Consider the following 144,179-nt stretch of genomic DNA (forward strand, 5'->3'; position numbering starts at 1 on the left):
TAAAATTTAAAGTATGAAATAGAATATGTATGTCTTGGTTATTAGATACCTATACTTTCAAACGAGCTAAACCCCTTGTATTAGGTCTTTACTCAGTTATCTCCACGTCATGGCTTCCTTTTAAACTTTTTAAAATTTCGTTTAGCTTCCTAAGGTTTAAAATGCATGTGTGGAGAGGTAGAGAAAGAGAGCACTGTAGGTTAGTACAAGGTCAAATCAATGTGCTGTGTATACAAAAGAATAAACAAGGAAGAAATCAGTGGTGTAAAATTGTATCCTGGTTACTAACAGTACTTTATTTTCTTTAGAAATAGGTCACTTATGGTGAACGGTGGAGAAAAAAAGAATAATGACCAAATAAGATACACAATGCTTGCATCATTTATTGATTTATTCATTACCATTTAGAATCATTTAATAACAGCACTATTGGTTGTTGAGTACTTACTCTGTGTCAGATGCTTTATATCTCAGGGTTATAATGACCAAGCATGGCAGCTACTGTCAGTCTCATTGGAGTAGTAAAAAACTTTAGGTTTATAGGTGTTACGTAATTTGTCCAGCTCTCAGAGTCAGTGTGTGCTGCAACTGGGATTTGGACACAAGTTTGTCTGATTTCTATTCTGTACTCTTTTCTACTGTACTGTGGTAGGCATTAGTGATCAGCAAATTTTTCTCAAATTCTTAGAAAGGGAAGCACAAAAATTTAAGAAAGAAAAATAGTGTTGTATAGAAAAGAAGCAAATATGTCTGAAATCTGGCCTATAAATCATGCAAATGCAATATTAGAGATGATTCTCATGTCACATAGAACTTCATCATAATGCAATATGTGGTCAAAATTCTAGTTCCAATTAATAGACATATGGATACAGAAGAGGTTAAAAAACAATGGATCACCCTGTACCCGAATCTGTCTTGCAATAAATCACTGCAAGAAGAGCAATCTAGAATAATAATTTCTGGTTGTTTTCAGCACTATTAAAACATTGAAAATCTTAAAAAGAAAAACTGGTAGTACTTTTGAAACTGTACTCATTGATCCAAAAATATTTTATTTCTCCTTTACCTACTTGTTAATCTCCTGTACATTCTAATACAAGTTCTAATATTCTAATGAGGTGGCAGTGACTTTGATTTCTGAGTAGGTGACTTTGTGTGAGTTGTCATAGATCTTGGAATTACAAGGAGAGTGAGGCAAAGCAGTATACTTGGTATGTGTTTATACTTAAATAGATAGTCTTATTTTATTTTTACACTCAAAAATGTTGAGGCACAGAGAGAAAGAAAATGACATGAAAAAGGTCTCCTAACTATTAAACATCTGAAGGTTTAAGTCAATATCTACCTTTCCAAAAAGAACAAGCTACACTTACTACACTGCTGAGTCATTCAAAGAAGAAAACATTCTCATTCTCTCTAATAAAATTAAGTAAGCAAATAAAAAATCATAAAAAGAGAATCAAAGAATATAGAAACAGAACTGATCACTTTACTCTTCTGCAGTCCTCTCTTGATCTTCTATGTATTCTGTAAAACTTGACACCAGAGGTCACTGCCAGCAACAGGATATACATTTTAAGTAATAATGATTTAAGATAGAGCAAAGAAAACCTTTTGATAATTTTGACTGTGGGGCTTCCCTGGTGACTCAGTGGTAAAGAATCTACCTGCATTGCAGAAGACACTGGTTGAATCCCTGGGTCAGGAAAATCCTCAGGAGAAGAAAATGGCTACCTAGTCCAATATCCTTGCCTGGAAAATCCCATGCACAGAGGAACCTGGTGGGCTACAGTCCATAGGATCACAAAGAGTTGGACATGACTGAGCAACGGGAGAAGGCAATGGCACCCCACTCCACTACTCTTGCCTGGAAAATCCCAAAACAGAGGAGCCTGGTCTGCTGCAGTCTATGGGATCTCAAAGAGTTGGACATGACTGTGCGACTTCCCTTTCACTTCACACTTTCATGCATTGGAGAAGGAAATGGCAACCCACTCCAGTGTTCTTGCCTGGAGAATCCCAGGGACAGGGGAGGCTGGTGGGCTGCCATCTCTGGGGTCGCACAGAGTCAGACACAAGTGAAGTGACTTAGCAGCGGCAGAGCGACTAATACACACACACAGACACACACACACATTCTGTAATAAGCACATAGTATGCAGAAGAAAAATAATAAATTTTATCTTTTCTGTTAGCTTTTTTGACAGTAGACAAGAAGTGCATTTTTCTATTTTGTCCTGATCACTAGGAAACTTAGGACTAACTGTTGGGCTTTTGTCTTTTATTATCTTTCTTTGTGTGTTTATGTGGGTGCGTGTATTTTTATTCTAATGTACCAAAAATAATTTTAGCACTTGGTTTGGTACAAACTTGCAAAATAAACATATGAGAAATGTTTGGTGTTATAACAGATGCTCATTTTTAAACATCCTTCATTAACGTATTTTATTAAAAGATGTTTTAAGACAGCTTACTTTCTTCCCTTTTGGCCATTGATATGATTAACTTAAGGTTATGTACACATTAAGTTTTTCTTATATTAACTTTCCTCTTCTTTCTCCTCTAAATGTTTAGAAACTATGTTTATTACAAAAATATTTTACAAACATTTTAACATCCTAAAGGATATTTTTATGTTATTACTACTACTCTCTGACAGTGAACTAAGTTTACATGTTTTGCTGAGGTACCATAGTTGCAATTAATCTTAAGTAGAATATATATGGTGGTTTCATTTTACTTCTTAAAGGGCTATATTGTACACAACAAAATTACCTCAGAAAATTGATGAGTAGTATTTAATTAGCAGATGACAGGCTGATCTTAAAGACTGCAGTATCTAAGTCTCAAAGACATAAAGATTCTTGAGAAAAAAAGTATATATAACATAGTAGGGAAAACAGTAGAATATTTATTTAGATTGTTTAAACACAGGGACAAATGAAGGGGAGGTTATTGGCACTTGAAGTATTCATGGATAGTCATGGCTAAGAGCAGGTTAAAGGTTTCATTTCCTGTGCTCAACCCCATCTTTTCTATCTTAGTCTGGGTTACCTAGAGAGCACAGCCTGAAGCAAAGATTTCAGCCTATCTATTTTACTAAAAAACAGAAGTAATAGGAAAACAGAATGAGTCAAAAAAGAGGGAGAGTAAATATAAGAATATGTCACTAAGCTGGTCTTCAAACTTATGAGATAAACTTCCAAAAGATAAACAAATTTTTCTCAAGACACTTATTTCTGGAATTCGAAATTTTAACTTTGGCTGTAATCTCTTAATGATTATGTTTCACCTCCTGGACTGTGATTTAGCTTTCATTTCTGGGTTGCTTGCATGGAGGCCCTGAACAGACCAACAGTATCTCACTCATCAGGGAATAGAAGAGCTCTGAAATAGGAGATCAATGGTTTTCAGAACATCTATAAAATGAGCCACTGTTGGATTGTACCTCATGACTCTTTTCAGAATCTACACAGAATAGGTTATCACAATAACGGCTTAGTCTGGAACAGTCAACGGTTCCAGAGATAATGAGGTTGAGATGATCTGCAATAACATATGAGAAGTATCTATCTGACTGACCAGTTCTCAAACCTGCTAATTCTCACCCCAATATCCAGGTACTTAATACAACATGGTACCTCCATAGTTGTGACATGTAAGTCCAGTTCGTCACAGAATCTCACTTAAGGACATTTCCTTTAAGTAAATTTATCTGTGAAGCATGCCTGATTTCATATTTATTCTATATCAGTTGTTCACAGGAAATACTACCAGAAGGCTAACCCTAACCCTGAGGGAGAAATATGAATGAAATAGAGGTAAGATGATAGTAAAGGCAAGGGATTTCTGGTCAAAAGATCTTCTAATATTCTCTTGATTTCTACATCCGCTCAGCTCAGATCCCATATACCAAGTCTATCACACAATGGGTTACTACTTTACACACTCAAACTTACAACTGAGCCTGTCCAATAATACCCAAGTTAGGATAAATAGATGTTGTTATATAGGCATTTGGTGTGCAATAGTCAGGACACCTTGCTGTTATGGCCTAGTAATATATTAGGAATTAATGTTTTAAATGACAGTTAATTTCTCAGTTGTGGAAACCTTGACCTTGTTCTATAGCATAGGAATCTACATGTTAATTTTCCTGCTGGGGCATGTCAGTGATTCAATGTAACATCCTAAATATGCCAGATACATTTAGCACTCTGACATCTCTGAGTCAAAGCAGGATGACACTAGAGTCTTCATGCACTACAGAATACTTTCTCACTTGTAGCCCTACCAAAAACATATTTTTTTCAGAGTCATAACAATATTCTATTCAAAACAACAGAATGGGAAAGACTAGAGATCTCTTCAAGAAAATTATACAAAGGGAACATTTCATACAAAGATGGGCACAATAAATGACAGAAACAGTATGGACCTCACAGAAGCAGAAGATATTATGAAGAGGCAGTGAGAATATACAGAAGAACTGTACAGAAAAGATCTTAATGACCTGGAAGACCACGAAGGTGTGGTTATTCACCTAGAACCAGATGTCCTGGAGTGTAAAGTCAAGACAGCCTTAGGAAGCATGACTACCAACAAAGCTAATGGAGGTGATGGAATTCCAGCTGAGCTTCAAATCCTAAAAGATGATGCTGTAAAAGTGCTGCATTCTATATGTTAGCAAATTTAGAAAACTCAGCAGTTTCCACAAGACTGGAAAATGTCAGTTTTTATTCCAATCCCAAAGAAGGGCAATTCCAAAGAATGTTCAAACTATCAGAGAATTGCTTTCCTTTCACATGCCAGCAAGGTAATGCTTAAAATCCTTCCACCTAGGCTTCAACAGTACATGAACCAAGAACTTTCAGATGTACAAGCTAGATTTAGAAAAGGCAGAGGAACCAGAGAGCAAACTGACAATAATCACTGGATCATAGAAAAAGCAAGAGAATTCCAGAAAAAGAAAAAAAAAAACATTAACTTCTGCTTTATTGACTCTGTTAAAACTTTTGACTGTGTGGATCACAACAACCTGTGGAAAACTTAGAGATGGGAATACCAGACCACCTTACCTTCTTCCTGAGAAACCTGTATTCAGGTCAAGAAACAACAGTTAGAACCAGACAGGGAACAGACTCATTTCAAATTGGGAAAGGAGTATGTCAAGATTGTATATTGTTAACCTGATTATTTAACTTATCTGCAGAATACATAACGTGAACAGCCAGGCTGGATGAAGGTCAAGCTGGAATTAAGATTATTGAAAGAAATATCAGCAACTTCAGATATGCAGATGGCACCATGGCAGGATCCTGTTATAATCTTCAACAAGTTTTCTTTCAACCTCTGGCATTCTGGAGTCTTCCTAGGGCATATAGAACACTTGTTAGTTCCATATCATTGAGTTCAATTAGCTTGATACATCATTATAGTAGACCAGCATGATGTTCTGCAGAATAGCAAAAGGATCAGTTTTCTGCAGAGTGTATCATGAACATGAGCATGAGCATTAACACACTCTTGGGGCAATCAGTGAATGTATACCACTGCCCCTACTATGTGATGACAGACTGCTTTTGCTTCTTCTCATTGTCAGAAATCAAGGATAATGCAAATTTCAAACAAATTCCTGTGTGACAAGTGTATGGTATTGTATCAGTAAAAATATCACATCACAGTAGTTGCAGTTGGGGCTACATACTGGGTAAATCTAACATAGTCAGTCCATCAGTTCAGTTCAGTTCAGTCGCTCAGTTGTGGATGGCTCACTGTGACCCCATGAAATGCAGGATGCCAGGCTTCCCTTTCCATCACCAACTTTCAGAGCCCACTCAAACCCATGTCCATGAAGTCGGTGATACCATTCAAACATCTTATCCTCTGTTGTCCCCTTCTCCTCCTGCCCTCAATCTTTCCCAGCATCTGGTCTTTTCCAATGAGCCAGCTCTTCACATCAGGTGGCCAAAGTACTGGAGTTTCAGCTTCAACATCAGTCCTTCCAATGAACACCCAGGACTGATCTCCTTTAGGATAGACTGGCTGGATCTCCTTGCAGTCCAAGGGACTCTTAAGAGTCTTATCCAACACCACAGGTCAAAAGCATCAATTCTTCGATGCTCAGCTTTCTTTACAGTCCAACTCTCACATCCATACATGACCACTGGAAAAACCATAGCCTTGACTAGACGGACCTTTGTTGGCAAAGTAATGTCTCTGCTTTTCAATATGCTGTCTAGCTTGGTCATAACCTTCCTTCCAAGGAAAAAGTGTCTTTTAATTTCATGGCATTTAATTTTCTATCTAGAGTAATTTTGGAGCCCAGAAAATAAAGTGAGCCACTTTTTCCACTGTTTCCCCATCTATTTGCCATGAAGTGATGGGACCGGATGCCATGATCTTCGTTTTCTGAATGTTGAGCTTTAAGCCAACTTTTTCACTCTCCTCTTTCACTTTCCTCAAGAGGCTCTTTAGCTCTTCTTCACTTTCTGCCATAAGGGTGATGTCCTCTGCATATCTGAGGTTATTGATATTTCTCCCGGCAATCTTGATTCCACCTTGTGCTTCGTCTAGCACAGTGTTTCTCATGATGTACTCTGCATATAAGTTAAATAAGCAGGGTGACAATATACAGCCTTGATGTACTCCTTTTCCTATCTAAAACCAGTCTGTTGTTCCATGTCCATTTCTAACTGTTGCTTCCTGACCTGCATATAGGTTTCTCAAGAGGCAGGTCAGGTGGTCTGGTATTCCCATCTCTTTCAGAATTTTCCACAGTCTATTGTGATCCACACAGTCAAAGGCTTTGGCATAGTCAATAAAGCAGAAATACATGTTTTTCTGGAACTTTCTTGCTTTTTCAATGATCCAGATTATGTTGTCAATTTGATCTCTGGTTACTCGCCTTTTATAAAACCAGCTTGAACATCTGGAAGTTGATAGTTCACGTATTGCTGAAGCCTGGCTTGGAGAATTTTAAGCATCACTTTACTAGCGTGTGCTGCTGCTGCTAAGTTGCTTCAGTCATGTGTGACTCTGTGCAACCCCATAGATGGTAGCCCACCAGGCTCCCCTGTCCCTGGAATTCTACAGGCAAGAACACTGGAGTGGATTGCCATTTCCTTCTCCAATGCATGAAAGTGAAAAGTGAAAGTGAAGTTGCTCAGTCGTGTCTGATGTGACCCCATGGACTGCAGCCCACCAGGCTCCTCCATCCATGGGATTTTCCAGGCAAGAGTACTGGAGTGGGGCACCATCAGATGAGTGCAATTGTGCAGTAGTTTGAACATTCTTTGGCATTGCCTTTCTTTGGAATTTTAATGAAAACTGACCTTTTACAGTCTTGTGGCCACTGCTGAGTTTTCCAAATTTGCTGGTGTATTGAGTGCAGCACTTTCACAGCATCATCTTTCAGGATTTGAAATAGCTCAACTGGAATTCTATCACCTCCACTAGCTTTGTTCATAGTGCTGCTTCCTAAGGCCCACTTAACTTCACATTTCAGGATGTCTGCCTCTAGGAGAATGATCACACCATCGTGATTATCGGATAGTGAAGATCTTTTTTGTACAGTTCTTCTGTGTATTTTTGCCATGTCTTCTTAGTATCTTCTGCTTCTGTTAGGTCCCTAACATTTCTGACCTTTATTGAGCCCATTTTGCATGAAATGTTCCCTTGGTATCTCTAATTTTTCATAGTCATCTACAAATAGGGATCATTTTTCTGTTGACTCTTTTTTGTTGTTCTTTTAGCAACTCAGTAGGTGAATTGAATGGGGTTATCACATAAACCAATATCCCTGCATTGTTTCAGTATTTGATGGTGGTGCTTATCATTGTAATTCCTCCTGCAATATAGCATCATTTCTTATATATCCTCCAAGATACAAGAGGGTTTTTTCTTGGCTTTTTTAAAACCACAATGGCTTGTACTCCACAGAGCATAAATCCATATGAGGATTCTTCCAGGTTAGTATGCCACACTTAATTATCTGCTTGGGGAGCATGGAAATAACGGTAGGATAGTTGTGCAGACATGTTGGAGTCGTTGAACTGTGAGACCGACAACCTGAGCTCCCAATCCTCCACTCATGATATTTCAGTTTCTCTATCATCAATCTTGTTTTATATCCTTATCTAATAGTCCTTTGGTTCCAAATAGGAAAAGGAGTACGTCAAAGCTGTATATTGTCACCCTGCTTATTTAACTTCTATGCAGAGTACATCATGAGAAACGCTGGACTGCAAGAAACACAAGCTGGACTCAAGATTGCCGGGAGAAATATCAGTAACCTCAGATATGCAGATGACACCACCCTTATGGCAAAAAGTGAAGAGGAACTAAAAAGCCTCTTGATGAAAGTGAAAGTGGAGAGTGAAAAAGTTGGCCTAAAGCTCAACATTCAGAAAACGAAGATCATGGCATCCGGTCCCATCACTTCATGGCAAATAGATGGGGAAACAGTGGAAACAGTGTCAAACTTTATTTCTTTGGGCTCCAAAATCATTGCAGATGGTGATTGCAGCCATGAAATTAAAAGACGCCTACTCCTTGGAAGAAAAGATATGACCAAGCTAGATAGCGTATTCAAAAGCAGAGACATTACTTTGCCAACTAAGGTCCGTCTAGTCAAGGCTATGGTTTTTCCTGTGGTCATGTATGGATATGAGAGCTGGACTGTGAAGAAGGCTGAACACCGAAGAATTGATGCTTTTGACATGTGGTGTTGGATAAGACTCTTGAGAGTCCCTTGGACTGCAAGGAGATCCAACCAGTCCATTCTGAAGGAGATCAGCCCTGGGATTTCTTTGGAAGGAATAATGCTGAGGCTGAAACTCCAGTACTCTGGCCACCTCATGAGAAGAGCTGACTCATTGGAAAACACTCTGATGCTGGGAGGGATTGGGGGCAGGAGGAGAAGGGGACGACAGAGGATGAGATGGCTGGATGGCATCACGGACTCGATGGACATGAGTCTGAGTGAATTCTGGGAGTTGGTGATGGACAGGGAGGCCTGGCCTGCTGAGATTCATGGGGTCACAAAGAGTCGGATACGACTGAGAGACTGAACTGAACTGAACTAATAGTCCTTAAAATATCTGTCGTTGTACTTGCCCAAATATTGCTTTCCTAGTATTAAGCAAGGCCCTTCTGGAAAAGATATGGGGAATATTTACCTAACTTACTGGCAGATTTTACACAATCCATTCTCAAAGAGATGTATACTTCCCTTCAATCAATGACTTCTAGGTCTAGAGTTTTTGTGAAGAATCCCAGTACTCCATTTTGATGGTTGATGTAAGACACCAGTTCACAAGATCTCATTTTATTTATTTCATTTATTATATAGTTCACATTACACACTATTCTATTTATCATCTAACTTTCCTCAAGGATACCAATATTTATTTGTCATCATCACAGACACCTGTGTATCAAGACACCTTTATTTCAACTCTAGCAATATTACCTATTAGAGTAATTAAATCTATCTGTCTCTGATTATTAAACACTATCACTTATATTCTTCCACTCCAGCATCCTATTATTTCTACGTGTCCTGGAAAACACAGTTTCATGGCAATATTTCCCACTGTCCTTCAAACCCTAAATGGGTAGGGAACGTCACATGTCTTAAGGATGTTGGTTCCTTTTCCACACCCTGCCAGTACATTATTCCACATAGCTTCCATGAAGGAAATGGTCTCTGGGAATACTTTAAGAAAGCAGTTTGATAGTGTATTCTTAAGTTGCACATCCAAGTGTATTCTAAACTTTGCCACTTCCTAAATATTCAAATATTCTGGCAGGGAAGTACTAAAGTCCTCACCTCATTTTCTGTAGGTTATCATTGTGTCCAAGCTTTGAAGAATTATCTCCGCAGATTATGAGGACTGACTCTACTTCTTGAGAGAATATTGACTTTCAATTTACAAGTGAGTGCTTCAAATTCAATAAATTCTCATTTATTATATTGTCTGCTTTGGTGCACTGCCCAGTTTTCCACTCAGGATTGAGGTATGATTTTTCCAGCTTTGGCAGTCTTGGTTGATGCCTCTCAGCTGCATCTGTTTCTGAGAGCTGCCCACAGCCACAGGGAGTTACCTCAAACAAATTCCTCTCCCTTGAGGGGTCAGCCCACATCAAATGAGGGTTCTGTGAAGCAATTCAAAGGTCTTTTCCCTTGATTCAACTCTAGATAACTTTGATGATCACTCAACTCCAGAGCAACATGTGGCTCTTCCTAAAGTGCAACACAGCAGCTAGCGTCTCCCTTTACCCAACCCTACTCTCTTCACCCTTTATAAGTGATGCTTCCCAGACTAGTCCTCAAAAAATCTCTTGCATGCAAATCTCCATATCAGAGTCTGTTTTCCAGAGAAGTCAATCTAAGATGCCTGTCGAGCCTTATGTTCTTTTAACCCGGTCTAACGCTTTAAACACCCACCACAAAATTATTCCCCAGTTCCTACTCTATACCCATAAATGAGGTACTACAATTCCAATTTTTAATTAAATAACTTTCTTCAGGGGGAAATACTGAAACTTTATGCTTTGTAATAAGCCTAGAAAGAATAAATGTTGCTGGGACAGCTCTTGAGGAACACAAGCAATATTGGGGGAGGCATTTGCCTCCATGAAGTGCCTGGCTACAAGCTGAAAAAAAAAACACTTCTGTCACAGGAAAAGAACTGCTTCTGCTTTATTCAGGGGAATACAGAGTTTAAGATGCTCAGTCAGTCCACACAAATGGCCCCAATCCAATTCTCAAATTTTTGCTCTTTTCAACCAAAGTCCTGAACTAAATAGATGAGATCTCTCAAGGCAACATATTCAGTCTCCTTTGTAGCTCTGTCACACTTAAAATTAAATCTGGGGACTGACTTTCTGCAGAGTGCCCTGTACTCAGATATTAAGAGTCTGCATAAATGAAGCAATGGAGGCCCTCTGGCTTTCACAGAGTGTCTCAAGTTGGCAACTGGCTGTTCTAAGCCTATCATTTTCTCTTTCAAAGCTTCCAATATCATTAACAAAAGCCAGCCCAATCCACAGTCCCTATAATTATCATTGTCCCCATATCAAATAAGCAGTATAGCCACTGCACATCCTAAAGTCTTATCTTCCACCTGCACCTTATCCCAATTAACCACAAGGGAAAGCCTTAGTAAACGTGATGTCACAGCATTCCTGAGCTAATCACCAGTCCCTCTCAGCACTAGCAATGGGATTCTTATTGCTGTGAGAATGGTCAGTAGTGCAGTTTTCTTCCCCAAGGGTCCACTTTCTGGGGCCATTTCTAATACCAACTCTTATAGACTAAGTTTCTTAGAAACAGAGCCTGAAACAAAGGCTTACGTGTTGAGATTGTATTCAAGAGTATGAACCTAGGGAGCAAAGGGAAGTAAGACAGAGAAAGAGGGAAAGCTGATAAGTGGTGCACTCCCAAGCTGACCACTACATGATACTGTGTGATTGAATGCTTGATCTTATGGAAGTACCTCCCAAGAAGACTTATCAATGACTGCTTCTTAGGACAGGTTATGCATGGCAGAGGACTGGAGAAGAACTTATTCCCTTCTTTCAGCTATTTCCTGTTGGTCAAAAGTTCACCTTCAAGGTTATAATCTCTTCCCATTACCAGGCTGGTTAGGTGTAGGCACCAAATGATCCCATGGTATCTTTTGCCTCAATGTCAACAAGGACTTTGGACAAAGGACAAAAGCTCTGTATATGTTCCCTGAAGAAAGGAATGATGTTGCTGTAGTCATCTGAATTTGGTCAGAATTCACACAAAGGAGATCTCTGTGGTTATGGCCCAGGAAGTCAAAGGCCTCTGGAATAGGTGAAGCAAAGAAGCTATGAAAGGAAACTTAAATGGCATCTGAAAAACTACTTACTAGCTTTGCGACCTTTTAAAATTTACTTTGTCCCTTTGACTCAGTTGCTTCCTCTATAGCATGGAACTAATAATTGTATAACATTAACTGGTTGCTCTATGAATTATCAGATATCTTATTTGTAAACCTTTTTCACAGCTCTTGGACCAAACAGCAGTGTATTAATTGTTATTTCTATTTTCACATAGGAAACTTTTTGCAATCTAAATAAAAACTTGAAATATTCTAGCTATTATTCAATTTCCTTATAAAGCACCAAATATATAGAGTATCAGAAAAAAATGATTTTAGAGGTATCTGGGTTTTTTTATGTCATGAAGATGTGAGAGAAATATCAGTAAAGTTTGATCTTGAATATGGGTTCCTATTTTAATTTAAAAATAGAGATAACGAACTTACAATATAACCAATATGAAAGAAGTTTTCTTCTCTTACCAGAGAAAGGCATAGCCACAGCTTTTTATAGATGAAATTTAGACTAGGACTGATTGTAAACTAGTATCCTTAGAGACGCTTTCAAGATTAAGACACCTATTCATATGCACATTATAGTGCAGATAAGATGGTTTTGCCTTCTTGGTGTGTAGCATGTCTTATTTCTCCTATCAGTAACATAATTTACTTGTAAGAAAGACTGTCCTATAGCTAGATTAAGTCATTTTGGAAAGATAACCATATTCTTGGACCAAGGTTGGGATGTTGATGCTAGTCTGGCCAATCCATGTATTCAGTTTTTTTATGGTGATTGATTCAGGAAGGGTCACATGATCTGAGTCAGTCCAGTAAGTATCAATCTAAAAATCTGTTAGAAACATTATTTATCAGGCTTATTAAGAACACAGATATGTAAGAATTAAAGATTTTAAAATTTAAAAAAAAAAAAAGAATGGCTAAAAGGATGTGAAATTTAATAAGGGCTCAGCCTCTTTTGTTATTAGCATGCATTTTAACAATTGTACATATCATAAAGAAAAGAAATAAAGTTAAAGAACCATCTTAAAAAAAAAAAAAAAGAACACAGATATGAGCCTGACGATCTTGTGCACATCTTTCCTCTATGTTGGGAACTTCTGTCTGAATTATGCTAACAAAGTGAATGCAGGGTCCTATTTTTGTCCAAAGGGGGGGGGGGAACAACTGGGGGAGGGTGGTGAATTTTGATGACAATTTTGGAGGCCTTGGTTCCAACCATACTTAAAGCTTTTATTTTTTATTCTTAGATAATCTGGTTATCACTATTAATACCACTGGTACTACTCTGATTTAGTCTTCTGTTACAATCAGATATATATCATTTCATTTTTTGTATATTTTGCTTCATTAGTTTTAATAAATGTACTATAGTTTAAAAAGATATTAATAGTAGAGGGCATTGAATGTGGGGTATATAGAACTCTTTGTACTATCTTTGCAACTTTTCTATAAACCTAAAGTTAATATCATATGTAATAAAACTCTGCTTCTTTGTGCCACACTACACAAGGTAAATAGATCCTCTTGCTAATAAATCTGTGCCTAAGAAGCTCAAGGACATCACATCTAGTCACATTTGGGAAACTTCTTCTCCCTGAATATATAGATAGAAAATCTTAAGAACAGAAGTTCATATAGTCAGTTTTGAGCAAAAACTTTTCAGTGAAGAGGATGAAAAAGAATGCTTTTCAATCAACCATTCAGATTTGTGACTGGAAAACAGTGATCAACATTATACCTTGCTTTTCTAGTCATTCTAATGTCTGTTCTATTTGAACTATAAGATACTAAAACTAGAAGTAGGTTCTTTATTTTTATTTTCTCAATCAATTTTGTTTCAATCAAGATATACAAACATAAATCTGGAGAAAATCATAATTCAAAAACATACATGCACCCCAGTGGTCACTGCAGAACTATTTATAGTAGCAAAGATAGAGAAGCAATCTAAACATCCATCAGCTGATGAATGGATAACGAAGATGTGATATTTATAAAATGGAATACTACTGAGCTATAAAAAATAATGAAATATGTCATTTGCAGCAACATAGAAGAAGCTAGAGATTATTATACTAAGTGAAGTAAGTCAGACAAAGACAAATATCATATGACACCACTTATATGTATAATCTTTTAAAAAAGGACAAATGAAATTATATACAAAGCAGAAACAGACCCACAGACATAAAAAACAAACTTATGGTTACCAAAGTGTCAAGTGCAGAGTAGGAGAGAATAAATTAGGAGTTTGGAATTAGCAGATACAAACTACTAGTAGATATACTACAAGGTCCTACCATATAGCATAGGAAAAGATAGTAAGCTGATATTCTAAATAAAATGTTATTTCCTTTTGTAAGCTTGCTTCATTATTACTCTGTTTTGTCCTTTTTTTTTCCCCTAGTAAAGAAAGACCCATAAGATATAAGAATGTTGAATGGCCTCCAATCACTGTTATAGGTTTGTTTGTTTTTAAGTCAAAAACCTTTGAAAATAGTTTGATTCTGGCAGACTAGATAAATTCTCAAAAATTCACATTTTCTTAAAAAATCATTAACTGGTGAGCTTTCACAGTGTAAGGCATACTTTTCCCCCATGTGCTCATGCAAATGTACGTCTCTTTCCAATTCATCATCCTCTTCAAAAATATCATACACATGCTCTAAAAGCTGAATCCACAGGCCCTGAATTACAACAGCTCTCAAGGCTTCAATTATTCTGATTTTTTCAGAACCTGACATGATGGCTGAAAATAATTCTTTAAAATGGAGTTCCTCTGCCTCTTCTGCAACTTTCCCATGAAATATCACATCTCAATATTTTTGATAAAGTTTAAATTCTGACACTCAATCTGGTATTGGGAGATCTTCACAGCTCTCTGTAGAGCCCAGATTTAAGGTCTGAGTCATCATGTATACCAGTCACTCACTTCCTTTCTATGACCACTCATCTGAAACCAACAGAGCCAGAGGAACCACAAGAGGAAGGTCACCCCGGTCCTGCTCCATGCTTGTCTTCTGACTACAGCGTTGCTCAGGAAAGGAAACTCACACATTGTCTCTCTGAGGAGCTTTCCTCACTGAAGGGCCTATGGGCAAGATCTTATCTTGGGACTGCTTTAGTTGCCTTCCCTATCTTGCGGATAATGGTTGGTCCTTTGATGATGTTGTCTCACTGTTCCTGGAACTACTCACAGATCCAGTGACCACTCTACTTTGGCTTTCAGCATCTTTTTGTGTTGATGTGACATCCAATTTTCCAACAGTGGGAAGAGAAGGCAAAAGATGAGGAGGGTCTCTTAGAACTGTCTCTTTTGCTCATTGGGCTCAACGGTTTCTCTATCCTTATGCAGCTAGTGTCAAGACAGGGAAGATTCAGACCTAGAGCTGTATGGCTGTAAACCTGGGTGGATTCTATCCTGTTTTCCTATAATACATTCATCAGCAACTCAATTCTAGTCCTTTGGTAAATCTTAGTCTTTGTTTAGGGGCTGCAGAAACTTCACTGGCTCATTCATTACTCCAGTGACATACTCAGAGGATCATGTGGGAATTCAGGTTTCAGGTTGAACACCGGATTTCATGCTATTATTCAGACTCTCCTTCACTTGAGAAATGTTACATTTACCTTCTAGCACATTAGAGGCATCTCAGTGTCTTGGTTGATTCTCTTGACCATTTAATTTCATCTTTCTTTAAGTAAGATGTTAATATTCACCCTAAAATCACAGCTAGTGATTCTGCAGGACTGCTTATGTCTGGTTTGTAGTCATGGTCTTTCAGACTTGTGGGTGTCTCAAGGAGCAATGACCATGGGTTTCTCTTGGGACAAACATTTGTCTTCACCCATTACATATGTCTTAGAGCTCTCAGAAGAGTGTGATTGAGAGTGAACTACTTCATGACTTAATTCAATCTTTCCAGAAAGCACTGTAGCTATAGGCTTGAATTTAGAGTCACCTTCTTTAATGTTATTTCTTTTTTTTTTTTCTTTGTGGCCTCCAAAAACAAGGATATTTGGTGCTTTATGTAAGGCTGTGTCAGGGATGTTCCTCACAAAAAGGTCTTTCTTCAGGTTTTTTGCTCAGCATGGTTCTTATCAATTCTATCAACTCTGGGCTGTAATCTTTCAGCATCAGTGGCAGCTCCTTCAATAATTCAATAAACCAAAGAATTCATGTCTTTTGCATTGAAAGCACATTTCCAGGATTGCCATTTCATAAACACAGCATCTCATAGCCCAAATATCAGACTTTTAGTTTTAGGGTTTCTTTGAGAACAATTCAGGGCTCAAACAACTCATGCACCAATAAGTGTTCCAGCCATGCCACAGTGGTTCTCAAGCACTCAGGAAATCCCTAATTCACCCTCTTTGATGATGTTTTGCTCTTGTTAGGTAGACATTTTGATCTTGCAGAGCTCAATGAAGGAAGTATTTTTCATGTAAGTACTGCAGGGCCATGAGAATCTGAACAAACCACTCTACCACCAATGAGAAAATGAAAGTGTTTGTCACTCAATCATGCCCAACTCTTTGCGACCTCATGGACTATAGCCCACCAGGCTCCTCTGTCCATGGGATTCTCCAGGCAAGAATATTGGAGTGGGTTGTCATTCCCTTCTCCAGGGGATCTTTCGGACCCAGGGATCAAACCCAGGTCTACTGCATTGCAGGCAGATTCTTTACCATCTGAGCCACCAGGGAAGCCCACCATAAAACTCTCAGGCAGAAGCTTCCCCTTCTGCTCTTAGAGTTTTCGGTACGGAGCACCTCCTTTGCAGAAGCCCATGAAGATGTTCAACAGGTGGCCCCTCCTTCCCACGGCTCTTCGTAGGTGACAGCATTGGGTCCTTCAGCTGAGACAAGAACTGAGCTTTCTCTCCAGAAACTTGGTGCTCTCAGCTGAGGCATTTTGGAGCTTTAGCTTTTCGATGACATAACGCCATTCCCGCTGGACTGTCACAGTCACCTCCCCACACTGATCCCACCCACAGTCAGGACGCTGAGGTGCCAGAGACCATATGGTGCTAGCGGTGGCTGAGGAGGCCTGGCCTGGGTGTCAGGCTCAAGGCCCAGCCCACTGCCTCATTGCTGCTATGGGCTATCTTACACGCTTTATGAAAAAAAGTATATTGTACGACATTTGTTTGGTTACTGTTTACTGAGTAGGGAAAACCGCTAGACCATTCAGGTATGACCTAAATCAAATCCCTTATGATTATACAGTGGAAGTGAGAAATAGATTTAAGGGCCTAGATCTGATAGATAGAGTGTCTGATGAACTATGGAATGAGGTTCGTGACATTGTACAGGAGACAGGGATCAAGACCATCCCCATGGAAAAGAAATGCAAAAAAGCAAAATGGCTGTCTGGGGAGGCCTTACAAATAGCTGTGAAAAGAAGAGAGGTGAAAAGCAAAGGAGAAAAGCAAAGATATAAGCATCTGAATGCAGAGTTCCAAAGAATAGCAAGAAGATATAAGAAAGCCTTCTTCAGCAATCAATGCAAAGAAATAGAGGAAAAGAACAGAATGGGAAAGACCTGAGATCTCTTCAAGAAAATTAGAGATACCAAGGGAACATTTCATGCAAAGATGGGCTCGATAAAGGACAGAAATGGTCTGGACCTAACAGAAGCAGAAGGTATTAAGAAGAGGTGGCAAGAATACACGGAAGAACTGTACAAAAAAGATCTTCATGACCCAGATAATTATGATGATGTGATCACTAATCTAGAGCCAAACATCTTGGAAAGTGAAGTCAAGTGGGCCTTAGAAAGCATCACTACGAACAAAGCTAGTGGAGGTGACGGAATGCCAGTTGAGCTATTTCAAATCCTGAAAGATGATGCTGTGAAAGTGCTGCACTCAATATGCCAGCAAATTTGGAAAACTCAGCAATGGCCACAGGACTGGAAAAGGTCAGTTTTCACTAAAATTCCAAAGAAAGGCAATGCCAAAAAATGCTCAAACTACTGCACAATTGCACTCATCTCACATGCTAGTAAAGGAATGCTCAAAATTCTCCAAGGCAGGCTTCAGCAATATGTGAACCATGAACTGCCTGATGTTCAATCTGGTTTTAGAAAAGGCAGAGGAACCAGAGATCAAACTGCCAACATCTGCTGGATCATAGAAAAAGCAAGAGAGTTCCAGAAAAACATCTATTTCTGCTTTATTGACTATGCAAAGCCTTTGACTGTGTGGATCACAATAAACTGTGGAAAATTCTGAAAGAGATGGGAATACCAGACCACCTAACCTGCCTCCTGAGAAATCTGTATGCAGGTCAGGAAGCAACAGTTAGAACTGGACATGGAACAACAGACTGGTTCCAAATAGGAAAAGGAATACATCAAGGCTGTATATTGTCACCCTGCTTCTTTAACTTATATGCAGAGTACATCATGAGAAACACTGGACTGGAAGAAACACAAGCTGGAATCAAGATTGCCGGGAGAAATATCAATAACCTCAGATATGCAGATGACACCACCCTTATGGCAGAAAGTGAAGAGGAACTAATGAACCTCTTGATGAAAGTGAAAGAGGAGAGTAAAAAAGTTGGCTTAAAGCTCAACATTCAGAAAACGAAGATCATGGCATCTGGTCCCATCACTTCATGGGAAATAGATGGGGAAACAGGAAACAGTGTCAGACTTTATTTTTTGGGGCTCCAAAATCACTGCAGATGGTGATTGCAGCCATGAAATTAAAAGATGCTTACTCCTTGGAAGAAAAGTTATGACTAACCTAGATAGTATATTCAAAAGCAGAGACATTACTTTGCTGACTAAGGTCCGTCTAGTCAAGGCTATGGTTTTTCCTGTGGTCACGTATGGATATGAGAGTTAGACTGTGAAGAAGGCAGAGCACCGAAGAATTGATGCTTTTGAAGTGTGGTGTTGGAGAAGACTCTTGAGAGTCCCTTGGAGTACAAGGAGATCCAACCAGTCCATTCTGAAGGAGATCAGCCCTGGGATTTCTTTGGAAGGAATGATGCTAAAGCTGAAACTCCAGTACTTTGGCCACCTCATGCGAAGAGTTGATTCATTGGAAAAAGACTCTGATGCTGGGAGGGATGGGGGCAGGAGGAGAAGGGGACGACCGAGGATGAGATAGCTGGATGGCATCACGGACTCGATGGACGTGAGTCTGAGTGAACTCCGGGAGATGGTGATGAACAGGGAGTCCTGGTGTGCTGCGATTCATGGGGTCGCAAAGATTCGGACACGACTGAGCGACTGAATTGAACTGACTGAAACTTACATTCTATCTAGAACTATTTCTTTTTTAAGATACTCATGAGCTTCAATACAGGGACAGAACATACTGGATTGGAAGTTTTATGTTATTCTATAGTGATAAAAGTGACAGGAGAAATAAATGACATATATCCAGTGATACTACTTTGTCCTGTTAAAAACATTAAGTAGTAGTTGATAAATTATTTTTTATAGATCAAAACAAAATTTTAGGCTATAGGCTTAAAAACCAGGCATTGCTGTGAGAGAAAACATTATCTTTCCAACTTCCCGTTGAATATATTATTGTCTAGACTTGAGTGCTTAGATGACAGAGTTGACTTAGTAGATGTCCGAGGAAGACAAGTGGGAGAAATAAATGAAAATCCCACCACTTCCAATTTCATTGAAATTTAGGAGAGAATGGTAGCCAAGTAAGGAGACTGAAGAAATGTATATAAGAATAGCCACCTACTCTAATTTTCCAGTCATGGAATTGCAAAGCACATAGGGGTTGGAACAGCAAGGTTCAGTATGGTGTGAGGTCAACTCTGTAGGTGGAATTTCCCAGCCACCCATGTGGGAGGTGGAGAGCAGCCTCCTAAAGAGAGTATCTCTGAGCTAGCTTTGGAGGGCTTGGTGTAGCTGGGAGGTTGTCAGGCAAAGAGAAGATCTAACCTATACTTCCGAACACCTCTCTGTTCCTGAATGTCACTGGCATGTGTGCGTGCTCTTGGCTCAGTTGTGTCTGACTCTTTGCGACCCCTGGACTGTAGCATGCAAGGCTTCTCTGTCCATGGGATTCTCCAGGCAAGAATATTGGAGTGGGTTTCCATGCCCTCCTCCAGATGATCTTTCCAACCCAGGGATGGAACCTGTGTCTCTTGTGTCTTTTGCATTGCAGGCTGATTCCTTACCAACTGCACCACCTGAAGAGAGCATGCTGCTGCTGCTGCTGCTGCTGCTACAGATGATAAAAAGGCCTCCTGTGGTTGAGGGTAAAGGGATACCTAAGTAGATTCTGCCATCAGACTATGGGTAAGATGAGAGAAGCAGCAGAAATTCAAAAGGTTAATTCAACTGGGAGGGTTCCAAGACACAAGAAAATAAGACAGAATAAGAAATCATCTGCAGCAGAAATCAGCAGCCACTGCCAACTCAGTTAGGCAAAACAACAGCTTAGATAAATAATACATTAGCATAACAACCAGGGCATATATAAATTAGCAGAAGAAGACCCTTTTCCCAGTGTTACAAGATCTTGCCATACACTATGCTTCTACTGTTCTGCACCCAGTTGACATCTTAGAGAATAGAACAATGATGAATTTGCATCATCCAAGAAGACACATTTTGCAAGGTAAAAAGAAAAAAAAAATTACTGATTGGATTGTACTGAGATTAGCAAAGAAAACTATACTTTGCTTTCTTTTCCTGCTACCTAGCCATTGGAGGGTAGTAAGAAGGATGAGGATGTTACGGAAAAAAACAATACATGAGCACTTGACTTCCTTCACACATTCCTTCAGTATGATGTGCATCCTTCTGCAACTCTGCAAAACAGTTGCTTTTTGACTTTTCAGTTTCAGACTATTTTATCTTCAGTTCATCTAAGCTTCTCTCCATCCCATTTTGTAGTCAATTTCTTGACGCAAACTCCAAATTCTAATGGAATTTTTGCAGTGGTTCTAAACTTTCCTCATGATTGTTACATTGCAGATGACTTGAAACGGCCTCCGATAGTCATTGTCTTAGGTTCTGTCACTATCGCTGCTATGTCATACTAGTTCTATCATGCTTGAGCTGAATCTTAGATTTAGAAATTTGCTTTCTGACCAAATTCCCTCAAAATTACTCTTGTAACTTGACTTTTTTTTTTTTTCCCAGCAATTTTCTGCCACATTTCTAATTGCTGGACTCTAAGCCACATTCAATACTGTGATGTGTGTCCCACTGCTTGATTTCCTTTCAGTCAACTTTCGGTCTTTATAAAACTGGCATTCCTGAGACTGGTGTGTGTGTGTGTGTGTGTGTGTGTGTGTGTGTGTGTGTGATCATTCTAAAATAATTTCTCTGCATCTAAAAAGGCACAGATGGAAGGTACACAAAATTAACTGGAAAAATGCGTATTAATTACTAGGAAACACATACAGAGCCAACAACACAGATTCTACATGCAGGGGTCAGTTAACTAATGATTAGGACACTCACAAGGTCCGAAAAGAACCACATCTTCTAATTTCCCTTAGGTCAAAAGCTATCATCCCCACCTCCTTGTTGTCATAGCATCTTAATTCCACCTAAACCATACACTTGCTTCATTCTTCTGCCACTACTGCTAGTGATTTGTCTTCCTTCTCAATAGTCCTGTTTTATTCATCATTCTCCAGCATGTTTTCTAGTGTACTGCTCTGCAAGATATTGATACTAAACACTGTTGACTCAAATCATAACTCATTTTATTCTTGATGTGAGAAAAGAGGTGTATCTTAATTCTACCTCCAATATACACATGCACTGTAGGCAAGATCTTTTTGTATTAAGTTTTTTTTTAAAGACCACATTACCTGTGTGAATAGGAGAAAGGGCAAAGCAAAATATATGTACAAGAAATCTACTCAGATAGGAAAAATAGGAGAGAGAGATCTGTTTTCGTTTCCTGAAGTTCAGGCTGAGTCAAGTACGTGACTATATAGCCTCTTGTGAGAGGCGCCATATGGGCAGTAGAGGACCCCTGGATGTCTAACACCAGTTACTTTAGCACACCTTTGAAATGAAAGGTAAGGCAGACTTAAAACCTTTACCTTTATGGGAAAAAAGGTAGCGAACAAACACTTACTGTGAGGCTTCAACGTGCCATGTCTGTGAAGGGCAGGCCACGTATATATACTTTTTTCCTTAGAGAGACATAACTGTCCCTATACCAACTGAAATATCAATATATTTTACTGAATTAACCAGTCAAGTAGCTACTTGACAATTTATTTATTTCCATCATGGCAGTGGTTTTGCAATAGTGTCTGAGGTGTTTGATTTGCAGCCCTGAGCTCAGCTGATTCTAAATATTTTCCAGTAATTTATCCCTGTGGTTCATATCTCACTCCAGTTCTCCCCAATGTTCAAATTAAGAGTCTTCAATTGCCCTTTCTCTCAAATATGTATTTTTAAAAAATCTTCCTCTTTCTGATATCTAATTGATGTTGGTAATCTACTGTGCCTGTGAAATAGCTTTTTCCATTGTACAGACTTCTTTACAAACTAAACCTCTTCTCAGCATCTCTCCCTTTATCTCCTTGAAAGCCAATTTAACCAAATAGCAATGCTAATTAAAACTTCTAAGACAGACAATCTGTACAGGTTTTACAAGGAAGCATACAGCATCAGGTATTACGACTCCAGGTGTATGGCATTTCATTCTGTCGCAAGTCGGTGTCCTTTTAAAAGCTTCCAAGGCACCAGGCACTGTACTGCAAACTGGGATGGCTCCTAAAGACATAAACACAGCCATGCGAGAGAGTTCACAGCCTGAAAAGAGATTCAGCTATGACTGAGTACAGATGACAAGCGCTGAAGGAATAACCCCTATGGGGGTGTAGTGGGTGCTGTACTGGGCCACTCAGAAACTCCTTTGGGTCTGCGATCCCCATCATCCCTGATCCTGGGCTGCTACAGTTCTGTATCTATCCTTCTCCAGGAATTATCTTGGCCAAAGAGGTCTGCTCTGCCCAAGATTATGCTTCTTCCTCAGAGAAAACCTTTATTGAATACTGTTCTGTGATCTGCTCACTCAGTTAGATTGGCTAAGGGTTCTTTTCATCTGTACTGCATTTCAACCTCTCCTCTTAACAATACTGCTTTCTCCATCTCTGACATGCAGCGCTGCTGAAAACCGCCCCAATAAGCCTCGTAGAGAAAGATATCCATCCTAGAGTCACAAAGAATCCAATTTAAAATGTGGTTGAATCAGGGAAAGTCTACAAGTAGTTTTGAGGGTAGTCCAAACAAATACAAATGACAAGACTTGGTATTGTGTTTAGGGGATAATTACAGCAAGGATACAGAGCATGTTTGTGTATAATGGATGAATTAAAGCTTGAAGTAAAGTGGGAGGTAGTGTGGGGAGTGGCTGGCACTGAGCATCAGGGTGTGGAAAAATGCTGGTGGTGAAGAGCCACTGAAGCCTTGCTAAGCAGTGAGCAGAAGCTTTAAATCAGAGAAGTGACAAGAACTTACTTCTCTATGAAAATAACTGCAACAACCACGTGGAGAAAGACTGAAGGTGGAAGGATCTGATACTGCAAAAAACAAAAACTGAAAGAATGGTCATTATACTAAGATACCTAGAGGGACATCTGTAGGATTAAAGACTTTTAAAGTAAAAAGAATTAAGAGAGGGTGGTTGGCACCAAAATAACTTTAGGAATCCCGGGTTGTAATATTGGAGGGACCATTGACAAAGGTGAAAAATACAGAAAAAGGCAGAATGAATTGTACTAAATCCTTCCATAACTATCTCTACAAATCTCATCACCCAATGTTAAAAATAGAAGAATAAAATTCAGGTGATCACCAAATGAAATACAACAATTTATATGAAGATCTTAGAGCAATACCTGGCACAGTGAACACTACCTTTATTAGTTTGATAATTGGGTAGCTCTTCACTCTTGATTTAGGGATGGACAAATATACCATATACTGTGATTATCTCATCTCTCCTGGAGATGTTTGAAAACATATTACAAATTTTATACAATCCTTGACATATTTTGTAAGCTAGCACCCAAACAAACAAAAATCTCAAAAGCAATATTACATTTTATTTTAAAACCATTGTTACCTCTTCTTTCCACGGGCTTGTGCCGTGCTTGTGAAATCAATAGCAGGAAGCAAGTATTACAGAAGGCAGGCAGTCAAGGACAGTCTTTAACTCTGTCTGCATAGTGTTTCTTACTCTAGAGGCCCTCAAACATGAAACAAAGTCTTTGCTATTCCTAGGCCTAAAATATTTTAAATATCATCTTCAAACTTGCGTCTCTAATTACAGTGTTTCTTTTTAATAATATTAGCCATTTTTCACCAGCTGCCCCCTGTATGCCCAGCACTAACTGAAAGAACTTTACAAACATTATCTCTAATCTTATTAGTAATCCTACAGGATTTTTATCCATGTCTTCAGTTTCCACCTCAGGCTTTGGGATGTTGAATAATTGGTTTGAGGTCAACACAGACCTCAGGCTGCAGAGCAGGCTTTCACCTGGGATTCTACACCTTTATAACTGAATAGCTAAGTCAGTCCTGAAAATGATCCTGTCACTCCAACGTGCAGGACAAATGGGACTGATGTATTTGCTTGCTAACTCACTGGATTGCTTTCAGGTTTCATACGAACACCAGCGAAAAGGAAGTGAGAGAGGTAGAAATGTGGCAATTATCAGGTTCATACAAAAGGCTTAGCCTGCTGAAGGACATCGAGCATAGTTTGTATTGCAATTATTTATATTTCTTTTTGCAGACCAAGAAAAGGAGAGTTCGGATTTGGTATCAGTGGAATCCAAAAGGAACAAGGCAGAATAAGGCAAGAAAGGAAAAAAAAAATCATCAATATGTATATAATTCATTCTGTATCTGTGTGTGTGTGTTTAGTCAAAGCATTCTATACTTTCTCTTCATTTCATCTCATATTTTCAGCAGTCTTTTCTCCCACATCCAGAAGACTGGGTTAGATTTAGTACGATTGTTTAAATTTGGCTGTTACTGCTATATCTGCCATTTAACTGTTAATAAAAGATAGTTGCACAAATTTTCTGTTGGGCCTTTTGCCTCTCTTCTTATAGTAACTGTCTTCCAAGTATAACAACAGTGGCCAGGATGAGCAAGAAATGTACTTTGAGTGTCAGATTCCAACTCAAGGTAGTTTTATTGAATTTACCAATTTTCAAGGCATTTTACAGGTTTGGGAGAGAGAGATGACTGTTAAAGACAGGAAGAAAAACCATCTCATGGTTTTGTGAGATGCAATACAAATGTATAAATATATATTAAGTGCACTAACAGTAATTTTCATCTTATCAATAGAATATTAGTAATTGAAAGTATTTGCCAGATAGATGAAAATCAATAGATATAGAATAAAACAGAATGATATATACTTAGTATGTCTTTGATACATATAGTACTTGTAATAACAGAAAAATATATTTCAAAGGATTAGCAAAAATAGAAATAGCTACCAATAACAATTCTATAAGATATAGCCAGGATGATCACTTTCAGATATATTCTTTAAGGCTTGCTTTCCACTAAACCCATATAAACAAACAAAAAAAAAAATTTTAAACCTTAAGAAGAGATTATGTGATTTTAGGGTCAATAAGGAAATACTCATTTTTACCAAGTACTTTTCTTATTTTTATCACTTCCATACCTCACTCTTGTTTATGTTAACTTGCAAAAGTTCAAATGTTGGATGGCTTTGAAATCAATCATGCCAACTTAAATTGTATTCAACAACTGAATATTACCTCTTGGTCAATTATAAAACTCAAAGAGACCCTATGATTATCATTATTATTGATTTTATAATGAAAATTAAATTAAACTCAGATTTTTTACCAAAACAAATAAACAAAGATATAAGAAACATAGGGAAAAACACTCTGTCAGTCACATGCCATGAATATCAGTCTAACTTGAGAAGTATGTTAATACTATGACATTCTTTTATTTACAACTTACAGAATAAAGTGGATTTTGTTGCTAAGGAGTTCAAAATGACAGTCGCCTTTCTAATCCATTAGCAAATTGTAAAATGTTATGCTGAATGTCACTATTGCCCTCTTAGACTGTGCTAAGTATGGTTTTAATATTGATTCTTACACATGTCTTAGACATTCCCCAGCGTTCAGTACTTTTGATGGCAGGTTGTACTACAAATCACTCATCGTTCATCCTGATCTTTAGATATACATTTTTAATACATTTTTATTATGCTGCCTGTCTTCCTTTATTCAAGATTGTGAATGCATTTTACATGTTGGAAAAGATAGCTTTATTAGAATAATGTGCTGGAAGAAATAGGAAGAATGCAAAGAGAAAAGGTTAGGAATAATAGCTATCTTATTCAGTTACTTTAGTATTGAATCCTTTTATTTTACCCTTGAGGCTTCCTTGGTGGCTCAGATGGTAAAGAATCTGCCTGCAATGCAGGAGACCTAGGTTCGATCCCTGAATCTGGAAGATCCCCTGAGAACAGAAAGGCAACCCACTCCAGTATTCTTGCCTGGAGAATCTCTTGGGCAGAGGTGCCTGGTGGGCTGTAGTCCATGGGGTCGCAAAGAGTCAGACACGACTGAGTGACTAACACAATATGTCCTATAGAGTAAGTATTTTTTTTAAATATAAATTTATTTATTTTAGTTGGAGGCTAATTACTTTACAATATTGTATTGGTTTTGCCATACATCAGCATGAATCCACCACGGGTATACACATGTTTCCCATCCTGAACTCCCCTCCTACCTCCCTCCCTGTACCATCCCTCTGGGTCACCCCAGTGCACCAGCCCCAAGCATCTTGTATCATGCATCATACCTGCAAGTATTTTTTTTAAATAATAATCAGTTCAGTTCAGTAGCTCAGTCGTGTCTGACTCCTTGCATTCCCATGGACTGCAGCACACCAGTCTTCCCTGTCCATTATCAACTCCCGGAGCTTACTCAAAACTCATGCCCATTGAGTCGGTGATGCCATCCAACCATCTCATCCTCTGTCATCCCCTTTTCCTCCAACCTTCAATCATTCTCAGCATCAGGATCTTTCCAAATGAGTCAGTGCTTCACATCAGGCAGCCAAAGTATTGGAGTTTCAGCTTCAACATCAGGCCTTTCAATGAATCTTTTCAATGATTTCCTTTAGGATGGACAGGTTGGATCTCTTTGCAGTCCAAGGGACTCAATAGTCTTCTCCAACACCATAGTTCAAAAGCATCAATGCTTCTTTGCTCAGCTTTCTTTTTAGTCCAACACAAGAGAATACTCTACACATGGACATCACCAAATGGTAAATGCCAAAATCAGATTGATTATATTCTTTGCAGCCAAAGATGGAGACGCTCTATACAGTCAGCAAAAACAAGACCAGGAGATGACTGTGGCACAGATCATGAACTCCTTATTGCTAAATTCAACTTAAGTTGAAGAAAGTAGGGAAAACACTAGACCATTCAGGTATGACCTAAATAAAATCCCTTATGATTATACAGTGGAAGTGACAAATAGATTCAAGGGATTCGATCTGATAGACAGAGTCCTTGAAGAATTATGGACAGAGATTCATGACATTGTACTGAGGCAGTGATAAAGACCATCCCAAAGAAAAAGAAATGCAAAAAGGCAAAATGGTGATCTGAGGAGGCCTTACACATAGCTGAGAAAAGAAGAGAGGCTGAAGGTAAAGGAGGAAAGGAAAGATATGCTCATTTGAATGCAGAGTTCTGAAGAATAGCAAGGAGAGACAAGAAAGCCTTCCTCAGTGATCAATGCAAAGAAATAGAGGGAAACAATAGAATGAGAAAGACTAGAGATCTCTTCAAGAAAGTGAGAGATATCAAGGAAACATTTCATGCAAAGATGGGCTCGATAAAGGACAGAAATGGTATGGACCTAACAGAAGCAGAAGATATTAAGAGGTGGCAAGAATACACAGAAGAACTGAACAAAAAAGATCTTCACGACCCAGATAATCATGATGGTGTGATCACTCACCTGGGGCCAGACATCCTGGCATGTGAAGTCAAGTGGGTCTTAGCAAGCATCGCTATGAACAAAACTAGTGGACGTGATGGAATTCCAGTTAAGCTATTTCAAATCCTAAAAGGTGATGCTGTAAAAAAATAATGATAACAATAATGGGAAGAGGAAAATGCCTAACCTAAAGCATAATCTATTAATCTATTAAAATGATTTTAGAAAAAATAAAAAATATTTTAAATCTGTACAGCAATTTAGTTTCAAACTACTTTTGCATTCATTGTTTCATTTGATCTTTAGAACCACTTGGTGTTATAGAAAGAGTGGTTATTATTTTCTCTATTATCCAAAAGCATTCAGTGACCAGTAACATAAGAGATTATGTGACTTGCTCAAGGTTGTAGGGCCAGTAAATAATAGGGTCAAGATGTGGAACAGTATTCTGATTCTTGATCCAGTGATTTTACCTTATACTCTACTCATGATATCTTCTGTTTAAAATAAATACAAAAATTATAAAAGAATCCATGAGCCAGGAAATTTATCCTGCCCCTCTTCTCTCTTTTATTTTATTTTTTTTATATTCTGTGGGAAAAGTCCTAATATAAAGTTGTGCCTGGAAGAGTGCTTAGCATTCATGAGAACCCCTTCAATGTTTTTAAATCAATGGAAAAACAAAGTAAGAAATAAATCTACACTTTTGAATATAGTGCCTGAAGAATGTTTGATTTCTGGTCACTCCCATAAATGCTGTGAAACTAGTTAATTTTCACTTTTCACTCTTAGTCACAATGTTTTGTTTACATGTAAACTGTGAGTAGATAAATTATCATTTCAATATTACTGCATACTAATTATCACTTGCATATTATTGTTTATAATAAATAGTGTATAATGGATGAAAGAAGGGCTTCTCTAGTGGCTCAGATGGTAAAGAATCTGCCTCTAATGCAGAAGACCTGGGTTCAATCTCTGGGTATTACTGTTTATAATAAATGGTGCATAATGAATATTCAATCAAAATAATATAGTAACAAGAAACTGATGCCAAAGCATTTTACTTTTCTTCTTGATTTTAATTTCTTCTAATATCTTAGAAATGATGGTGGTGGTGGTTTAGTTGCTAAGTCATGTCTGACTCTTGCGACCCCATGTACTGTAGCCTGCCAGGCTCCTTTGTCCCTGGGATTCTCCAGGCAAGAATACTGAGTGGGTTGCCATTTAATAGCCATAGGCAATTATGGTCACTTAAATTTTGATGCTTTCCTCATAGCTCAGTTGGTAAAGAATCCACTTGCAGTGCAGGAGACTCCTGTTTGATTCCTGAGTTAGGAAGATACCCTGGAGAAGGGAAGGCTACCCACTCCAGTATTCTAACCTGGAGAGTTCCATGGACATGGGGTCACAAAGAGTCAGACACCACTGAGTGACTTTCACTTGTACTTTTCAAATTTAGATTAGAGGAAAATTTGATCAATTGTTCTTATAATTTTCCTTTGGAGACTACGAACCCCCATTAGGATGACCCATGAATCATATGTGTGTGTGCTCAGTCACTAAGTTGTGTCCAACTCCTTGCAAACCCATGAATTGTAGCCTGTCAGGCTCCTTGCAGTCCCTGGGATTTCCCAGGCAAGAATAGTAGAGAGTGTTGCCATCTTCTTCTTCAGGGGATGTTCCCAACCCAGGGACTGAACCCACATCTCTTTCATCTCTGGAGTTGGCAGGCTTATTCTTTACTACTGAGCCACATGGGAAGCCCCATGAATCATATACTTTATATTAAGTATGACTATTTCTAGCTTCATTAAGATATTTCAAAGTTCAAATAGAAGAAATTGTATAAGCTATATAAATATCTACCTAATTTGTGTACAAGCTAGATTTATTGTGCATTCATTAATATTTCTCAAATGATCAATTGTCAGAAGTCATAAAAACCTAATAAAATTGTTTGAATGTGTACATTGTTTTACGCTATATATTGATCATTTTTTGATTCTCATGTTCACCTCATATCATGTAGTATTAGGATTTTTGCAGAGGCGCATGTGGGAGAGGGACAAAACTGGCCAGATGCTCAAGAAAACTCACTTCATCTTTCTGTGTCTGTAAAATAACTATAATTTCCATCTTCACCTGAAGTTATTTTTTTTTAAGTAGGGCCATACAACTGGGTTCTGTCTAATGCAATGTGGGTAGAAGGGTGTCTTATTCTTAGAAGAGTGCCCTGTGTTTAAGCCTAAAATTTGCTTTGTGAGCCTCCACAATCTCTTCTATTTAGATAGTGATCAGGAAAGTTATATTAAAGGTAATGACAATGTGGAAATAGCCTATTTAAAAAAATTAATTCTTAGAATAAAGCCTCCAAGAGAATATCTGAAACCTACTGAAATTTGAATGAATAAGAAAAAGGTTTGTTGGCTTACAGATCTTTGATTTAATTTTCAATGTATCACAGCTTTGCCTCCACTAAATAATGAGGATACTGGCTATGTGAATTGTTGCTATGAAATTACAAAAACAATGAAAAAAGGACATTTGTTTACTTCGAAATCAGAGAGTGGACAAAGAAGAAACTGAAATTGAAAGCTAGAAGGCTGGTGAATTGTGTCATGCAATGGCAAAATACTTGTTTACCAGAGATAACTTTGAAATCAGACCATAGGCTTGTAAAGCTTTTAGGTCTAGAGAAAAGAGTTGAAAATCACTAGTTCAGCATGGTTTGTTATTTATTATTGATTTAAATAACAATTTACAAGAAAGAATGATCTTTTTTTTTCCCAGGTGGCTCAGAGGGTAAAAAGTCTGCCTGCAACATGGGAGACCAGGGTTCAATCCCTGAGTTGTGAAGATACCCTGGAGGAGGAAATGGCAACCCACTCCAGTGTTCTTGCCTGGAGAATTTCATGGACAGAGGAGCTTTGGCAGGCTATAGCCCATGGGCTTGCAAAGAGCCAGACACAACTGAGTGCTGCACATACACACACAGAGTTTGGGAACTTTGCATTGGAGGAAAAGTCAACTATTTCTAAAAACCTAACAGTAAACAAAAATTTCACCAAAACCCAGGTAAAAATGTTCATTTGAAAAAAGTGACCCAAGGAAAATGTCAGGTTAATTTATAGCCTTCTCATTCAAGTCTGAAAGCCTGCAGATAGCCACCATTAAATTGAATGAGACAGACGTGAGAGTGAGAAAGTAGAAAAAATAAGTGGTTTTGAGAACTATGTATGTTAAAGAACTTTAAGCATGGAACAGACCAGAAGCAAAGCAAAGGGATTTGAAGCCTACTAAGTTTTCAAGAAAATTAGGACCATAAAAAAGTTAAGACTTTTTAAGATTTAAAACAACTCCTAAGACTTCAACCTCCATGAACAACAGACATGTTTCAATAGCTCCTCAGGTCTGCAAGAGTAATTTCTCCCAAAACGATTTTATATAAATAATGAACTAGGAAGAATCTCCAGAGTGTGGAGCCAGGGACCAGGAAAAACCAGGGATAACACAGCTTCCCTAATAGAGTAGCTTCAGAAACAACAAAAAATTAACAAATGCCTGAGTTAATTTAATCTAGGGTTGAGAGATTGCATGCTATCAGCTCAGTAGTGTTTCAGTATTACCAGAAACTAATGACTATAAGGTCTCCTCTTATTTGCTTCTCCAAATGGGAGTATTTATTGTGTTTATCCAGTCTCTACTCTAGATACTGTGGGTGACTGCTTGGTCTGCAATCAGATAGCTTTGTGGTCAAGGCACATGACCATTGAGATTTGTAGGAGATAATGTAAGTCATCAAGACTCTGTGGATATGGTTGTGTATGATTCAAAAATCATGGACTTCGAGCTAGATATAATAACTAAGTGGCCCTCTGCCTTGTCCCTTTTAGGGGAAAAGTGTATTCTAAGTATAGAAAGAAAAGTGACACATTTGGTGAATAAGAAAAAGAGGATTACATTACAGAATGTCTAGGTATTCAATAACTCCCAACATTTATTTCTGGGTACTATGTTTTCCAAATCCTTACAGTTAGTTTGGACCTTCCAACTAGATAATGGTCAGGTGACAGCTTCTTTAGTGTGGGAAAACATGATGTGAGCCATTCTCAGGCATGGATGTGAAACTCCTTTGCACACTCGTTAACTTTATCTTTTGCTTTTGTGACAACCAGGAAGGCCACCTAAGAGATGGTGGCATAAGAGGCTGGTAGCCTGGTTCAATTGGCTGAGATAAAGTCACTAAGAAAAACTCCAAGGTAAAATATGCTCTGTGTACCTTAGAAACAAAACTTTATTCCATGAATCTACTCACATTAGGTGGACTATTTATTACCTGAGCTTAGCATAGCCTGCCCTGCCTAATAAAATGTCTCATTCAGCTAACAGATTTGGCAGTGTTCCATACGCTTCTATGTGTTGCTCACTTAGCCGAGTTCTTGGCATTTAATAATAAGTATATGTGTTCAGTAAGTGTTTGTTTATGATGAGTCATCAGTTCTATGTAGAAACAAGGCCTAGGGCAGATAATGCATTGTTTTGCAGAGTAAACAGAGATCACATAGAAATGTGGTCAATTGAATTATTTCTCCCAATTCTTTACTTCCCTGTACAGCAGGATCACACATGGACAACCTCTGGCCTATTAATTTTTAGTGCAGTGTCTCTTTGAGGTCAGAGTATATTTGCCTATCCCATTGACACTGGACTTACCATATTAACTACATTAGCCAATGGGATGCATGTGTAAGCCACACTATGCTATTTTTCAACTGAGTAGTTAAGACATATCCAGGTTTCCACTTACCTTTTGGATTTCCTTTAGGCCTTGAAGATAGTGCTGCTAGGGTGCTGCTTGTCTCAGAAGGAGACATGTAGGAGGATATGAGCTCATGAACAGTCTGGAGTCCAGCTGAAGTTAATTTTTGTAATCTTGCTAAGGTGGGTTAAATCTTAAAAACTCAAAGATCTATGAGTTATTATTATTAGTTTTTAAAATGTTATTGCAAGACAAAGAGATTCAGAGGTTTTTTTTCTACATGACAAAAAATTGATATTACAGTAAATTTCATAGGTGGAAACTGAATTTGGATTTCTGATTTAAAATTCAATACTTTACCTACTAGATGGGTTTCCCAGGTGGCTCAGTAATAAAATATCTCCCTAAGAATCCACCTGCAATGCAAGAGATGTGGGCTCCGTTCTTGGCTCGGGAAGGTCCCCTGGAGAAGGAAATGGCAACCTGCTTCAATAGTCTTGCCTGAGAAATCCCATGGACAGACGAGACTGATGGGCTACAGTCCATGGGGTCACAAAAGAGTCAGACTTGACTTAGCGACTCAACAACAATCTACTACACTGTGGGAAATAATTATTTTGAACTTAAGCACTAATTCTTCCACTCAACCCCTAATAAATTTTTAATTTGGAATGCATCTTTAGCTTTTAAACTATTGTATTTTTATATCTTGGTTTTTATTTTGGTCTATGTAACATTTTTCTAGATAAGAAAGAAACTTTAAACATCCTAATCTTCACTCAAAAGCAATGTTTCTGTAATTCTAAGAACTGACAAGATTAAAAAATAAATCAAAAAACTGGTCATTTTCAAGAATGCTATTTTTTTTTCTCTTAGGAAAATATGCAACTCTAATGAATTTTGTTAATGCCACTCAGGTCCTCTTTGGCATTTAAGAAGTAATATTCACTGAGATTTATATACTATAACTATGCAATTATTCTTCCATCTTCAGTATGGAGCATGAGAGCATACTAATCTTTTATATTTTTTTTAGTTTTGCTTTTATATTTAAAAACAAACTATTTAATACAAGGTCAATAAGACTCTTAATTACTTATACTTATTTTTAGCACATTCTTCATTAAATTAGAGATTAGAAAAAAAGGCATTTATAATTTAATCTCATTGTGTATCATTATCAATATGCTGTTGTCCCTGCAGTAACCCTCCTGTTTTGTGTGTCTCATTGTTTATTTTGCAATAAATCTTTTAAAATACAAATTTCATTTCCTCTTCTGCTGTAAGCTAGATTTAAGACCTCTTCCTTGAAGTGACCGCTAACTTCTTTCAATTCAGTCAAAAAATGATAAAAACTCTTGGCAGGAGGAATGAATTTACTGCTCAATTATAGTTACTAAAAAATTCAGGCAAAATAACTATACCAGCTGTACATTTAGACACAACCCTTATAGTTTAAACTGCATTGTTTCATATACTTCAGCTAAGGATTAGGAGAGACTGTACTCTAAACTACATATACAGCACATTTTGGCTCAGTATATATGATATAGAGTAAGATATCACAGTTGGAAATTTTCAATATATTCTTAATATCTGTAAAATCACTTATGTTTTTTATCAGATCTATGTTCTACTATGTACTTATTAATTACTTAATAATAATTAGGAAAATAAGAAAATATTACCAAGGCAAATAATATAAATTTGATGGTAGGCTTTTGACATTTGTAAAGATATTTTTTGATTATTTGTTCCTATATTTTCCTACTAGGTGTTTTTCCCTAGCAGACACAGGTGCAAAATGGTACTGACAACATAAGAACATTCAGAAGAGAACATATGTCATATAAGAAAATTTTTATTTAATCTATCTATTCTTGCCTTCATAATTCTATATTTAACTTATCTTAAAAGTCAGAGGAGAGTTTCATTGTTTGGAGTTGTGAAAATGAATGTCAAGCAATGATTTCCAAGTTTATTCAGTATGGGAAACTTCTCACATTTTTGTAAGTTTCTCATTTAAAAAACCTCATTTGTTTTTTTTTTTTTTTCTTTTGAACTCACACTAGTGATTAACATGACAGATTTTATTCATTCTGAAATGGTAGAAGAAACTCTGATGTTAACTCCTGGAATATTGGAGACTTCTCACAAATTACTATATTTTAAGTTTAAGTTGAAATGAATAGTGCCAAAGTGGTTCAACCACAAGGGAAGGAACATGAAATAGAATAACATGATCCTGAAATTTTTATCCTGACCTGACTGTAGCAATACCTGTTAGCCTATGCAACAAAGCTCTTATGTCCTGGGATCTTGAATCACCTTTGAACATTTAACACAGGTTTTCTCAATCTTGGCATTGTTGACATTTGGAACTGAATAATTCTTTGTTATAGAATTAGTCCTATCCATTATAGGATATTTAATTTAACAGAATAACCCATATAAATGTCCCTGATTCAAAACACAAAGCACACCTCATTCTTGCAGGATTCTGATTCAAAGCTGGTGCTTTAGCTTTTTCCTTCAGCAGGCTGTTCTAACACTATCAGGGTAGCAGCAGCTGGATGATGCATTATGTATTACACCCAGTGAATTCTGTGGTAAGAAGCTGTCTGGGGATCAAGTACCTATGGACCAGGCATTCTGTGAGCACCTGGATAGTGGTGCTGGCTGAGTCCCATTAGCAAGAAAAGGCAGCCCTCTACTTACACTAGATATCTATTCCTGTGAAAACAAACCACATGGCCTTAGCTAATAGGAAGACTCAATACGGTCAATTTGGAATCAAGTGGCCATTTAGTCTACTCCAGGAATATTGCCATATTGGTCTTTGCTGTAGGAATTTTGGAGATTTGGAGGTAGTGGTTAACAGTATTTGGATGAGCTTAGGTAAGAAGGCTAATTTGGGAGGCTCATGCATAGCTTGTGTCCTTGCCAAATTTTTCCTGTTTTTCACATACCTGTCATGATAATACTATGGCAGCTGATGATAGTTTTGCATCAGCTAACATCAACTGGCTGAACACTGCTTCCTTTTGGAAGTTTAGTGTCTTCAGTGAATCTTTTCTGGTAGGCAATCACTTGTGACCACTCTCACATATCCATCCACATGCCATTATCTCAGCATCCTTGTCGCCAATCTTCCAATCCTTTTCCTCCAAGATCTTTGACCAACTGACCCAGTAATTTGTCACTGCCCTTTAGTCTATGTATATATTATGACCACAAGTTAATTCTCCTTCCATGAAAATTAAGCATCCAAGTGCTCAAGGATTATGGCTATTTTTTAAGCATGATCATGAGTGAGGCTCTAAAAAAGTCACCAGTTGGTGACTTTTTTCAGCTAGTTTCCACATAATAAGCTAGCTCATATGTAAAACAAGCTTGGGGATTTGACTCCTTTTGGAGATATTTGGACATGGTTCCCCCAAAGGTCATAGCTATGAGCTGGAAGAGGGAAATCAATGCAACTCAGTGAGAGGATAAGGGTCCTGGGCTACTTTTTCATGCATGTTCCTTGTGCCCTCTGTCTCTGCTCCTGACTGGTCCTCGATTCACTTCTTCTATTTTAAAATTATGTTTTCTAATTCCACTGAACCTTATGATTTGGTGCATTTGACAGTACCAAGTTCATAAAAGACAGTTGTAGATAATCAAGGCTTCACTCTACTTTTGCTCCATAGCATTCCAGGAGCTACTTTTTTTTTTTAAATTTTTTATTTTTTTTATTTTTTAAATTTTAATATCTTTAATTCTTACATGTGTTCCCAAACATGAACCCCCCTCCCACCTCCCTCCCCAGAACATCTCTCTGGGTCATCCCCATGCACCAGCCCCAAGCATGCTGCATCCTGCATCAGACATAGAATGGCGATTCAATTCTTACATGATAGTATACATGTTAGAATGTCATTCTCCCAAATCATCCCACCCTCTCCCTCTCCCTCTGAGTCCAAAAGTCCGTTATACACATCTGTGTCTCTTTCCCTGTCTTGCATACAGGGTCGTCATTGCCATCTTCCTAAATTCCATATATATGTGTTAGTATACTGTATTGGTGTTTTTCTTTCTGGCTTACTTCACTCTGTATAATCGGCTCCAGTTTCATCCATCTCATCAGAACTGATTCAAATGAATTCTTTTTAACGGCTGAGTAATACTCCATTGTGTATATGTACCACAGCTTTCTTATCCATTCATCTGCTGATGGACATCTAGGTTGTTTCCATGTCCTGGCTATTATAAACAGTGCTGCGATGAACATTGGAGTACATGTGTCTCTTTCAATTCTGGTTTCCTCGGTGTGTATGCCCAGCAGTGGGATTGCTGGGTCATAAGGTAGTTCTATTTGCAATTTTTTAAGGAATCTCCACACTGTTCTCCATAGTGGCTGTACTAGTTTGCATTCCCACCAACAGTGTAGGAGGGTTCCCTTTTCTCCACACCCTCTCCAGCATTTATTGCTTGCAGATTTTTGGATCGCAGCCATTCTGACTGGTGTGAAGTGGTACCTCATTGTGGTTTTGATTTGCATTTCTCTAATAATGAGTGATGTTGAGCATCTTTTCATGTGTTTGTTAGCCATCTGTATGTCTTCTTTGGAGAAATGTCTATTTAGTTCTTTGGCCCATTTTTTGATTGGGTGGTTTATTTTTCTGGAGTTGAGCTGCATAAGTTGCTTGTATATTTTTGAGATTAGTTGTTTGTCAGTTGCTTCATGTGCTATTATTTTCTCCCATTCAGAAGGCTGTCTTTTCACCTTGCTTATATTTTCCTTTGTTGTGCAGAAGCTTTTAATTTTAATTAGATCCCATTTGTTTATTTTTGCTTTTATTTCCAGAATTCTGGGAGGTGGATCATAGAGGATCCTGCTGTGATTTATGTCTGAGAGTGTTTTGCCTATGTTCTCCTCTAGGAGTTTTATAGTTTCTGATCTTACATTTAGATCTTTAATCCATTTTGAGTTTATTTTTGTGTGCGGTGTTAGAAAGTGATCTAGTTTCATTCTTTTACAAGTGGTTGACCAGTTTTCCCAGCACCACTTGTTAAAGAGATTGTCTTTACTCCATTGTATATTCTTGCCTCCTTTGTCAAAGATAAGGTGTCCATATGTGTGTGGATTTATCTCTGGGCTTTCTATTTTGTTCCATTGATCTATATGTCTGTCTTTGTGCCAGTACCATACTGTCTTGATGACTGTGGCTTTGTAGTAGAGCCTGAAATCGAAATCATTCCGAGCATCTTTTCTGACCATAATGCATTAAGATTAGATCTCAATTACAGGAGAAAAACTATTAAAAATTCCAACATATGGAGGATGAACAACACACTTCTGAATAACCAACAGATCACAGAAGAAATCAAAAAAGAAATCAAAATATGCATAGAAACTAATGAAAATGAAAACACAACAACCCAAAACCTGTGGGACACTATAAAAGCAGTGCTAAGAGGAAAGTTCATAGCAATACAGGCATACCTCAAGAAACAAGAAAAAAGTCAAATAAATAACCTAACTCTGCAACTAAAGCAACTAGAAAAGGAAGAGTTGGAGAACCCCAGAGTTAGTAGAAGGAAAGAAATCTTAAAAATTAGGGCAGAAATAAATGCAAAAGAAACAAAAGAGACCATAGCAAAAATCAACAAAGCCAAAAGCTGGTTCTTTGAAAGGATAAATAAAATTGACAAACCATTAGCCAGACTCGTCAAGAAGCAAAGAGAGAAAAATCAAATCAATAAAATTAGAAATGAAAATGGAGAGATCACAACAGACAACACAGAAATACAAAGGATCATAAGAGACTACTATCAGCAGTTGTATGCCAATAAAATGGACAACGTGGAAGAAATGGACACATTCTTAGAAAAGTACAATTTTCCAAAACTGAACCAGGAAGAAATAGAAAATGTTAACAGACCCATCACAAGCACGGAAATTGAAACTGTAATCAGAAATCTTCCAGCAAACAAAAGCCCAGGTCCAGATGGCTTCACAGCTGAATTCTACCAAAAATTTAGAGAAGAGCTAACACCTATCCTCCTCAAACTCTTCCAGAAAATTGCAGAGGAAGGTAAACCTCCAAACTCATTCTATGAGGCCACCATCACCATAATACCAAAACCTGACAAAGATGTCACAAAAAAAGAAAACTACAGGCCAATATCACTGATGAACATAGATGCAAAAATCCTCAACAAAATTCTAGCAATCAGAATCCAACAACACATTAAAAAGATCATACACCATGACCAAGTGGGCTTTATCCCAGGGATGCAAGGATTCTTCAATATCCGCAAATCAATCAATGTAATTCACCACATTAACAAATTGAAAAATAAAAACCATATGATTATCTCAATAGATGCAGAGAAGGCCTTTGACAAAATTCAACATCCATTTATGATAAAAACTCTCCAGAAAGCAGGAATAGAAGGAACATACCTCAACATAATAAAAGCTATCTATGACAAACCCACAGCAAACATTATCCTCAATGGTGAAAAACTGAAAGCATTTCCCCTAAAGTCAGGAACAAGACAAGGGTGTCCACTTTCACCGCTACTATTCAACATAGTTCTGGAAGTTTTGGCCACAGCAATCAGAGCAGAAAAAGAAATAAAAGGAATCCAAATTGGAAAAGAAGAAGTAAAACTCTCACTGTTTGCAGATGACATGATCCTCTACATAGAAAACCCTAAAGACTCCACCAGAAAATTACTAGAGCTAATCAATGAATATAGTAAAGTTGCAGGATATAAAATCAATACACAGAAATCCCTTGCATTCCTATACACGAATAATGAGAAAGTAGAAAAAGAAATTAAGGAATCAATTCCATTCACCATTGCAACAAAAAGAATAAAATACTTAGGAATATATCTACCTAAAGAAACTAAAGACCTATATATAGAAAACTATAAAACACTGATGAAAGAAATCAAAAAGGACACTAATAGATGGAGAAATATACCATGTTCATGGATCGGAAGAATCAATGCAATCCCTATCAAGCTACCAGCCACATTTTTCACAGAACTAGAACAAATAATTTCAAGATTTGTATGGAAATACAAAAAACCTCGAATAGCCAAAGCAATCTTGAGAAAGAAGAATGGAGCTGCAGGAGCTACTTTTGAAAAATGACTTCCAGTTTGTTCACATAGATGGCATACTCTTGCTCCAAGAACTTCATGATCCACTGGGGCTTGCCATACATGCCATACTGCATTTTTTACAACATCCAAACTTCAATTTCACATAATCTATTGAGTCAACTGGGTCTCAGTGCAGCTGATCACACTGCAGACTGGAACAGATACAGAGCTATGCCCCACTTAAACGTGGCAGGCTTCATCACATTCTACACCTTAAATATTTATCATGTCTATTTCTCAGTTATATATCAATAAAACTAGAAGAAAAAATAAAATAAATTTTAAAAAGTAAACAAAAAACAGAATGGTAGCCTCCTTATCCCCCAGTATGTGGCCAGAGCACTGTTCATAGATACGACATGTGCTTTCACCAGAACCTTAGGAGACCTAGCAGGAGTTCACTTTCCTTCTTTGTTGATGGGTATGCAAGATGCAGCAGTTTATCTTTTACTTCGGAAGGGATGTCCTGTGATGTCTCTAAAATTGGACTAAAAAATTTTACTACAGTGGCAAGCCCTTGAATCATTTTAGTTTATCTTCTAGTCATCTACATTGTGTATATCCTTCTAAGCCCTTCAGGGTAGAAGCCACTCTTTATTTCCTAATTAAAAGAATTTCCTCAATGTAATGGATCAATGTGATATTCGGCAGGATGTTCAAATAATCTAGATTTTTTTCTGTATTATGATGGAGTTAACATTAGTCCTAGGGAAAACTGTAGATGAATACTTTAGTGTAGCCCAGGGGAATGAGGACTGTTCTTGACCCTCCATATTAACTTTAACCCTATTCCTCCTTGCTATCACTGATACCCAGATCTATAACCCAGCAATCCCAAATCTCTGGCACTAGTTTCCTCCATTTCTTCTTTGAATTTCATGTTCCTAAAATACAACTATTACCTCATTTTAATATTCAAAAGCATTCACAGTTTTCTTTTGGCTTATTATTTTTTCAAATACTAGTTGCTTTTTAGGGCTTCTCAGGTGGTGCTAGTGGTAAAGAACCTGTCTGCCAAAGCAGGAGATGTGGGCTTGACCTCTGGGTTGGGAAGATCCCCTGGAGGAGGGCATGGCAATCTACTCCAGTATTCTTGCCTGGGGAGAAGGCAATGGCACTCCACTCCAGTACTCTTGCTTGGAAAATCCATGGGTGGAGGAGCCTGGTAAGCTGCAGTCCATGGGGTCGCTAAGAATCGGACACGACTGAACGACTTCACTTTCACTTTTCTCTTTCATGCATTGGAGAAGGAAATGGCAACCCACTCCAGTATTCTTGCCTGGTGAATCCCAGGGACAGTGGAGCCTGGTGGGCTGCTGTCTATGGGGTTGCACAGAGTCGGACACGACTGAAGCAACTTAGCAGCAGCAGCATTCTTGCCTGGAGAATACCATGGACAGAGGAGTCTGGTGGATAATAGTCCATAGGGTCGCAAAGAATCAGATACAATTGAAGCAATTTGGCATGCAGATGTTAACCACTGTTCTAGATGCTGGGGTACAATGATGAATAAAGGTATAGTCCTTACTATTAAGAGTGTCGCATAGTTGCAGACACAGCAGAACATGAAATTAAGGTAGAAATTTACATGGAGTGGCATTAACCTTATGGAGAGGGAGATCCGTGATGATTACATCAATTCTGGACTCTTTGGCCTTGCTTTTAAGATTGAGATTATTTGTTATGCCCTACTTACTGAAATTTGTCCAGTCATTGCCTAATACAAATTCTGTTCCTCTTTAAAAAATACTTATTTCGATCTCCAAACACAAAGTTCTTGCTCACCCCTTTATCTTTGTTCATTCCTCCTGCCTAAAATGGGTTTCAGCAGGTCCTCCCGTCCACATTCTTCTGCTAGCTTTCAAAAGATAAGTACCAAAGCCAACGTTCTGTTTCAATTACACAATTTTACAGACAATCAAAGTCCACACAGTTTACTCTCATCTCTAAATCCCTTCTGTACAAACTGATTGCATCTTCCTCTTGGAATTTACCTCTATTTGTTATTGAATTCAGTATGAGAATATAATCTTTAAAATTAGCTCTATTACTCATAAAGGACTCATTCCACTCTAAGTAGTACAATTAAACAGGCCTTTATTCCTACTATTTACGTTATAGAGAAGTAGAAACTGATGGATGGTTTAGGCTATCAATAAACAATTATTTTCAGAATTCCCATCATTTGCCTCAGGAAACGTTTTATGTTGTGAAGATATATTGGTGAAGAAGGCAAAAGGGTTGTTGTCTTCATGAAACTGATGCTATAAAAATATAGATATATTTAAATAAATATCAAAATAACAAACTTACATTTACAGACTTTGTAATAATGGAAATAATATACTAAAGAAGGAAGATATTATAGGAAGTGCTTAGGAGTATGTAGCCTGTGTAGAGTAGTCTGAAATGCTCTTGCTAGCAGAATATGGAACACTACTAGCCCTTGGTTTTTTCGGCAGTTTATACACATAGAAATTGAAAGTTAGGATCAGGATTTTTTATTGAATACTGTTTTATGAAGGTTGTATTCAATCTTCTTAAAGTAGGTTTTCAGCTTAGTATCCCTTATCAAAAATAAAGTTCTAATACTGTGCCGGAAGTTTTCAAGAGCAAATCGATTCTTGAACTAAGTTGTTAGTGGTAGTGAGATTTATTTCAATCCTTGAAAAATTGTGAAAAGTCAACTCACTGATTTATTACGGAGAAAAACACAATGAATTTGTTCACTATAGTTCTAGCCCTGATGTGTTTAGGTGACCTAGAATTGAAAGAATCCATGCTCTGAGTAATTTTACTTTTCAGGTTTAATTAGATTATTCCCTGAAGTTCTCCCTTCTTTTATTAGGGACAGCCCCTGAGGTAAGGTAGAAATCTACCAATTGTGAGGGTAGTTTAATTAATGTAAAAACTATAATAATATCCAATATTTATTGAGTATTTAATATATACCAGCTTCCTTGGTGGCTCAGAGGTTAAAGCGTCTGCCTGCAATGTGGGAGACCTGGGTTGGATCCCTGGGTAGGGAAGATCCCCTGGAGAAGGAAATGGCAATCCACTCCAGTATTCTTGCCTGGAGAATCCCATGGACGGAGGAGCCTGGTGGGCTACAGTCCACAGGGTAGCAAAGAGTCGAACACGACTTAGCGAGTTCACTTAATATATACCAGATATTTTGCAAAGTATTCTACATCCTTTTTTCTCATTTAATTTTTTCAAACTCTGGGAGAATGGTATTATGATTATCCTTATTTATAATATTACTAAACAGAGGTCAAGAATATGAAAGCAATTTGTCTCTGGTCACACAATTAGTAAAAGGCAGAAATAGGATTTGATTGCAGAAGGCTTAATTCCTGAATTTATACATAACCATTATTTTGTCAAAACAAAACAAATGATTCCAAAGCAGCAAATACACTTATTTTGGAAATCTGAATTATGTGTTTTTAATCTCCAATAATCAAACTAGACAGATAATTACAAAGACAGCACATCAACCCATGCTGTGTTTTAACAACAGAAGACCTATTTAATATGTAGAATCAAGAGACTCAGAGTATTAAATAATGTACAGACATTGAATATAAATTGGTGATGTAAATATCATTTTATAAATAAAGAGCATAGTACAGAAATTTTAATTCCATTTCTTCAAAGAACTCCCTCTATGAAATTGGAACCTTAACCAATCCTTCATCTGAGTTTTTCTATGTAGAGACATAAAATAATAATTTCCAAATATCATTAAAAATGATAGTTAACTTTAGAGATCACCATGTGTGTTTTCTGTATGCATGATTTTCGGAAACCCTTAGCAAAAAAGATGCTTTACAATGAACTTGCTGTTGTGGATAATACACACACACACACACATATGTTTACTTGAGAGGGTTTCCCTGATAGCTCAGTTGGTAAGGAATCTGCCTGCAATGTGGGAGATCCCAGTTTGATTCATGGGTCATGAAGATCCACTGTCGAAGATATAGGCTACCCACTCCAGTATTCTGGCCTGGAGAATTCCATGGATATATAGTCCATGGGGTCGCAAAGAGTCGGACACGACCGAGCAGCTTTCACTTTCATGTTTAACTGTTGGATAACATTCCAATTAAAAAAGAATAATCAGAAAATAAAATCTAAACATGTTATTTTTCACTTTGACTAGTAATCCAGTAGATTCAATACTCTTTTAAATCATTTTTACCTTCTTGAGGTCTATACTTCAGTTTTTCCTTTATTTCATTCCTAATGTCTCAATATATCATGTTTGTGTTTGTGTGATATGTGGATTATCTCACCCTTCCTCTTTTTCTTGCATGTTTAAGCAAGGGGGCTCTGACTGCCAGCAAGAACATTCTCCTTAATGCTATCTAGATTCTGCAGGTCTGTGCAGTATTGACAGATATCTGATTCTTAAAATAAATGTTTAAATTAAAATGTTGGTCACTAATTTGAAATTAGAAATCTGTGCAAAACAAAATATGTGCACAGCCTATCTTTTGTGGCTATGGAGTATAATGGAGTTGGCTGATTTAATTTATGAAGTTTGCTAATGGAATGACCATAACAAGTTACTTTTGTCATTTGAACCTCTAATTTTCTCACTTTTAAAAGAGATAACACTATATCACTGATAGTTTTGAGTATTAAAAGATGGAATGTAGATGAAAATTCCCAGCATATTTCCATACTCATAGAAAGATTTAACTCTTATAAATTATAAAATTAATTCCTCTTTATGTTTTTTCCTCTTCTTGTCCCACTTTATTTTGACTAAACATGTGTTACTCACTTCTCTACCCAATGAGTCCTCCCCAATTCCATTTTCTTCCTCAAATTTTTCCATCTTTAGTTATCATTACAATTTTATGATGGATTGTCATTAACTACATCCCCACTTTTAAAAAAATAATGTAATTTTGTCCTTTTGCTTTGCTGAAATTTTCATTCTAATGTTGAGAATGAATGGAGAAAACATTAGTTGAGCTTTTGAACTGACCAGCAGTGATCTGTTACAGCTGATATGTAACAGCTTGCTGAAAAATGAATCTTCTTAACTTGCATTTAAAGAAAAGACCCAAATATATTAAAAGAATTGTTAATGTGTGCTTGTGTGTGTGCATGCTATGTTGCTTCAGTTTTGTTCAGCTCTTCGCAACCCTATGGACGAGCTCACTGGGCTCGTCTGTCCATGGGATTCTCCATGCAAGAATACTGGAATGGGTTGTTTTGCCCTCCTCCTAGGGATCTTCCCGACTCAGGGATTGAACCTGCATGTCCTGCATTGGCAGTGGGTTCTTTACTATTGGCGCCACCTGCAAAGCCTAAAGTGTGGTTAGTTGTGTCCAATCTTTGTGACTTTATGGACTGCAGTCTGTTAGGCTCCTCTGTTAATGGGATTCTCCAGGTAAGAATACTGGAGTGGGTTGCAATTTTCTGCTCCAGGTAATCTTCTTGACCCAGGGATCAGATCCACGTCTCCTGCCTCTCCTTCATCACAGGCAGATTTTTTACCCACTGAGTCTTCAGGGAAATACTGACAATTGTAAGTGTTTGGATGATCCCTTTGAAAACTTGCCCTGACAATCCTTTAACGGAATGAATTTGAGGATATATATTCAATAGTCACAGATACAGTTCTTGACTTCCCTTCTTTGATCTACTTGCAATTTCGTTGAATCTTTTTATCATTCCCAACATTAATTCCCACTGTCTAATTTCTGTCAAATCTCTACAGATGCATAATTGTCTGTGCAGTTACAAACTCTGTCTTTTTGTTTTTTTTCCATCTGACTTAGTATTTCCATGAACTATAAACTTAAATATCTATGTTTGCCATGGCCTGGGAGTTCTTCAATATTTTCACTGTACTATGTTCTCCTCATATTAGGTACAGTCTTGCTGGCAATAGGGTGTGGAAAGGGATTGCCTATCATCAAGCCATCAGCCTCTGAATCCCTCCCCATCCACCACAGTGCACACTGGTTTCTAGCCCTACATCGTTAAGATGAGTATCTAAATAATAATTTCAATGAGTTCAGATACCTGCATCTTACTGGAGTGGGTTGCCATTTCCTTCTCCAATGCATGAAAGTGAAAAGTGAAAGGAACGTAGCTCAGTCGTGTCCAACTCTTGGCGACCCCCATGGACTGCAGCCTACCAGGCTCCTCCATCCATGGGATTTTCCAGGCAAGAGTACTAGAGTGGGGTGCCATTGCCTTCTCCGTTCCCATACATAGAAAAGTACAAAAATCATTAACTTGATATGTCTGTTTTTGTGATCTTTTGATGTTCAACTGCATGCCTTTTAATTTTTTCCCCAGCAAAAATAAAACTTTTATATATCTTGGCTCCTCCCTTACCTCTTTGAATCAGTTCCTCAGAACTGTCTGGGAGACTGTCTCCTGTTCTATAGTCTTCAGTACAGTCTCCAAATAAAAATTAGCTCACAACTCTCATATTGTGTGATTTTCTTCAGTGGACAGAAAAGTGAAAGATAATGCATATTCTAAGGAAATTTTTAAAAATTAACAAATAAATCCACTATCTCCAATAATTATTTACATAATTGAGTACTAAAACATATGCTTAATTTATATTTTCATGAAAAAAAGGTTTTGTAGATTTCATGAAAGAAATTAACAAAAATGTGGTTGTGAAAATGTTTAACTGAAACGTCTTGCATAAATATCTTGCACAAAAATGAATATACTTTTATAACCCCATATACTTGGGAAAATATGTTCCTCTAGGTGTCCAATTAAGATCTCCAAATAATTCTATCCTAAAAGTGTCATTAAGACATATGCTTAATTTCCTTTGTTTGTTTTTATATGCAAAGTTCCATTTTTTTATTCATAGACTCATTTTACTTTTTTTTAAATGATAGTTGAAAAACTGATTTTACTTTTTCATTTTTGTAAAGAGAAGTAAACACAGAAAATACATTTTCAATGAACTGTGGCCTCTCACATTTCAGGTGAGACTATTTCATAAAACTTTTATGTCACAAAAAATATTTCCCATAAAGCAGTGGTATCTTTTCTGCTGGTAAATTTCTAGCAACACATTAAAACAATTAATTTTAGAGACTGGTCTTATTTTGCAGTTTCATTTCTCTGATATCAGCTATAGAAATTGATATTGGAAACTGAAATTATATAGTACAAGAAATTTACAAACTAGTTTCACATATAAAATATATTAAAAACTTAAGAAGCAAAATCTATTAATAAATTAAAATTTTAAAGATAGTTTAATATTAGAAAATCTACTAATATAATGAATCATATCAGTGAATCAAGGAAGAAAAACTGTTATGTTCCAAATGACAAATGCCCACAAAACAATATTCAGCATGTATTCCTAGTTTAAAAAAGTATCTTATTTGGAAACCAAATGGTAAAAAAAAAAGTCAATATTATAAAGTAAAAGTCACTGTTACACTTAAAAATCAATCACTACAAACAAATAAAGTCAGAAACAAGGATGAAATAATACAAGGAAAACAACAGAAAGCAGTGGGATGATGAAATATCTGTGTATTACTTAACATGCTGTTGCTGCTGCTAAGGTGCTTCAGTCTTGTCTGACTCTGTGCGACCCCATACATGGCAGCCCATCTGGCTCCCCTGTCCCTGGGATTCTCCAGTCAAGAACACTGGAGTGGGTTGTCATTTCCTTCTCCAATGCATGAAAGTGAAAAGTGAAAGTGAAGAAGCTCTGGTGTGTCCGACTCTTAGCAACCCCATGGACTACAGCCTACCAGGCTCCTCCGTCCATGGGATTTTCCAGGCAAGAATACTGGAGTGGCTTGCCATTGCCTTCTCCATTCGTTAACATAATATGTTGCTATTTAGACAGAAGTCAGCTTTCTAGCAAATGACTGGGAACTAGAGACCTTTCCTTTAATCTCAAGAGAAAATAAAGTTGGGAAAAATAAACCTCATTTTTTTTTAAACAATCTTCTCAGATGTTCTAAAATTATCATTCAGGAAAACAAAGTTTTAAAAATATATGTTTATATTCAACAAAGGAAAAGTATATATTAATTGTTGATGACATGATTTTCAACTTGGGAAATACAAAAGAAATAACTAAAAAACCGATTAGAACTAATCTACACAATAGCATAGCCAAATTGAAAAAGAATAGACAATTCAAAATTTCTAATACACAAATGATAAGCCACTAAAATACAAAATAAAGAGCCATATATAATAGCCAGATAAAGTATGAAATCTAAACAATGAACTAAAATAAATTTCTCATAACTTTACACAATAAAATATAAATTTTCTAGGGAATATAAAGGAAAAATGAAAATGAAGAAACATACTTTGTTCTTCAATAGGAAGACCAGAGAAAAAGTGAGAGCAACATTTCTTAAATTAATCACATATAAGACCATATTGAACTCAGAGAAAATACCATAAATTTGGCTAATTCTTAACATCATATGGATATGCACATACTTAGAATCAAAACAGTAAAGCATGGAAAGAATTTTTCACAATTATTAAAATGTTTATAAACATATTAATAAAACAGACCAGCAACAGCAGCAGAGTGTAGAGATAGATCAATGCGATAATGATGAAACGTCAGAAGTAAAGATAATTATACATAAAACTTAGTGAATGAATCTTAAATAGGCACTTTAAATCAATAAGACAACCAAATGGATTAATCAATAAAAGGTGACAGAATAACTTGTTAACACCATGAACACATACACACATACACACAGCTTATACCATATTTTATACCAAAATAAATCACTGATGGATTAAAGACTTATGGTTATTTTCATTACACTTAAACTTTAATCTTCAGTAATTTATTTTTCTAATATCCAGTGCTAGTAAATGAGGGCACTTTCATGTACTGCAAATTGAGTGTGAATTATTATAAAATTTTTGGAAAGTGACTTGGCAATATGTGTCAAATTTCTCAAAAATATCCATAATAATTAGTAATTTCATGTCTAAAATAGATGTTCTTAAGTATTTGATATCATTTAGATAGTTCTTCATTATTATATGATAATACCAAAACTTGCAAATACTGAAAGTATCAATTAATATGATATTGATTAAATTAAGCTAGGGAATATTTAAATAGGTAATTGTTCTTGCTGGGAAAATCCTATGGATGGAGAAGCCTGGTGGGCTACAGTCCATGGGATCACAAAAAGTTGATATGACTGAAGCAACTGAGTACACATACATATGTACACATACAGACAAACATATACACAAACACACAAATTGAAAAAATATATACCAAAAAAATTAATAATTGTTAGCAATACATCTATTAAAATTTGTTTCTTCTTTGTTATACTTGAATTTTCTTAGTTTTTCTTTTCTCTATGGATTTTTCATAAAAGAGCTATTCTTAAATTTTATATAAACATATACAAAGATAATTCTAACTAACTATTTTGCATATATCATTTTTGTTAATTCTGCTTGCTTTGTTTGATAATTTTATAAAGATACCTGTGACCCTAATCAGATTGTAAACAGAGTCTTAATGTCTTATACATCTTTATATTCCCCTATGTAGCTGTAATTTTCCTATATGAATAATAAACATTGATTATATTGCCATCATTTTAAAAGTGTTCTCTCAGTGTGGAAAATATGGGGTTTAAAAAACATGAACTCAGTCCCTACCTTTAAAATCACATCAAATATAAAATAATAGATGTAGGATCAATTAATATAGCATGTGTAAACTGGACTATGGCAGAAAGTCATGCAAAGTACTCTGGAGAAACAAGTATCAGAACTCCATTGTCAAGAAGACTTAGAACTTAGCCAGGTGAAGAAGCCTTCAGAAACAGGTCTGTTACTGAGATAAAACAGGATGTAAAGAGGCTGAGAGACAAGAAAAATTGGCTTAAAATTTTTTAATTTGAAAAGTTGATTTATTGGATGCAAGTTGGAGTTAGGATTTCTAAGGGTTACATGTGGATAGTAAAGAGGTCTAGATCTGAAAAAACCTTTGATGTTGTGTTAACAAATTAAAATTTTATCTTTAAAGCAATGAAAACCTTTGATGTACATTAAATGGAAAAAGAGGAAATGACCCATAGCATTAGAAAGCATTTTGAGGCACAGTTTATGTAAGGTGTGATAGTTCTTTGGAGACTTTGGTAATATGCTCTGGCCTATGGAATACTATAGTTTTGAGACTGATAAGATCTAATGCATCCACTTTAAGTGATGTATAGTATTCAACATATAGCATATGCATATACTATAATTGTTTTTTTCAGAGAGACAGATATAAAAAAAGATTTCTCAAAATAATTATCTGATACACGTTGGTCATCTTTCAATACATGTGCATTAGCTTTAAAGTATATTTTATACACACAAAGACTAAATTAAAAATAGATTAGTAAGTATCAAATACAGTTAAACTGATAGTCATAAATGTACAATGATGGTATAGCATAAACACAATTCAAGTGTAGATTTACTGGGGGAGAAAACTTTGAAGACAAGACTTGAAACGAGTTATATATTTTACTTCACTGTGAAGAACAGGCAGTGATAATATAAGATACACATAAGTTGGATAATAGGAATTTACTCGTGTATGGGTTCTTGATACATGATGGACAGACCTTATAGATGAAGGAGGAAAGAGCTAGGACAATCCCCTTTCCACATGGAAGTGGAAATATATAAATATATTAAAGATATAAATGTAAAAATCAAAACTTTACAAAAATTATAGAATAAAATATAGACAAATGTATTTCTTACATATGTAGGGAAAATATGAAAGACATAAAACAGAAATAATTTAAAAATAGTGAGACTATCATAATTAGGAAGTCAAGGGATACCTGGAGTAACAGGTAAGCTTGACCTTGGAGTACAAAATGAAGCAGGGCCAAGGGAACAGAGTTTGCCAAGAGAACACACTGATTATATCCTCTTCCAGTAACAAAAGAGATGACTACACACATGGACATGAACAGATGGCCAATACCAAAATCAGACTGATTATATTATTTGTAGCTCAAGATCAAGAAGCTCTATACAGTCAGCAAAAACAAGAACCTGGAACTGACTGTGTCTCAGATCATCAGCTCCTTATTGCAAAATTCAGGTATGACTTAAATCAATTCCCTCATGATTATACAGAGGAGGTGACAAATAGATTCAAGAGATTAGATCTGGTAGACAGAGTGCCTGAATAACTATGGACAGAGGTACATGACATTGTGCAGGAGGTGGTGACCAAAACTATCACCATGGACATGAAACAATGGACTGATTCCAAAAGGGGAACAGAGTGTCAAGGCTATATAGTGTCACCTTGCATATTTAACTTCTATGCAGAGTACATCATGCAAAATGCCAGGCTAGATAACTCAGAAGCTGGAATCAAGATTGCCTGAGAAATATCAACTACCTCAGATATGCAGATGACACTCCCCTTAATGGCAGAAAGCAAAGAGGAAATAGCTTCTGATGAAGGTGAAAGAGGAGAGCAAAAATGCTGGCTTAAAACTCAACATTCATAAAATGAAAATCATGGCATCTTGTCTCATCACTTCATGGAAAATACATGGGAAAAAAGTGGAAACAGTGACAGATTTTATTTTCTTGAGATCCAAAATTACTGTGGACAGTGACTGCAGCCATAAAATTAAAAGGCTCTTTCTCGTTGGAAGAAAAGAAATCACAAACCTATACAGCATATTAAAAAGCAGAGACATCACTTTGCCAACAAAGGTCCGTATAGTCAAAGCTACGTTTTTTCCACTAGTCATGTACAAATATGAGAACTGGGCCAGAAAGAAGACTGAGCATTGAAAAATTGATGCTTTCAAACTGTGGTGAAGGAGAAGACTCTTGAGAGTCTCTTGGACTGCAAGATCAAACCAGTCAATTCTACAGGAAATCAACCCTGAATATTTATTGGAAGGACTGATGCTGAAGCTGAAGTTCCAGTACTTTGGCCACCTGATGTGAAGAGCCAACTCATAAGAAAAGACCTTGACACTGGGAAAGACTGAGGGCAAGAGAAGGAGGTGACAGAGGATAAGGAGTTTGGATAACACCACTGACTCAATGGATATGAAATTGAGCCAACTCTCAGATATAGTGGACAACAGGGAAGCCTGGCATGCTACAGTTCATGGGGTCACAAAGATTCAGACACCACTTAGTGAGTGAACAACAATGTCACAATTAAACTTTATTATAGAAGGCATAAAAATCTGGCAGGGAGAAGATAAATACAGCCAACAAAAAGTTTAGTTAGTAGAACACATGCATAAATCATTCATATAAAAAGAAGGCAGGGCCAAAAATTATATAAATGGAAATAAACCATACAAAGAAGAAGAAACATAGATAACCAAGAAATAAATCTCCTCAGTCTCCCAATAATCAGCATAACAGAATTAAAAATTATAATCAGATTTCCTTGCACATCCATCAATTAGAAAATGCTCAAAAGTCTAACCATATCAACTGACAAAGGATTAGGACAGCAGATTCTTCATATCAATTGGTTGCAAGTATAAATTAGAACAACTGAATATATGCCAATAATCCACTATACATACAACATGCCACTCAGAAATCTCACTTCTAAGAAAATCTTTCGCACAACTAAGATCAGAGATACATAAGAGACATTATTTGAATCATTCTTTTAATATATGGTATATGGAGATGGATGACATTGGAGAAGTCAAATAAAAGTTCTATTGTATATTCATGTATTATACATGACCCACTATACACCACTTGGATGGATTAGAATTTACCAACCTTAAAAGATGCTGAATAAAGAAGCAATTAACAGATTCATGTGTGTAGTGTGCAAGCATATGATTTTTATAAATGTAAAGCCATTTATATATAAGTAGTAAAAGTATCAACAGGGACGAGCAACAGAACAAAGATGTGGTAATGGTGTTTGGGGATGGAGAGAAAAGGAATGTGGCAGACGAACACGGGGATTTCAACTTTTATTTATATTAAAATATTAAAAATACATCAAAATGACAACCATTTTCATTTGTTTACTTGAAGAGGTGAGTAGATAGATGTTACCTTAGTCCTTGCAATTTTCTTTTATAGAAATATTATTTTGAGAATATGGTTGTGTTGCTGCTGCTGCTGCTAAGTCGTTTCAGTCGTGTCTGACTCTGTGCGACCCCATAGACTGCAGCCCACCAGGCTCCCCCGTCCCTGGGATTCTCAAGGCAAGAACACTGGAGTGGGTTGTGTTAGGTAGTTAGAAGAGGAAACAGGAGTCCAAAATGGCGGTGGCTAAAAGACAAGGAGATCCAACCAGTCCATTCTGAAGGAGATCAGCCCTGGGATTTCTTTGGAAGGAATGATGCTAAAGCCGAAGCTCCAGTACTTTGGCCACCTCATGCGAAAGTTGACTCATTGGAAAAGACTCTGATGCTGGGAGGGATTGGGGGCAGGAGGAGAAGGGGATGACAGAGGATGAGATGGCTGGATGGCATCACTGATTCCATGGACGTGAGTCTGAGTGAACTTCGAGAGTTAGTGATGGACAGGGAGGCCTGGCGTGCTGCGGTTCATGGGGCCCCAAAGAGTCGGACACGACTGAGCGACTGAACTGAACTGAACTGAAAAGACAAGGAAGGGAAAAGCCTAGGGATGTAGAACAAAGGAAGGTCAAAGGAAGTTCTGAGGACTGGATGAGGACCTCAGGTAGAACAAACAGCATTCCCTGCTAGCCCAATATACATAGGGCATGTCCAGGGGGAGAAAAAAATCATACAAAAAGAGGAGCCAAAGGGCTAGGGCTCTCTTCCACACGCTGGCATGCTCCCCCACTCTCTTCTCTTCATGTCTTCTGGTTGCCATGCTCTCAAGCCTCGAGGATGGATTTTCCTGCTATTTTCTAAATAAAATAGAGCTGTAAAATGGAGCTGTAACACCAATCTAAGAGTTATAACACGGTCTGTCCAAGATCCAAGAGCTGTGATGCACCGAGGGCTTTAATGTTTGTCACTCCAAATCTTTGTTGTGACAGGACAGAACTGAAGAGAATACACTCACCAGACACTAGTATGACTGACTGTATGTTTCCAAGTACAAAAAATTATGATAGTGTAATCAATATATACAAACACACAGGTACATGCATACATATAAACTATATTTGACTGATGAATTTAGGAAGTTGGTCGTAAATAATACAACTGTTCTGCATGTATTTTGGGCCAAATGGTAGGGAAGGTGGACTGAGCCATAGAAAACCATGAGGACAAATGTCAGGGAAGGGTGATAAATAGTTAAGTTCTAAGATTTAAACCTCTGCACCCAGACAAGCTGAACTATATATAGTGGAATAAAAGGGGACCAGAAGAAACTGAGTGCAGATGGGAGAAAACTATTTGAGAAGTAGGAATCATAACATTGGAGTGCGCTGCCCTGAGGCATGCTTTACTTTGGTCAACAACCTCAAGTCAAGCTTAGAAAGAATGCTATTTTGGAAGTCAGTAGACAAGGATTTTAAATCTGGCTATTCTACTACCAGTTCTTGACCCTGGCCAGTTATTTTCCTTTTCAGAGTCTTGGTTTGTCTCAACATTCTTGAATCTCTATATTCCTCCAAGATACCATAAGACCTTATAACTATTTTTCCATGGTACTCAGGGATTACTGTTAATGAACTGCAGCACCCTGTAAGTTCACCTATGCCATATCAGCTCCCCATCTTGGTTTAAATCTTTTTCACTGTAGCATTACTAAAAGTTGGCCATTGCAAAAATAATTTAATCTATCAATGGGCTAGACTCTGAGGAATGCATGATATGGGCTGTATATTCTTGTGAAAAACTGATTTCTTTAAGACATCCTACATCTTGGTCATCTACAACCCTCGGGTCAGGGGAACAATTTTGGCATTACAGAATTATTATATTTCCCTTCACTTTCTTAGTACTTTGCCCACAGAATTTTTCCATCATGAGTCTGATTCTTTATGTAAATGCCACCCACTGGTAGAATATTGTTTGTATAAATACTAAGAACTAGTTCAACTTAGTGGAGAGAACATTATAAGGATCATTCATGTAAAGGGCAAAATTATTTGCACAATAAAAGGACAAAAAAGTGTTCAGTCCAGTCACAACACCCAGAAGAGAAACTAGCAGCATTTTTCAAAGTAGATTAACACATGTACACTTATGGACCCCTGAAAGCCACATCCTGAGGTTTACAGTTGGAAATGTTAGTATATGAATGAATATGGATTATCTCAGATGTTTAGGATGCTCAGCTGTCCCCTCCAAGTGTCACCATATAGGTGCAATTCAAGTAGTTTTGATAAATACTTGCTGGAAACTATCACACAAGCACTTTGTCAATCTCAGGGTTATATAACTTAAAATGCAACTGAAGTGAGATTCAGTACAGTTACCCCTGAGTGTGGGCCTCTGTTAACATTTTCAGTGTTCACAAACTGAAACAGTCTGGTCAGGACAGTTTTCTGAATTCAAAGCTATATCATTAGTGCAAGGACCAGATTCCCAAACATCCTTGGGAGTCATACTTACTATTACTTAGTCATACTTACTATTACTTAGTCATACTTAGTATTGAGGGACTGTTACCATCCCTTAACCTGCCACATAGCCTATCCTACCCAATATCGAACTCAAATTCAGGAAAGCTGGAGCCTGAAGCATATGGTGATCCTGGAACCCTACACGGGTACAGAGTAAGTCATGCTGGTCCTTTTATTGCAGGGAATCGGGTAAGAACACTCAAAAACACAGAATGATAACAACAGAGGAAGTCAGCTAGGCTGCAGAAGGGAGAAGTGCTAGGGAGGGGGCAGCTCTAATGAGGACATCAATCCAAATAAGACCCCAAGTGTGTAATCTAAACTGCAGAGTTAAGGCAGGTGGTCAGTGGATAAATGCACTGGAAAGCCATGGCTAGAATCCTGTGAAGGATTTTGAGCACCCTGAGGGGAAAAGATATCTTGGACTGCCTAGCACATAGTTAGGTAAACCTTGGTTAGGCACTGCTGTATCTGCAAGCCTTCTTTAAAAATGTGATTATAAAATGTGTGATCATGCATGCACTTTCTCTAGCAAAGACAGATGATAAGTAGATTAAATAGATGATAAACAGATGAATAGGTACTCATGGAATTACACACAAAATATTTTTCTTTTATATGTATATCATGAACTACTTTACTATCTGAACTATATTAAAAAGCATTAACATGAAATACTTTCAGTCAGGAAGTTCTGCCAAATGTTTGCATTGTTAATGATGTGGCCAGTGAAGTGTTTAAAGATTCAAGTTCTATGGAGTCAGAGAGAAATCCCAGAAGACTCAAAATTAACTGTGTGGTATATTTTGACATAGGAATGTTTCTAACTATGTACTCTAAATTCTTACGGACTGACTATCCCTCTGATAACTTCTTAGAGTAATCCTTAGTGTTGCACTAGAAATTGTTGACTTTGGCTTTAGACAGATCTGACTTTAAATTCTTGTACTGATGTTTTCTAGGTGTTTGATCTTGGTTTGTTATTCTAACCTCGTCCCTCCAGAATTTACTTCATCTACAAAGCGGAAGCACTAATGTCATGGTCACAGAGTTGCTATAAAAATTAGTGACATGATTCACCTAATGCATCTAATGTGTGCTTGTCACATAAGAGATGCTCTATAAATGAATTTTTGTGACTTCCAGAAAAGGTAGATGGCATTTACAAATGAACTATGGGATGGGAATTACAGAATCATACAGCTAAAATTATAAGCCAAATAACAGAAAATGTAATTTTATACATAAAGATATGAGGGACACACAAAAAAATAGAAAAAAAGTCTTTAAATATATTCTATCACACTGCTATACGTTTTAACACAAATTACAACACCAGGTCTAAAGGACCAAGGCTCTCTAAATACCACCTCCCAGAATGCTGGAAATAAAAGCAAAAATAAACAAATGGGATCTAATTAAAATTAAAAGCTTCTGCACAACAAAGGAAAATATAAGCAAGGTGAAAAGACAGCCATCTGAATGGGAGAAAATAATAGCAAATGAAGCAACTGACAAACAACTAATCTCAAAAATATACAAGCAACTCCTGCAGCTCAACTCCAGAAAAATAAACGACCCAATCAAAAAATGGGCCAAAGAACTAAATAGACATTTCTCCAAAGAAGACATACGGATGGCTAACAAACACATGAAAAGATGCTCAACATCACTCATTATTAGAGAAATGCAAATCAAAACCACAATGAGGTACCACTTCACACCAGTCAGAATGGCTGCGATCCAAAAATCTGCAAGCAATAAATGCTGGAGAGGGTGTGGAGAAAAGGGAACCCTCCTACACTGTTGGTGGGAATGCAAACTAGTACAGCCACTATGGAGAACAGTGTGGAGATTCCTTAAAAAATTGCAAATAGAACTACCTTATGACCCAGCAATCCCACTGCTGGGCATACACACCGAGGAAACCAGAATTGAAAGAGACACATGTACCCCAATGTTCATCGCAGCACTGTTTATAATAGCCAGGACATGGAAACAACCTAGATGTCCATCAGCAGATGAATGGATAAGAAAGCTGTGGTACATATACACAATGGAGTATTACTCAGCCGTTAAAAAGAATTCATTTGAATCAGTTCTGATGAGATGGATGAAACTGGAGCCGATTATACAGAGTGAAGTAAGCCAGAAAGAAAAACACCAATACAGTATACTAACACATATATATGGAATTTAGGAAGATGGCAATGACGACCCTGTATGCAAGACAGGGAAAGAGACACAGATGTGTATAACGGACTTTTGGACTCAGAGGGAGAGGGAGAGGGTGGGATGATTTGGGAGAATGACATTCTAACATGTATACTATCATGTGAATTGAATCGCCAGTCTATGTCTGACGCAGGATGCAGCATGCTTGGGGCTGGTGCATGGGGATGACCCAGAAAGATGTTCTGGGGAGGGAGGTGGGAGGGGGGTTCATGTTTGGGAACGCATGTAAGAATTAAAGATTTTAAAATTAAAAAAAAAAAAATAAATAAAAATAAAAAATGGAAAAAAAAAATAAAATTGTATTTTAACACAGCTTTGTTATAAATATTATCTGTTCTTTGCTATTTCTGTATTATACAAGTAACATATATAATTACAAAAACAGTGATAAGTAGAAGTATATTTTCATAACTCACCTGTTATTTCTACTTCTCAAAGATAACTATTGCTTTTAAAAAAGATAACTACTGCTAACATATTGTGAACAAATTTCTACACCATATGTACATGTATTTATGTATATGAATACACATACAAATATAATTTCTTTTAAAAATAGAATCACATAATAATGCTAAAATATTCTTTTTATCATTATTATTCAACTACATATCCATTTTCTTAATATTAATGACTTTTCAAATAAAATATTCTATAGTATTCTGTGCAATATGGTGACTGAACAAAACTGTAGCTATTCTAAAATACAGTTATAAAGAAGCTGCTCTAGAGACCAAAGCCTTCTGGAAGCTGGGTTATAACTGCATTTTATAGAATAGAACATCTTGTTCTATTTAAGCTTTCACCTTATCCTAAACCCATATTTCTATTCCATTTTAAGACTATGACATACTAGTTTATAAAAAACCTTGTGATCTTTCATTGAGAGTGCTGAATATTATTATAACCATTTATCTTCACACAGTAGAAACCCTTGACTGGAAAAGGCATTGTTTTATTTTCCTGATGCACTAGGGGAAGTTGTTACATTTTTGGCTCCAGCTCTTGCTATTAATTCCTTAACTTTTATGACCATGAACCACCGTCCTCAAATTCTTTTCTTCCCATTTTCATCAATATAACTATATATAATCTTGCTTTAGCAATGAGAAAACACAGACCAACAGTACATTGCAATTGGCAGGCTTATGCAAAATTAAATATTACCTGTTGACTTGAGCAGGCCTTTATACCAATTTATAATAATTTTTCATATGGAACCCATCCATTGATTTAGGTATGTGAAGACAATCAGTAAGCAATAATATTAGCAGCATGCATTTTCTTTATAAATAAATAATAGGAGCAATGAAATTCTCCATAATTTAGCATTCAGTCACACAAGCGTAATTAACAATGTCTTTATATACATAGGATGCATGGGAAATAGTTTATTATATCTTAGTAATATAAAAAATTACCTTCTAATTGTTTTTCTTTTTAGTATTTTGATCATAAACTCAGTCTGAGGATTTAACTCTAGGAGGATCACTATATAAAAACCGATGGTTGGGTGATTGGTTGTTTAGTTGTTAATTTGTGTCCAACTCTTTGCAAAGACGCTTGCTTCTTGGAAGAAAAGTTATGACTAACCTAGACAGCATATTAAAAAGCAGAGACATTACTTTGCCAACAAAGATCCAGACGTCTAGTCAAACCTATGGTTTTTCCAGTAGTATGGATATGAGCTGCTGCTGCTGCTGCTGCTGCTGCTGCTGCTGCTGCTGCTGCTAAGTGCTAAGTCGCTTCAGTCGTGTCCGACTCTGTGCGACCCCATAATGGATGTGAGAGTTGGACTATAAAGAAAGCTGAGCATTGAAGAATTGATGCTTTTGAACTGTGGTGTTGGAGTCCAAGGAGTCTCTTGGACTGCAAGTAGATCCAACCAGTCCATCCTAAAGGAAATCAGTTCTGAATATTAATTGGAAGGACTGATGCTGAAGCTGAAACTCCAATACTTTGGCCACCTGATGTGAAGAACTGACTCATTTTAAAGACCTTGATGCTGGGAAAGATTGAAGGCAGGAGAGAAGGGGATGGCAAGAGGATGAGATGTTTGGATGGCATCACAAACTCTATGGACATGAGTTTGAGTAAGCTGCGGGAGTTGGTGATGGACAGGGAGGCCTGGCGTGCTGCAGTCCATGGGGTTGCAAAGAGTTGGACATGGCTGAGTGATTGAATTGAACTTAACTGAACTTTGCAACCCCATGGACTGTAGTCCACCAGGCTCGTCTGTCCATGGGGTTTCCCAGGAAAGAATACTGGAGTGGGTTACCATTTTCTACTCCAGGGGATCCTCCCAACTTAGGAATTAAACCTGTGTCTCCTGCATTGGCTGGTGGTTCCTTTACCACTGAGCCACCAGGGAAGCCCATACAAGTGTGTGTGTGTGTGTGTGTGTGTGTGTGTATACACACACAACAATAATTGGTATTTAAAGCATGTAAATACAAACTGTTGCTAAGGAATTTTCATCATCTGTCTCTACTTTGTCCTATCCTCCTTGGCAATAATTAGGTTTTCTACACCGTTATCATTATTCTGATTATTTTCTTTGTTTCAACATAGGTCTTGTTTTTTCCTATGGCCCCTTCTTCATTATTAGTTGTTAAGATATTAGAATTGCTGCCTAAATCTTAGTGTTCTTTAAAAAAATAAAGGCAAAGAACTAAGTGCCACATGTGCTGGGAAGATAACAGAAAAACATCCACAGAGAGATGACATTTTATAGTGGGTCTGAAGAGAACATGATAATTTTATTTATTTACATCATGGTGGCTAATATCATCCTCATGCCTTCTGCTTGGCAGTGTCATTGATCAGTGTGTTGTAGTAGGAAAAAAAAAAAAAAGAACAATCCACGCTAATGCAGCACAGGATATTCAAATTTTCCTTCTGTCTCTGCTGTATAGATTGAAGCCACAGGCAGAGGTAGCAAGACCTTAATTTAGAGCCTGACTCTCATTTATTTGTCATGTGCTCTGGAAAAGCTTCTTTTTCTTTTTGCTTGTTAGTTCCCTCATTCCTAATATGGGAAAAACAAGACTTTTCTTGCAAAATTGTTGGGAAGATTACAACTGCTGCATATACTCTCTATACTAATTCCTAGTACCCAATAGCTACTCAAGGAAGGGTAGCTGTAATTATAATAGTTGTTATTAATCATAATCCTCAGATTGTCGAAGAAATAGACTGGAAAAACCTTATTTTTACACCTACCCCTTTACAGATCCTATTTGCATTTTAAGACAGAAGTATTTATTACATTTGTTGAGGCAATTGAATGAAATAGAAGAAAATAGTAGAATCAAATACTTCCTATAGAAAGTATTGGATTGGATGTTTTTAGTAAAAACTTATTCTCTCTCTTTCTCCTCCCTCCTTCCTTTTATTCCTTTCTCATTTTTACTTTTTTTCTCTCACTTTTACTTCCTTCTATACACATGTATATTCTCACCATTTACTCCAAATCTATTTTCGTATTATCTGTTTTGCATTTATAGATATTCTGAAAGTTATTTAGAAATTTTTTGTGCTTAGCGGAAAGAATATCAATGTTGCTGACTAAAATTTTTGAAGAACCAGTACCTTAGGCTTATTAGAAATTTGTGTATATAAAATCTCATATAATAGTCTCAGATAAGCAAAACTATAAAATTTTAATATAAAATATGTTGAAGAATGTCTTCAGTCAATTCTTGATAAATTCTAAGGGTAACTTATTACACATATTCCTTAGGAACCATTTTTTAAGCTACTATAGTGGTGTGATGAGTTTAAATCAATGTATATACGTTTAAATCTTTAGGGTCTCTTCAGATATGTTTTCTAAAGGTCCTCTTACTCATATGAAAGGATCTGCTTTCACTTTTCTCTCTTTATTCTGTCCCTTCTTAATGCAAGGAGTGGTATTTTTGAACTATGCATATTCTATTTTTGAATTAAGGAAGAGTTGTTAGTCTATTTATGGGATCCAAGTTTGTTTTTTCCCTTTTTTTTTTGCTCTATTGTTTTCTCTAATGACACAAAACTCTCAAAATAGTTAGGTTAAAATATGGTGCTTAGATGCCAAAAGCTATGATGATTAAATAATCAGTTGTGATGATTAAATAATGGTAGCCATTTTCTGCCTTCTACTCTCCTATCTGATGTCAGCTTTGAAATTTGTTTTGAAGCCTCTGAATTTTGGTTGAAGCTTCCTTCATGGGTGTTAGGTATTTAGATGTACCATGAACTGAATGAAAACATGAAGAATGAAATCTTCTGACTAACGTGCTTCCCAAAGTTACAACGTCAGGAATCATAAAATAATATACTGGGAGAATGTGGCAGTATCACATTGTTTCACAGCATCTCAAACTGTCTGAATTGTAAGTGATATTCAGTGACCTCAGCTTGTCCTTGAGTCTCTAGCAAAAAGATAGTGCGGCAGCTGGAGCCCTAGCAGCGACTGGAGCCACGTTTAAAATAAAGAATGTTGCTGTCTTCTATCTCTACAAAACCAAGCTAAAGTATTAAAATGACTTTTGGTAATGTTCTGCCCTCTTATGAAACAATGAATTATTTTCTGTCAATTAGATAGCAACTAAATAAGGCTGTGTGCTTTCAGATATTCAAATAGACTTGGAAAATCCCTTAACCTTTTTTGGATGCAGCCTTCTTTTGATGAGATTGGATAAAGTAAGAGATCATTAAAAAGACTGACAACTGCCAATACACTGGTTAAAAAAAAAAAGAAATGGTTTGAACCTATGCTTATCCTTGATTTACTAGACGTTGTTCTAGCTTTTTCAAGGGAGTGAAACAGAAAAATCTATTTGTGTCCTTTAGAGATTAATGTGGGTTGAAGGAGATTTTTTTTCTCCTTTTTAAGCTTCAAGTAAAATGAGTTGTTAAGATGGATAAAGTGTATCAAAATAAACAAACCAGTTAATAGAAGTTGAAGATCCATAATTCCAACATAAATTTATTATAATTCCTACCTAGGAATATGTTCTTTAATGAAGTTAAAATTAATATATATCCTTATTAAATTCATATTATTTTTATGACATTTGATACTCATACAAGAGAAGTATCTTTTGAACATGGAAGATATAATTATTTTCTCATTATTAACTTTCAGTGATGGAAACAATCAAGATATTTTAACCAGTCATTCAGAAAAACTCTCAGATTAAATTCTGTATGCAAGTTAGATACAAAGTCTTTGTAAAACAGAATTCTGCATTTAAATACATTGGAAATACTCGTTAATAGAGTTAACCTAGTTTTTCCACATTTACCTTGAAGTTACTCCCAGTTTAAAAGAGACTTGAAAAAACTAAGTTAGCTATGGAAATAGGCAGTGTATATGTATTGTTAGTTGCAAGGTAATAACTCAGTGAGATGCATGTTATTGACTGAGTTCCTCTAAACTATTGTTTCTTAGTTTTGTTTATGGATTCAAATGTTATTGTTCAATATATGCAAGAGCCGCATAAATTATTGTAGTGCACAGGCAGTATGAAACCACCAATTTACTTCACCTCGCCACAGCATTAAATGTCAAAGTGTCAAGTTGTCCCTTCAGGTTTCATTGGAAAACATAAATTATTGCTAATAGAATGCACCAGTGAAATTTCTGAATAACAAATGACCGCGCAAAGCATCACTACAAGAAGGAACTATAGAACACTTGAGATAATTTATGATACAAATATTTTCCAAAGCTGGTCTGCCTGGAAGGTTGATTTCTAAATGTAAAATAAATAACTGACTGAGTTTCATGTGTTCAACTCATCCTCCTGCAACTTCTGTCAAATACATTCTTAAAGAAGTAGTAGCTCTGACTGCAAAACTGCAGTGCCCTTAGAACATCAATGATACGAAGTGGAAGATTCAGCTTGAGATTAATAGCTTAAGTTCTTCCAAACTTTCCCTCTTTTATGGATTCAAATGTTATTGTTTCATAGAACATAACGGTGTTTGTTTTACCTCCTCAAATACTCTTAACTCAAAAAGAATTCCTGAAACTCCAATGAATGAATGAACTCTGAATTTATTCATTTTGCTGTTCTGCTTCCTTCTCATTATTATGAGGAGCATATCGAGGAACAAAAAGCGTACTTCTACATATTTAAGAATGACTTATTAGAATTTCTGGCAAACTCATTAACTGTTTTAGAAGATTCTGAAGGTAGTTTCTACGAAAAAACAACAACAAAAAAATCTTATGGAGAAAATAATCAGTTAAAAAAATGTATGATAAAAAACAACAGAGATTCACCATTTGCAATAGGAACTTGTAAATTTCTTTCATTTTGACTCAGACAGGGCAATATTTGGGCAGGTTAAATACAGATACAACTGAAAGAATCACATAGGCCTGGACACTTCCTCTGTAAGTTGACTTTCCCTTCTCAGAAGCTCGTATCATGAAAGTGTAAAACTAGTATGAAGCTAACATGTGAACACTAAGTATCAATATTTTTAAAAATGTTTTATTTAAGAAGGTATCATAATGGTCATGCTTACATATCTACATGGGATATTAGAAGTAAATCGATTAGGAAATATTTTGAATATCTCAATATTTATACTTTATTATTTTCTGTTTTTGCAATTTTTCTCATCCGTTTAGTCCATGAATATTCATGTACTAAAACTCAGTTTATTAGTGATTTTCAGAATAGTTGTCTTTAGAAAAAAATAAAATAAAATCGATTATCTGGAACAAGAAGTAAAAGTATTCCTTGGCTTCAACATATAAAACATTATGGTTCTTCTCAATGTAGAAACAAATTCTCAAAACAATATAAGTTAACCTTGGAAGAAGGTCTTTGGAAAAATGTTTTAACTTTCAAAATTTAATTTTAAAGTTTAATTTATTTTAATGATTTTTTTCCCTATTAATCCTTTGCACAGAAAAGCAAGATTCCTTAGACTTGTATTATGTTACTATAAGTTTGGTTTCATAATTTTATTGTTTAGTAGCATGTTAATTTTATGCTTAGTCTCTTGTTTCTTTACAAAAAGATAAATTTGGCTAAATATGTAGTTCTAGATCTTATGGCAGGGTTTCTCAAAATTTGTGGAGCATAAAAATCATTTGGAGGCCTCATTAGAATGGAGATTATCCTCTCTATCTCTAAATATTCTAAATTATGCTCTAAGTGCAGCATGAGGCCTAGAAAACTACATTATTTTACAAAAGCCCATATGACTCAGTTGCCAGTGTTGCATGGATCACACTTGGATTAAAAACAGCTTGAGATATCACTTGGCAAGATATCAGTAGTTAAAATTACTTAATATTCTTAATGTTATTCAACTGTTGAATCTGAAGTTAAGAATGAGGGGATGCAACAGGATGTAAAGAATTGTGTGAACTTTGGAATCAGATATGCCTGGATTGAAATTCCAGCTCTGTCACTTACTAGCTGTGCAACCTCAGGAAGTAATTTTTAAACAACAAAACTAATAACAACTACACTGAAGGGAAGTTATGAGGGTAAATTAAATCTTTGTATATGCATCTGACCAACAGTAGGGCATCTGTAAATGCTTCATAAAATCTGTAATAATCTTCCCTTTTCCTTTTGTAGGAAAATATGCAATGGTTATTTAGTTATCCTAGTAAATAAGCATACATTTCTACTGGCTAATTTATTAAATTAGTTGTCAAATCTACTTGGTTCTTTCTAAAGTCAGACCACCATTATTTCCTACCAGGATTTCTATAAGGACTTTCTAATTATTTTCCTTAACTCTAATTTTACCCCCTTTCCAATCTGTTCTCTGCAGTGCATCCAGGCTGATTTGACTAAGATCCAAAGCTGGTGAATTTTCTCTCTCTCTGGTACTTTAAATTAGCAATGGCTTCCTATTATACTCAGGAAAAATGTCAACCAGCTGAGTCTTTTGTGATATGAACATTGCTTATTTTTCCTATTTTATTTTGAGTCGTCCTATTTACTTGCTACACTCTAGCCATACAGAAACTGAAAATTCCATTAAGAAATTAACTTCTCTCTTACTTTTCCACCTTAGTCTATCCTTCACCTGGTTAAACGATACATGCATTTCAGGCCTCACATTAGACATATTTTCTTAGATGTTTTTTGTTTTCCTAGATTCTCTGGTTATACTTTTTCTGAAGTCTTTCTATAACATTTGTAACAAACATCAAACTGTATTGTAGTTGTTGCATTTACTACTCTCTTCAATAGACCATGAGCAGTCCCTTGAGAATATGTAATATATGTTTCTTTAGTTATCAGATTCCAGTGCCTAACACAGTGCTTGGCACATAGTACCTCCCCACAAAATTATTTATAGGGAGAATGAAAGCATGTATATAATGACCTTATTGAATTCTACAGTGTCAAAGGAATAGTTCCTAGCTCTAAACTTATCATTTAAAAGCGACAGATACGGTAAAGAGGGGAAGGAGTTAAAGGCTAATAGGAAACAGCAACCCACTCCAGTGTCCTTGCCTGGAGAATCCCAGGGACGGGGGAGCCTGGTGGGCTGCCGTCTATGGGGTCGCACAGAGTTGGACACGACTGAAGTGACTTAGCAGGAAACAGTAAGACAGTCAAGCTTCTAGATAATGTGAAGGGGTTTCCCGAAAAAACAGAGGCATGAAAGGCTTTGCAATAATACTTGCAAGACTGCAGCTAGGTGCATTTTGCTGTGGCACATCAGCATGGTTTCTGTCACACAATATGTTTCACAGTGTCTTTCTAGCTCTGAAGTAACAAAGGCTAGTGTCTTCAGTATTCTGCATTTCACTACATCTTGCACATGCTAACATTAAAGGAGAAAATGCCCAAAATTCAGAAAAGAGAGGACTATGAGCTCTTTACTATCTAGAGTCATATTTTCACTATTTCTAAAAATAAAAATCATTTTAATTTAAGCCAAAGTTTTCTCTAATGTATGAAAGACACTATTGAACTGGGTCAGAAATGTTTCACACATATATTTAATATGCCTAAAGTTTTTATTTCACCAAAACAAAATACAGCCCTAATTATTTTACTAATTTTTGTCATTGTAGATACTAATGCCAATATAAGCAATTAAGAAAAGCCAAAACTGTTCTAGGCACATGTGTTTGTGACACTCATAGATTTACATTCAGTACAAGTTGTGTTTTCAGCAATTATTGCAAAGCATTGCTTATACCTTTTGTTACATTTTACTTTAAGGCAATTTTCAAGGAGTTTTAAATTGGATTTGATAAAAGACAGTATGTACATTTCTTTGTAAGGGATTTTAAGTATAAAATTTACCAAGTCTTTTATGTTTGAAGGTATTCTATGCCTAGCTAAAACACTAAATAAATAGATAAGAAGGAGAATTTTAAATTGTTCAAACTTTTCGTATCAGAATTAGTGTTAAGCCATGTATCTGATTACTATTGTAATGCAAATCAGTAAGTACATTATTATGATGATGATTATGATTTAAATCCAGGGGGCAATACAGTATGCAGATTTACAAAATGCCTGAATACTAAGAATATATTTTTCTATTCTTTTAGTACAAAAAGGAGAGGAGCCATAAACATATAATAAATACCTGCTGTGTGTCAGACAAGTGTTAAAATTTTGACATTTGCTATTTAAGTCACACAGATGTTGTGAATATTACATTAATGCTGAAAAATGCACAAATTACCTACTAAAGTATTTGGGATGCAGTAAGTGAATAATAAATTAAAATATGATTATTTTACTCTTCACAAGCAGGTTGAAAGAAAAAAAAAAAACTGTCCCACATTTGACAGATGAGGAAGATGAACTTCAAAACATTGTTTCTTGTCCAAATTTGCTTTACTTATGAGTAGAGAAGGTAATGGCACCCCACTCCAGTACTCTTGCCTGGAAAATACTAAGGACGGAGGAGCCTGATAGACTGCAGTTCATGGGGTTGCTAAGAGTCGGATATGACTGAACGACTTCACTTTCTCTTTTCACTTTCATGCATTTATCAGAGAAGGAAATGGCAACCCACTCCAGTGTTCTTGCCTGGAGAATCTCAGGGACGGGGGAGCCTGGTGGGCTGCCATCTCTGGGGTCGCACAGAATCAGACATGACTGAAGTGACTTAGCAGCAGCAAGACAGGAAACAACCCACTTCTGTTTGCTTTTGATTGTCTTATGCCAAAATCATGCCATTAAATCTGACCCTTTGGACTAAGGAGTCTTGTTAATACCTTCTATAAAAATGTAATCAAGAGTATATATTTCCTTATGTAACAATTTTTTTCTGAAGCATCATTCAGTCACTTTTCTTGCATAATGTAATACCTTGATTTTCAAGAACACTTACAGTTTGTTCAAAGAAAAGACTTGAGGAAATATTGCAAACATCTCAGTGATGGGTGTTCTGTAATACAAGAAATCAGAAGAGTGTCAAAAAGTACCGTGTCAGTCATTAAGGAAGAAATCTCATAGACAGGAAGAAAGAATAGGTAATTTAATTATGGTAAAGTTTTTTGAATGTTAAAGTAAGAATTTGGGTCTTGGAAGAGAAAAGTTTGGTTGAAAAACTATCTATCTATCTATCTATCTATATATATATATATACACACACACACGTATATATAGTATTTGTTTATTTGTGTGTATGTATATACACATAGATAAACATTGGCCAAATGTGAAACAATAGAATGATAGAAAATGCTATTAATATTTCCTACTATAAAGAAAGTGAAGTCTCTCAGTTGTGTCCAACTCTTTCTGACCTCATGGACTGTAGCCTACCAGTCTCCTCCGTCCATGGGATTTTCCAGGCAAGAATACTGGAATGGGTTGCCATTTCCATCTACATTTCCTACTATCAGTTCAGTTCAGCTCAGTCACTCAGTCGTGTCCGAATCTTTACGACCCCATGAATTGCAGCAGGCCAGGCCTCCCTGTCTATCACCAACTCCTGGGGTTCACCCAAACTCATGTCCATCGAGTTGGTGATGCCATCCAATCATCTCATCCTCTGTTGTCCCCTTCTCCTTCTGCCCCCAATCCTTCTCAGCATCAGAGTCTTTTCAATGATTCAACTCTTCGCATGATGTGGCCAAATTATTGGAGTTTCAGCTTTAGCATCAGTCCTTCCAATGAACCAAGGACTGATCTCCTTTAGAATGGACTGGTGGGATCTCCTTGCAGTCCAAGGGACTCTCAAGAGTCTTCTCCAACACCACATTTCAAAAGCATCAATTCTTAGGCGCTCAGATTTCTTCACAGTCCAACTCTCACATCCTTACATGACCACTGGAAAAAAACATAGCCTTGACTAGATGGACCTTTGTTGGCAAAGTAATGTCTCTGCTTTTTAATATGCTGTCTAGGTTGGTCATAATTTTCCTTCCAAGGAGTAAGCATCTTTTAATTTCATGGCTGCAGTCACCATCTGAACTGATTTTGGAGCCCCTCAAAATAAAGTCTGACACTGTTTCCACTGTTTCCCCATTTATTTCTCATGAAGTGATGGGACCAGATGCCATGATCTTCGTTTTCTGAATGTTGATCTTTAAGCCAACTTTTCACTCTCCTCTTTCACTTTCGTCAAGAGGCTTTTTAGTTCCTCTGCACTTTGGTGTCATCTGCATATCTGAGGTTATTGATATTTCTCCCAGCAATCTTGATTCCAGCTTGTGCTTCTACCAGCCCAGCCTTTCTCATAATGTACTCTGCATATAAGTTAAATAAGCAGGGTGACAGTATATAGACTTGATGTACTCCTTTTCCTATTTGGAACCAGTCTGTTGTTCCATGTCCAGTTCTAGCTGTTTCTTCCTGACCTATACTCAACAATAAAAGTAAAAGCACAATGTTCATTTTTTCTTCCATTTTAATTACATTAGACACTGGAAAGGATATGGTTCAATAGTAGTTAATTTGAAAAAGGCTAGGAAAGTATATATATATATATATATATATATATATACACACACATACATGTATATGTGTGTGTGTATATATATATATATGTAACCATATACACTTATACATACAAATAGCTAAATCAATTATTAACACTTTAGTGTTACGCTTTTAGCTGAACAGCTAATAGTAGTATATCAAGACAGTTAAAAACCATAAATGCACCCATAATCTCTCTTAATCAAGACAAGGAAAGCAAGAATTTCCCTGAACTTCATCAGGGACATGTGTTGTCCAATATTAAGGTGTATAGTAGTTAAAGAGTTGAAAGACAGAAATTTTTGGTTTGGAAAGATAAATTTGGGATGATTAACATGTAGATTGAAAGAGTTACCTAGGAGTTGATTTCCTTGTATCATGTGATTGGCCAGAAATGGAACTAAATAGGAAAAGAATGATGAAGTGTATTTTTGTTCAACATATGAAGAATTGTTTTAGCCACTGACATTAAGTAATAATATTTTATGAACTATACAGACTTCTATTTGCACACATTTTCAAGGAAAAGATGGATGCTTTCCTGTCAGGTACATACAAAAGACTCTACTATATCTGGATAGGTTAGATGACCTTAACTTTCTGTGAACTCTGACATTTGTGCTTAAATGTAGCTTTTGCCTTTTAGGTCAGTTCAGTTCCGTTCAGTCACTCAGTTGTGTCCGACTCTTTGTGACCCCATGAACTGCAGCCCAACAGGTCTCCCTGTCCATCACCAATTCCTGGAGTCCACCCAAACCCAAGTCCATTGAGTTGGTGATGCCATCCAACCATTGCATCTTCTGTTGTCCCCTTCTCCTCCTGCCTTCAATCTTTCCCAGCATCAGGGTCTTTACAAATGAGTCAGCTCTTCATATCAGGTGGCCAAAGTATTGGAGTTTCAACTTCAACATCAGTTCTTATAATGAACACCCAGGACTGATTTCCTTTAGGATGGACTGGTTGGATCTCCTTGCAGTCTAAGGGACTCTCAAGAGTCTTCTCCAACACCACAGTTCAAAACATCAATTCTTCGGTGCTCAGCTTTCTTTATAGTCCAACTCTCACAGCCATACATGACTATTGGTTGCCTTTAATTGCCTTCATACTTCAGAACATGAAATCCTCTTTCACCAATAGTTTAGGATGTAGCAGAGGGTTTTTTTTTTTTTAACATTAGAAAATAAATATCATGGCTTTACCTTACTATTAGCAACAAAATATCATCCATGGATGACATTTCTTTTCAGGGGCATTATCTCTAAATAGTTGTTTGAGAGTAAGTTTTTAAAAAATATTTCTGGAACAATGTTGATACCAGGGTTTCACTTATTTATGTCTTTCTTCTTAAATCCATTCATGAAACAGTTTCCCTTTTCTATTGATAAGAATAAATATCAATATTTATTTTTGCATAGTTTTTATCTGGATAGTTTAATGATGAGGTGGGCCACAGATTATTAAAGATGATTTGATCAAACAATCTTCACTAATAGCCTAGAAAAGAAAAGTCTTCAGTATCAAGAGTTAAAAGATGCTGAGCTTCTTTAGGGAAAATATCCCATCTAGAGAAAGAAGATTGTGGCCATTTATTATAGCAATCATAAATACAGTAAAGACTTGGAAAAAAGCTACCATTCAGTTTTAATCAGGTTACTCAAATAGAACAGCTACAAGCAGAGACTGCTATTTAGGCTGAAAATGTGAAATACTCTTTCTTATAAAGTACAGTGTTGTAGGGTCATATATGAAAAATGGAACCATTCTCTGCCCTTCCCATAACAAAGCATAAAAGCATGTTTTAACCGGTTTGGGGCCTAACAGGGTATTGATTAATATCACCAAATAATGGCCCAGATGTACTTTCAAGGACAAAGGTGGATAAAATAATCAATGCCATCACAAAATGCATTCCTTTTCATACATCTTACTTTCTTTGAATTCAGTTCAGTTCAGTTCAGTTCAGTCACTCAGTCATGTCCGACTCTTTGAGACCCCATGGATCACAGCATACCAGGCCTCCCTGTCCATCACCACCTCCTGGAGTTCACTCAAACTCACGTTCATCGAGTCGGTGAGACCATCCAGCCATTTCATCCTCTGTCATCCCCTTCTCCTCCTGCCCCCAATCCCTCCCAGCATCAGAGTCCTTTGCAATGATTCAACTCTTTGCATGAGGTGGCCAAAGTACTGGAGTTTCAGCTTTAGCATCATTCGTTTCAAGGAACACCCAGGACTGATCTCCTTTAGAATGGACTGGTTGGATCTCCTTGCAGTCCAAGGGACTCTCAGGAGTCTTCTCCAACACCACAGTTCTTTGGATTAGGATTTCCAAATTATTAAAAATCATAAAAATTATTGAGTGAAAGATTCTTTGAATCTCTAAAATACCATCTTAGAGTAAGGTTCTAAGGTTTGAAGTTGCAACAAAGAACAAAATCTGCTTCTAAAGTGAATATTACCTAAACACTGAAGTTTCTAATTTTCTTTTTTTTTCTTCTTTGGAGTTTAAGTGGAGAAACATGAATTGACTCATGATGTTCTTTTTTTTTTTTTCTTTTCAATGAAGAGTCAAAAAATTAGAAGAAAGCCTAAAAAATTTACATCATAATTTAATTAACACTGATCTAATGAAGTGATATGTAAATTTCTATTTTCTTTAGAAATATCAAAGCAATGCCTAGGTTTAATCCTGCAAGTGTTAAAAACTATGTAAGCTATGATTAGCTAAGATTTCTTTGCAGTAAATTGAAATAAAAAACACTTCTTTCACCTACTCATCTTTTGAAGAATGAGAGGAATCAAATTAACTGCTCTGGGGCCATAATTGGCATTCATAAATAACCTGCTATCTACAAGACATTGCCCTTCTTGTTTAATTGATTCTCCCTGTCTTCTTAGAGGCAAATGAAAGAAACTTTCTATAGAAGGAACATTTTCAGTGCATAATAATCTTCATCTCAACAGCTCTGCTTTTCACTCCAGAAATTATCTGGATGTATTTGCCACTCTTCGCTGGACAGCACCTGATCACAACTGCTGTGGTATGTACAGTAGTGGCAGCCTTTTTCTTCTTCAGTACAACCCTGGCACATCATTTGTCATTGTGATAAAAAATTTTGGAGCTTTTGAAATTTACAAAGCAAAAAATTATGAAAAAATTTAATATATTTTAATAGGCTCTAATGGACTAGAATAACCCAGTTTCTTTTATTTCAAGATTGTCCTATCGATATTCAGTGGAACATACATTGTACAACAGAGAACAGGTAGAAAGAGAAGACTAAAGGTCAATTAAAAATGTGTGTGCAATGTTGTTTAAGATTTGAAATATGCATTTTCAAATACATGCTTATGCAATATTGGTGCTAGTGTAAGTCTGTGTAAATGCCTGTCTTGGGAACATATTTTCAGCTAAGAAAAAACCTCACTCTTCCCTTCTTAATGCTTTTCACACTGGCCTCACTAACTGACTCAGTCTTCATCCCGTTTTAAGAGTTGGTCCTTTTTAAAATTTTTCACAGAACTAGAACAAATAGTCCTAAATTTTATATGAAATGTTATAAGAACCAGAATTGTCAAAGCAAACCTGAAGAAAAAGGAGGCAAAGCCCTCCTAGACTTTAAACAATATCACAAAGCTACAGTGATCAAAATTGCATGGCACTGACACAAAAGCAGGCATATGGAGCAGAATAGAGAGCACAGAAATAAGCTTACACATTTACAGTCAATTAATTTTCAGCATAGGAGGCAAGCGCATACAAAGAAAAGACAGTCTCTTCAGTAAGTGGTGGTTGGGAAGGCTGACAGCTGCATGTAAATCAATGAATTCAGAACATTCTCTCACATGAAATATAATAAATAAACTCAAAATAACTTAAAGACTTAAATACAATACATGAGACCATCAAAGTCCTAAAAAGGAACATAGACAAAACATTCTCTGACATAAATTTTACCAGTGTTTTCTTCAGACAATCTCCCAAGGCAATAAAAGAAAAGAAAAAATATAAAAAGGAGACCCAATCAAATTTACAAGCTTTTGTATAGCAAAGGACATCATAAACATAATCAAAAGACAACCAATGTAGTATACTAACACATATATATGGAATTTAGAAGGACGATAATGATAACCCTGTATGTGAGACAGCAAAAGAAACACAGATGTATAGAACAGACTTTTGGACTCTGTGGGAGAGGGAGAGGGTGGCATGATTTGGGAGAAGGGCATTAAAACATGTGTAATATCATGTAGGAAACGAATTGCCAGTCTAGGTTCGATGCAGGATACAGGATGTTTGGGGCTGGTGCACTGGGATGACCCAGAGAGATGGTATGGGGAGGGAGGTGGGAGGGGGGTTCAGGATTGGGAACTCAGGTACACCCATGGTGGATTCATGTTGATGTATGGCAAAACCAATACAGTATTGTAAAGCAAAATAAAGTTAATAAAAAATTAAAATTAAAAAATTTAAAAAAAGACAACCTATGATCAGAGAAAAAATATTTGTAAATATGACTAACAAGTGATTAATTTCCACAAACAGCTCATACAACTCAATAACAAAAGAACAAACAACTCAATTGAAAAATGTGCAGAAGTCCTAAATAGACATTTCTCCAAAGACATGCAGATGGCCAACAAGCTTGCGAAAAGATGTTCAACATCATTAATTATTAGAGAAATTAAGATCAAAAGTAAAATGAGGTACCAACTCATACCAGTCAAAATGGCTGTCATTAAAAAAAAAATGTCTACAAATAATAAATTCCAGGTGTGAAGAAAAGGGAGCCCTCCTACACTATTGTGGGAATGTAAATTGGTGCTGACCCTATGAAAAACAGTATGAGAAATTTTCAAAAAAATAAAAATAGAGTTGGCATATGATCCAGCAATACCATTCCTGGGCATATATCTGGACAAATCTATAATTCAAAAAGATACATGCACCGCTATGTTCATAGCAGTACTATTCACAATAGCCAAGACATGGAAATAACCTAAATGTCCATCAACAGAAGAACAGGTATAGAAGATGGTGTATACATAGACAATGGAATACTACTCAGTCACAAAAAATGAAATAATGCTATTTTCAGCAACATGGATGGGCCTAGAGATTATTATACTAAGTGAAATAAGTCAGAAAGAGAAAGACGAATACCACATGATATTACTTATATGTGGAATGGAAAGTATGACAAAAATGCAAAAGAGAAACAGATTCACGGATACGGAACACAGATTGTGGTTGCCAAGGGAGAATAAGGTGAGAGAAAGAAGGATTGGGAGTTTGCAGTTACCAAATGTAAACTAGCATATATATATAATAGACAACAAGGTCTTATTGTATGGAACAAGGAACAATATTCAATATCTTGTGATGAACAATAATAGAAAAGGATATAAAAAAAAGAATATATATATGTATATGTAACTGAATCACTTTGCTGTATGGCAGAAATTAACATGGCATTGTAAATCAACTGCACTTCAATAAAATTTTAGAAGAATTCTTTTCATTTTACAAGAATAATATATTAACTAGTTTCTCATTAACAAACTTTAAATGTATTATTGTCATATTATAGTAATGAGAATGTTACAATCCAAGACTTCGAGGAAATGATGCAAGAGAAGGACACTTGAAATCCCAAATATTTCATAGACACACTATTTATGCAGCCTGAAGATTTTTCCAACTGGTGAGTTAACTCTCTTGCCAGCACAAAAATGAGACACACCTGCAAAGCAATAACAGAACTAGGACAGATGGGAGAAAAGGCCCAAAAGTCAATTTAGCCATTCATAATATTTAGAATTCTAATTTGGCCATTGAATTTGTGAATTAAAAAAATATATGAACTATAAGAAGAATATTCAACCTTTTATATCAATCATGAATTTCTTCATTTAGTTGATACGTTAGTCAAAAGTATAAAACACACAACAGAGGAAAGACCAGTTGATGCTAGAATATGCAATGGGTCAAGATTGGACTTATTCATGGGGAGCTTGTAAATGCACACAATTAGAAACTTCTTGGGTCTCTCACCCAAGTACTAAGTCACTTGACTGTAGCCTTCCAGGCTCCTCTGTCCACAGGATTCTCCAGGCAAGGATACTGGAGTCAGTTGCCATGCCCCCCTCCAGGTGCTCCCAAACCAGGGATCAAACTCTTGTCTTTTATGTCTCCTGAATTGGAGGCAGGTTCTTTACCGCTAGTGCCACCTGGGAAGCCCCAAGAACACATAAGAAAAGCTGCTTAAATATGGAACAGCAAGAATTCAGGACCCTGAGTTCAGACACCAGATCTTGATTTATTGTTAAACACAGTAACAAAATTATTTCTGGATATTTTAAGACCCTCTGAGCAGGAAAAGATAAAAAACTACAGAAGTCTAGTTTGGGTGCCTAAGGCTTAATGCTTCTTGATGTTACTTTCTTTACTTCTCCCTGAGGAGTAAAGATAAATTATGGGACTTTCAGTTGTTACCTTTGTCTATGCTGTGCTTGTATGTATTTGATTCAAAATAAAGATTGTCAGCTGAACAGATTTATTCTGTCAAGTATTGCAGTTATGCCACTCTTTCACACTTGGACTCAAAAATGGAAGCATCAAACCAATAGACTTCCAAAATATATTGGTAGGAAGTCATTGTTATATGAACAGGCATTCGTTATTTAGGGTTATAGAGATTTGACAGAACTAGGACACTTTCTGTAAACTGGATTCATGTTTTGGACTTCCCTGGGGTTCAGTGGTAACGAATCTGCCTGCAATGCAAAAGACTTGGGTTTGATTCCTGGGTCAGGAAGATTCCTTGGAGACAGGAATGGCTACCCACTCCAGGATTCACGCCTGGAAAATTCTATATACAGAGGAGCCTGGTGGACTACAGTCCATGGGGCTTCAAAGAGTTAGACATGACTGAGCACAAACACATACAGGGTAGTGGGGGACAGTTCAGGTGATAATGTGAGTGATGGGGAACTTCAGAAGAAGTTCTGCTCACTCACCTGCCACTCACCTTCTGTTGTGCAACCCAGTTCATAACAGGTCACAAACCAACACTGGTCTGTGGTCCCCGGGTTGGCAACCCCTGTTCTAGATCCTCCCCATTTTTTCCCTATTCAACCAACCATCTGGATGATTTTTGTCCTCCTTGTACAGTCTTTTAGATAGTTCTTTCCTTTTCTAATAATGATTCCTAGCTTTTTACCTATTATTCTCACCCAGATTTTAAAAATATTTTTTTTAATTTTACTTCCCATAGATGCCATCCTGAGCAGCAGTGTCTTGCAGACTAATGAGCATCACCTAGAAGAGGCTATGCCTCCCACTAAAAATGTATCATATAACTTTCTGAAGATTCTGCCCAGACTCTGTGACAGCCTGGCAGTTCCTAAAGCTATATTATACCAGGGCCTCCAGACCCTATAGACTTGGTTTTCCTTTCTTTGATTATTTCCCCTCTTTTCCTTGATTTGCTTGCAGTCAGTGCTCCCACCTATTTATAGGATATGCAGAGAACTACTCCTATCCCATGGGTGAATGTGTCCCACCTCTGGATATTACAACCAAAGCCCCTCATGCCCTGAAACACTGTGTGCTTCATGTTGGGTCTATTAAGCAAAATCTTGAAATCAACACCGGCAGTATTACTTGTTTCAAGTCAGAACTCATATAAAGAAGGATTGTATGAGTCTTCTCTTCACTTAGCTTGCTTCACAGAAGGTACTTGGGCCAAAGTAGAGCTGTACAGGTGACATGGCAGGATTCCAGAAAATATTCCCTCGTTGTTTTCCTTGACAATGAAAACCAGAATTAGTGTGGCCTTATCAGACTTTATTTTGGGGGGCTCCAAAATCACTGCAGATGGTGACTGCAGCCATGAAATTAAAAGACACTTACTCCTTGGAAGAAAACTTATGACCAACCTAGATAGTATATTCAAAAGCAGAGACATTACTTTGCCGACTAAGGTCCGTCTAGTCAAGGCTATGGTTTTCCCTGTGGTCATGTATGGATGTGACAGTTGGACTGTGAAGAAGGCTGAGTGTCAAAGAATTGAGGCTTTCGAACCGTGGTGTTGGAGAAGACTCTCGAGAGTCCCTTGGACTACAAGGAGATCCAACCAGTCCATTCTGAAGGAGATCAACCCTGGGATTTCTTTTGAAGGAATGATGCTAAAGCTGAAACTCCAGTACTTTGGCCACCTCATGAGAAGAGTTGACTCATTGGAAAAGACTGTGATGCTGGGAGAGATTGGGGGCAGGAGGAGAAGGGGATGACCGAGGATGAGATGGCTGGATGGCATCATGGACTCGATGGACATGAGTCTGAGTGAACTCCGGGAGTTGGTGATGGACAGGGAGGCCTGGTGTGCTGTGATTCACGAGGTCGCAAAGAGTTGCACACGACTGAGCGACTGAACTGAGCTGAACTGAACTATCACTGGGGGATGGATATTTAGGGCTTGGCCACTGTAGTATAATAGATGTGAAACTATACAGCCCAGATTCTCCTTAAGGAAGACCTTACAGCCCAGGTATAGGGGATGTGGTCCAGAAACAGCATCTAGCTGTGAGATCCTTTAGGGTCTGCCTCAGCTGAAGAGAGCCTTCTCAAATTAGGTCGCAGCCTACTTGCCTCCTGCAATGTGAGACTAAGCCAGGACAAGGGAGAGAAGCTCAGGGTAGGAATAGGAATCTAATCTCATTACATTGTCATTTAGCTACTTTGACTCTAAGGAATTTGAGAAAATTCTAAATTCAAACCTGGCCTTCCATGTCATTATATAAGCTAACCTATCAAAGTGGAAATACAGACCATATTTAGATTTTTTAGCCAGATTTAAAATATTTATACATATGATATTTTTAGTCTTGCCCCAAGCCAAACCGTTGGCTAATAGACAGGGAGTTGGTGCTGGGCAGGGAAGCCTGGCGTGCCACAGTCCATGGGGTCATAAAGAGTCAGACAGGACTGAGCAAATGAACTGAAAGCCAAGCAACTGCACACTTGGAGACCTGGTGTGCAAATGAAACACTGAAATGATCTTCATTTCAAATATAGATATATTTGAATATATATCATCAAAATATATTGATCTTCTTCAGCAAACTTCTTCTAGAGCATAAAGCAGTTGTAGTTTCATGTTTAGTATTTGAGAGAGCGGTTTGTTTTTTATTGTGTATATACACTTTTGAATTTTTCATGAATGACTTGAAAGAGCCTGAACTCTGATTATTAACTGTTGTCACTGTTGAGCAAAGGTTTCTGGCAACCATAAGGAGCATCACTTGATATACAGACTGTAGTTCACAGGCAGAAGGATTGCTGGGTCCAAGTGTCTTTATTTCTTTGTCGTTCTACGAAAAAAAAATGTGGGCTGTGCATGATCAGAGGGATCCCAATCTCCCAGCTCTCTCTGTGTATGGCTCTAAAATGAGAGAAGTCGTGCATGGTGGGGACTATGCATTTTGGGCTCAGGCACCAAGCTGTCTGAGATCATATGTCAGATAATTCAGGAAGACCTTGGGGAAGAAAACTCCAACTTCCCCAAACTTAGAAACCTTGGGAATTGCACTTCTCATAGAGAGATGAGCAGTCTGTGAGCAGTCTCTATGAAGGAGGGAGGGGGCTGAGTCTTTGGCTTCAGCTGGCTTGTCACAGGCAAGGTGATGATTTGGACCTTATTTTCTGTATGATCTATAAAATGAATAAATAGGTAAAAATGGAACTCATGTTTCTAATAGTAAGAAGTTGATAGGTAAAATATTTACAGAAAAGGATAGAGTTTGTGTTCCAGAAGCCAGTCTAAATTGGTGTTGCTTTTCTCTTTGGTTTAGTAATATATCCATGTGAATAAGTAATATAATTCCTCTAAATTACAATGTGATTTCCTGCTTACCTATAACATCTATGAAAGTCCAAGATAAAATTAATTTTATGTTAAATATTTAAACTTCATATTTTATAATTCTTAGGGAAACACAATTTTAGATCTGAAGTTTCTCTAGTGTCCATCTGAAGTTTCTCTAGTGTAAATCTGTGTCTTTTGAATATTAACTGCTTTAAGTATTATGTATATTTGTTGAGCCAAAGTATTTCTATGTGTGTGTGTGTGTTAGTCGCTCAGTCGTGTCCGACTCTTTGCGACTCCACGAACTGTAGCCTGTCAGGCTCCTCCATACACGGGATTCTCCAGGCAAGAATACTGGAGTGAATTGCCATTTCCTTCTCCAGGGGCTCTTCCTGACCCAGGGATCGAACCCAGGTCTCCTGCATTGCAGGCAGATTCTTTACAATCTGAGCTACAAGGAAGATCTCTATAAGTATTTCTATATGAAACATTTTTATATGATTAAAGTAAGAGGTAAAATTTAGTTCACTCATATTCATTGCTTAATATAAGCATTAAAAATCATAATTGCAAAAGTGAAACAAGATATAAATTTTAAAATGGAATATCTCTTGTTGACAGCATATATCTATATTTAAATTAAAAAAGTACTTGATACAGTTCTAAGAAAAAAAAATAACTCTCATTGTTCAGATGACCTTTATAGGTCCAATTTACTTTTACATAGACAGATATTTAGTTTTCTAATGACTCAGAAGACTAATCAAGAAATATTCTAATGGATTTTTAAATATCTTTTTTTTTTTTTTTTGCTATTTTTAGTACACTTCTGGTTTTTCTTCTAGGAGCCATTAGTGGAACACACTAGTATTGGCTCTTGCAAATTTTTGAGCCAATCTTCACAGAAGCAAATATGCTAGTACATTACATTCAGGAAAGCATAGAATACTCTTTAAAACTGGAATGTAGTAGCCTGGACTCCAATATCTGGCTCTTGCTTGTCTTCTCAATTTTCTTGAGGCAAATTAGAAGGGGTTTAAACTCAGCTAGAAGGCGATGGCACCCCACTCCAGTACTCTTGCCTGGAAAATCCCATTGACAGAGGAGCCTGGTAGGCTGCAGTCCATGGGGTCACGAAGAGTCAGACACTACTGAACGACTTCACTTTCACTTTTCACTTTCATGCATTGGAGAAGGAAATGGCAACCCACACCAGTGTTCTTGCCTGGGGAATCCCAGCGATGGGGGAGCCTGGTGGGCTGCCGTGTACGGAGTTGCACAGGGTTTTTGTTGGGTTCTTTACTAAGTTACCCATGCAAGTTGTTTTATATCCTTTGAGAGCTTCAATCCTCACTCTTTTGAAACAAAGATAACAGGAATGCATATTCTGAAATTAAAAGAGATTGTCTACATAAGATAATGTCAATGCATGTTAGTACTCAGCCAGGATTATAGGATCCAACCTAGCCCAGCTCATTCTCTTGACCCATCCACCCTGCTAAAGCATTCTGGGTTGCCAGTAAGTTTTGTTATTAATCTTGGCAGTCTCAAAAATCTACAAACTATCTTTTATCTTTATCTCTCTAATAAATTGGAAAGCCATGTTTGAAGTCTGAAACCTATAAATTTTAAACATCAACATTTAGTTAATAACAACTATTCTAATTTTTAGTTTTATCTTACCACAGAAAATCAAATATTTTCATCATAATAATAAATATTTGTTTTATATATTCACCAATTTCTTAATGAGATTTAAAGGATTTTGTTTATGTTCCCTCCACCCTGAGGCTATAAAACCATTTCATGACACTAAAGTCAAATTTTTAACTTACTGGTAAGATGTGAAGTGCTTATTTAATGAGGTGCTAAATACTGGTCTAATTCAAAAAATGATGCTAGTCACCATTAACAGTCTACAGTAGCTTAATATATTACATATAATTAGTATTAATCTTCAATCATTTGGCATTTAAAGGCATTAAAAGCTACTCAAAGTATTTAGCTAAGAAACTGCCGGTAATTGATAATATCTACCTCCAGCTTTAGAAAAATATAATCTCAGCTGGAAGACTCCAGATGGGGTTAGTAAAAAAACAAAAAAGTTTCTCGTTGCTCTCAGTATAGTCTGCTCTTCATAGCAAACACAGAGAAAGAATATGAAATGCTAAGAATTAAAAACTGAGTTTGCCCATCACTTTGTTAATGCTGATATTTTCATTAAATTAGCTGCAAAAAATGAATGGTGCTGCATTTGGAGGAGAAACAAAGGAACTGCTTGCATTAATTTTTCTAGGTAAATGTTAGCTCTTCCAATTCCATAACTAGTAATTAATCCTAAAACATCCTTCTTAATATTAAACAACACTTAGATTATATAGGAACGCAGATTTAGAGGAGATAGAAAATATCTTTGTAAATGTAGATGGAATCAATGAAACTCAAAGATTAATTATCAAGATGTCACACTTCCAGGAAGTCATTAAAATATGACAGGCTTAAATTCAGATTTTTTAATTTCTGGTGCTCAGTCTCTTCAGTTTTATCTGACTCTTGCAACCCTGTGAGCCATAGCCTTCCAAGTTCCTCTCTCCATGGGATTCTCCAGGCAAGAATACTGGAGTGTTTGCCATGCCCTCCTCCAGAGGATCTTCCCCACCCATGGAAGCCTCTCATATAGTTTGCATTCGCAGGCAGGTTTGTTACCACTAGCATCACCTGGCAAAGCCATCCTTTGCCCAGAGTATAATATGCAGATGAAATTTAAATAGATAAAACCCAAAATTCTCTATCATAAAGCAGATGATACATTAAGCTTCATGAACTAAAAGTTGGTAATTCTCTAATTATTCGTCTTAGGCAAGTTAATGCAATTTTGAAAGCCTAAAGGAAATGCTGAGACTTCAAAGTTTATAACAAATTCATCATTCAGTTGTGTCATTAAAGCCTAAATGTGCACTTAGGAAATAATTTCTAAAATGATTCAGATAATTATTTCATAGTAGTCTGAAACATTTTTAACTGGAAATTAGTTATAAAACAAACAAACAAAAAAACTGTTCTCTTGTGTATTGTTTCTTTCTTTACTCCAGGATATACAGAGGACTACTTAATAAGTGGGGGAAGGGAAGAAAAACAGGAACACAGGAGGATGGTTCAGGATATTTTTTTTCCTCCCATGCACAAGAAGCTGAGTAACATAAAAACTAAAATCTTCTAAAGAACGGGACTGTCCTGTCCCTCCTGCCCCCACACTCCAGTTTTTCTTAAACCCTTCATCTGAGAAACCTGGAGATAAAAGGAATTGGTTTTCTTAGTAGATAAAGGATGTCACTGGAGAAAAACTTAAATAAAGATTTAGAGATGGTTAAAACTGTGTGGAATGGCAAAAGGACACCTTGACAGAATGGTTTTGTAAAGAGTGTCAACGAATTTAGTGAAAAAAAAAAAAAAAAGATATAAAAAAAGAGGCTTACAGATGATTTACTTATGCAAAGCTCTAAGATTTCCTTTTCAGAGGAAAGCTTTTATAGTCACTATTGTAAAATTTCTCACTTAACAAATTGGTTCTTTTGTAATGTCATTGGAAACATTTTACATGAGAAATGCAAAATTCAAATATAAACAAATATTAGCTATGTTGCCAAATTTCTCCCATATTTCCTTTAATCACTTACTGTGTTTCACTTCAAAGATTGCTAAACTGAATTAGTCTATGAACTAAAAACTATTTGAAAAGTATGAAATGTTAGTCTAATTCTGTGGTAGGCAACAACTCCCAACTTGTCTGTAATGCGCTGATTATAAGAACATAGCTAAAAACCAAGATAAAGAGAAAAAGAACTGTATAAGCAACCAAAGCTGATCAAAAGCCTTGTAAGTATTTCATTCTAATGATGTATGGCAAAACCAATACAATATTGTAAAGTAATTAACCTCCAATTAAAATAAATAAATTTATATAAAAATAAATAGAGCTTTTCAGAATATTGAACACTTTTCCATCATATACAATTCAAATGCACATTATGGCTAGTTCCTCAATTTATAGAAAATAAGAGGTAACAAAATTTAAATTAGAAGGTAGGATTCCCATAGGGAAGTTCCTAGACCTTGATCCAGCAATACCATATCTAAAAACTCATTATGCAAATATATTGTTTTGCAACTGTGTAAGTATAAAGATGTTTACCTGCTTATTTAACTTATATGCAGAGTACATCATGAGAAACACTGGGCTGGAAGAAACACAAGCTGGAATCAAGATTGCTGGGAGAAATATCAATAACCTCAGGTATGCAGATGACACCACCCTCATGGCAGAAAGTGAAAAGGAGCTAAAAAGCCTCTTGATGAAAGTGAAAGAGGAGAGTGAACAAGTTGGCTTAAAGCTCAACATTCAGAAAAGGAAGATCATGGCATCCGGTCCCATCACTTCATGGGAAATAGATGGAGAAACAGTGGAAACAGTGTCAGACTTTATTGTATTGGGCTCCAAAATCACTGCAGATGGTGATTGCAGCCATGAAATTAAAAGACGCTTACTCCTTGGAAGAAAACTTATCACCAACCTAGACAGCATATTCAAAAGCAGAGACATTACTTTACCGACTAAGTTCCGTCTAGTCAAGGCTTTGGTTTCCCCTGTGGTCATGTATGGATGTGAGAGTTGTACTGTGAAGAAGGCTGAGCACCGAAGAACTGATGCATTTGAACTGTGGTGTTGGAGAAGACTCTTGAGAGTCCCTTGGACTGCAAGGAAATCCAACCAGTCCATTCTGAAGGAGATCAACCCTGGGATTTCTTTTGAAGGAATGATGCTAAAGCTGAAACTCCAGTACTTTGGCCACCTCATGAGAAGAGTTGACTCATTGGAAAAGACTGTGATGCTGGGAGGGATTGGGGGCAGGAGGAGAAGGGGACGACTGAGGAAGAGATGGCTGGATGGGATCACGTACTCGATGGACGTGAGTCTGAGTGAACTCCGGGAGATGGTGATGAACAGGGAGGCCTGGCGTGCTGCGATTCATGGGGTCGCAAAGAGTTGGACAGGACTGAGCGACTGAACTGAACTGAACTGACCACTTATCCACCACTCCTCTATTTTTTCAAGTAGTAAAAAAAAAAAACAAAAACAAGTAAACAAATCAATTCCCATTCTGAGGTTTAAAAAAGGATGGTTCATTCACACATGGAGTATAGCATGTGCCTATTTTAAAAGAAAAATGATTGTGTTCTGTCATACTAATATGAAAGAACTGAAAATTTGTAAGTGAATTGGTAATTTTTTAATGTTTAAATCCATAAATATTTCTGAAAGATTATATAAGAAAAATGTAATTACTTATGTCAGGAAAGTGAGAATAACAGTGAGAAGGGGCAGTATGCCAAACCAAACCCATTTTACAGAAGAAACTGAAACTCAAAGAAACTACAGAAATAATAATAGTTCTTCTGTTTGAATTCTGTATTCAAGGTCAAGGATTCCAGTTTCCGAAAGGTACATTTAATCATTTCATAATGTTGCTTTTAATGAGAATAAAATTAAGCCTGATAATATATGACATATATCATATATTAAAATGCCAACTTGATAACTAATGCATTTTATTCATCTGGACACATATTTTATTCAAGATTCACTTTAAAACAAAACAAACAAAAATATGAAACAACAAAAAAATAATTCTAATAGTTCAGATGTTCATCTCTATGTCAATGTGTGAGTATTTGTGCATTTTACAAAATATTCCAGGGTTATATAGTCTTTCACAAAATAACTTTTCCCTCTGAAATTCCCAGGCACACAGTGTCTTGAACTGCAGTTGGTCGCAAATACAGTGATCTATGAGTAGAAACAAGTTTAAAGGCCATTCACCAGAGCTCAGCAATCAGTACTAACTACTATAGGCTTCAGAGTGGAATTCATATATTGATTTTACTTTATAAATCCTCTTCTGGTGGCCTCCTGCATTGCCTTACAGATTACCTCTGTACCTGTAAATCATCCCACAGCTGAGATTGGTTGTACCACTCATAAACCTGATTCTTTGATTTAAATGTTAGGGAACTGGAAGCAGATATTTTCATTAATCTTTTATGTACTTTTTTCTTACACATTTTTCTTCAGGATAGTGTGAACATAATTATATAGTTTTAACCTTCCTTGATTTATAATTTAAGATATTTGGCTCATAGATATTACAATGTAAGAAAGGTTAGCCCTGGGCTAATTTGTGAAATACATATTTTTAGAAAACCCAATGTCTTTGAGTTCTTTCTTTCACCTTCTATGCCTTCACTCCCTCAGGCACCTACTGCTTTGATTTAAACAATTTAATATCAATTTACACTGCTATAAATTGCATGCAACTACTACAAGTTTTTAAATGCTATTTCCACCCTAAGGTTTAAACATTAACAAGTATCAGCTACTTTAAGGGAAGCTTAAGATTACCTTAGGTTGGAGATGCTTCATGTCAGGGAGCCATCTTTTGGAACATCCACCACTTTCATAATAATGTCTTTAAATATCTTTCTGGTAGTTTCTGGTAGAGCCATGGCAGCCTTATGTCTTCTACCCAACTTTGCCTCAGCCCCAGTCAATTGGATGGCCATTTGATGCTGGTTGGTACAAGAAAGTTCTTTCAACAAAGAAGCTTCACTTGAGAATAAGAGTTTCTAACTGAGATTGAATAGTGATATAAAATCTCAGAAGTTGTGACTCTGCATACAACTGCCCAGGGACTGAGTATGAGAGAAATCAGGCCTGCAGAAACAAGACATGAAGGTTTTAATTGAGAATAAGAAACAAGAGATGGAGAAACACACACAGTTCAAATGTCCTTGTTCCATTCTGACTCTTAAATTCAATGGGGTATTTTTATTTCTTGTGAAAATTAGCCCATTTCAATTAAGTTATACCAAACTGGTTTTTGTTACTTGCAAACCAAGTACTCCAACTGATGTATGGCACTTGTCATCCCCTTCCCTCTGGGGATAAGATTATTCAATAGTCTCTGAGGAAATGAACTTATTTCACCCACAGTCTGTGGTGTCAGATAAAACTGCTTCCACTTTTAGATCCAGGGCTTAGCTTTTGGTCTAAATTAACGAGGGCACCCCATTTTCAGCGAATATAACTGGTTTATGGATGGACATATGGTACACTGAGAGTCAATGGCATGAAGGGCAACTTTCCTGGAATTTCTGAGAGATCTTCACTTTTCCTTTGAAATTGGAACCTGCAAGTTCATAGTTTAGAACAACTTGCACAGTCTTGCTCTGAAGAAGGGTCAGTTTATATTAAATCAAGTCAAGTCTAAAGAAGTATCACCTAACAAGAAAGAAAAAAATGTACTACTACAGTGGCTTCAGCTGAGTCTCAGATTCAAACTTTATTGTATTTTATATACTCTGTACTTTTCAACCAAAAGCCTCCTAACTGATATAAAGCTACAGAGATACAAATGCTACAGAGACACAGTTGCCTTCTTTATCTAAATTATATCCAATTTTTTCAAGTAAAAGAGAAAATTCAGATGCTAGGATCATTATATTTAAATTTATGTTTTCTATAAGTAAAAAGACAGCATTGATGTAATTTTTATAGCAAAGGTAATTTATTAATTTTGCATTTCATCTTTCAAATTACATATTTAGCAAATGCTCTGTATCACGTAGAGAAAAAGCAACAGATAGGAGGTAAGAAAACCTCAGTTTGCCCCTAATTTTCCTATACACTCAGTTCAGATCAGTCGCTCGGTCGTGTCCGACTCTTTGGGACCCCATGAATCGCAGCATGCCAGGCCTCCCTGTTCATCACCATCTCCCGGAGTTCACTCAGACTCACGTCCATTGAGCCTGTGATACCATCCAGCCATCTCATCCTCGGTGGTCCCTTTCTCCTCCTGCCCCCAAACTCTCCCAGCATCAAAGTCTTTTCCAATGAGTCAACTCTTCTCGTGAGGTGTCCAAAGTACTGGAGTTTCAGCTTTAGCATCATTCCTTCAAAAGAAATCCCAGGGTTGATCTCCTTCAGAATGGACTGGTTGGATCTCCTTGCAGTCCAAGGGACTCTCAAGAGTCTTCTCCAACACCACAGTTCAAACGCATCAATTCTTCGGCACACAGCCTTCTTCACAGTCAACTCTTACATCCATACATGACCACAGGGAAAACCATAGCCTTGACTGGACGGAAGTTAGTCGGCAAAGTAATGTCTCTGCTTTTGAATATGCTATCTAGGTTGGTCATAACTTTTCTTCCAAGGAGTAAGCATCTTTTAATTTCATGGCTGCAGTCACCATCTGCAGTGATTTTGGAGCCCAAAAAATAAAGTCTGACACTGTTTCCACTGTTTCCCCATCTATGTGCCATGAAGTGATGGGACCAGATGCCATGATCTTCGTTTTCTGAATGTTGAACTTTAAGCCAACTTTTTCATTCTCCTCTTTCACTTTCCTCAAGAGGCTTTTTAGTTCCTCTTCACTTTCTGCCATAAGGGTGGTGTCATCTGCATATCTGAGATTATTGATATTTCTCCAGGCAATCTTGATTCCAGCTTGTGTTTCTTGCAGTCCAGAGTTTCTCATGATGTACTCTGCATATAAGTTAAATAAGCAGGGTGACAATATATAGCCTTGACGTACTCCTTTTCCTATTTGGAACCAGTCTGTTGTTCCATGTCCAGTTCTAACTGTTGCTTCCTGACCTGCATGCAGATTTCTCAAGAGGCAGGTTAGGTGGTCTGGTATTCCCATCTCTTTCAGAATTTTCCACAGTTTCTTGTGATCCACACAGTCAAAGCCTTTGGCATAGTCAATAAACAGAAATAGATGTTTTTCTGGAACTCTCTTGCTTTTTCCAGGATCCAGTGGATGTTGGCAATTTGATCTCTGGTTCCTCTGCCTTTTCTAAAACCAGCTTGAACATCAGGGAGTTCACGGTTCACATATTGCTGAAGTCTGGCTTGGAGAATTTTGAGCATTACTTTACTAGCATGAGAGATGAGTACAATTGTGCGGTAGTTTGAGCATTCCTTTGCATTGCCTTTCTTTGGAATTGGACTGAAAACTGACCTTTTCCAGTCCTTTGGCCACTGGTGAGTTTTCCAAATGTGCTGGCATATTGAGTGCAGCACTTTCACAGCATCATCTTTCAGGATTTGAAACAGCTCAACTGGAATTCCATTACCTCCACTAGCTTTGTTCGTAGTGATGCTTTCTAAGGCCCACTTGACTTCACATTCCTAGATGTCTGGCTCTAGATTAGTGATTACATCATCATGATTATCTGGGTCATGAAGGTCTTTTTTGTGCAGTTCTTCTGTGTATTCTTACCACCTCTTCTTAATATCTTCTGCTTCTTTTAGGTCCAGACCATTTCTATCCTTTATCGAGCCCATCTTTGTGTGAAATGTTCCCTTGGTATCTCTAATTTTCTTGAAGAGATCTCTAGTCTTTCCCATTCTGTTGTTTTCCTCTATTTGTTTGCATTGATTGCTGAAGAAGGCTTTTTTCTCTTCTTGCTATTCTTTGGAACTCTGCATTCAGATGCTTATATCTTTGCTTTTCGCCTCTCTTCTTTTCACAGCTATTTGTAAGGCCTCCCCAGACAGCCATGTTGCTTTTTTGCATTTCTTTTCCATGGGGATGGTCTTGATCCCTGTCTCCTGTACAATATCACGAACCTCATTCCATAGTTCATCAGGCACTCTGTCTATCAGATCTAGACCCTTAAACGTATACACTTCCACTAATAAGGGATAATCATAAGGGATTTGATTTAGGTCATACCTGAATGGTCTAGTGGTTTTTGCTACTTTCTTCCATTTCAGTCTGAATTTGGCAATAAGGACTTCATGATCTGAGCCACAGTAAGCACCTGGTCCTGTTTTTGTTGACTGTATAGAGCTTCTCCATCTTTGGCTGCAAGGGATATAATCAGTCTGATTTCAGTGTTGACCATCTGGTGATGTCCATGTGTAGAGTCTTCTCTTGTGTTGTTGGAAGAGGGTGTTTGTTATGACCAGTGCATTTTCTTGGCAAAACTCTATTAGTCTTTGCCCTGCTTCATTCCGCATTCCAAGGCCAAATTTGCCTGTTACTCCAGGTGTTTCTTGACTTCCTACTTTTGCATTCCAGTCCCCTATAATGAAAAGGACATCTTTTGGGGATGTTAGTTCTAAAAGATCTTGTAAGTCTTCATGAAACTGTTCAACTTCAGCTTCTTCAGTGTTACTGGTTGGGCATAGACTTAGATAACTGTGATATTGAATTGTTTGCCTTGGAGATGAACAGAGATCATTCTGTGGTTTTTGAGATTGCATCCAAGTACTGCATTTCGGACTCTTTTGATGACCATGATGGCTACTCCATTTCTTCTGAGGGATTCCTGCCCACAGTAGTAGATGTAATGGTCATCTGAGTTAAATTCACCCATTCCAGTCCATTTTAGTTTGCTGATTCCTAGAATGTCGACGTTCACCCTTGCCATCTCTTGTTTGACCACTTCCAATTTGCCTTGATTCATGGACCTGACATTCCAGGTTCCTATGCTATATTGCTCTTTACAGCATCGGATCTTGCTTCTATCACCAGTCACATCCACAACTGGGTATTGTTTTTGCTTTGGCTCCATCCCTTCATTCTTTCTGGAGTTATTTCTCCACTGATCTCCAGTAGCATATTGGGCACCCAATGACCTGGGGAGTTCCTCTTTCGGTATCCTATCATTTTGCCTTTTCATACTGTTCATGGGGTTCTCAAGGCAAGAATACTGAAGTGGCTTGCCATTCCCTTCTCCAGTGAACCACATTCTGTCAGGCCTCTCCACCATGACCCGCCCGTCTTGGGTTGCCCTGTGAGCATGGCTTGGTTTCACTGAGTTAGACAAGGCTGTGGTCCTAGTGTGATTAGATTGACTAGTTTTCTGTGAGTATGGTTTCAGTGTGTCTGCCTTCTGATGCCCTCTTGCAACACTTACCATCTTACTCGGGCTTCTCTTACCTTGGTGTGGGGTATCTCTTCACGGCTGCTCCAGCAAAGCACAGCCACTGTTCCTTACCTTGGACGAGGGGTATCTCCTTACCACCACCGTTCCTGACATTCAGTGTGGGATAGCTCCTCTAGGCCCTCCTGTGCAGACACCACTCCTCGGGTTGCTCCTCCCATCTGCCGCCCCTGGCCTCGGGCTCCGGGTGGCTCTTCAAGGTCACCGCCCCTGGCCTCGGGCGTGAGGTAGCTCCTCCTGGCTGTTGCCCTGACCTCGGACACGGGGTGTCTCCTCCCGGCCGCCACTGACCTCGGTCGCGGGGTAGCTCCTCTTAGCCGCAGCCCTAACTAACTAGTGTCCTATACACTAGTTATTTATAAACTAGGAAATCTATTTCTCTCTCTCTCTCTTGCTTTCATGAAATAGATAACACATATACCCAGGTAATCCATAAGGTTCCTGGGGAGATAAAAGCGACAAGTTGTAAGATTCAAAGCTCCTCAGAAATATCTATAGCAATATACGTATGCACTTGTGCATTCTTCAGAAATTAAAATATAAATCCTTAGATTTGTAGAATACACTTTTCTCTCAAAATAAACATCTAGCATACATATAATATCAAGTTTTATGTAGTCTCAAATTTCCATACTATACTGGAGTTAAGGTAGGACTTTTCTCTTGCTTGAGTGGGCAATACTCAAGAAAGTTGAGTATTACTGGAATAGTAGTCAGTGACTTATTGATTGTTTATGGAGCACCAGTTGTGCTAAGTTGCTTCAGTTGTATATGACTTTTTGTGACACTATGGATTGTAGCCCACCAGGCTCCTCTGTCCTTGGGGCTCTCCAGGCAAGAATACTGGAGTGGGTTGTCATGCCCAACTCCAGAGAACCTTCCTGACCCAGAGATCAAAGTCATGTCTCTTATGTCTTCTGGACTGGCATGTGGATTCTTTCCCACTATCACTACTTGGGAAGCCCAAGTATTGCCCTAGTTCAATATTATGAAGAGTCAGATTGCTTGAAGAAGTATAGCAAAATACTTGCCCTTGAAAATGTGCAATACTTAACAAGCAAGGGATCTTTTGACTCTAGCAGAAGGCAATGGCAACCCACTCCAGTATGCTTGCCTGGAAAATCCCATGGACAGAGGAGCCTGGTAGGCTGCAGTCCATGGGGTCTCTATGAGTCGGATGTGACTGAGCATCTTCACTTTCACTTTTCACTTTCATGCATTGGGGAAGGAAATGATACCTCACTCCAGTGTTCTTGCCTGGAGAATCCCAAGGACGGGGGAGCCTGGTGGGCTGCCATCTCTGGGGTCGCACAGAGTCGGACATGACTGCAGCAACTTAGCAGCAGCAGCAGCAGCTTTCAATAATGATGAAATTTTTAATTGCGACAAATGTTTTAATTGTGAGGAAATAAAAATGCATAAAGTCAAGGAAATTATCTTTAACCTGCAATTAATAGCACAGCTCTTTGAATTACTGAGACTATTTCTACTCATTTGTCAAAACTTAGATAAGGCTAAGTTTTGTTGCTATAGGGTATATTTTCAGAATATTTGCTTTTTTAAAAAACTAAATATAAACTGAGTATATTGAAAAGTCAGAATGGTTTGGTTTGATAAATTACAGAGTAACAGTTTGTATTCCTAAGTTTCTTAAAACTCTGCTAGGTACAAAGTAAAATCTGATCACTGAAAGGTAGACAAGAATTCATTCAACAAACAGTTGTAGACCTATTAAAGCCTAGACACTGGGCTTATAAAATAAATTATAGATTTTGCTATGTAGGAAAATCAAAATAAATAGCAGAAACAAATAGATAAAACGCTGAACAGAATACTATTCCAACGGTGCTCTAATTATGAGTATCATGAACTGTACTTTTGTTATGCTAGGATACTCATAATTAGAGCACTTCTGGAGTAGTATTCTGTTCAGTATTTTATCTATTTGTTTCTGCCATACATTTTGCTTTTCATACATGGCAAAATCTATGTTTTAATTATTTTAGAATCCCGGTGTCTAGCCTATAATAAGCCTAATAACTGTTTGTCGAATGAGTGAATTTCAAAGATTGCTTATAGAGTACCTTCCTGGATATCAATAAGCCAATTACATCAAGCTAATTACTTGGTTGATTGACTATTATTGCTACTAATAGTCTTTGAAAATTTCAAATAAACTTATCCATATGTTAAGGAGAAAGGTAGATTATATTTTTAATGGAATATAGTCAAGAGAATTTTAAAGAGTTTTCTGTTCATTAATGTTAGCAGGGAAATGAAATAGGACTGGTATCAATACTAAAATTTACTTTAAAAACTAATACTTTTTTCCTTAATTAAGTATGACCATATGTTCAAACTTTAGCAGAGAGAGAAACTATAAGGAATAAAACTAAGAGAATCCTGCATGTAACCATCCCAACAATAGTTGATGGTATTTAATACATTGTTCATACTATTTTTCACACACACACACACACACACACACACACAGAAAACCACATATGTTGTAAGATGCTCACTGATAAAAACTGAACAACCTGTGCTCTGGGACATATTTCAGTCACATTTATTTTTGTTATTTTCTCTTAGAATTCTGGTGGCTAGGTTCATTCACTGCAAATTTGCAGAGAAATAGTTGACACTGACACAAAAATACTGTGATATTAATTCCTAGGAGGAGAGATTCTTGAGCCTTTCCTCAAATCCAGTCTTCTGGCAGAGGTAGGACTTGGAGGAGGGTGGTATTCGATCTCTGGGTTCAGAAGACCCCCCAGAGGAGGGCATGGCAATACACTTCAGTATTCTTGCTTGGAGAATTCCATGGACAGAAGAGTCTGGTGAGCTATGGTCCATAGCGTCACAAACAGTCAGACATGACTAGAATGGCTTAGCATACACTCATGCATGAATGATATTCTAGGTAGATGGCCAGGTTGCCTGGCCCGCCCAGAAAGGATGGGACTCCCAAAACTACCTTTTCCATTGATAAAGTGATTGGAAAACCTCTGGCCTCCAGCTACTTTGGTTCATCTCTGTTCTCACTAGAATGGTAGAAAGAGGTCTGCTGGCAATTAAATTTAAAAGAGGGATCATTAGTACATTAGGAAGTCCTATGTCTGAGTCCAGTGAATATCAGAGTCTTTGCTCTCCTGACAGGTGGCAAAAAATGAACTAGTAGTAAACTGATCAGTGGGCCAGTGCAAGTAAATACTAGATTTCCTTGGGTATATTTGGAGATGAGAAGTCCCTAAGATGGGGAAAAGCTACTTCTGTTAAGTTCTATAAATGGAACATTAAAGGTAATGTAGCTTTAGTTTGACCTCAAGTTGTAAAGCTCTTTATATAGTGACACATTTAATATTTTGTCTGAAAAAGGATGTGTTGAGAATTATTTTTCCAATTTTTCCATTGTTAATCTTATAGGATTCTATAAAAGTTTTGCTTTTTTGAATTAGTTTTGAATTATTTTTTTAAATTAGTTACATCTATATCTTATGGTTTCTTATTTTGCTTTTATGCATTGAGAAACCTTTCCATTTCCTTTTGTTTCCTTTTGAGATTCTTTTTTTAATTAGTGAGGTTTATGCTTAAATAAGTGATAAAAATAACATGTTATTTGATTTTATCCACAAGTAAAATGTAAGCAAAGATTTTGTTTTTATCAAATCTCTGAAGATCTATCAATTATAATTACTGACCAGTTGAGTAAAATTACAGAAAATAAATTTAATATGCAAATTTTCCTAAAATGTGAAAATATTTTACTGTAAATCTTGATTTCTTTGAGTAGTCTGTTACAAGTTTGAGGTACTTATATCTATCTATACATTACATCAGAATAAATTTAAAACATACTATACTTTTTTACCTCATCTTTCAAATGAATGATAATCGTCATTAAAACAAATAAAAATGAGAGCATGCCATGACCAAATCACTGGTGAAGCTTAAAATGTGAGCCTAAAGATAATAAGCAAATACTGGATTTCCTGGAAAGAAATAAAAAATGCATTAACTAAAGAGCTAAATATTGTCAATAATCTTACTGAAATGGAAAAAAAAGGTCATACTAACGATACAAACTGTGGTGTTGGAGAGGACTCTTGAGAGTCCCATGGACTGCAAGGAGATCCAACCTGACCATTCTGAAGGAGGTCAGTCCTGGGTGTTCTTTGGAAGGAATGATGCTAAAGCTGAAACTCCAGTACTTTGGCAACCTCATGCAAAGAGTTGACTCATTGGAAAAGACTCTCATGCTGGGAGGGGTTGGGGGCAGGAGGGAAAGGGGACAATAGAGGATGAGATGGCGGGATGGCATCACCGACTCAATGGACGTGAGTTTGAGTGAACTCTGGGAGTTGGTGATGGACGGGGAGGCCTAGTGCTACATTTCATGGGGTCGCGAAGAGTTGGACACCACTGAGCGACTGAACTGAACTGAATTGAACGATATGAAGAGCAGCGAGGGTGCTTAAAGACAGGGTAACATGTCCCAGGGAGCCCTGGAGGGTTGGTCACCACCCAGCTCCCCAGCCTACAGTCTTCCTACCCTGCACACCTGTGCGACTTGGTGGATGGGGGGCACCCATGGATGGGGGGCACCCAGTCTTCCCTGGAAGAGCCTGTGCTCCCTTGCTCCCACAGGCAGAGACAACTAAAGGGGAGGGTTTGAAAGGTTTTCCGCAGAAGTCGAGGCAAGAGGGGCTCGGTCAGCTGGAGTGTCCTACACTGTGTGGCCAGGGAGGCCAGCCTAGCCAGCCCGAGACCTCCAGAGCCTGCTCCGCTGACATGAGTTCCTCAGGTTGAACCGGGGAAGGAAGGAGAAGCCGCTCCTTCCCCGGTTCACCCTACCTCAGACAACCAGGAAATGGTTCCAGCCAGGGGGGCCCTTTCGGGGGCACTGGAGGGGACAGTGTATGCAGAAAGGAAAAATGAGCCGCCATGACTGTAAACAGGGGCTGGAATTTCTGACGGGGCTTCCCTCGTAGCTGTTGATAAAGAAACCGCCTGCAATGCAAGAGACCCAGGTTTGATCCCTGTGTCGGGAAGATTCCTTGGAGACGGAAATGGCAACCCACTCCAGTATTCTTGCCTGGAGAATCCCATGGACAGAGGAGCCTGGTGGGTTACAGTCCATGGGGTCACAAGAGTTGGACACGACTTAGCGACTGAACCAACCAACCAACTATATGAAATCAAGCCCTTTAATTTAATTACTCAAAGTATACCTTCCTAGAGTAAGGAGTAAGAAAAACAACCTCTTACTGGATAATGAATGATTCTATCAAGGATTTTTGAAACAAAACCACAACTGATTCTCTCACACATAAGTAATTATTTTTCAACAAGAGCATAATGTAAATATCAACATGCAAAATAATATATATAGAGTTATACTGATATAACCAGGCATGAATTAAAAGTTAACTTGAACACATTTTAAAGAAAAGTGACCACTCATAGGCTTAAAGGCATTTGAGGAAGGCTACATATTATTATGACAAGTGAAAATATAAATAAAATAGATCTTTATTTAATACAAATGAGAGAGACATGGCCAGTTCTTTTATAAAAATGTTCTTTAAGCACAGATAAGCTAACAAAATGATTAGAGGTAACAATACAAACATATGCATATCTAAATTATCTTCCTTTTATAAACAATAAACTTTATTGCACCTTATTTATAATCTGTATTTTGTGATGGAAGTTGTGTTAATATTATGATGGAAATATTTACAGTCATTAATGTTTTATTATTAACTTCCCTGGTATGTGCATGCTAAGTCAGTTTAGTTGTGTCTGATTCTTGTGACCCTATGGACTGTAGCATGATAGGCTCCTGCGTCACGGGATTCTCCAGGCAGGAATACTCAAGTGAGACGCCACGCCCTCCTCCAGGGGGATCTTGCCACTCAGGGATCAAACCTGCCTCTCTTATGTCTCCTGGATTGGCAGGTGGGTTCTTTACCACTAGCACCAACTGGGAAGCTCTAACCCCCTGATACAGCTCCTCAAATTATTTTACAACCTTGTTTTCCTCAAAAATCCAACTGTCCCCTGTTTCCTCTCGCCCTCTGTACATAATTGTATTTCCAAAAATACTGATTCATCATAGAAAAATGTCTGAGAATTTTTGAATTAATATTGCATCTTTTCATATTGTCTTCCTTTTTTCACTCACCTTAAATGTAAAAACGTTTACTCATTTATCTTTACTCTATTCCATGTCACTCTTTTTTTAAGGCTCTATCTTTATATGCATAGTCAGATTTTCTCTCCTCATGGTCTTTAGAAAAATATCCTAGTACTTTCTCTCTTGTATGCAAGAGACTGGCCTTGTGTACTCCTCTCCTAAGTAGTATTAAGCTTGGCCTGGGTAACTAATAACAATAAGCGAAAGTACGAATTCAGTTCAGTTCAGTCGCTCAGTCGTAGCCGACTCTTTGCGACCCCATGAATTACAGGACACCAGGCCTCCCTGTCCATCACCAACTCCCAGAATTCACTCAGACTCACGTCCATTGAGTCAGTGATGCCATCCAGCCATCTCATCCTCTGCCATCCCCTTCTCCTCCTGCCTTCAATCCCTCCCAGCATCAAAGTCTTTTCCAATGAGTCAACTCTTCACATGAGGTGGCCAAAGTACTGGAGCTTCAGCTTTAGCATCATTCTTTCCAAAGAAATCCCAGGGCTGATCTCCTTCAGAATGGTCAGGTTGGATCTCCTTGCAGTCCATGGGACTCTCAGGAGTCTTCTCCAACACCACAGTTCAAAAGTATCAATTCTTCGGCGCTCATCCTTCTTCACAGTCCAAGTCTCACATACATACATGACCACAGGAAAAACCATAGCCTTGACTAGATGGACTGTAGTCAGCAAAGTAGTTTCTGCTTTTGAATATGCTATCTAGGTTGGTCATAACTTTTCTTCCAAGGAGTAAGCATCTTTTAATTTCATGGCTACAGTCAACATCTGAAGTGATTTTGGAGCCCAAAGAAATAAAGTCTGACACTGTTTCCACTGTTTCCGCATGAAGTGATGGGACCAAATGCCATGATCTGAATGTTGAGCTTTAAGCCAACTTTTTCACTCTCCACTTTCACTTTCATCAAGAGGCATTTTAGTTCCTCTTCACTTTCTGCCATAAGGCTGGTGTCATCTGCATATCACAGGTTATTGATATTTCTCCTGGCAATCTTGATTCCAGCTTGTGTTTCTTGCAGTCCAGCGTTTCTCATGATGTGCTCTGCATAGAAGTTAAATAAGCAGGGTGACAATATATAGCCTTGATGTACTCCTTTTCCTATTTGGAACCAGTCTGTTGTTCCATGTCCAGTTCTAACTGTTGCTTCCTGACCTGCATACAGATTTCTCAAGAGGCTGGTCAGGTGGTCTGGTATTCCCATCTCTCTCAGAATTTTCCACAGTTTCTTGTGATCCACACAGTCAAAGGCTTTGGCATAGTCAATAAGGAAGAAATAGATGTTTTTCTAGAACTCTCCTGCTTTTTCCATGATCCAGAGGATGTTGGCAATTTGATCTCTGGTTCCTCTGCCTTTTCTAAAACCAGCTTGAACATCAGGGAGTTCACAGTTCACGTATTGCTGAAGCCTGGCTTGGAGAATTTTGAGCATTACTTTACTAGCATGTGAGATGAGTGCAATTGTGCGGTAGTTTGAGCATTCTTTGGCATTGCCTTTCTTTGAGATTGGAATGAAAACTGACCTTTTCCAGTCCTATGGCTACTGCTGTGTTTTCCAAATTTGCTGGCATATTGAGTGCAGCACTTTCACAGCATCATCTTTCAGGATTTGAAATAGCTCAACTGGAATTCCATCACCTCCACTACCTTTGTTTGTAGTGATGCTTTCTAAGGCCCACTTGGAAGTACTAGTGTGTCACTACCAATATTAAGCTATGATAGAATGTGCCTTCTATTTTGAATGCTCTCCCATTTACCCTCGCTTTGTCTCAGAGAACTTGCTGGAGGAAGCCAGCTGCCATGAAAGCCTATGGAGGCACTCATGTGATGAGGATCTGAAGCCTCTTTCCTGAAGCAACTGAGTGAACTTGGAAGCTGATACTGCAGCCCCGCAGCTGACTGCTTGACTGTTACCTCATGATAGACCCTGAACTAGAAGCATCCAGCTATGCTACACTAGAATTCATGACACATAGAAAGTATATGAGATAATAAATGTTTGTTGTTTTAAGCTGCTAAGTTTTGAGATAATTTGATAAGCAGAATATATAACAAATCAATCCCCAAATGACTCTATATGTTAACTTATTTATGGACTCTCCTCTGTTTCATTGGTTTATTTTTCTCCCTTTGCACTACTACTACACTGAATAATTGTCATAGTTTCAAAATACATCTTTCTATCTCACAGCGTAAGTACTTAAATGTTGTTGTTGTTCTTCAAGACTGCCTTGGCTATTTCTGGTCATTAAAATTTTCATATACATCAACTCCCACATGCTCATAGGTGCATATGAGCATACACACACACACACAGGATACCCACAGTGATTCAGATTGGGGTTCAATTGAATCTGTAGATCAACTGGGCAGAATTGACATTTTCATAATTCTAAATATTCCAAACCCACAAACACTCTTCAATATTTATCAATATTATTCAGTGCTATACACTGCGGAGATCTTACACATTTTCATGTAACTTAAAGTTTGTGATGTTGTGTGTTGTGTTCTGTGCTTAGTCACTCAGTTGTGTCTGACTTTGTGAAACCATGGACTGTAGTCCACCAGTCTCCTCTGTCTGCGGATTCTCCAGGCAAGAATACTGGCGTGGGTAGCCATTCCTTTCTCCAGGGGATCTTCCCAATCCAGGGTGTGAACCCAGCTCTCCTGCATTGCAGGTGGATTCTTTACTGTCTGAGCCACTAGGAAAGCTTACACAGTAAAGAATCCGCTTGCAATGCAGGATACCTGGGTTTGACCCCTGGATTGGGAAGATCCCTTGGAGTAGGGAATGGATACCCACTCCAGTTTTCTTGCCTGGAGAATCCTATGGACAGAGGAGCCTGGTAGGCTACAGTCCATTTGGTTAGGAAGAGTCACACTGGAATGAGCGACTAAAGTTTTGATGTTATGGAAATAAAAATACACCAGACTTTTTCTATTGTTTATTGGAAATACAAGTGTATTCTGTTACCTTAGTAATATTATGAATAATTCTAATAACTTTTCTTGTAAGTTCCCTTGGGTTTCCTCTATCACAGTCACATTATCTGTGAAAAGTAACACTTTTATTTTTTCATTTCAAATTATTATTCCTTTCATTTCTTTATGGCACTGCCAGGACCTTGGTTCAATGTGGAATAGAGGTAGTTATATTACATATCAATTTATATCCTTCTATCACTGCTACGTCTTCAACCTCAGAGGGGACTCTTTCAACCCAGATATAGGGTTGCTTGATATAGTTTTTTTTTTTTTTTGGTAGATCTTCTTAATCAGATTAAAGATATTGCCTTTTATTTTTACTTGTATGAGAATTTTCAGTCATTACTGGATGTTCAGTTTTGTCAAATAATTTTTCTGAATCTATTGAAATTATCATATAAATGATCCTTCTCTTTCCTTTCCCTATATATAGTGATGCATTTGAGTGTTTGATGTTTAAAATTCTATAGTTTTCAAATAGTTTTATAAAAACCCAAACATACAGATAAGGTGAGATAATTTTACAGGGAACACATATATTAACAGCAACCACATCTTGTGATTGTTAAGATTTTTCTACAATTGTGTCATCACATAATTATCCATCTCTCCATGCACCAATCCATATTTTTAAAAAATTATTACTAAATGCTCAACCAATCCTGAACCAAATTCCCCTTGGTTTTGTATGTTATCTTTTTTTTTTTTTAGTATTTCTGGGAAGACTTATTGCTACTTTGTTAGATACTTAGAGCCATCTTTGGAAATCGTCTGTATATTTTCTTTCTTTCTTTCTTTTTGTGCTGTCCTTTGTCATGTTTTTGTACGCCAGGTATATTAACCTCATAAAATGAATTACCAAGCATTTCGCTTTCTCTTTGTTGAGAAACTTTCCTTGGTGAGGAAAGTTTACATAAGATTCTAGGATTCAAATCTTTTTTAAATTTAGGGGATAAGTCAGTAATATAGTTAGCTGGGACTAAAATTTTATTTCCAGGAAGGTTTTCACATAGATTCAATTAATTTAATAAATATAACTATTTAGAGTTTATATTCTTTTTTTTTTTAGTTTTCAAAATATTTGTCCTTTTCTAAATCAGTTTTAATGGAGAGAAGTTATTCATCATTTATTCTTTTGAGTTTTTAATGTCTGCAGTATAGTGATGCTACCATTTTCTTTCTTGTTTATACTTTATGCTTTCTTTATTTGTCCATGGCTGGTCATACTATAATTTTACCAATTGTTTTAAGGAAAAAATATTGGAATTGTTCTTTTGTTACCTTTTGTCTTCCATGTTTTTGATTTCTGCTCTTATTTCCTTCTTCTATTTATCAGGTTTGAATCACCATTTTTTAATTCATTTATTAAGAAGTTGTGTTTCTAATAAGTGTATTTAAAACTATAACTTCTCCTCTTAGCACTGCTTTAAATGTATTCTATGGGTCTTGACATGTTCCATTACAATAATCCAATGCAAATACTTATTTCCTTTCTGATTTCTTCCTTAAAAAATGAGGTATTTTAAGCTGTACTGCTTAATTCCCAAACAGTTTGATATGATTTTGTTTCTTGTTGTTATTGTTCCTTATTTCTAATGATTAATAAAAATATTCTGAATCATTTTATATTTATTAGGCTTTCATTATTACTCATCTTACTGGCTGTTTTGGTAAATATCTCATGTAAATTTCAAAGAATATGTATTCTTTTATGTTGGGGTAAAATACTCTAAAATAACTAAGTAAAGTTAGTTAATTATCTAATTGCTTTTTTTTTTTAACAACTTCTCATTATATTTTGTTTGTTTGCCCTTGAAGCAATGTTTAAATACATTTCTCAGATTTTGGTTTTGAGCTCCCTGCATCATGCAGTAAATTTCCACTGGCTATACAATTTTACATGTGGTAATGTACATGTTTTATTGGATTCATGCTGTCTTCCTCTATTTCTGTGCATTTTTGCTTGATATATTTTGAAGCTATAGCATTTGATTGAGCTAGACTTAGAAATGCATAACTTTTTCTAGTAGAATGATCGTCTTACCATTTCAAAATATTTCCTTTAGTCTCCATTAATAATACTTTTCTTGAAGTCAATTTTAATATCAGCATAACTTCAACTAATGCTTGTTTTGTTGGTAGATTCAAGGGATTAGATTAAATAGATTCAAGGAATTAGATAAAAATTCAAGGGACTAGATCGGATAGACAGAGTGCCTGATGAACTATGGACAGAAATTCCTAACATTGTACAGGAGGCACTGATAAAGACCATCCCCAAGAAAAAGAAATGCGAAAAGGCAAAATGGTGATCTGAGGAGGCCTTACAAATAGCTGTGAAAAGAAGAGAAGTGAAAGGTAAAGGAGAAAAGGAAAGATATACCCATTTGAATGGAGAGTTCCAAAGAATAGCAAAGAGAGATAAAGAAAGCCTTCCTCAGGGATCAATGCAAAGAAATAGAGGAAAACAGTATAATGAGAAAGAGTACTGATTTATTCAAGAAAATCAGAGATACCAAGTGAATATTTCATGCAAAGATGGGCACAATAAAGGACAGAAATGGTATAGACCTAACAGAGCAGAAAATGTTAAGAAGAGGTGGAAGGAATACATAGAAGAACTATACAAAAAAAGATCTTCATGACCCAGATAGTCACAATGGCATGATCACTCACCTAGAGCCATACGTGCTGGAATGTGAAGTCAAGTGGGTCTTAGGAAGCATAACTATGAATAAAGCTAGTGAACATGATGGAATTCCAGTTGAGCTATTTCAAATCCTAAAAGATGATGCTGTGAAAGTGCTATGCTCAATATGCCAGCAAATTTGGAAAACTCAGCAGTGGCCACAGGACTGGAAAAGGTCTGTTTTCATTCCAGTCCCATGGAAAGACAATGCAAAACAATGCTCAAACTAAGATTGCAACTGCACTCATCTCATACACTAGCAAAGTAATGCTCAAAATTCTCCAAGCCAGGCTTCAACAGTACTTAAACCATGAACTTCTGGATGTTCAAGCTGGATTTAGAAAAAGCAAAGGAACCAGGGATCAAATTGCCAACATCCTTTGGATCATAGAAAAAGCAAGAGAGTTCTAGAAAAACATCAACTTCTGCTTTATTGACTATACCAAAGCCTTTGACTGTGTGGGTCACAACAAACTGTGGGAAATTCTTCAAGAAATGTGAATACCAGACCACCTGATCTGCCCCCTGAGAAATCTGTATGCAGGTCAGGAAGCAACAGTTAGAACTGGACATGGAACAACAGACTGGTTCCAAATCGGAAAAGGAGTACATCAAGGCTGTATATTGTCCCCCTGTCTATCTAACTTATATGCAGAGTATATCATGAGAAACACTGGGAGAAATATCAATAACCTGTGATATGCAGATGACACCACCCTTATGGCAGAAAGCAAAGAAGAACTAAAGAGCCTCTTGATGAAAGTGAAAGAGGAGAAAAAAATGTTGACTTAAAACCCAATATTCAGAAAACTAAGATCATGACACCCAATGCTATCATTTTATGGCAAATAGATGGGGAGATTATGGAAACAGTGACAGACTTTATATTCTTGGGGCTCCAAAATCACTGCAGATGGTGACTGTAGCCGTGAAATTAAAAGACGTTTGCTCTTTGGAAAAGAAGTTATGACCAACCTAGACAGCATATTAAAAAGCAGAGACATTACTTTGCCAATAAAGGTCCGTCTAGTCAAACCTATGGTTTTTCCAGTAGCCATGTGTAGATGTGAGAGTTGGACTATAAAGAAAGCTGAGTGCTGAAGAATCGATGCTTTTGAACTGTGGTATTGGAGAAGACTCTCGAGAGTACCTTGGACTGCAGGAAGATTCAACCAGAACATCCTAAAGGAAATCAGTCCTGAATATGCATTGGAAGGACTGATGCTGAAGCTGAAACTCCAATATTTTGGCCACCTGATGTGAAAAACTAACTCATTGGAAATGACCCTGATACTGGGAAAGATTAAAGGCAGGAGGAAAAGGGGATGGCAGAGGATGAGATGGTTGGATGGCATCACTGACTCAATGGTCATGAGTCTGAGTAAGCTCTGGGAGTTGGTGATGGCATGCTGCAGTTCACGGGTTGCAAAGAGTCACACAGGACTGAATGACTGAAATGAACTGAATTGATCTTTGCATTATTGTTTCAAATCTATACTTTTACTTATATTTTAATTTGCATAGCATATTCCTGTTATTGTTGTGTATTTTCATTTATTTAAATTTGTCCATGTATTTCCTCTTTGTATAATTCTTCAGTCCTTCCTGAATTTGAGTTTCCTGCTGATAGTATTTTTCTCTGTGTTTAGTATTTCTTTTAGTAAAGCTATGCTGAAAATGAACGTTCTCAGATTTTGATGCTGTTTTCTGTTTTTTGGTCTGAAAACACTTTATTTTGCCACCTTTATTAAAACTGCATTTTCCCTGGGGATTGTCTCTTGATTGGAATTTCCATCTCCCTTAATATAACATTCAATTTGGTCTGCTGCAAGCAAAAAAACAAAACAAAACAAAACAAAACAACAAACAAAAGCTAAAATAAAATAAAAATCACCAACAATCCCTCCCAATTTTAACTTTTCCATCACATATTTCTCCTTATTCTCTTCTTTACCAGAAACTGGAATCTTTACCTGTTTCCAAAATTACCTTTCTCATCCTTGCCTTTCCCCTTTCCCACATTCCTTACTTTCTTTACAAAATCCTTTATTAATATTATTTTTGACACCTTAGTATACATATATCTTTGTTTTCTAGTAATAATATTCTTATTCTCTTTTATAGAATGCTCTTTCTTTTGCAAATGACTGGGATGGGATGTCAGTCAAAATGAATCACCTTCTCTCCACCCAGAATGCCTATGTAATCCAATCAAGGCCAAACATTTTTTTTTTTTTTTAAATATGAATCTTGAGCTAGTTGCGTAAAGACTGAAAATGATTAGAATCGATTCTTCCTGATGATGATACATTATAGAAACATTATAATTGTCCTTGTGGCCTTGATATTTCCTACTTTTTTTTTCCCCCAAACTAATGCCTGTACATAGTAAGTAGAAGAATAAAAACAATATAGTTTCCATTGGTAAGGTGTACTATAGAATTTAATTAACAAATGAATATAAAGGAGTTTCTGTAAAAGAACAACCAACAGGTTAATGAAACTTTAGTCCATGATATTTGAAGACTAGGCAAAATATTTAGGACACCAAGATCAGAACCCAAAACTGCTGTCTTCTGAAAAGGTAGCCCCTTTTACATGTTTATATACTCAATCCAAAGATGGAAAGGAAACTGATCCAAATTTTTAATATCTATATTAATTTTGTCCAGAAAGCAGATTTCTAGATCTAAGGAAACATTATTATTACTAATAACAGTGATTCTATTGGTTCCCTATACTCCATTCACTTCTTTTGGGTAACAGAATGAGAGCCAGATGGCTGGACATATGTATAAAGGGGTGTATTTTAAAATTTTGAATCTGGAATTTATATAAAAACTGTTGGTGATCTGCTTTACCCCATCGTGTGAATGGGAGGGAAACCTTATCTCCCAAATATATTCTCTTTGAAGAGAAGTCAGTCGCTAGCTTGCAAATCTTTTGAACATAAATGAATCATTTTTGGTTTTATTATGTTTTGAAATGTATACCTATGGCTCCAGGTAGTGATAAGTCTCTCTAAAGGCCTCTATCTATTTTATTAACCTTTTAGCCTCCAAATATTTTCCTTTACTGCAGATTCCAGTTTTCCATGTTCAAAAATTTCTAATTATGCAAAAACATTAAAACATTTTATCTACAGTTGCACAGTTACTGCTGTTTTGCCATAAATAAGAGATTACATTCAGTTAGACATTGATTAAAGAGAGAGCAGGCTCCATTTTACTATATTCATTCAAACATGAGATCAAGACGATCATTTAGAAGATAACTTATAAAGCTATAATGGGGATTCAAGCCTCTAAAATATCATCAGGATACGGCAAGAACACAGAATGGCACACTCAAGTAGGGATACTGCCAACACTTTCATGAATAAACTCTTTGCAAAAGCATGGTTAAATCAAAGAAAAGCTAATAAAAGATGGTAGAGCATCTTGGGGCTAAGAACAATGGTGGGCCATAACCAACCTGAAGTTAAAGGAGAAAGGGGAATGATGGGTTGCCAGAACTCAGAGATCTCTATCCCTCCCTCTGTGGAAGAAGGTCACACAACAGGAAATAAGGCCTGATATGGAGAGCATATTGATGGTTTCCAACTGTGGTGCTGGAGAAGACTCTTGAAAGTCCCTTGGACGGCAAGGAGATCAAACCAGTCAATCCTAAAGGAAATCAACCCTCAACATTCATTGGAAGGACTGATGCTAAAGCTGAACCTCCCCTACTATGGCCACCTGATAGGAAGAGCCAACTCACTGGAAAAGACCCTGATGTTGGGAAAGATGGAAGGCAGGAGGAAAAGAGGGAGACAGAGGATGAGCTGGTTGAATGGCATCACTGACTGAATGGACATGAGTTGAACAAACTCTGGGAAAGAGTGAAGGACAGGAAAGCATGGCATGCTGCAGTCCATGGAGTCATAAAGAGCCAGACATGACTTAGCAACCGAATGACAACTGAACAACAATGGAGAGCATAACCACTGCAACTTACTGCAGCCTGATAGAGAGAAAGCTGGGGAAATAAATACCTTGACTATTCTCTGATACCTTCAGCCTCCCAACTTCAGCCTTCTGCTGATGATCTTCATATGTCTAACTCATCAGGAGACCAGAAGACAAGAGACCAGTTAACTGAATCCACAAAGGCCACCAACACATTCCATGCACAGACTCTTCTGGTAAGTGAATAAGGCACCAAGTACGCAGCCCAAACACTTCCAGTAACATGTGAACTTAACCCTAGAAGTCTCTGATTCTTTGAAAGATTACTCCTAATATATTCTTTCAAGAAAAGTCTCACAGCCTGAAAGAAACACCTGAAGAATGGATGATCAATTGCTGTATAGAAATGGATATTTAGAAGTCAACCATTAAACACAAATTGATATGACTTAATGGCAAAGGTTAAATAAATCTTTTCTAATGGAGAAGGCTAAGCTTTACTTGTTCCTGGTTCCTTTGACCCATACGTGATATTCTGAATTCATCAGTTTAGACCATCAGCCAGTTTGCTTTCAATACTTTTCTTATCTCAGACAGACATTTCAAGAGTCAGGGATCCATACCATCTGGGCCAGATGTAAGGAGACCCAGTGCTGGGTGCCAAGACCATACTGCTGACACTACATTATGAAACATCTCACTCTTTCCCTGTGAGGCTTCACTGAAAAGACTTCACAGACAGTACCATATGTCAGTGAGAACTGCAAAATCTAGTCAAGAGTTTGGAGAAGGAAGTGCAAAAGCTACTAGTTTCTCATGTTATTTTGTTTCAAATCTATACTCTACCAGTGATAGGTATAGCTGATCTAAAAATGCTTTTATCTGTCATTTTTTGTTTCATTTCAAATTTTGACTGGCAGTCAATAGTAATGCAATCCAAATATGCAAAGCAATTTTATGCTACCTTCTGTCATAAATTAAAATGTTCCATTAACTAAATAAATGCTCAGTGGCATAAATCAGCCCACACTAAGTAAATCACAGTTAGTGAAAACCAAATTGTAATTCCATAAAAGTGATTAAGTGCTGGCAAGACATAGTGAGATATATTATCTGTGGTGGAAAGCATGATTATTCAATATCTGTATGTTGTATTTTAGACTGGCTAATTTCCTCCATGATAAGTATTTTTTTTTTTTACTGGAAATATTTAAAGAAAAATATATATCACATAAAATTTCTTCTTGCTTTGGAATGTTTTTTCATTGCCTCTTCATTAGAGCATACTTTGAAATATAGCTGATGATTGGTTTACAAATTTGAAAACCAATAATGGATAACATATTTACCCTAAAATGTAAATAACCTTCCTGTCAGTAGAGTCAATCATTTCTAAATTACAAAATTTATTCTCTTGAATGTGTCATGAACACTATTGTATATGTTATGAACACTACTGGACTGCTTTCAGTTATTCTTTTTAGAAACTCGTTCCTCTTCCCCCTGCCCCATCAGTTTGCTAACTACAAAAAGCCTGGGGATTTTATAAATTAATATGTGAAGGTGGTGAATTTATATTTAATAGCTTCTAAGAAATATTGATACAATCACTATATTAGATGTAAAACACAACAGCAAATAATTATAAAATACTTTTTTGTGCAAAGCATTAAATTTGTTTACTTTTGATGAACTTTAACAAATTTGTCACATAGGCTATTTAAATACCAACCTAAAAAATCTCCTTGTTTCCAGGTTTAACATAAATATTTTATTTTTTACAAAACAATCCAAGCAATCAAGTTTTAAAGAAATGTAGATGAAGTCATAGTATTCTTCACTCAAAATCCTCTAATGGTGGTCCATTTAAATTAACACAGAAGAGTGAATCTTTATAATGGTACATCCTTCCTGCTTTCCTTAAGGCTCATCCGCTCCTACTCTCACAATTGCTCAGTGTGCTTCTTATGCACTCTTACATGTTTACTAAAAATATCACACATAACAAACATGTTTACCTTTCTGCACCTCTGACCTATTCCTCAATACTCTGCAAGCAGAACTGAACACATTAACCAGGATAGCACCAAGTCCAATCTGTAGATAGCCATTCTGAGATAGTTTTAGAATTGGCTCCAGATTTTTCAGGCTATTAAATTGTAAGGCACAACATGAGATTTCTCATCTGTTAAACTCTTCATTACCCAGGGTCATATTGTTGGGGGAGTGTGTAGTTTCCTCTGCTCTGTCTCGTTGTAACAAAAATTTGAAGTGATGGACCAGTGTTACAGCACAGTTTTATTTAGAAAGTAAATAAAATACATCCTCAAGGCATGAGGGCATGCCAACCCGAAAGACGCAAAGAGAAGAGAGGCCCCTGGCCCAATTTTGGCTCCTCTTTTTACATGCTTTCTTCTCCTCCCCTGGGCCTGCCTTATATAAATTGGGCTAGCCAGGAGTGCTGTTTGTTCTACCTGAGGTCCTCACTCTGGTCCTTGGACCTTCCTTTGTTCTAGTTTTGTGGGCTTTTCTCTTCCTCATCTTTTAGCCACTGCCATTCTGGACTCCTTTTTCCGATTCTAAATACCTAACATCCCCCCACCCCACCCCATGCCCAAGAGATGGGAGGCGCAATTCTTTGGGAAAAGGGGCATCGAAGTCTTTCTGGCTACTTCCTGCTGAACTGGGATGGCGAAGGGCATTTGGCCTCCCCTTCTTGTTAATCTCACGCTCAGAGTCCTTATATCAGCGTCCATCTAAGGGTGAATGATATTTTCTGTGGTCAGCTGTATTTTCTTTTTGAACTGGCGCAGCATGTTGTAGCTTGTTGACCTGGGCAGAGACAAAATGGGTTAGACAATTGATAATACATGGATCAATCATAAGCAGCATCAATATGGTGATAACAAGAACTAGTAGGGGCATTCAGTTCAGTTCAGTTGCTCAGTCGTGTCCAACTCTTTGTGACCCCATGAATTGCAGCAATCAGGCCTCCCTGTTCATCACCAACCCCTGGAGTTTACCCCAACTCAGGTTCATCAAGTCGGTGATGCCATCCAGCCATCTCATCGTCTGTCGTCCCCTTCTCCTTCTGCCCCCAGTCCCTCCCAGAATCAGAGTCTTTTCCAATGGGTCAACTCTTCAATGAGGTGGCCAAAGTACTGGAGTTTAAGCTTTAGCATCAGTCCTTCCAAACAACACCCAGGGCTGATCTCCTTTAGAATGGGCTGGTTGGATCTCCTTGCAGGGACTTTCAAGAGTCTTTTCCAACAGCACAGTTCAAAAGCATCAGTTCTTTGGCGCTCAGCTTTCTTCACAGCCCAACTTTCACATCCATGCATGACCACTGGAAAAACCAGAGCCTTGACTAGATGTACCTTTGTTGGCAAAGTAATGTCTCTGCTTTTGAATATACTATCTAGGTTGGTCATAACTTTCCTTCCAAAGAGTAAGCGTCTTTTAATTTCATGGCTGCAATCACCATCTGCAGTGATTTTGGAGCCCCCCAAAATAAAGCCTGACACTGTTTCCACTTTTTCCACATCTATTTCCCATGAAGTGATGGGATTGGATGCCATGATCTTCGTTTTCTGAATGTTGAGCTTTAAGCCAACTTTTTCACTCTCCTCTTTCACTTTCATCAAAAGGCTTTTTAGTTCCTCTTCACTTTATGCCATAAGGGTGGTGTCATCTGCATATCTGAGGTTATTGATATTTCTCCCCGCAATCTTGATTCCAGCTTGTGCTTCTTCCAGTCCAGTGTTTCTCATGATGTACTCTGCATAGAAGTTAAACAAACAGGGTGACAATATACAGCCTTGACATACTCCTTTACCTATTTGGAACCAGTCTATTGTTCCATATCCAGCTCTAACTGTTGCTTCCTGACCTGCATACAGGTTTCTCAAGAGGCAGGTTAGGTGGTCTGGTATTCCCATCTCTTTCAGAATTTTCCACAGTTCATTGTGATCCACACGGTCAAAGGCTTTGGCATAGTCAATAAAGCAGAAATAGATGTTTCTCTGGAACTCTCTTGCTTTTTTGATGATCCAGCAGATGTTAGCAATTTGACCTCTGTTTCCTCTGCCTTTTCTAAAACCAGCTTGAACATCAGGAAGTTCACGGTTCACGTATTGCTGAAGTCTGGCTTGGAGAATATTGAGCATTACTTTACTAACGTGTGAGATGAGTGCAATAGTGTGGTAGTTTGAGCATTCTTTGGGATTGCCTTTCTTTGGGATTGGAATGAAAACTGACCTTTTCCAGTCCTATGGCCACTGCTGAGTTTTCCAAATTTGCTGGCATATTGAGTACAGCAGTTTCACAGCACCATCATTTAGGATTTGAAATAACTCAACTGGAATTCCATCACCTCCATTAGCTTTGTTTGTAGTGATGCTTTCTAAGGCCCACTTGACTTCACATTCCAGGATGTCTGGCTCTAGATGACTGATCATGCCATCATGATTATCTTGGTTGTGAAGAGCTGTTTTGTAGGGACATTAGTCAACTCCAAATTTCCCATTGCCAGGAGGATCCCCAAAGAGAGTTTGTAGCCACCCCAGGAACTCCCCATCTCTTTCTTTGAGATCCTGTAGGGTCTGAATGTTTTTCTTGAGGACTCTGAGACTTTTTTTTTTAACTTAGCTGAAGGTATTTACCCAGAAACAACACATCTCATTCAAGATGGCTCAAGTCTCTTCTTGTTAAGGGATCAGAAGATATATCTCCTTTTTGAAGTAGAACCCCTGCCAAGCTGTGTTGGCTTGTTAGAGCTGTCCTGAGAAATCTTATCCCCAGAAACTTAATTTTGGTGGTGTTTATTAGAATGGTACTCATTTGTAGTTCAGGATAGGTATCTGAAATCTCCCAGGGGCTCACAGATGTATTGAGTGTCCTCTTCTGTTTTATTCCATGGCTTGACTTGTGAGTAGTGAATTCAGGAGTCATGTCCTGGTATCTTGACTGCTGTGGGGGTAGGAAGTATTACAGGGTAGGGGCCCTTCCATGTGGTCTAGAGTTGAGCCTTTGAGGACCCATCTTTCCAGACTTTCATTGGGACTTGAGTCCCTGGAGCATATAGTGGTGACTCTTTAGAAGTTTCTGGGTCCTGGTTGGCACCCCTCAAGCGTATATCTTGTTGGAATTGCCCAATGGCCATGGTATAAGACCAGAGGGTCTGAGCCTCTGTATCTAGGAAAAGATCATTGATATAAACAAAAGGTCTCCAATATAGCATCTCATAAGGACTAAGAGCAACCTGTTCCTTAGGGACAATAAGGTTGTGGAGGAGAGCTATTGGTAAAGCCTCCTTCCTTCCCAGGAAGGTCTCCTGGGTTACCTTTTTTATTGCTGATTTTAATAATTGGTTGGCTCTTTCTACTTTTCCTGAAGACTGAGGACTCCAGACACAATGGAGATAATGCATAATGCCCAATGCTTTAGAGACCCTTTGAGTGATCTTAGAAGTAAATGATGTCCCATTGTAACTTTGTAATGACTTGGGCATACCAAATCTCAGAATGATTTCATGGAGCAGTTTTCTTACCATCTACTCAGCCTTCTTAGCCTGAGTGGGAGAGCCTTCAATCCATTCCATAAATGTATCTGTCATGACTAATAGGTATTTATACCCTTGAGAAACTGGCATCTAGGTGAAGTCCATCTGCCAGTCCTCTCCTGGGTAGGTCCCACATTGTTGGACAGGGTGGGCCAGTTGGGGTCTTCGAGCTCCTTGGAGGCTGTTTAATTGGCAAGTGGGACAAGAGGAGACCACTTGCCTTATAGTTGTTTGGAGGCCTGTTCCTCTGAAGGACTTTCCTAGTAATCTTTGGAGGCCTATTCCCCTAAATGAGTTGTGGCATGTAAGGAGTTAACCAACTTCCATTGGAGGTTTCCAGGAAGGAAAAGGAGTCCCTCCTTTTGGAACCACCCCATATGATCTTGAAATTGCTCACTCTTAATTTTAAGAGTCTTAACTTCAATATATGAAGGAGTTTCTGGCAAATTAGTCTGTGGAACTATGATGACAACTTATATTAGGTCATTGTTCTGCAATGCTGCTCTCTTAGTTGCCTGATCAGCTGGTTGGTTACCTTGTACCACTTCCATGCTCCCTTTTTGGTGTCCTTTATAGTGGGAGACTGAAACTTCAGCAGGCAGATGGACTGCCTCCAAGACCCTAAGGATTTGATCACCATATTTGATTGGGGACTCTCAGGTGGTCAAGTGGCCTCTTTCTTTCCAAATAGCAGCATGTGCTTGTAGCACCAGAAAGGTACACTTGGAGTCAGTGTAAATGGCTACTGTTTTTCCTTTTCCCAGCTCTAAAGCTCAAGTCAGGGCTATGAGCTCAGGTAACTGGGCCGAAGTACCCAGCAAAGGTTTAGCCTCTATGGTCTCAAAATTGGAGACTACTGCATATCCAGCTCTTATTTTTCCATCCAAGACAAAGCTACCTCCATCAGTGTACCAGATTTCCTCAGGATTGGTCAGAGGATCTTTTGCCATTTCCTCTCGGGGCTTTGTCCAGTGGTCCAAGGTTTCTAGGCAAGAGTGAAAGGAGAGAGAGCCCTTGAGGGTAGGCAGGAGGGTGGCTGGGTTAAGAAACTCACAAGGGGATATAGTGAGGCCTGGATTTTCCATCAGAACTACTTGATGTCTGAGGATTCTTTGATCAGACATCCATAAATGGCCTCTCCTATTTAGGATTTGTTTCACTTGGTGACTGATAAAAATAGTTAGTTTGCCCCCAAAAGAGAGTTTTAAGGCATCTTCTATCAGGACTGCAATAGCTGCAAGATTTCAAAGGCGGGGAAAGGTCTCTTCCCAGTAAGGGAGGAGGACACTCAGGAACCACCAGAAATTGGTGGGAAAATACGTGTCCGTCCCAGCAACAAAGAAGTGCTCTGGTAAATCTTTTAGTAACTGTTTTTCCTGTAGCGCCTAAAATGGTACAGTTTTCAGAGGTGAAGCCTCCAGAGTAGGAGGTCAGGACAGAGTAAGTAGCCCCTGTGTCAATCAAAAAATTCTCAGACCTACCTGCCACATCTAGTTGCACCCTTGGCTCCAGCGCCATGATGGTTATCTGTGACAGGCAAGCTGGCTGAAGCAGGATGCTTCAGTCCTGTTGAACTATATAGAGGGAAGGCTTGGCACTTGACCTTCAGGCTCTTGGGTCCCGAGGGCAGAATGCAACTCAATATCCCAATTTATGGCAATTGTAGCAAGCTATTTTAGGAGACTTGTCAAGGTTTGGACACTCTTTGGCCCTATGCCCCACCTGTTTATAGATTAGACATTTGCCTCCTGCCTTGTCCTTTAAGGACCTGTGGTTTGCCATAGGGCTTCCCTGGAGGGCAGCCAGCATCTGGGCATGCCTTGTCTCTCTCCTTTTCTCCTTTTCCTGGGCCTTGGCCTCCCTCCCCTCTCCTGTTCTCTATTGTAAAAGGTATTGGTGGCTGTCTGGACCATCTCATCTAAAGGGGCAGTGGGATTCTGCTGCTGTAGCTGTTATAACTGTATCCTGATGTCTGATGCACGTTGAAACAGGAATGTGTCCTTTAAAATCACCTGTCTCTTATAAGAGTATAAGTCCAGATAAGTAAACTTTTGGAGGGCCTCTTTTAGCCTTTCCAGAAAGGCAATGGGATTCTCATTGGGTTCTTGAGTTATTGCTGAGACCTTGGCATAGCTGATTACTTTTTGCTGGGCTGCTTTCAGTCCTGCCTTCAAACAGATCAGAAAATGATCCCTTTCCCAGATGTTCTCAGGGTTATTATAATACTGTTGCACAAGTTGTAGGAAACATGGAAGATGAAGGCTTGAATACCTAGAGTGATTGGATATTATACAGTATTTCTCTCCCATGGGCCAACTATTTTCTGATTGCCCCTCCAGAAGATTGTAGAGGCAATACTGTGGGTCCAGATGGGGCTCAGGAAAAGAGCATGAAACAGAAGGAAAGGGGGCAGAGCACAACTTTTGAAAGAATGACATAGACCAAGAGCATAACACAAACCGATTAAAATCAAATAGGTCCAAGATGACAAGTCAAATTCAACTAAACCTTGATCCTCAATCTGTAAGCTTACTGACACACCCCTAGGTGGCAGCATATTTCCAAGGCACCAAAGATGGAGGAGTGGGTTGTTCCCCAATGGTTGGGATGATCCTCCCCCTCATTAGCATATGAATTCACTCAACTTGCAAAAACTAGCCATGCCAGATCCCATGGTCAAGTACCTGCCCTGCAATGGCCCACACCCTGTGGAGTGTGCTTCTCTGTGGATCAGAACAAATCCACCTCTTACCTATCACTGTGTCTCTAACTGAATTTTTGCAATGAAACCTCAGAGCCTGAGCTTCATTAGGTCCTGAAGCCAGGCACCATGGGTTTTGGCCAGACTCAAGTCCTGGGAGAGAGGAGCTGAAGGACAGGAGGAAAAAGCAGTGGAAAAATGTGCCAATGAATCCCCTTCATAATCTGCCTGAAAATCTGCTAAATTCTTGACCTGTGCTCACAGTTTTCATTAGCCTGACCCATGGCACAAAGAAGATTAAGGACAGAAGAACCCCCACCAACTTGGGTAACAGCTACAAGAGCACACAGGATAGTGGAGCCTTCAGGACACACTGAGGAGTAGCCTCTCCAGAGTCCCTCAACTGCACCCACTACTGTTCGCCTGTTTGTGGGGTTTGAGGAATGTATTAAGATTTTGTTAGGCATATGTTCTTCCAGCCATAGGAGTGAGGACATCCTCCCCTAACTGAAGGTCTTCTGGAATCTGAGACTGAGCCTTGTGAGCTTTCTGCTGAGTTTGTTTTTCTGCTGTCCTGGTTTTCAGCATGATGGGCTTCTTGTCACTTCCCCTGCACTGGGTTTTCTTTGCATTCAGCTTTCACTGCAGGAGCTTTCACGGAGTTGGGCTCCCACTGTGATTGGCCTCCTCCTTGCAAGGCTTGCACTGAGGTTGTTTGAACCATATTAAATTCAATAAACGGCACCATACATGTCGGGGAAGTGTGTAATTTCTTCAATTTTGTCTCATTGCAACAAAAATTTGAAGCGACGGACCAGTATTACGGCCTTCGGGTGGACCAGTGTTATAGCCCTCAGATGCACCAGTGTTACGTCTCCGTGTTACAGCTCAGCTTTATTTAGAAAGTAAAGGAAAATACATCCTCAAGGCATGAGGGCATGCCAACTCAAAAGACGTGAAGAGAAGAGAGGCTTCTGGCTCAATTTTGGCTCCTCTTTTTATATGCTTTTTCTCCTCCCCCTGGGCATGCCCTATGTAAATTGGGCTAGCCAGGAGTGCTGTTTGTTCTACCTGAAGTCCTTGCTCAGGTCCTTGGACCTTCCTTTGTTCTACCCCTTCCTTGTCTTTTAGCCACTGCCATTCTGGACTCATTTTTCCTATTTTAACTACCTAACAATATTTTACTCACATAGTCCATTTCAAAATGCCCTCAAAATTCAAGTCTATCTATGTTCCACTCTTTCTGCTATTACTTATTAATCGGTTGCCATATATTAATATAGTTTTTTGTATATGTTCCATTCAGCCTATGCAGACATATAACATTAGTTATTGTCTGCGGATCTTGAAAGAAGTCAAGAAGGAATATTTTGGAGAAACATGCCATCTTCTATAGAAACAATGGTATGAGAGTTCTTTGCATAGTCTCTAGGCAGAGAAGAAGAATGAGAAAGTTATCTCTGCTGGCTTATCCTGTTGGTGGAATCTACTCTCAAGTGTATGCACCCAAAAGTCATTGTTCCTGTCCTCAGGGTTTTCATCTTTCCCTGTAAAGACATGATGTTTAAATGAGTCCTATCAAGGTTGTGTATTCTGTCTCCTTAGCAATTTTGCCACCTTTTAAATTAAATCCTTGGTTAGATTATCAGAACAGTCATCACTGTAACTGCAAAAGATAAAGGTATTTTGAAATATGGCACTGGAGCCCTTCATACAGCACACACATAATAGATAACTAGCTAACCAGTAACTGTCAGTCTTTTTTAAAGGCTTTTACAGATATGAACAAATCCAAACAACTGACAATTTTTATAATTACCATTTTCCCATTACCTCCAAATGCTAGAGGACTTGTACACAAATGAGTGTTACCTCTTCTTCCATATGTTCTAATCCATAATATGGAGAGAGATTAATAATTTTTATTTGATGGTATGCCAGAAGTTAATAGTACCCACTTATACCAGTAATGGGGTCCTTGTGGCCATCTAGTTAAGGAGTGATCTAGATCTAAATTTCAACCTGAGGTTGCCTTCCAAGGCCTTCTTTCACAATCACATGTACTCACTGACAGCACCTAAAAGCAAAGCCTTAGAAAAAAAGATTTAGATGTGGCAGTTTACATGGAAAGAGATTACTTTTTAAAAAAAATTGAGAAAGATAAGCAGAGTGAGATAGAAAAGTAGGGTTAAGAAACTAAAGATGTCTAACTAAACTCGTTAGTGTTTTGAGTAACTGGAATTAACTCCCTCTGTGATGAGTGAAAGTCATTCAGTTATGTCCAACTCTTTGCAACGCTATGGACTATAGAGTCCACGGAATTCTCCAGGTCAGAATGCTGGAGTGGGTAGCCTTCCCCTGCTCCAGGGAGCTTTCCAACCCAGAGATCGAACCCAGGTGTCCCGCATTGCAGGTGGATTCTCTACCACCTGAGCCACTCCCTCTAGTATATTCTAAATCACTGTGTAGAATATACTTCTGGTCAATTCCTATGCATAAGAAGGCTTAAGTTTGATCTCTCAACCCCCTTTCAATTATTTGAGAATCACTCACCACAATTCTTGTCTGATTTCTATGGTTTTGAAGAAAGGGAGCAACAAAATGATCTAGAAAATCTTCAAACTCAGCTGCAGCTCAAATGAGATGAAGGAATATTGTTTACAGCATCATAGGTATCTGCTACAAAAGACAAGCCTCTTCAAATGCAAAGATTTCTAAATTTTCAATGTACTGTCATCATTTTACACAAAGTATTCAGAATAATAAAAAAGAACAAATTTATAAAGGTAGTAAAACCTTAAAAACATTAGGAAAGAACAAAAATAAAAATCATACGCTCAAGAGGAGTACAAGATGGAGGAGGAGTAGGTGGATGTGGAGTATATCTCTCTCCACAGATACATCAGGAATACACTTTCAGACACAGAAGAGCATGCAGAACTCCAGCTGAGAGCTGACAGGAGTACCTGACCAGTGGAAAAGAATATATAGAGCCACGGAAAACTCAGTCGGATGAAGGAACTAGGGGGGAAAACAGGAGTGTTAGTAGGACTGGACCTGGCCTCAGCAGGTGGGGGAACTGAAGCAGGGGTCCAGTCACCACTTTGGGGCATTTGTCTGAGTCAGAGGAGAAACATTTAAGGCTGAGAGTGAAACAGCTGATTTGTGGCAGCCTAACTGGAATGAGAATCTGACAGTTCTTCCTGCAGCCATGCATACCCCAGACAGGGTCACAGGTCCCTTAGAGGGGCAACAGCTGGGAGCTGGAGTTTAGGAAATGTGGAACAATCTCAGGGCGAGGGCTGATGTTGACTGCAGAGAGACGGATTGAGGAGATGTAAGGGAGGAGTTTGTAGAGGGAAATGCCTGTTGAGGAAATCCAGGCAGCCATGGAAACAAGGCTATACTGCTGAGTCACACATAGGGCTGGAGCCATCACCATAGCCTCTCCCCACATGCCAGCATTGGCAGCTGAGCAATATAGAGGCTGGCCCATCAAATGCCTGAGGCACTGAACTACAGAGTAGGACCACACCCAGGGTGCTCCGTTAAGTGACTGATTTGCTGAACAACAGTCTAGGACTCCAGCAGGGGGCCCCCTCTACATGCCTGACATGCCAAACAAAAGAGAAGGGCCCCAGACAAGGGAGCCCTCTAAGTGCCTGAATGGGCAGCACTACGGAGAAAGACTGAGCAAAGAAGCTTTCTGATTGTCAGCTACAAGAAGCTAAAAAAAAGACTCTGATAGGGCCATAACTCCTGTTGCAGAGGCAGGCCATGTCTCTGTACACTTGGTGCCTCCAGGGTGCCCACAACCCAAGCAGTTGCACCACCTTCAAGCTCAACCCTCACTGGAGCAGAGTTGCCACAGGCAAAAGAGTCTTGGGTCTATGCACACAGGGTTGCTTCGGTCGTGTCCAACTCTTTGCGACCCTGTGGACTGTGGCCTGCCAGGCTTCTCCGTCAGGGGGTTCTCCAAGCAAGAATAATGGAGGGTATTTGTCAATATTGGTTGCTATACCTTTCTAGAGCACTATATTTCCTGCTGCCCTAGCTCTCAACTCCTCTAAGTACCTCTGCCAGAACCCCTGCAACCCAAGCAGCTGAAACACCCCCACACCTGGCCCTCACTGGAGAAGACCCAAGTCCTCCAGGGCAGCCCCAGGAGCAAATCCTAGTGGACAACCCACATGCAGAGGTGGAAATAAAATCACAATTGAAACCCAGGGGCAGTGTGGCTAAGGAAGAAGCCCCAAACCCTACCAGCTATACAAGCTGCAGATTAAATCCACATAATAAACTAGGCAGACTCTGTGATTATGGAATATATAAAAGGGCATTGAGAGCTCCCACAAAAGAAAATGCACTAGTTCTGATAGCTGTGGACACTGGGGGCAAGAACACACAGGAGTAGGACCAGATTAGAACGTGTGCTGCCCCCACAGCAGGTCCAGAGACCACCACAGTGTTGGAAAGCATCCTAGGGAGGTGAGGTGGACTGTGACTCCCAGTGAGGGAAAGGACTCTGACAGCAGTGATTAAAGAAAAACATTTATTATTCTTTTGTTTTGACTTGTTCTGTAGACTATTTTGGATTTTTTTAAAACTTCTTTCTTTTTTTCCACCCCTTTGTTGTACTTGTCGATGTTATTGGCAGTATGAAATCTAATTAATCTTTTGGGCTTTTCTTCCCCTCAGTTACATTTTTTATTGTTGTTATAAACCTCTGCCTCCACATTGGGCTTTGGCAGTTCTGTGGAGTTTTCCTTTTTTTTCCTCTTTCTTTCTTCTTTTTTTCTCCCCCTTTTCTCTTTTTCTAATTTTAATTTTTTAAGACCATTATTGTTTTCTACATTTATTCCTTTGTTTGCTTTTCCTACTAATCTTTTTCCTCTTGCAGTTAATCTTTAATGCATATAAATCTTCTTTATTTACCTCTATTTAACTTTGCATATCTATTCTTCCTTTCTTTCCTTTCTTCTCAACATACTTGTTAGTTTTGTTTTCATTGCATTATTCCCAACTTGGTACCTTACTTTAGTTTTGTTTCCCAGTTTGTGCTTTAGTTTTGCTCTTAACTGGTAGATATAATTTTTGATTTTCTTTGTTTGCTGGGTGAATCTACTGTACTTTATATTTGTGGGACTGCTTTGATTTTGCTTATGGGTGTATATGCATATGTGTATATTCCATTATTTTAATTAATTTTTGCCTGATTTTATAACTGCCATTTGTCTGGGGTTCATCTTTGGTTTCTCATTTTTGGATACTTGTTTTAATTTCACTTAATGCCATAACAAACCATTTGTAGAATCTTTGTTCCTGACCAGAGATCAAGCCCTGAGCCTTTATAGTGGAAGCACTGATTCCAAGACCCTAGACTACTAGAGAACTAACCCTAGGGAGTATCAAATAGTGAGAATTTACACAAAAGAAACCACTTGAATACAAGACCCTGCATCACCCAACCACCAGTATCACCCTGTGTAGGACATTTCATCTAAACAACAAACAAAACAAAAATACAAACTCAATCATCAGCAGACAGGATTATTACCTCACTCAGCCTTGCCAATCAGAGGAAAAACAAAAAAACCAACCAACAAACAAAAACTCAGCACAAATCTCACCCTATACAAGCTTACACAAAGGCACTGGACCAACCTTAAGAGGGCAGAAACTAAAAAGAAGAAAGAATTCAACCTTGAAGCCTGGGAAAGGGAGGCCTCAAACACAATAAGTTAAAAAAAAAAAAAGTGAAAGGGAAGATTAAAAACTACACAAATGAAGGAACAAACTAGAAACACAGAAGTCCAAATAAATGAAGAGGAAATAAGCAAACTACCTGAAAAATAATTCAGAATAATGATAGTAAAGATGACCAAAAACCTTGAAAACAAAATGGAGAAAAATGCAAGAATCAATTAATAAAGACATAGAATAATTAAATAATAAGCATGCAGAGACAAATAACACAAGTACTGAAATTAAAAATACTCTAGAATGAATCAATAGCAGAATATCTGAAGCAGAAGAACGAATCAGTGAGCTGGAAAATAAAATGGTGGAAATAACTTCTGAAAAGCAGAATAAAGTAAAAATGAGAAGAACTGAGGACTGTCTCAGAGACCTCTAGGACAGCATCAAATGTACCAACATTCCAATTATAGGGGTCCAAGAAGATGAGAAAAATAAAGGGTATGAAAACATTTTTGAAGAGATTATAGTTGAAAATTTCCCCAACATGGAAAAAGAAATAGTCAATCAAGTCCAAGAGTCACAAAGAGTCCCATACAGAATAAACCCAAGGAGAAACATGCCAAGACGCATACTAACCAAACTAACAAAGACTAAACAAAAAGAAAGAATATTAAAAGCAGCAAGGGAGAAGCAACAAGTAACATACAAGGGAAACCCCATATGCTTAATGGCTGATCTTTCAGCAGAAACTCTACAGGCCAGAAGGAAATGGCAAGATATATTTAAAGTACTGAAAGGGGAAAATCTACAATCAAGATTACTGTGTCTTGCAAGGATTTCATTCAAAATTGATGGAGAAATAAAAAGCTTTTCAAAGTAAAAGTTAAGAGAATCCTGTACCACCAAACCAGCTTTACAACAAATTTAGAAGGGCTTATATGGTCAAGAAATACAAGAGAAGAAAAAGATGTTCAAAATCAACCCCAAACAATTAAGAAAATGGCAATAGGAACATATATATCAATAATTTCTTCAAATGTAAATGGATTAAATGCTCCAACCAAAAGACACAGACTCAGTGAATGGATAAAAAAAAACAAGACTGATATATATGCTATCTACAAGAAACCCACTTCAGGTCTAAAGACAAATATAGACTGAAAGTGAGAGGATGCAAAAATATATTCCATGCAAATTGGAAGCAAAAGAAAGCTGGAGTAGCAATCCTCATATCAGACAAAACAGACCTTATGTTAAAGAATATTACAAGAGACAAAGAAGGACACTACATAATGATCAAGGGATCAATCCAAGAGGAAGACATAACAATTGTAAATATCTATGCACCCAACATAGGAGCACCTCAATACATGAGACAAACACTAACACATAACACAAGAGAAACTGACAGTAGCACAATAATAGTAGAAGACTTTAACACCCCACTCATACCAAAGGACAGATCATCAAAACAGAAAATTAATAAGGAAACACAGGTTTTAAATGATAAATTAGATGAGATGGATTTCATTGATTTCTCCAGGACATTCCATACAAATGCAGAAGAATACACCTTCTCAAGTTCACGTGGAACATTCTCCAATAGACCACATCTTGGGTCATAAATCATACCTCAGTAAATTTAATAAAATTAAAATCATATCAAGCATCTTATCTGACCACAATGCTATGAGACTAGATATCAATTGCAAGGGGAAAAAAATGTAAGAAACACAAACACATGGAGATTAAACAATACATTTCTAAATAACCAACAGATTACTGAAGAAATCAAAAGGAAAAAAAAAATTCTAGAAACAAATGACAATGAAAACACAAGAACTCAAAACCTATGGGGTACAGCAAAATCAGTTCTAAGAAGGAAGTTCATAGTAATACAACCCTACCTCAAGAAATAAGAAAAAACATCAAATAGACAACCTAACTTTACACCTAAAACAACTGGAAAAAAAAATTAGTAGAAGGAAATAGATCATAAAGATCTGAGCATAAATAAATGGAAAAAAAATGAAAGAAGCAATAGTAATGATTAACAAAAGTAAAAGCTGGCTCTTTGAAAAGATAAACAAAATTGAAGAGCCTTTAGCCAGACTCATCAAGGACAAAGAGAGAAGAATCAAATCAACAAAAGTAGAAATGAAAAAGGATAGGTTACAACAGACAATGCAGAAATACAAAGGAATCTAAAGGACTTTTATGGATAACTATACGGAAATAAACTGGATAACCTGGAAGAAATGGACAGATTTTCAGAAAAGTTCAATCTTCCAAGACTGAATAAGGAAGAAATAGAAATTATGAACAACCCAGTTACAAGCACTGAAATTGAACCTGTGATCAAAAATCTCCCAAAAAACAAAAGTCCAGACCAGATGGCTTCATAGAAGAATTCTATCAAACATTTAGAGAAGATCTAATGCTTATCCTTCTAAAACTCTTTCAAAAAATTGCAGGGGAAGGAATACTTCCAAACTCATACTACAAGGCCACCATCACCCTGATGCCAAAGTCAGACAAAGACAAAAGAAGAAAATTACAGGCCAATAACACTGATGAACATAGATGTAAAAATCCTCAACAAAATTTTAGCAAACAGAATTCAGCAACATATCAAAAAGCTCATACACCATGATCAAGTTGGGTTTAATCCAGGGATACAAAGATTCTTCAATATATGCAAATCTATCAATGTGATACACCATATAAACAAATTGAAAGATGAAAACCCTATGATAATCTCCATAGATGCAGAAAAAGCCTTTGACAAAATTCAGCCCCGGTTATGACTAAAACTCTTCAAAAGATGGACATAGAAGGAAGCTACCTAAACATAGTAAAAGTCATATATGATAAGCCTACAGCAGATCTTATTGTCAACGTTGAAAAACTGAAAGCATTCCCCCTAAGATCAAGAACAAGACAAGGGTTCCATTTTCATCACTATTATTCAACACAGTTCTGGAAGTCCTAGGTATACCAATCAGAGAAGAAAAAGAAATAAATCCAGATCAGAAAAAAGGAAGTAAAACTCTCAGTGTTTCCAGATGACATGATACTGTACAGAGAAATTCCTAAATATAGTATCAAAAAATTGCTAGAACTAATCAGTGAATTTAGAAAAATCAATACACATAAATCACTTGCATTTTTATATCCTAACAATGAAAAATCAGAAAGAGAAATTAATGAATCAATCCCATTCACCATTGCAAAAATATAATAAAATATGTACAGTAAACTTACCCAAGGAGATAAAAGAACTGTACACAGAAAATTATAAGACACTGAGGAAAGAAATCAAAGATACATAAACAGATGGAGAGATAATCCATGTTCCTGGGTAGGAAGAATCAATATTGTGAAAATGATTATACTACCAAACACAATCTACAGATTCGATGTGGTCCCTATTAAATTACCAAAGGCATTTTTCAGAGAATGAGAACAAAAAATTTCACAATTCATATGGAAAAAAAAAACACACACACACAAAAAACCAAAAGCCCAGAATAGCCAAAACATTCTTGAGAAAGAAGAATGGAGCTGGAGGAATCAATCTTCCTGACTTCAGATTATACTACAAAGCTACAGTCATCAAGAGAGTATGGTACTGGCACAAAAACAGAAATATAGACAAATGGAACAAGATAGAAAGCCCAGAAATAAACCCATGCACCTATTCTGCTGCTGCTAAGTCACTTTAATCGTGTCCGACTCTGTGCAACTCCATAGACGGAAGCCCACCAGGCTCCCCCTAGTATTCTCCAGGCAAGAACACTGGAGTGGGTTCTTCTCCAACCATGAAAGTGAAAAGTGAAAGTGAAGTCGCTCAGTGGTGTCCAACTCTTAGGGACCCCATGGACCACAGCCTATCAAGCTCCTCCGTTCATGGGATTTTCCAGACAAGAGTACCGGAGTGGGCTGCCATTGCCTTCTCCAAGCACCTCTGGGTGCCTTATTTTTGACAAAGGAGGCAAGAATATACAATGGGGCAAAGAAAGCCTCTTCAATAAATGGTGCTGGGAAAACAGTACAGCTACATGTAAAAGAATGAAATTAAAATACTTCCTAACACCATATGCTGTGAAAGTGCTGCACTCAATATGCCAGCAAATTTGGAAAACACAGCAGTGGCCACAGGACTGGAAAAGGTCAGTTTTCATTCCAATTTCAAACAAAGGCAATGCCAAAGGACGTTCAAACTACCACACTTGCACTCATCTCACATGCTAGTAAACTAATGATCAAAATTCTCCAAGCCAGGCTTCAGCAATACATGAACTGTGAACTCTCTGACATTCAAGGTGGTTTTAGAAAAGGCAGAGGAACCTGAGATCAAATTGTCAACATCTGCTGGACCATCAAAAAAGCAAGAGAGTTCCAGAAAAACATCTATTTCTGCTTTATTGACTATGCCAAAGCCTTTGACTGTGTGGATCACAATAAACTGTGGAAAATTCTGAAAGAGATGGGAATACCAGACCACCTGACCTACCTCTTGAGAAATCTGTATTCAGGTAAGGAAGCAATAGTTAGAACTGGACATGGAACAACAGACTGGTTCCAAATCGGAAAAGGAGTACATCAAGGCTGTATATTGTCACCCTGCTTATTTAACTTATATGCAGAGCACATCATGAGAAACACTGGGCTGGAAGAAGCACAAGCTGGAATCAACATTGCTGGGAGAAATATCAATAACCTCAGATATGCAGATGACACCACCCTTATGGCAGAAAGTGAAGAGGAGCTAAAAAGCCTCTTGATGAAAGTGAAAGAGGAGAGCGAAAAAGTTGGCTTAAAGCTCAACATTCAGAAAACGAAGATCATGGCATCCGGTCCCATCACTTCAGGGCAAATAGATGGGGAAACAGTGGAAACAGTGTCAGACTTTAATTTTTTGGGCTCCAGAATCACTGCAGATGGTAACTGCAGCCATGAAATTAAAAGACGCTTACTCCTTGGAAGAAAAGTTATGACCAACCTAGATAGCATATTCAAAAGCAGAGACATTACTTTGCTAAGGTCCGTCTAGTCAAGGCTATGGTTTTTCCTGTGGTCATGTATGGATGTGAGAGTTGGACTGTGAAGAAGGCTGAGTGCCGAAGAATTGATGCTTTTGAAGTGTGGTGTTGGAGAAGACTCTTGAGAATCCCTTGGACTGCAAGGAGATCCAACCAGTCCATTCTTAAGGAGATCAGCCCTGGGATTTCTTTGGAAGGAATGATGCTAAAGCTGAAACTCCAGTACTTTGGCCACCTCATGAGAAGAGTTGACTCATTGGAAAAAACTCTGATGCTGGGAGGGATTGGGGGCAGGAGGAGAAGGGGACAACAGAGGATGAGATAGCTGGATGGCATCACAGACTCAATGGATGTGAATCTGAGTAAACTCCGGGAGATGGAGATGAACAGGGAGGCCTGGCGTGCTGCGATTCATGGGGTCACAAAGAGTTGGACACGACTGAGAGACTGAACTGAACTGAACCCCATACACAAAGATAAATTCAAAATGGATTAAAGACCTAAAGGTAAGACCAGAAACTGTAAAACTCTTAGAGGAAAACATAGGCAGAACTATTAATGACATAAATCAAAGCAAGATCCTCTATGACCCACCTCCTAGAGTAATGGAAATAAAAGAAAAGTAAACAAGTGGGACCTGGTTACGCTTAAAAGCTTTTGCACAGAAAAGGAAACTATAAACAAGGTGAAAGACAACTCTTGGAATGGGAGAAAAGACTAGCAAAATGAAGCAATTGACAAAGTATTAATTTCCAAAAGAAACAAGCAGCTCATTCAACTCAATGTCAGAAAAACAAACAAGCCAAAGAGCGGGGAAAAGACCTAAACAGACATTTCTCCAAAGAAGACACATAGATGGCTAACAAACACATGAAAATTTGCTCAACATTGCTCATTATTAGAGAAATGCAAATCAAAACTACAATGTGATATCACCTAACACCAGTCAGAATGACCATCATCAAAATGTCTCCAAAGAATAAATGCTAGAGAGGGTGTGAAGAAAAGGGAACGCTTTTGCACTGTTGGTGGGAATATAAATTGATACAGCCCCCAAACCTAGGAATAAACCACCATTCAGTTCAGTTCAGTTCAGTTCAGTCGCTCATCCCTGTCCGACTCTTTGTGACTGCATGAATCGCAGCACGCCAGGCTTCCCTGTCCATCACCAACTCCCGGAGTTCACTCAGACTCACATCCATCGAGTCACGTTCATCGATGTCATCGATGCCATCCAGCCATCTCATCGTCTGTTGTCCCCTTCTCCTCCTGCCTCCAATCCCTCCCAGCATCAGTCTTTTCCAATGAGTCAACTCTTTGCATGAGGTGGCCAAAGTACTGGAGTTTCAGCTTTAGCATCATTCCTTTCAAAGAAATCCCAGGGCTGATCTCCTTCAGAATGGACTGGTTGGATCTCCTTGCAGTCCAAGGGACTCTCAAGAGTCTTCTCCAACACCACAGTTCGAAAGCATCAATTCTTCGGCACTCAGCCTTCTTATGGCCCAGCAATTCCACTCCTATGAATATACGCTGAAGAAACCAAAATTGAAAAAGATACATGCATCCCATTATTTGTTGCAGCACTATTTATAATAGATATAACATGGATGCAACTTATACGTCCATTGACAGATGAATGGATAAAGTAGTTGTGGTACCTATACACAATGGAATATTCAGTTCAGTTCAGTCACTCAGTTGTGTCTGACTCTTTGTGACCCCATGGACTGCAGTATGCCAGGCCTCCCTGTCCATCACCAACTCCCAGAATTTACCCAAACTCATGTTCATTGAGTCACTGATGCCATCCAACCATCTCATCCTCTGTCTTCCCCTTCTTCTCCCATCTTCAATCTTTCTCAGCACCAAGGTCTATTCCAATGAGTCAGCTCTTCACATCAGGTGGCCAAAGTATTGAAATTCCAGCTTCAACATCAGTCCTTCTAATGAACACTCAGGACTGATCTTTAGGATGGAATGTTTGGATCTCCTCGCAGTCCAAGGGACTCTCAAAAGTCTTCTCCAACACCACCGTCACTCAGCGATTAAAAAAAAAAAAAATGCATCTGAGTCATTTCTAATGAGGTTGATGTACCTAAAGCCTATTATACAGAGTGAAGTAAGTCAGAAAGAGAAAGATAAATACCATATTGTAACACATATATATGGAATCTATAAAAATGATACTGAAGAATTTATCTACAGGGTAGCAGACATAGAGACATAGAGAATAGAATTATGGACATGGGGAGAGGGGAGGAGAGGATGAGAAATATGGAAAGAGTAACATGGAAACTTACATTGTTGCTGCTGCTGCTCAGTCCCTTCAGTCGTGTCCTACTCTGTGCGACCCCATAGACGGCAGCCCACCAGGCTCCCCCGTCCCTGGAATTCTCCAGGCAAGAACACTGGAGTGGGTTGCCATTTCCTCCTCTAATGCATGAAAGTGAAAAGTGAAAGTGAAGTCGCTGAGTCGTGTCCGACTCTTAGCGACTTCATGGACTGCAGCAGACCAGGCTCCTCCGTCCATGGGATTCTCTAAGCAAGAGTACTGGAGTGGGGTGCCATTGCCTTCTCTGGGAAACTTACAGTACCATATGTGAAATAGACAGCCAACAGGAATTTGTTCTATGGCTCAGGAAACTCAAACAGGGTCTCTGTATCTATCTAGAGGAGTGGAATGGGGAGGGAGATGAGAGGGAGGTTCAAAAGGGAGGGGATATATATGTGTGTGTGTATATATATATATATATATATATATATATACCTATGGCTGATTGATGTTGAGGTTTGACAGAAAACAACAAAATTCTGTAAAGCAATTATCCTTCAATTAAAAAATAAATTTAAAAAATCATATGCTTCAATACTGGATGCTTGAGGCTGGTGCACTGGAACAACCCAGAGGGATGGTATGGGGAGGGAGGAGGGAAGGGGGTTCAGGATGGGGAATACGTGTATACCTGAGGCGGATACATGTTGATGTATGGCAAAACCAATACAATATTGTAAAGTAATTAACCTCCAATTAAAATAAATAAATTTATTAATCAAGAACAATAACAAAACTAAAACCATTTTGTTTCCAAAGTTGGGTTGGAATTCATATGCTCATTTTGCTTGCCATCACAGGTAAAAAAATTCTAAAGAAAAGATCCCAAGTTACATTTGTTCATGTATTAAATATGGTACTACTCAATAGTCAAGTATGCATTATTACAACTACAGAAAAGTTTCAAAATAATTTTAAAAAAACTATGAATATATTTCTACATATTAAAAAATCAGGGAAAAGTTCACATCATTATTTTATTAAATGTAGAAATATCATCCAGTAAAATATAGTACTTATTCACAAGTTTTAGAAAGCTTGGCAAATTAAAAATACAAAATATCTTATTTAATCCTCTAAAGATAGATGCCAAAAGCCCACAGAAAACATGGTCTATATTATGATTTTAGAATTATTTCCACTAAAGGTAATTATTATAGCTCTTGTTTATTTAATATTTTAGTAGAAGTTCTATCTACTATATTAATCAAAAACAGGAGTAGGCAAATAATTTATAGAAATATATGCAGTTACTCTTATTTGCAGACAATATAGTTGCTTGGAGATAGTTCATCAGGACTGTTGTCAGCATATAAAAATTTAAACAGTTTATATATTAAGTGAATGACTGATTAGAAAAAAATCAAAATATACATTTATGATAGCATAAAAACATATGTGGAGTGAATCTGACAAATATGAAGAGGATCTTTATAAAAATATTATAAAACATTATAGTAAGTTTAAAAATAGACCCAAATCAATGGAATATTATAGCATATCATGAAAGAGAAGACACAATTTCATAAAGATGTGAATTTTCCCCCATTCTATAAATTCAAGGCAGTTACAATCAGTATCACAAAATGAGCTTTGCAGCACTAAGTAAATATGATAAAATTCATATGGAAATTTAAAACCCAATAAAAGTTAAGGGAAGACAAAGAATAATAAGACATAACGAGATTAAACATAATAGCATCAAAATGAAGTGCAAAAGTATAGTGTGTTTTGACCTACAGACAATGAATATATTGATCAATTAAAAGCCCAGAAATATAACAAAGCCTATTTAAGACATTTTTATAAGAACACTACCAATCAATGGATAATGATGAACTAGCTAAGCAATGGTGTTAAGATAACTGATTTTTCTTATTAAAATTGTCATTAGATCTCTACTTCAGACTTTACTGAACTTCTAAATAGCTAAAAGGTAGAAATTAAAGGAAACAATAATGTAGGAGGTAGCTGTTTTGACCTTTGAAAAAAACAAAGAATATTGTGATACATTTGATTAAATGAAATTAACATTTTACAGGACACAAGATATCATATGTTAAGAACCGAAGTGAGTTTAGAAGATATTTGCGATACAGAAAATTTGATAGTATTAGCATACAGAATATATAACATCTACAATTTGTCAGGGAAAGGTAATAGAAATGACAACATATATGAAGGCACATCATAAAAGAAGAAACATGGACAGCAGCACAGAAAATCCCATTCAATTACTTTAGTTACCAGTTGTTAAATGTTAAAAAAAATTATTAAAAGGAAACAAAAAAATGTTATACTACTTTTGTTTTGGTAAAAAACTCATAATCCTGATGGAGATTAATAAAATCAACATATTATATATACTAAAATTCTTAATTTTGATTGTAGGTGGAAGAAAAAAACCATAAAGAAACTTTTGTTCACAAACACCAGAAAACAAGATAAAATGAAACAAAATTTTGATTATAGGAAAACTCTAAAACAATTTAATGGGAAAATGTAAATGAAGCAAATTTGTATAATGTAAAATACAGAAAAAATAAAAGTAATAAAACAGAGATACATATAAATTTAAAAATTAAAAACGAATGATAAAAGTAACTTGGAAAATAATAGCTAACTTATATCATTAATATAGTTAAGAAAATCTATGATATGATACTACTTGTTGGTCTTCAAATATGTATATTTAATAAAATATAAAATAATATGGCTCACAACAAAAAGAAAGAAAGCTAGCGTTCTTCGCTATGATTAAAAAAGTAATTTGAGTTAGAAGGCATTTGAAATAAAATAGCCGAATAACTGTAGTCATGTGACAAGTTTATAATCCTATGGGAAATAAAAACAGAAAAATTAATTTTAATGTTCAGGCAATGACCTTGGTGCTGGAGTCCTAAAAAGGAAGCCAATCCACAGAACTTTGTGGATGTGTGGGGGTAAGGTTGCCATAAAAAAATCCATTTCTTTTTTACTTTTTGAGCCATTTTACTTTGCAGTGTACAAAGAAACTTCTAGCTTTCCAGCTTCTTTTAATGTAGACCACAACTGGGCACGGTTTTCAGTCACACAACAGAGCAGTAGAGACACTTCCAGTTTAGCTGTTTCATAAGTGCTACATTCAGAATCTCTGGGCCATTCCTCCATATCAGTAATTTGACTCAATCCATCAGGGTTTTCCATTTTCCCTGGTAAAATAGCTTTCCAATCCATTCTTAACATAGTCTTTAGGTTTCTACAGATATTAAATAAATAATAATTATAAAAATATTGGAAATCTTTTGTTGAGTATAGTACTTCATGCTGGTTCACATTGTAGTGTGTACTTATCTCACTGTGGTGAGTATTTGCTCTCTTGTGGCCTGTTGATATTTAAGCCTAGTTAATGGATCTAGGAGCAATGAAAGGCGGTAAATGCGGGTCTCGGGAGTGTCGATATTCACCTAAATGCAATTAACTCATACTTCAGTGATTATGTTTTTCAAACAAAGGAACACAGGGTTGCTGCTGCTGGCAAGGGAGGTTTGCATCTGTGAAGACTGAGTGGGATTTAGGTAAGAATATGAGTGAGAGAAGGAATTTTATGAGGAGCCAAGACAAAGCAAGAGATCAAGAGCATGAAAGAGCATGTTCAGTGTGAGGGTACCCACCCCCCATAAAGTTCACCATACAATAATACAGCAAAGCTTGAGACATGGATTGGCAGTAGTTAAAGGAAGGCCAGACCTCAAGTGTTTGTGTACACATGTAGGGTTCAGATTTTGAACAGAGAGGTATCAAATACTTTTGAGTAGAAGAGAGACATAGTCATATTGGAAATTTAAATGTAACAAAAGCTGCAATGTGAAGGATGGATTTGAGAGAGAAAAAAAATGCATCAGATAGCAATATTATCTCAGGCCAAAACTTGGTATTTCTGAAGCTAATATTTGGAAATGAATTTTGTAAAAAGAAAAAGAGCATATATACCTGATTTAATATAATAAGAAGATATTACTTGCCAAAAGAAGCTTAAAATTAAATGGCATAGTTAAAAAAAAAAAAGAATCCTGAATTAGATGATAGAACACCTTTTGTTAGGAACTATTTTTTAACTATGTGATCTTGAACACTGACTTAAAAAAATAAAAAAGCAGTTATTTGGTGACTACTGTACGTCAAATTTTAGGCAAGAGAAGCAAGAGAGCAGATGAAGGAAGCAAGTAGACTTAGGTGAAATAAAGAAATCAGGAATATGGCTATTTCATAACAAGGGAGTTTGTAGCACAGATTTTCTGATTGAACACAGATTTGGTTGAAGAAGTAGGGAGAAGTTTTGTGTAATTTATTAAAAACAATAGAGAAAGAACCCAAATGTCCATCAACAGATAAATCAAAAAATCAAATGTGGTATACATATACAATAAAGTATTAAGCAGTCATTAAAAAGAAGAAAAAAATATCCAATGCTACAACATCCCTGAAACTCAAGGACAAAGGACAAATGCTGTATGATCTCACTCACAAAGTATCTAAATAGTCAAAGTCATAGAAACAAATCAGAGAAGTGATTGCCAAGGACTGGTGGGGAGGGACAATTACTGTTTAATGGATATAAAACATTTTATCCAATGTTTATTCAAAACAGTTTTGCAAGATCAAAAATTCTGGAAATCTGTTGCACAACAGTGTAAATATACTTAATATTTCTGAGCTGTACACTTAAAGTGGTTAAGAAGATAAATTTAATGCTGCATGTTTATCACAATTTTTTTTAAACAGAGAACACAGTGTAGAATTTGTGCCATGCTCAGAATCACAGATTGATTTTGATACCTTTTACAGTAAGAGTTCTAGAAGCTGTATTAATTATTTTCTTGAAAGATATTTGAGGCTCTGGATAAAACAAAACTCTCAAAACCATGGGGAGAATAAGGAACAGCAGCACTTGTGGAACTTGGCAACATGGTAGGCAAGGGAGAACTCACAGAGGATAAAGCTGCCTTTGCAATGGCCTATTACCTCCTACAAACAAAAACTATGAGGCCAGAGAGCACGAAAATGAGTAGACTCTGAGAAACCCCTGAGGACATCCTAGAAACACTCGGAGAGGGGAGGTAAAACCTGTGTATTTTATGTATTACTCCTTGGAAGCAAAGTTATGGCCAACCTAGACAGCATATTAAAAAAACAGAGACATTACTTTGTCAACAAAGGTCGGTCTAGTCAAGGCTATGGTTTTTCCAGTGGTCATGAATGGATGTGAGAGTTAGGCTATAAAGAAAACTGAGCACCGAAGAATTGATGATTTTGAACTGCGGTGTTGGGAGTCTTGAGACTCCCTTGGACTGCAAGGTGATCCAACAAGTCCATCCTAAAGGAGATCAGTCCTGGGTGTTCATTGGAAAGACTGATGTTGAAGCTGAAACTCCAATACTTTGGCCACCTGATGCGAAGAGCTGACTCATTTGAAAAGACCCTGATGCTGGGAAAGATTGAGGGCAGGAGGAGAAGGGGACGACAGAGGATGAAATGGTTGGATGGCATCACCGACTTGATGGATGTCTGAGTGAACTCCGGGAGTTGGTGATGGACAGGGATGCCTGGAGTGCTGTGGTTCATGGGGTCGCAAGAAGTCTGACACGACTGAGTGACTGAACTGAACTGAATTGTAATAATGGTAAAGAAGCTGTATTAATTGGACTCTGGACCCAGACTGCCTGGGTTTGAATCATGGCTTTCTTAAACTCCATATCTTCATCCATGAAACATGGATCATTACAGTATCTATGCCATAAAATTACTGTAAACATATTTTCAAAGGGGAAATTTTGCAGAAACCAGTAATTCAGAAACTAAGCACCACACTTGGAGAGTTGGAGAAGTCAGGTTTATTATGCCGGTGGGTCCAGAGGAGTTAACGTTCCAATCTCTGAGCCCCAAACAAAGGGGTTACAGAGTTTTTATAGACAGACTATAGCGGGCAACACTAGCTGTTAATAGTCTGCTTTAAACTAGGGAGTTTCACACACGCAGGAACAGCATTCAAGATGGGGAAGGGGATGCCTAAGGACAGGCATGACTAAGGACAGGCATGACTAAGCATGGACAGGCATGACTTTACGTGGACAGGCATAACTAAGCATGTTTGTAGGTTCTGGACAAACTGCAAAGAGGACAAGGGTGAGAATGATAAGCTCCAGTTCCTAGTATTGTAAGTCCCCACTTTACATGGACAGGCATGACTAAGCATGTTTGCAGGTTCTGGACAAACTGCAAAGAGCGGGACAAGGGTGAGAATGATAAGCTCCAGTTCCTAGTATCGTAAGTCCCCACTTTCTGAGACCACGTGACCTACGTGATCCAGACTTCGCAAGGAGCAAGTTGAGTTACAGAGGCAGAAAAAGCAGGAGGTTATGTAAAATTTTAACATTTCCTTTTCAATACCTTGTATGAAGCACTTAGATAAAAAGTTATCTGGATCCTATATGCATATCAGCTATTACTATTTTCATTTATCATCTTATTCAGGGAGTCTTGAATTTATATGGGTAATAGTAAGCTAAAAAGTCCATGTTTTTGAGCTACCCAGGCTAATTGAAGAGAAAGATGCTTAACAATCCAGCCTAAGACAATGAGATAAAAGATACAACAAATGGTAAGTGCAATGACAGGACATGTGACAGGATTGTATTTTAAATCTTTTTGGGATATTCCCACATCTAGGATGAGACAGATGAATAATGATTGGGAGAGGACCAGTTGTTTAATGTTATAGTGACTTCAGATTGCATGGATACTAGGGGATGTTGTAGAATTAAGTGTGATGTAACTGGAGTTTAAAATGTGGGGATGAGGGGAAGGGCAGTAGAAATATCAGGATATCAAAAGCAGAGACATTACTTTGCTGACTAAGGTCCATCTAGTCAAGGCTATGGTTTTTCCTGTGGTCATGTATGGATGTGAGAGTTGGACTGTGAAGAAGGCTGAGTGCCGAAGAATTGATACTTTTGAACTGCGGTGTTGGAGAAGACTCTTGAGAGTCCCTTGGACTGCAAGGAGATCCAGCCAGTCCATTCTGAAGGAGATCAGCCCTGGGATTTCTTTGGAAGGAATGATGCTAAAGCTGAAACTCTAGTACTTTGGCCACCTCATGAGAAGAGTTGACTCATTGGAAAATACTCTGATGCTGGGAGGGATTGGAGGTAGGAGAAGAAGGGGACGACCGAGGATGAGATGGCTGGATGGCATCACTGACTCAATGGATGTGAGTCTGAGTTAACTTTGGGAGTTGGTGATAGACAGGGAGGCCTGGCATGCTGCGATTCATAGGGTTGCAAAGAGTTGGACACGACTGAGTGACTGAACTGAACTGAACTGAAGACTAAAGAGGCCAGAGGCCATAAAATGTAAAAATTGTAGTTCACAACAAACAAACTTTAGAAGTTTGACCATATTATTTGTTCCATATTAGTTGTTCTCAAACTTTAACAGGCATTAGATTCACTGGCAGAAATTTCAATATACCATTTGGAAAGATCTCTCCCTCTTTTATGAGGTGCTAATCTGCTGGGCTTGAAAGAAACCCAAGAACTAAAACAGGTGTTCTGATCCCCACCAAATTTTGAGAACCAGGTCTGTAGAGGTGGTTCTTAAACTGGAGGATGTGTCAATCTCCTGCAGAGCTTGTTAAAATACAGATTACTACACAGCTTCAGGCTTTCCAATTCCATGCAATTGGATGGAGCATAGAGATTTGCATTTACAATAAATCCCATCCTGTAAAGTGAGGCTGATGTAGGAAGCACATTTTGAGATCTACTACTGTGGGTTATCTGCAGAGTACCTCATGCAAAATGCTGAGATAGATGAACCACAAGCTGGAATCAAGATGGTGGTGAGAAATATCAACAACCTCAGATACACAGCTGATACTCTAATGGCAGAAAGCAAAGTGGAAGTAAAGAGACTCTTGATTAGGGTGAAAGAGGAGAGTGGAAAAGCTGGCTTAAAACTCAACATTCAAAAAACGAAGATCATGACATCCAGTCACATCACTTCATGACAGATGGGGAAAAAGTGAAAATAGTGGCTGATTCTATTTTCTTGGGCTCCAGAACCACTGTGGACAGTGACTGCCTCCACAAAATTAAAAGATGCTTGTTCCTTGGAAGAAAAGCTATGACAAATCTATGTATTAAAAAGCAGAGACATCATATTGCTGACAGAAGTCCATCCAGTCAAAGCTACGGTTTTTCCAGTAGTCATGTACAGATGTGAGAATTGGACCATAAAGAAGTCTGAGCACTGAAGAACTGATGATTTCAAACTGTGGTGCTGGAGAAGACTCTTGAGAGTCCCTTGGATGGTAAGGAGATCAAACCAGTCAATTCTAAAGGAAATCAACCCTGAATATTCATTGGAAGGCCTGAAGAAGGACTGAATTTGAAGCTCCAATATTTTGGCTACCTGATGAGAAGAGCTGACTCACTGGAAAAGACACTGATGCTGTCAAAGATTGAGGGCAGGCAGAGAAGGGGGAGATAGAGGATGAGATGGTTGGATGGAATCACTGACTCAACAGACATTTGAGCAAACTCTGGGAGACAGTGAAGGACAGGGAAGCCTGGTATGCTGCAGCCCTTGGGTTCACAGATTTGAACATGACTTAGTGACTGAACAATACTTTGGGTTATTGATATAGACCTTGTTCAGGTATCTATTGGAAAAGTAAATGGCAACCCACTCCAGTATTCTTGTCTGGACAAAGGAACTTGGTGAGCTACAATTCATGGGGTCACAAAAAGTCAGATATGACAGAGCGACTGAGCACTAAGCACACATATCTATGATAGAAGCACTAAAGAATCTTAATGAAAATATCTCCATAAAAGACCCTGTATTTCTTACACTACCACTTCCTCCTAATCCCTTGCTGCCCCTCAGTTCAGTTCAGTTCAGTCGCTCAGTCGTGTCCGACTCTTTGCGACCCCATGAACCGCAGCACGCCAGGCCTCCCTGTCCATCACCAGCTCCCGGAGTTCACTCAGACTCACGTCCATCGAGTCCGTGATGCCATCCAGCCATCCCATCCTCTATCGTTGCCTTCTCCTCCTGCCCCCAATTCCTCCCAGCATCAGAGTCTTTTCCAATGAGTCAACTCTTCACATGAGGTGGCCAAAGTACTGGAATTTCAGCTTTAGCATCATTCCTTCTAAAGAAATCCCAGGGCTGATCTTCAGAATGGACTGGTGGGATCTCCTTGCAGTCCAAGTGCAGGCGGCTGCGACCAGCGCACTAAACGCAAGCGGCTGTGACCCGCGCACTAAGCGCGGCCGAGAGGAGCTACCCCACGTCCGAGGTCAGGGGCAGCGCCCGGGAGGAGCCACCCCATGTCCACGGAGCAGTGGCTGGGCGGGTGCAGGAGGGCCTAGAGGAGCCATGCCACGTTGCTGCCCTTACCTCACCCTTATCTCTACCTATGATATGTCCAAGAATAGAACATGTATTGTTTAAAGCGCTTTCTAAGTTGAATTGTCACAGAATCAAATGTGATATCATAACTAAAAGTACTTTACAATTGCAAAGGTCAAGAAGTATGAAAGGTACTAATTTTGTTTCTAATTCAGTACACCAATACTACTCAACACAATCTTATATTCAGAACAATTCCCATGTGGCCCATGTTGCCAAACTGTATATTTAGAACGAGAAGGAAAAAATCTAGAGAGGAACAATAGAAATTTAATACACTTTAGAAACAGTTATTGAGCATCTATTCTCATGCCCATTTCTGTAAATGTTAGTTTGTTCCTTACATTGTGGGCTAGGGAGACGACAGTAGTACTTGACAACTTTATGCCCCATATGCCTTGTTGCCTGATATTTAGAAATACTTTAGTCTAAAACATATCAGACTCAGACCCTGAGTGTTTGTAGAGTGGGAATTGTTTTCACAGGCACTAAGTGATAAAAGGTTAATAGAAAAACAGAAGTAGCTCACATACTGCAATCATCATGGAGAGAGCTCAATGGAAAAAAAAAAAAGAGTCAAAGACTAGCCTCATTCAAATATTACCTACTGAAAAAAAGCAATCTCTCTGTGATAAACTGAAGAAGATAATTGTGGGGTAGAATAAGTTCTTTATTCAGAAAACCCCTTCCTACACAATGAGAATGCAGAGAATGCAAGGAGAGCTCATAAAAGGTATTGGCTGGAGATGGTCATAGAATAAGGTTATTATTGTAATTTCTCAAGTTCTAGTAAAAAATTAAAATAAATAAAAACAACTACTTGTGACTTATTTTGATTACACTGTAATGGGAGAGTAAAGAAATAAACCACCACCAAAACAAAACAACTTATTTTGGTAAATTTCTCATTACAATAGTTTTACCAAACAACAAATGCATTTTCCTTCAAAATACTTTGGATAAAAAATAAATTTCTCAGTATTGCTTTTGCTTTTTATTTTGGAAATATTCAGATCTGTCTTTAAAAGCTAAGATTGGCAGAAGAGAGTCAGGTAAGAGAAAACAGACAAATACCCAAAGAAACCAAGGTAGGCACAGGAAATAGGGAGCCTTTAATCACTGACAAATGTGCCCTCAGTGATACACACAAAAATTTTATTTACTTTTTTTTGTTGTTTTAAGCCCTAGAAAGCTAAGGTTGTAATGCTCAGTCCTGTACAACTCTGTGACCTCATGAACTTTAGCCCACCAGGCTCCTCTGTTCATGGAATTCTTCAGGCAAGAATGCTGGAGTGGGTTGCCATTCCCTTCTCCAGGGGATTTTCCCAACCCAGTGATCAAACCCTCGTCTCCTATGTTATAGGCAGATTCTTTACCATCTGAGCTGCCAGGGAAACCCAGTGTTTTTTAATGAATATTTATTAAACTTCATTTGATGTCTAGTGGATATACAGACACTAGAATGATTAAAGTTAGAAGGTAAATGAATGTTATACTCTTACTTTCAATAATACTTCCAGTTGCAATCAAGCCCTACGAGAAGTCAACACCTTTCCAGACTTGAACTCACTTTGAGATAGATAAAGTAGTGTAATTAAGTGAATGGTTTGATTCACATATCTTAGCATGGCAAAGAGCAGGTGAGCTATCGGGAAATAAGGGAGCTGAAGCCAGCAAGAGCATAACCCATTTTAGAAGACTGCAGATGTAAAAGTAAGGGTGAGTGCAACTAGATTAAATCAGTCTAGGTTAAGATGGGTAACTATTGGCAACTGTCTCTAGGAGAAATGAGTTAAATGTAATCATGACAAATTAAAATGTCTGGCAAGATACATTCATTATAATCTTTCTTTAAAGCTATCACTTTACTCTTTCTAAAGTGAACAGATTTCTGTTATATATAAAATGACTTCATGAAAGTAACCTCTTGTTCAATTCTGTCAGAAAAAGGTAAATATATTTATAAAAAAGTGCATCATATAGTGGAACTTTGGCCTCATTTCCAACTTCTATTTTATAAAAAGTATGACTAAGTCTTCATTCAAAGACACAGAACACAACACTTGGAAAATTCACAATATAATCTTGAATGGACCGTCATGTTATATACTAAAGCGTATCTGAGACTGTGATCTTTAAAGAAGATATTCAAAGACTTCAGCAATTCAACTCTAAACTCTTCCCTTAGATCGAGGTAGACTAGCAGAATATTGTGTACTTAGAACTAAGTGGTTAGTTCCACACAGTATCACCTTCTCTGAGGTGCTTTCTAATGTTACATTCTCCACTTTAGCTAAAGGCCAAAAAGCTGTTGTAAGGAACATGGAGAACTAAAGTGCTTACATAAGATCTTAAAAGTGATGGCAGGTGAAAAGTTTGTTTTGGGATTTAACTATAGCAAGAACTTTTTTTCAACTAAGTAACTTGCTTTCTAAAGAAAAGCCTATGTTCTCCTCTAGGAGTTTTATAGTTTCTGATCTTACATTTAGATCTTTAATCCATTTTGAGTTTATTTTTGTGTGCGGTGTTAGAAAGTGATCTAGTTTCATTCTTTTACAAGTGGTTGACCAGTTTTCCCAGCACCACTTGTTAAAGAGATTGTCTTTACTCCATTGTATATTCTTGCCTCCTTTGTCAAAGATAAGGTGTCCATATGTGTGTGGATTTATCTCTGGGCTTTCTATTTTGTTCCATTGATCTATATGTCTGTCTTTGTGCCAGTACCATACTGTCTTGATGACTGTGGCTTTGTAGTAGAGCCTGAAGTCAGGCAAGTTGATTCCTCCAGTTCCATTCTTCTTTCTCAAGATTGCTTTGGCTATTCGAGGTTTTTTGTATTTCCATACAAATCTTGAAATTATTTGTTCTAGTTCTGTGAAAAATGTGGCTGGTAGCTTGATAGGGATTGCATTGAATTTGTAAATTGCTTTGGGTAGTATACTCATTTTCACTATATTGATTCTTCCAATCCATGAACATGGTATATTTCTCCATCTATTAGTGTCCTCTTTGATTTCTTTCATCAGTGTTTTATAGTTTTCTATATATAGGTCTTTAGTTTCTTTAGGTAGATATATTCCTAAGTATTTTATTCTTTTCGTTGCAATGGTGAATGGAATTGTTTCCTTAATTTCTTTTTCTACTTTCTCATTATTCGTGTATAGGAATGCAAGGGATCTAAATGTAAGATCAGAAACTATAAAACTCCTAGAGGAGAACATAGGCAAAACACTCTCAGACATAAATCACAGCAGGATCCTCTATGATCCACCTCCCAGAATTCTGGAAATAAAAGCAAAAATAAACAAATGGGATCTAATTAAAATTAAAAGCTTCTGCACAACAAAGGAAAATATAAGCAAGGTGAAAAGACAGCCTTCTGAATGGGAGGAAATAATAGCAAATGAAGCAACTGACAAACAACTAATCTCAAAAATATACAAGCAACTTATGCAGCTCAACTCCAGAAAAATAAACGACCCTATCAAAAAATGGGCCAAAGAACTAAATAGACATTTCTCCAAAGAAGACATACGGATGGCTAACAAACACATGAAAAGATGCTCAACATCACTCATTATTAGAGAAATGCAAATCAAAACCACAATGAGGTACCACTTCACACCAGTCAGAATGGCTGCAATCCAAAAATCTACAAGCAATAAATGCTGGAGAGGGTGTGGAGAAAAGGGAACCCTCCTACACTGTTGGTGGGAATGCAAACTAGTACAGCCACTATGGAGAACAGTGTGGAGATTCCTTAAAAAATTGCAAATAGAACTCCCTTATGACCCAGCAATCCCACTGCTGGGCATACACACCGAGGAAACCAGAATTGAAAGAGACACATGTACCCCAATGTTCATCACAGCACTGTTTATAATAGCCAGGACATGGAAACAACCTAGATGTCCATCAGCAGATGAATGGATAAGAAAGCTGTGGTACATATACACAATGGAGTATTACTCAGCTGTTAAAAAGAATTCATTTGAATCAGTTCTGATGAGATGGATGAAACTGGAGCCGATTATACAGAGTGAAGTAAGCCAGAAAGAAAAACACCAATACAGTATACTAACACATATATATGGAATTTAGGAAGATGGCAATGACGACCCTGTATGCAAGACAGGGAAAGAGACACAGATGTGTATAACGGACTTTTGGACTCAGAGGGAGAGGGAGAGGGTGGGATGATTTGGGAGAATGGTATTCTAACATGTATACTATCATGTGAATTGAATCGCCAGCCTATGTCTGACACAGGATGCAGCATGCTTGGGGCTGGTGCATGGGGATGACCCAGAAAGATGTTATGGGGAGGGAGGTGGGAGGGGGGTTCATGTTTGGGAATGCATGTAAGAATTAAAGATTTTAAAATTTAAAAAAATAAAAAATAAAAAAAAAAATAAAGAAAAGCCAATGTAACCTCAGGACAAATAACTGAATGGTTAAGGAAATAGACTGTGAAGACTAGCTCTATGAGCATATATCCTAGATATGATTTAGATAAGTTTTGCTGTGTTTTATTTCCCATTTGCTCTTGCTTTTGAAGATGACATTCACCTTCTGTTTGTAAAGGAACATGGCTTCTGGCAGTTTCTTGACTCCTCTTATTAATTAGTCAAGACCAATTCATATTATAATTCTCTAGTAAATTATCTATATTTCTATATTATACTCCTCTTCCTTTTTCCTCTAACCCACAATAGTATTCCTCAATGCAAATTCAGGGCTTTCTGACTCAGAAAATTTGCTTCAGATATTGTCAAATCAATATGGCAGTGATGACAATGATTCATAGCATGATATAACATTAAGACTGTGTGTTTAGAAGAAGACACAAACGTTATTTAAATCCAATCACTTGATAGAATCCTATCCAGAACATCTATATCATATAGCTGTTTACCTATGGATTTTAACATCTCCTAAGACTGCCCAATTCACTTTGTTATAACTCTGTATAAATACCCACCACTACAGTCATTCCACTTTAGAATATTTATTTAAAAGTATTAACTCTTAGCTATTAACATCTAGTTATTTTCAACCCAAGGAAGCAGATTGGTAATTTTTATATATGTAAGTATATATTTTATGTACTATATATTTATAATACAAAACATTATTAAAATATATAGGCTTGATAAAGGCTTTTATAATTAAAAAAAAATAAAAGATAATGATCCTGACAACAAAACAAAAATAAAACACCTCAGTAAAACAGCAACATTTTCTGACCTGGTCACTGTTGATTTTTCTAGTAAAACCTCCCACTGCTTTCTCCACAATTTTTCTGTTTTGGTAATGCCTGTCTATTTGATATTTCAATGTGCACAATCCTTTCTCAAGCCTGCTGCTGCTGCTGCTGCTGCCAAGTCACTTCAGTAGTGTCCGACTCCTAGCGACTCCATGGACTGCAGCCCATCAGGCTCCTCCGTCCATGGGATTTTCCAGGCAAGAGTACTGGAGTGGGTGCCATTGCCTTCTCCTTCTCAAGCCTAGCTGCTTTTATATATGTTAGGAAATATAATGGGTATATAATGAGTTTTCAATTATTTCTTCCAGCTTCCTCTCTCTAATTATTTCCTATGGAAGTATCCAAATATAGATTTGGTCATGTTACTTCACAACTTAAAATTTTCCATTAAACTTTCACCTTAACAGTTATGTTCTAAACTTCTTAGCATGACATGAGAGATTCTTCAAAATTTGGTTCCAGTACCATCTCCTCTTACTCTCAGCACATCTGACACAATTTCTCAGACTCACTGCCTGCTATCTAAAACTCATATTTCTATCCATTCCATTTGCTTTGTCTCATTCATCTTTGTATTATGAAAATTGCTTAGAAAACAGGGATGGTAAATAAGTATTTGCTGAAAAATAAAAATAAATGTAAGATTGAATATATTAACTTGTTTCAGACTATATATATGATAGCAATGAATAGCTATAACAATATATTTCCACATTGAAACTGACAACTCACCACTTGTGCAGAATTGAAATTTTGACAACACAGGCAATTCTACCATAGAATCCTAAAGTAATGAGAGAAACAGGGATAAATCATGGGCTGAGAAATGCTTCTCTCCTTTGAAACACCTGTGAGTTTTCCAGGTGATTCAGAAGTACCTGGCATAGATTCAAGAGTTAAATTATCTTTTAGCCTAAAAAGTAGTACTTTTTTGTCAGTGTTTTTCCTGACAGGTTATAGACTGAAGAAATGAATGCATGGCTTGTTTACTGAGATAACAATGGAGCAAACTTTAGTAAGTACAAAATGTAATGTTATTTTCCTGTGTAACAGCATTAACAATAGTATTGGATCATTATCTTATTATTATGTAATGCTACATAGTTCTAAGTCATATGCTTAATACATACAAATTCACTACAGTGGACATCTGCTCTTTGCTGCCCAGAATGCATTCCCCTTCCATTCCTGCCAAAACATCCCTTCTCCATTCATCATGCCCTAACTGCATGAACAAGTTCATGAATTTTTAAGGAATGAGACCATTATATTTCCTTGGTGACATGGGTAGTTCAGGTTTAGGCACTTTCCTTTAGACAGCATAACTGATATTTTAGAATGTCTGCTATCATACAGAGTTATTTTTTCTATGTCTTAGTGATATTTTCTAAACATGATTCCTAATTTTAATTAACATATTTGTCAGAGATACAGTGTCAAAGAAGGAGAAAGAATATATTACCAAATGCTTTATATAATATCAGAATGTTTGTTCACATTAATATTTCAACAATCTGAAAATTGTCACTGAATTTTTTGATTTAAGAGGATCATCCAAATTTCAGAAAAACAAATTTGTCTACCTATAAATGATGAAAAACTAATGTACACACTAAAACTTCTTTCCATATATGTAATGATGTAATAAACAAAGCACTATAAAGCTTAAGGAAGAATTAATTTAGAGTATGTTTAACTGATATAGTTAAGTACACTTTAAATTAGAAATACATTAATGTTTACATATACCAAGCATATCTATAGTATTAAAAGAATGAACTCTAAAAGTTCATGATATTTTGTTTACTATCAGGAAAATTTAAATTTTCACAGCATGTGAACTTTTAATTTCTAAAACCACTGGT

General features: G+C 37.5%; 1 pseudogene; it reads right to left on the minus strand.

Moving 5' to 3' along the window:
* Positions 1 to 15,432: 15,432 nt before the first annotated feature.
* LOC138432370 (serine/threonine-protein kinase Nek4-like) lies at positions 15,433 to 113,332 on the minus strand (annotated as a pseudogene).
* Positions 113,333 to 144,179: the final 30,847 nt, after the last annotated feature.

Source organism: Ovis canadensis, chromosome 2 (genome assembly GCF_042477335.2).
Source record: "Ovis canadensis isolate MfBH-ARS-UI-01 breed Bighorn chromosome 2, ARS-UI_OviCan_v2, whole genome shotgun sequence".
In the NCBI taxonomy this organism is placed as follows: Eukaryota; Metazoa; Chordata; class Mammalia; order Artiodactyla; family Bovidae; genus Ovis; species Ovis canadensis.